This window comes from Lithobates pipiens, unplaced genomic scaffold, assembly GCF_037356315.1.
Source record: "Lithobates pipiens isolate NorthernLeopardFrog02 unplaced genomic scaffold, aLitPip1_a1.2 Scaffold_18, whole genome shotgun sequence".
NCBI lineage: Eukaryota > Metazoa > Chordata > Amphibia > Anura > Ranidae > Lithobates > Lithobates pipiens.
The window spans coordinates 497,640,126-497,746,008 of NW_027507758.1; the positions used below are offsets into that span (position 1 = coordinate 497,640,126).

The 105,883-nt window shown below is 43.5% G+C and overlaps 2 protein-coding genes across 7 annotated transcripts in view; both read right to left on the reverse strand.

Annotated features, from left to right (window-relative positions):
* Window positions 1-3,398: 3,398 nt before the first annotated feature.
* LOC143988784 (uncharacterized) lies at window positions 3,399-85,310 on the reverse strand. Of its 2 annotated transcripts, XM_077488640.1 has the most exons (11): window positions 85,163-85,310; window positions 73,631-73,681; window positions 72,859-72,924; window positions 52,500-52,574; window positions 35,910-35,978; window positions 35,735-35,817; window positions 31,456-31,564; window positions 31,175-31,292; window positions 25,730-25,918; window positions 24,606-24,796; window positions 3,399-8,153 (listed from the first exon to the last, which is right to left on the reverse strand). In XM_077488640.1, exons 1-11 carry the CDS (start codon window positions 85,257-85,259, stop codon window positions 6,220-6,222), a joined length of 2,982 nt encoding a protein of 993 aa, XP_077344766.1. In that variant the 5' UTR covers window positions 85,260-85,310; the 3' UTR covers window positions 3,399-6,219. The 2 variants fall into 2 exon arrangements, with proteins under 2 accessions (XP_077344766.1, XP_077344767.1); XM_077488641.1 differs by lacking the exon at window positions 52,500-52,574.
* A 16,670-nt stretch (window positions 85,311-101,980) lies between these two features.
* KY (kyphoscoliosis peptidase) overlaps window positions 101,981-105,883 on the reverse strand; it is a 105,157-nt gene continuing 101,254 nt past the window's right edge. For all 5 annotated transcript variants that reach the window (XM_077488646.1, XM_077488643.1, XM_077488642.1 and 2 more), the window contains one exon: window positions 101,981-103,096. In XM_077488646.1, coding sequence (XP_077344772.1) covers window positions 102,183-103,096 — 914 coding nt within the window. In that variant the 3' untranslated portion in view covers window positions 101,981-102,182. The remainder of the gene's footprint in view (window positions 103,097-105,883) is intronic.

Below are 105,883 nucleotides of genomic sequence, written 5' to 3' on the forward strand. Positions count from 1 at the left end.
ACAATTTTGCACAGGTCAAAAGGTCGCCAATGTAAAAAGCAGTAAAATGCCTGTAATCTGCTCAAAAATAAGCTCATGTACTTTTTTGAGCTTCAGGAGTTTTTCTTCTGGTGACAAAATGCTCAGATGTGAACAGGTGCCATTGAAATGGGTGTTTTTTAGGTGTTTTACAAGCTGAAAACACTCAGGTGTGAATGCAGCCTAAGTGCATTTAAGGTCACAAACAGAAAAATCAGCACAAGGGACATCATAACTTACAGCCAGTAGTACGTGTCCCTTATGATGATTCCTTGTCTGTTCCTGAAAATCTGTTCTGTTTGTGGTTTTGGCTGCACGTAGAACAATTACCAGTGAGATTCAAACCTGTCTTGGAAAGTTGTATATCACTATTAATAATATCTGGGCACTTTCTGGAACTGACCAGGCAATGTCAGAATTTCAGACCAGTTGCTGGCCCCCTCTAGGCCACCATTCTGTATTGTTTTGTTAACATAAAGGAAGCATGCGTGATTTTATTCTTGTGAGTCATGCATGCAATATTTTGCAATGACTGGCTGCATAAAGAGAAGGGTAGAGGGAAGGAGTGCTGTCTTGTGTAGGAGTCCGGTGGAGGACTCCTCCACCTATCCACTATTCCAGTGACACTGTCAGTAAACTTGGTTGCCATCTACAGGTAACATTGTTAGTGTAACTGGAATGGCAGGTAAGTGGTAGCCAGGTGGACTGTCAGTGTCACTTGAATTGTGTGTAGTTGGCAACCAGGTGCACTGTCAGCGTCACTAGAATGGTGGACACACAGTGCACTTGGCTTCCACCTATCTACCTTTCTGTAGACTCGGGAACTATCATTTAAAGGATAAGTTCCCCTTTTAGAAGAAAATAATAAACGCACATTTTTTGCAGATAAAAAAATGTGCATTTATTATTTTTTCCTTTTGGAACCTTTAAAGCATTGAACCAGCAATCAGCAGATTGCTGATGCCATGCAGGTCACCTTCATATCTGTCAGTATATCTGTTTGTTCATACATCCTATACGGGCAAGCAGATAGACTGCTACTACCCACACCGCGGTAGTTCATTGAGAACTACAAGCCAACCCCACACCCCATTATCTTGGAAACGAAAAATAGGGTTACCAGAGCCATGGTTCCCACCAAAACAGAAGCAGTTCTCCTAGACAGGGCCAAAAAGTTTGAACGCCTTTGGAGACCTTGAGTCGACCATTTCCTCCCTCCCAACTTCGATAATGCCTTACTGTTACCCTGAATAGCCCTATGGATAACTCTGCCTACGCTTAGGGACCAGACCATTATCTCTCCCCCCCCCATGGTGAACTCCCTCCTTGCCCTCCGCCACTTCTTCTTGGCTGCCCCCCCCCCCCACCTTTCTCAACTCCCCTCTTTCTGCTCTCTCCACTCTTCTTTCTTCCTCTCCTTTCTCAACTTTCAGCTATTCTCCCCCTGATGCAAATCTTTCAGCTCTGATCAATCTATTGATTCATCTTACTGGGACTGGACATTCCCCCCTACCTACAATTGGTCTCAAATGCTTATCCTACAACAAATCTTTCTCAGTTCCAAGCACTCTTAGACATTAGTCTGTGAGACAACTATAAGACAACACTGACTGGAGTCCCCGGTAATCAATCTTGGTACATAGGAATCATACTGGTTCCTGGATTTCACCTACCAACATCCTACTAAGTGTCCTCACTCACACCACGTAGCCTTATGATGTAATTTCATGCCTTGTTGTTTTCTGTTTTCTTTTCTTTTTTGCTCTCTATACATGTTCTTTTACAAAGGGCTGGGTCGTCCCTACCTCTGCAAAGTGTCATTACACTGCTAATGCCTCCCCTTAACCTGGAGGAACATTTACTTTCAATGCACACTGTCGAGACTTATTGTTCTTACCATCAATAATATTTCTGAACACAAGAACTACAAGCCGGCACCAGCAAAGAATGTAGGAGCTTTTAGTTTATTCACACAGAGCTGTGTGGGTGGAGCCCCGCATGGTCAGGAAGATTTTAAAAAGTGACAGCTAGTACGGGAAACGTCTTCCCAAAGGTGAACTTATCCTTTAAGCCTACCCCACTTCCAGGCCACACCCATTTTAGAGCACCGCACAATTTGTGCAGCTAAACCCCTCCTGTCCACATTCTCAGGAGTTAAGATTTCCAAAAGTTCCCAGGTATGTTGATGGTTAGCAGAAAATGATAAGTAAACTTTGGGAAGTTACAAAGCACGGTCTTGACCAAGCTGGAATCTGACGGCAGTGGTTTACATTTATCTGACTTTAACACAGCTGCAATGTTTACAAGTTGACACTACAAGTTCATTAAAAGAATGTACATACTAAAGTGACTCGGTCACTTCCAAACAAAAAAAAAAAAAAACATCCAAAGACTGGTCCCTACAAAGAGTAAATGCTTGGTAATTGTACCAAACTCTGTTGTGCTCAAACAATACAGCCTTCAGCAAAGTCCTCAGCATTCAACACTTTAACTGAAACCTTTGCAGTGCACGGTGGTTCCCCATATCAAATCCTACATAACTGCAGAACATTTTAGTGATGTATGGTTGGGTAGAGGAATTATTGACCACAGTAAGAGACCAGGCATCTGACACACCAGAAATCTTTTTTTTTAAAGACTTTGCTGAAGGCCGTAAAGCTTGAACACAGATGAGTATGGTCTCACTACCAACTGGAAAGGTTAATTTACTAAAACTGAAGAGTGCAAAATCTACCAGATTTTGCACTCTCCAGTTTTAGTAAATCAATCCCATAGTTTTCTATTTGTAGGCTCATTCTTTGGATTTTTTTTAATAAGCAGGACTACCCATAAGTACATTTTTGGTTGTACTACCACAAAAACACAAGATAAACACAAACTTAATTGAGAATGCCCATTGTAGGATTCAAATCCAGGACTCAATTCTACTGACTATTAGTTACCTGTTAAGCTACCGGTAGTGCCTGTAACTGGTGCTGCAGAACGGAGCAAAGGGTGCATATAGGAGGAAATGTAAGCTCCTAGAAGGTGCCATGTGTTATAAGGTATTTCAGCTTGCCTCAAGACAGGAAATGTGTGAAATACGGTATATTTCATTGGTAATATTGTAATCGCTGCTGATTAGAAAGACAGGAGCCCACAATGCTGTGAAATAATAATAGTCATTAACAAATGAGTAAAAAGAAATAATAGTCATAAAACAGATGAATTTATAGGTTGATATATTTGAAAACCATGGACATTTCTGAGGACAATTGTAAACAGAACACCTGCAAATAACAAACAATAAAAAGACTATAACTGTACTGTCATGAATGCAATAAAGTACTATCAAAAAGTAAATGCAATTTGTAATCTTTTAGAACACCCCCCCCCCCCCCCCCCCAGATTTGGACAATGTCAAACTAGGAAGATGATGTTGTGTTCTGCCCTCTCCCACACACCAGTTTTGGTCACTGAGATGTCACTTTAAATTACACACCCAATAGAAAGACATGAAAGTTGAGGGGATAAGTGTCATCTTCTTAGTTCGTATAATAGACTGGCCTCAGTTTCAGGTTTTCTAAGTTACAAAGATTACAAAAAGCATGAACAAGACAATCTTGGACTTCTAACTTTGAGAGTACAGATTTGCTTAAAGTGTAAGTCCAGATAGAGTAGGGGAGGATTAGAACCCCTGTCCCCCTGTCGTGCTTTTTACTACTCTCTGGGGCTGCATTACAGAGATACACTCACTTGGTGTCATAATGACAACAATTTCACCAAATAGATAGTAAGTGAAAATTCCAACAACATCAAAAGCAGAAGTAAGCATGCTTTTCTATAAGGTAAAAGCTGTCTAGAAACCTTGGAAACTTTTTAGAACCCTTTCACACTGGGGAGCTTTGCAGGCGCTACAGCGCTAAAAATAGCGACTGCAAATCGCCCTGAAAGAGCTGCTGCTGTCTCTCCAGTGTGAAAGCCCCAAGCGGTGCGCTGGCAGAACAGTAAAAATAAAGTCCTGCTAGCAGCATCTTTGGAGCGGCGAAGGAGCGGTGTATACACCGCTCCTTCACCACTCCTGCCCTTTGAAATCAATGGGGCAGCGTGACTATACCGCTAGCATAGTGCTACTGCAGCAGTGCTTTGCGGTGGTTTTAACCCTTTCTCAGCTGGTAACGGGGGGGGGGGGGGGGGTAAAAGTGCCCCACTAATGGCCAAATAGCACCATGAAATTGACAGTAAAGCGCTGCTAAAAATAGCGGCGTTTTACCACCGACGCACCCACCGTCCCAGTGTGAAAGGGGCCTTAATGCTGTCTGTGTCCCTGCTATAGAATTTACCATACTTTCGGTTTGAGGAAATTGTTGCCACTGATATAATAAGGGCTTGTTCACATGGGTGGCCAGAGAGTGGTAAAAGCAGGCATAGTTTTACTATCCACCTGACCACCTACCTAAACAGGGGCATGCGGCTGTTGCATGCAGAATGTGAAGAAGGCCACTCTGCAACCACCCTGCAACCGTGTTTTTATTGAACATATTTTAATGTGGAACTATGCTTTAAAGTGGTAGTAAACTCTCTTTTTTATATTGTACCTATAGGTAAGCTTACAATAAGCTTACAATCAGGTCTACCTATAGGTACAGCAAATATCTCCTAAAAGTGCAGGGTTTAGGAGATATTTACATTGGCAATAGCTGATGATGTCACCTGCACATGCGTGATGGTGCTTTGCATTCAGGGCACACATTATACCATGGAATGCAGAGCACTGTACCACATCATTGTGGCCATTCAAACCACTGGAGTTCACAAACCTCAAAGGAAGATTGGGTGAAGATACAATCGCTGGGGGAGCCAGGGAACAGCGATGCTGGAGGGATCCCCTTGCAGGTAAGTCTGTGATAATGTACTAGTATGCAGTACATACTAGCACATTATAGGACAAACCTGCAGATGACCCAATTTATTTCTTTTTTTGTGGCATTTTACTACCGCTTTAAAATTTGAAAAATTGCGAACAGGCAGCTCTTTCATTACAGAAGAGACATACTATGGGGTCTATTTATAAAACAGGGGTTGTGACTTTTAAAAAGATTCACTGGTGGAGAATCAATCAAGCAATCATATTTAAAATGCTTGGACATGTACCTTTGGTTTTTCCACTAGAGAATGTTGCCATTTTCTTCTTTGTAAATAAACCCCTATGTCTCTTCTAAAATAAAACCTTTTTACTTGACTGCCTGCCATCATCTTTAGATTGTACACTAATTTGCACATGCGCAGCTCAGTTTACGTTCTCAGCAATGTAAACAATTGTAAACATGATGAACAAACTATTGTATACATCTGTTGGAGTTAAAGGGGTTGTAAAGGTTCGTTTTTTTATTTTCTAAATAGGTTCCTTTAAGCTTGTGCATTGTTGGTTCACTTACCTTTTCCTTCGATTTCCCTTATAAACTTTTTTTTTTCTTTGTCTGAATTTCTCACTTCCTGTTCCTCCTCAGTAAGCTGTTCAGTAAGCTGTTCTGGCTGACTAACCACCAGCTCGGATAATGGTGAGAAGTTTACTGAAGAGAAACAGGAAGTGAGATTTTCAGACAAAGAAAAAAAACATTTAGAAGGGAAATCGAAGGAAAAGGTAAGTGAACCAACAATGCACTAGCTTAGAGGAACCTATGTAAAAAATAAAAAACGAACCTTTACAACCCCTTTAAGTCATCCAGGCCCAGCCAAATGAGATGGGGCAAAGGTTGTGAAAACATAAGGTAAAGATGCTGATGCAACTGCAAGGGGAAGTGAGAATAGTTTCACTTATATGTTATTATTATATGTTAATATTACTAATATTTACTAAATAAAAAGGGAAAATTCTCTGTTCCCCTATAAGCAACTAATCAGATTCCAGCTACCAATTTTCTTCTACTTCTTAGAAAATAATACTTCTGACTGCCAGATATGGGTGACATAAACATTTTGATCATAAGCTATTAAATAAATACTCTCTTTCCTTATTCATTTAATTACCATAAGCACCGGTAATATTTTGGTGTGGCGGTGTATCTTTTTGCCATGTTATATAATAATCCTTTCAAATAATTCTTAAATTGACTCCCATGTTGCAGGATGAAAAATATTGATATAATATGGCATGGAAAAATGTAATAAATAATATAAAAGAACAATGTTGTAATGTTCATTTCACGCATTTCGCTGAGTTCAGTCTCCTATGTGATACTGAAGAATAAACGTCCAAGTCTCTGGATTTTCTTTAGAACTGACAGAGACATACATGTATTTACAATTGGCTGTACTGCATGTGCCTTCCCAGTAACCGCTTTCATTGAGGACCAGAGGGAAGGAATCTTTCCCCTTTACACACACTCCAGCTACATCTGGAATCTGCAGCTTAAAGAAAACATCACTGTCCTTGGGTAGAACGCCCTCTAGGGGCTGCACCAGTTCATAGCTTTCAGACCAGTCTGTATACACCAATGGAAACACTGGCCATTTCACATCTGTATTGGTACAAGTGATGAGATAGTTACACTGATGTTTGTACATGTTACTGTTCTTAGGTATAATGTTTACATGTAAAACATAAGTTCCAGGCTGTGGGAGGCGGACCATTATTTGCACATTGCCTTGTGTCTTTGTTTGGAAGACATGTCTGTGCTCCATTTCTGGCATCATTTCAACATCATCTGAATGTAAAGTGGGAAAAATGCTTAAATCTCGCAATAATGCAAAACTGACAACACAACAACCATCCTCAGTATGAATCGTTGGGCTTGGATGTGAGGACTGAATAAGCCCAGCCTTCTCTGTCTCTGGATTTGGGCCCACAGGATTATGAAGACTAGAAGGGAAAGGAGGCCATTTTACTTTGGAGTTTGAACATGTGATCAAATAGTTGCAAATATAGCCAGCAATTTCATCATATATCTGAAAAACATATGAGCCTGCACGTGGAAGACGCACACTGAACTCCAGTTTCTGCTTCTGTATGGTCTGAAGAATATACATGACGTTGGGTGCAATTTCTAGATCATCCGATTTTAAGCTGGCCCTGAGGTTTAATGCCCGGTCTGTGGTGAAGGTAATGGTAAAGCATCCATCTTCAGTATTGATGACTGGCTCCAGATGTGAGGGCTGGTGCAGTCCAGCAGTTTCTATACCTGGGTGTGGACCAACTGGGTTGTTTAGCATGCTAGGAAATGGTGGCCATTTTACTTTTGGGTTAGAGCATCGTATTAGATAATTACAGATTAATCCCATATTTTCACCAAATATCTGGAAAACATAGGAACCATATAGTGGAAGGCGGATGTTAAACTCAACTTTATCCTTCCCTGTTCTCTGTAAAATGTGGTTCATTTTACCAGGCATTTTATCAAACTTCAAGCTGCTGCTAAGCTTTAGTTCCCCGTTAGTTTGGAAACTAATAGTGCAAAGTCCATCTTCCTGGTGAATGATCGGGTCTGGATGTGAAGGGTGAAGAAGGCCAGCTTTCTCTGTCTCTGGGTGGGGGCCAACAGGGTTGTGTAGGACTGCAGGATAAGGTGGCCATTTCACCTTGGTATTTTGACAAATTATTAGATAGTTACACAGGTACACTGTCGCATCAGTGTTTTCAAATATTTTGAGAACATAAGTGCCAGCCTGTGGAAGATGGACACTAAACTCCACCTTCGTGTCCTGAACTCTTTGCATTATATGGTTCGGAATAGATTTTACTTCATCGGATCTGAGGTTGGCTGTGAGTCTCAGCTCCCTGCCTATGGTAAAGCTTAAAGTACAGCATCCATCTTCTGTGTAAATGATGGGATCTTTGTGTGATGAATGAAGAAGACCAGACAATTCTGACAGCCAGCTTGGACCAGCGGGGCTATGAAGACACTTGGGAATCTTCATCTTGTTGTCCACAGTTTTACAGTCTATTCTGTAGTCCACCACCAACTGGTAAGCTTCTTCTAAATCTGGTCTTTTGGCATAAATTTGTATAATCTGTTGCCCAGTCTTTGAAGGATAAACATCAATTCTGGCTTCATGCTCCATCAGCCTTAGCAGACCTTGATCTTCCGTTTCATTTAAGCTGAAGATGTACAGCATCTTGTGCCGGCTCTCAATGGTAATGGTGACTTTTCCTTTATCTAAATAGAGCAGACATAACATATATTTAGTTATCCACATGAAAATATGAAGGCACCTGTATTGTATAATGCTGAATGCAAGATAAACAGCAAAAAATACAGTTTATCTATCTATATACATATATATACACTACCGTTCAAAAGTTTGGGGTCACCCAAACAATTTTGTGTTTTCCATGAAAAGTCACACTTATTCACCACCATACGTTGTGAAATGAATAGAAAATAGAGTCAAGACATTGACAAGGTTAGAAATAATGATTTGTATTTGAAATAACATTGTTTTTACATCAAACTTTGCTTTCGTCAAAGAATCCTTCTTTTGCAGCAATTACAGCATTGCACACCTTTGGCATTCTAGCTGTTAATTTATTGAGGTAAGCTGGAGAAATTGCACCCCACGCTTCTAGAAGCAGCTCCCACATGTTGGATTGGTTGGATGGGCACTTCTGGCGTACCATACGGTCAAGCTGCTCCCACAACAGCTCAATGGGGTTCAGATCTGGTGACTGTGCTGGCCACTCCATTACCGATAGAATACCAGCTGCCTGCTTCTGCTGTAAATAGTTCTTGCACAATTTGGAGGTGTGTTTAGGGTCATTGTCCTGTTGTAGGATGAAATTGGCTCCAATCAAGCGCTGTCCACTGGGTATGGCATGGCGTTGCAAAATGGAGTGATAGCCTTCCTTATTCATTTATTTAATGAAGATGCCAGTTGGGGACCTGTGAGGCGTCTGTTTCTCAAACTAGAGACTCTAATGTGCTTATCTTCTTGCTTAGTTGTGCAACGCGGCCTCCCACTTCTTTTTCTACTCTGGTTAGAGCCTGTTTGTGCTGTCCTCTGAAGGGAGTAGTACACACCGTTGTAGGAAATCTTCAATTTCTTTGCAATTTCTCGCATGGAATAGCCTTCATTTCTAAGAACAAGAATAGACTGTCGAGTTTCAGATGAAAGTTCTCTTTTTCTGGCCATTTTGAGCGTTTAATTGACCCCACAAATGTGATGCTCCAGAAACTCAATCTGCTCACAGGAAGGTCAGTTTTGTAGCTTCTGGAAGGAGCTAGACTGTTTTTAGATGTGTGAACATGATTGCACAAGGGTTTGCTAATCATCAATTAGCCTTCTGAGCCAATGAGCAAACACATTGTACCATTAGAACACTGGAGTGATAGTTGCTGGAAATGGGCCTCTATACACCTATGTAGATATTGCACCAAAAACTAGACATTTGCAGTTAGAATAGTCATTTACCACATTAGCAATGTATAGAGTATATTTGTTTAAAGTTAGGACTAGTTTAAAGTTAGCTTCATTGAAAAGTACAGTGCTTTTCCTTCAAAAATAAGGACATTTCAATGTGACCCCAAACTTTTGAACGGTAGTGTATATATATATATATATATATATATATATATATATATATATATATATATATAGATAGATAGATAGATAGATAGATATAGATATATATACATATAGATATAGCATGGATTTGTCTGACAGGGCAAATGCTGCAGTTAAATAATACTTGTTCTCCCTCAACTTATGACTGGACAGAAAAAAGAGAAGCAGCACCCTGATGGGCTCATCTCTGTGTCACTCTGCTCTCTCCTTCTTCCTGTATGTCCCCCTTTGAACACATGAGCTTTGCAGCACAAGTGATCAGTTCCATTGCATTAAAATACATTTAAAGCGGGAGTCCGCCGTTTTTTTTTTAAAAAGCCAGCAGCTACAAATACAGCAGCTGCTGACTTTTAAAATAAGCACACTTACCCACCCAGCGCGCCCGCGATGTCGGCACCCGAAGCCGATCTCTCGATCGTCACTCGGGTGCTGCCGCCGCCATCTTGGGTATGGGAATCAGGAAGTGGAGCCTTTCGGCTTCATTTCCCGGTTCCCTACTGCGCATGCGCGAGTCGCGCTGCGCAATAAGGATGGACCCGCTGCCTCTGGGATCTGTGTGTTTCCCAGCCGGCAGCGGGGGACTTTCAGAAAGGGGCGTAGATCTACGCCCCTTTCCGCAGAGGGCTATCCCGGAAGTGGGTGCAGTTACCTGGATTATCCAGGTAACTGCACCCCCCTCCCCCCTGAAAGGTGCCAATTGTGGCGCCGGAGGGGGGGAGGATTCCAATGAGCGGAAGGTCCACTTTAGGGTGGACCTCCGCTTTAATAATGTATTTGTGAATATAGAGACACTTTTAAATCAGCATGGAGGCCAGATTGAAAGTGACTCTATCATGAAGATACTAGTTGCCTGCTGTGCTGTTTTTATTTCCTTGTTATCATTTATATTATTAGCATTTATTTGGTTGTGTTGGCTGCTCTTTAAGCTACATCCCTACATTTGACATTGATCTTGGCCCTTACACCTGAATGTAAGGCAAACAGAAAATAAACACAAATGAACCACATATACAGTGGGGAAAAGAGTTATTTGATCCCCGGCAGATTTTGTACGTTTGCCCACTTACAAAGAAATGAAGGGTCTATATTTTTTTCATAGGTGTATATTAACTAGTTGCCACCAGCCCACCGTCAAATGACGACAGCCCGATGTGGCTCTTGTTCTGGGACGCCGTCATATGACCAGAACAGCCGTTCTCGCGCCCTGTTGCTAGGACATGGCGCAACCCATATCTCTGTAAACCATGTGGCTCTTTAACCATGTGATCGGCTGTGTCCAATGACAGCTGGTCATATGTAAACATGGAGATGCCGGTAATCGGCTCTCCTCGCCTCACACTGACAGAGTTTGTGGCGAGGAGAGCCGATCAGTGGCATCTCCACGCAGGGGGACATCTAGAAATGTAATCAGGGCACTGCTCATTAGTGCCTTGATTAAAATATAGCAATATATTGTCACCAATCAGTGCCCAACATTGCCCAAAAATGCCAGAATTCAGTGCCCACCAGTGGCAGCAATCACTGCCCACCACTGCCCACAAGTTCCAATTCATACTAGTGGAAATGGAGCCTTAGTCTACGTTTCCACTATTGCGACCCCACAGTTGCATGATTTAGAGTGTGACCTAGAGCACAGCTTTACTTTACACTCTCTGGATCAAAGTCGCATCAAAGCAGGACAGGTACTTTTTCAAAGTCGCTGATTTTCAAAGTCGGATAGATGGGAATGGGTGCCATTGAAATCAATGGGCTGTGACTTGTCATGTAATTTTGTGTCCAAAGTCGCATGACAAATTACACTAGTGGAAACAGAGCCTTAGTGTAGTTGCCTGTACTATGATCATTGTAGACTGTGAGCTTAGACTCCAAAGTACTTCCAGCTACACTGTCAGTTCCCCTCGCCCCCTGTCCAGCTCTCTTCTCCTGTGCACAACTATACTGTATATGTGTGGATGGGGCTTTTTATTTCTTCATTTTCTCATGAATTAGGATGTACAATGTGAGAACACTGGGCGGGAACCTATGATCAGCTCCTCCCATTCTGTATACACCCACTGGCTACACAGGAACAATGTCCCTCCCAGTAAGTGATGTCACTAGCCTTCAGTAACCACACCCACTGGCTGATTTTAGTCTCAGAAAGAAGTAGATTTGAAGTCATGTGACAGCACTGGATTCTGCAACATAAAGGTAGCAAAACTGGGATTTTTTCATTTTGAGACTTAAGACTGAACTTAGCTCACATTAATGATTGCAGGGTGAGAATTGAAATGTTAGGGTGGACTTCCACTTTAAGGGTTCTTGGCTATTGCTTGGCAACTTGAAGTTTCAGCTCCCTCCATAAATTTTCCATAGGATTAAGGTCTGGAGACTGGCTAGGCCACTCCATGACCTTAATGTATTTCTTCTTGAGCCACTCCTTTGTTGCCTTGGTGGTATGTTTTGGGTCATTGCCATGCTGGACGACCCACCCACAACTCATCTTCAGTGTTCTGACTAGGGATGAGCTCGGTGATCGACTCAAACGCATGTTCGACTCGAACACGGGCCGTTCGCCTGTTTGGCGAATTCAGAACTTTGTTGACTGTTCGCACCATATTCATGTGGCACAAACGGCCCACAATTCACTACGCCATTGCAGTGCATTGCTGGCTCATGATTGGCCAAGCATGCACTGTGACCCCGCATGCTTGGGGGGGTTTAGTACACACCTCACGCTATATAGGGCCTCCAGCGCGGCAGCCTTGTGTAGTGTGTTGGCGTGCAGGGAAAGAGCAAGATAGGCAGGGACAATGTCTTTTTTCTTGGGAACCTAGCGCTGTAACAGTGGGTGTTGTGTGCCTCCTGCACAGTATACACCTGAAGCTACCCCTTATTGCTGTTGTTGTTTTGTTTCTGTAATACAGGCATCTGCAGCAGTTAGAGTGGGTGTTGTGTGCCTCCTGCACAGTATACACCTGAAGATACCCCTTATTGCTGGTGTTCTCTAATACAGGCATCTGCAGCAGGTAGAGTGGGTGTTGTGTGCCTCCTGCATGGTATACACCTGAAGATACCCCTTATTGCTGGTGTTGTTCTGTTGCTTATCTTGCCTATTAGCCTTTAAAATTAGCACTTTTGATTTCGAACGTTCGAGTCCCATAGACTTTAATAGGGTTCTAAAGTTTGTACGAATTTTTGGTCCGTTCAAAGGTTCTGGTGCGAACCGAACCGGGGGTGCTCGGCTCATCCCTAGTTCTGACTGAGAAAAGAAGGTTCTCATCGAAGATTTTACAATACATGGCCCCATCCATTGGCCCCTAAATGTGGCAAAGTCAGCCTGTACCTTTATCAGAGAAACAGTCCTAAGCACAATGTTTCCTCCTCCGTGCTTGACTGTGGGGATGGTGTTCATAGTAAGCGTTTTTTTTCTGCCTCCAAACACGGCGAGATAAGTTGATGCCAAAGAGCTCAATTTTGATCTCATCTGGCCACAGCACTTTCTCCCAATCTTTCTCTGAATCATTTAGATGTTCATTTTCAAACCTCAGACGGCCCTTAGCATATGCCTTCTTGAGTAGGCGGACCTTGCGGGCGCTGCATTTTCTCATGATCATGCTTACCCGATGAGGCGAAATCTTGCATGGAGCTCCAGACCGAGGGCGATTGATGGTTATTTTGTATTTCTTCCATTTGTAAATAATCACTCCAACAGTTGTCTCCTTCTCACCATTCTTCTTGCTGATGGTCTTGTAACCCAATCCTGTCTTGTGCAGGTCTACAATCTTGACCCTGACATCCTTTGATAGCTCTTTGGTCTTGCCCATGATGGTGAGGTTTGAATAGCAGAAAGAGATTCTGTGGACAGGTAACTTTTATATACATAACTAATTGTCATTAGGCGTACCTTCTTAAATTGGCAGGGCTAATCTGTGTACTACATGAGCACATACTGTAGCCAGTCTGTGGGAGCCGGACTTATTGTTGGTTGGTAGAGGATCAAATACTTATTTTACTCACTGAACGGCAACTCAATTTATAACATTTGTATTGTGTTTTTTTCTGGATCTTTGGTTGATATTCTGTCTCTGTCATTTTAAAAACACCTATGATAAAATGTATAGACCCTTCATTTTTTTTGTAAGTGGGCAAACTTACAAAATCTGCAGGGGATCAAATAATTATTTTCCCCCACTGTATAGAAACTATTTTACCAGTCAAATGTTTTTCTGTATTTCTGTCCATCAAGTCTTAAGAATTACGTAACTCTGGCTAGGCTGCTGACCGGACTTTTTCCTACATACATCTTGATCACCTCCCTCATCCCAGTCTTTGATTGGACAGTGACTGAGCAGCAGCAGCCACCCATTCCTTTGTCACTTTGCTGTCTCTTCCTGTCAGCACATTGGCTCCAATTTCTGTTCCTCCCTTCCCAAGTCAGAGTTCTTTTATATAAGGAATTAGTACAAGAGGCTGATACCAAGAAAAATTCAGATACTTTCTTATAAAACATCGCAGCTTCACCTCAAAGTTGTAGAACATCTTTAGTTCTACACCTTTGACTAAACATTGTTACAATGCATACCTCTCAACAACCAATAGAGCAAAAGTAATAAACATAAAAGTAAGGGTATAATGCATGCCACAAACTTTTAATTAACTACTTTTCGACCAACTGCCGCAGTTGTGCTGTGGCAGGTTGGCACGGCTGCGTGAATCACCGTCATTGTACGTCAGCCACTTTAAGAAGCTATAGGGGGCATGCCAGAGCCGATGCACGTGACCAGCGGCCGCAATGTCTGCCAGCCACCTGCGATCGTTCCACAGAGAGCCAGAATGGGGATCTGTCAATGTAAACAGACATATCCCCATTCTGACGGGGGGGGGGGGGGGGGAGATCTGCTGTTCCCAGTGGAACAGTGATCTCTCTCCTCCTCCAGTCAGTACACCCCCCCCTCAGTTAGAAATACCTCTCTAAGGAACACTTAACTGCTTGATTGCCCCCTAGTGTTAATCCCTTCCTCGCTAGTAACATTTATACAGTAATCAGTTTTTTTATTTTTTTTGCTCTGATCGCTGTATAAATGTCACTGGTCCCAAAAAAGTGTCAAAAGTGTCCGATCTGTCCGCCACAATGTTGCAGTCCTGCTAAAAATCACAGATCAACGAAAATACTAGTAAAAAAAAATAATAATAAAAATGCCATAAATATATCCCATAATTTTAGATGCTATAACTTTTGCACAAACCAATCAATATACGCTTATTGTGTTTTTTTTTAACCAAAAATATGTAGAAGAATACATATCGGCCTAAACTGATGAAAAAATTCCTTCTTTTTTTTGGGGGGGGGGGGGATATTTATTATAGCAAAAAGTATTGTTTTTTTTTTTCAGAATTGTTGGTCTTTTTTTGTTTATAGAGCAAAAAATAAAAACTGCAGAGGTGATCAAATACCACCAAAAGAAAGCTCTATTTGTTTTGAAAAAAAGGACATACATTTTGTTTGTGTAAAATGTCAATTGTCAGTTAAAGCGACGCAGTGCCGTATCACAAAAAATGGCCTGGTCAGGAAGTAGTTAAATGCTTTCGGGCTGTAAGTGGTTAATCACTATATTACATAAAAGAATCTACATAAATAGCTCAAAAACAGCACAATATAAACGCCCCACCATAAAACCGACACCCAGAGGAAGCTCTCCCTTGCAAGATGCAAGACAGTAGCCCAGTCTCCTCTACTATGCAGTTTATTGCTGTCTTTGTGGGAACTTTTTACTGCTGCAGTATGCATAATTGTGGAGTACCCACGGCCATGTGTGTTTTTTCAAACAAAAGATCTGCTGTTTTTTAGGTGGGGGGTATGCATTATACTGTTTTGGGGTTATGTATGTAGATTTTTGTATATAATGAAATCAATCATTTAAAGTCCATACATTGAACTATAGCCTGTCTGTTATTTTTCTTTGAAGTGTACAAATTCAGGTGCTAAGACCAGTTGCATTAAAATGCACTTACATTTTTCTTAATGAATGCATAACTGCATTAATCTGTGTTTTAGTATTTGCTAGGAGGCATTAAAGTGAACGTGCAACCGACAAGCTCATGATAAAACAAGGTATAAACAAACATCACCTATTCCTAAAAGGGTTGAGCTTCGCTCCAAACCTCCCACCCCTAAGCCTCTTTGGTGGTCAAGGAAATGCCCATTACATTAAAGGACCAATTGTGGGACTAAAGCCGCGTACACACGGGGCGGACTGTCTGGCCAACTTAGTCCGTCAGACAATCCGACGGACAGTCCGTCATACTTTCGAATGAACGGACTTGACCACACACACCACTTTTTGAGCGGACTAATACGGCGTACTAAGTCCGCCATACTATCCGCCCTACTTTTGAAATGAACGGACTCGCCCACACACGGGGAGGAAAGTCCGCTCATTTCGAGCGGGTCTCCAGGTAGGCGGGGCCCGCGAAGGAGACGTCGCTGGCCCCGCCGCCTGGTATGGACTTAAAGGGGAACCCCAATGCCGAAAAAAATCGGCGTGGGGGTCCCCCCCAAGTCCACAACAGACCCTTGTCCGAGCACGCTACCCGGCCGGCCAGGAAAGGGGGGCGAGCGAGCGCCCCCCCTCCTGAGCCATACCAGGCCGCGTGCCCTCAACATTGGGGGGTGCCCTGGGGAAGGGGGGGCCGCGCGGCCCCCCCACCCCAAAGCACCTTGTCCCCATGTTGATGAGGACAAGGGCCTCTTCCCGACAACCCTGGCCGTTGGTTGTCGGGGTCTGCGGGCGGGGGGCTTATCGGAATCCGGGAGCCCCCTTTAATAAGGGGCCCCTGGATACCGGCCCCCCACCCTATGTGAATGAGTATGGGGTACAATGTACCCCTACCCATTCACCTGTAAAATAAAAGTACCAAAAAAAAACACAACACACGAGATAAAATACTTTATTGCACAGCTCCGGGGGTCTTCCGTCTTCGGGGGTCTTCTCGCCGGACTCCTCCGCTATCTTCTTGTAGCTCTTTTGGTAGCGGAGGAGTCCGGCTTTCTTCCTCGCCGCCGGCCTCTTCTCCCGACTTCGGGGGTCTTGTCCCCCTCTTCGGTTCTTCTGCCGGGCCACCGCGCCTTCTTATAGCTCTTTTACAGGCGGTGGCCCGGTCTTCTGTCGCCGCCGTCACCGCCGCCTTCCGTTCTTCTTCTTCTTCTTCTTCTTCTCCAGGAGATGTTGCCTCGACGATCTCTCCGGCCGGAATGCCAGGGACGCACTGCGCGGCCACTTATATAGGGACAAGGGGCGGTGTCACGTGGCTTTATGTCACATGGGTTGGTCACATGGGTTGATGTCACATGGGGACTATGACATCGTAAGGAGGCGGGGTCACCATGTGACCAACCCATGTGACATAAAGCCATGTGACACCGCCCCTTGTCCCTATATAAGTGGCCGCGCAGTGCGTCCCTGGCATTCGGGCCGGAGAGATCGTCGAGGCAACATCTCCTGGAGAAGAAGAAGAACGGAAGGCGGCGGCGACGGCGGCGACAGAAGACCGGGAGGGGGACAAGACCCCCGAAGTCGGGAGAAGAGGCCGGCGGCGAGGAAGAAAGCCAGACTCCTCCACTAGCAAAAGAGCTACAAGAAGATAGCGGAGGAGTCCGGCGAGAAGACCCCCGAAGACGGAAGACCCCCGGAGCTGTGCAATAAAGTATTTTATCTCGTGTGTTGTGTTTTTTTGGTACTTTTATTTTACAGGTGAATGGGTAGGGGTACATTGTACCCCATACTCATTCACATAGGGTGGGGGGCCGGTATCCGGGGGCCCCCTTATTAAAGGGGGCTCCCGGATTCCGATAAGCCCCCCGCCCGCAGACCCCGACAACCAACGGCCAGGGTTGTCGGGAAGAGGCCCTTGTCCTCATCAATATGGGGACAAGGTGCTTTGGGGTGGGGGGGCCACGCGGCCCCCCCTTCCCCAGGGCACCTCCCCATGTTGAGGGCACGCGGCCTGGTACGGCTCAGGAGGGGGGGCGCTCGCTCGCCCCCCTTTCCTGGCCGGCCGGGTAGCGTGCTCGGACAAGGGTCTGTTGTGGACTTGGGGGGGACCCCCACGCCGATTTTTTTCGGTGTTGGGGTTCCCCTTTAAGTCCATACCAGGCGGCGGGGCCAGCGACGTCTCCTTTGCGGGCCCCGCCTACCTGGATACCTGCTCGAAATGAGAGGACTTTTCTCCGGGCGGGAAAAGTCCGCTCATTTCAAAAGTACGGCGGACTGGCACACACACGGGCGGATTGTCCGCCGAAATGCGAGTCCGACGGACAGTATTACGGAAATTCCGAAATACTTAGTCCGCCAGACTGCACGCTGAAAAAGTCCGCTGAAGCCCACACACGAGCGGACTGTCCGCTGAAATGTGTTTCAGCGGACTAAGTAGGCCAGACAGTCCGCCCGTGTGTACGCGGCTTAAGAAACATAAAGGGGTTAGGTCAAACTTGACCCTCAGTAGAAATTTTGATATTTACATACAAGTTCAGCTATCTCTTTATCTACTGCTATTTTTGACATGTGGTTTTCCCTGAGACCACCTTTTATCATATGTTTAGTTTGAATCACACAGGTTTGTTGTAGGTTTAATTTTGAAGTGAACTCTTCAGCCATTTTGAACTTTGCAGTCAATAGGGCTGCCTAAGAGCAGATTTCACACGATATAACAAGAGAGACCCAGCAAATTAAATTCAAAATACTAACTACAACATACAAAGCCATTCACAATTCTGCCCCGAGCTACATCACCAAACTTGTCTCCAAATATCACCCAAACTGTCCTCTTCACTCCTCTCAAGACCCCCTGCTCTCAAGCTATCTTGTCTCCTCCTCCCATGCTCCTCTCCAGGATTTCTCCAGAGCCTCTCTCATCCTCTGGAACTCGCCACCTCAACCTGTCCGGCTATCTCCATCTCTGGCTGCCATCAGGCCATTCCTGAAAACTCATCTCTTCAGGAAAGCCTATCACACCTCTAACTAATCTTGTACCATTTCCATCAGCTCAGTCCCACAGTTACAAATGGTTGAACCACTTGCCTCACCCTATTGTATTGTATGCTCTTATGAGTAGGGCCCTCTTAACCCTCTGGTATATTATTGTATTGCAACTATGTTGTCTCTTTTTTATATTGTAAAGTGCTGCTTGAACTGTTGGCGCTATATAACTCCTGTATTAATAATAATAATAATAATGACTCTCTTAAAGTGGAACTTTGCCCATAATAACTTGATAAAAAAAAATGTGTTTAAAATCTTTAGCAAGGAACATACATTCCACATTAATCAAATGAGTGTGTGTGGCAAATGGCCTCTAGCATTGCTCCTGTTTCTATTTGCTGGAGGCTGCCATTTTGCTGAAGCCCAGAACCCCTGAGCAGCAGTAAATCTTTAGGCTGTCAGCAGATTGGCCTCTACATTTCTGGAAGTGCCAAAAAAAAGAGCAACCAAGCATGTACCGAGCAAGGTGAAACAGTGTATTACTGGATTTTAACCTCACTGGGGGTTTTCCCAAGTGTGGCTCGGGGTTAAATTTTAGTATCATTAGCGGTAACCCCAAGCCACACTAGGGATTGCATTGCAGAATTCTGGTGCGGTATACTTACCTTGTCCCCAGGATCCTGCTATGACCCCCTGCTGTGTTTGCGGGCTCTGTCCTCCGCCACATGCCTCTGTGTTCCGGGCTCCATTCCCTGCGAGCGTTGTGACGCACGGGGGCGGAGCCCGGCAGCAAATAAAAAAAAAAGAAAATTCATAACACATACAGTACACTGTAATCTTACAGATTACATTACTGTATGAAATCATTTCACAACCCTTTTGTCCCTAGTGCTTTGTCCAATGCCCTGCATACAGTTTTATATTATATATACTGTTATTTCTGCCTGGAAACTTGAGATTGCCCATAGCAATCAAAAAGTTACATCAAAAGTGGTTTTCGACCAGCTAGAAAACAGCGATAGTAAATTAGAACACTTTGAGCGCTAGTGAATCATTGGGGAGGTTAATTTTATTATTATTATATTATTATTTTTTATAAATTATTTATAGTTATTTATTATATTATAATTTATGATTTTGTGTTTCAAACTTTATCATACCCAGGATGTCTACTAGACTCTGGTTTGGACAGATTTAAGTGTGTTATTGCTAAGAATTACAGGCCTACAATATACAACGCCAAACTTCTATGCAAACAAATTGTACCGCTTTGAGACACAAAAATCTGACATAATCATACCGCCAGGGAGGTTACATAGTATAGGGACTTATTTTTAATGTTTTACATAGATATACCTGCAAAAGGAGCCAACCTAAAGTTATTTAGCAGGACCTCATTTTCTGACTTAAGTACCACTTTAACCACTTTAGCCCCGGACCAATTGTCAGCCTAAGGACCAGAGGTCTTTTTACAATTTGGCACTGCACTGCTTTAACTGGTAATTGCGCGGTCATGCAATGTTGTACCCAAACAAAATTTGCGTCCTTTTCCTCCCACAAATAGAGCTTTCTTTTGATGGTATTTGATTGCCTCTGCGATTTTTATTTTTTGCGATATAAATGGAAAAAGACCGAAAATTTTTAGAAAAAAAAGATATTTTCTACTTTTTGTAATAAGAAAAATCGAATAAACTAAATTTTAGTCATACATTTAGGGCAAAATTTATTCAGCCACATGTCTTTAGTAAAAAAAATGTCAATAAGCGTATATTTATTGGTTTGCACAAAAGTTATAGCGTCTACAAACTATAGTACATTTTCTGGAATTTACACAGCTTTTCATTTATGATTGCCTATCTCATTTCTTGAGGTGCTAAAATGGCAGGGCAGTACAAACCCCCCCCAAATGACCCCATTTTGGAAAGTAGACACCCCAAGGAAATTGCTGAGGGGCATGTTGAGCCCACTGAATATTTTTTATTTTTTTGTCCCAAGTGATTGAATAATGACACAAAAAAAAGTTTACAAAAAGTTGTCACTAAATTATATATTGCTCACACATGCCATAGTTATATGTGGAATTGCACCCCAAAATATATTCCGCTGCTTCTCCTGAGTAGGGGGATACCACATATGTGGGACTTTTTGGGAGTCTAGCTGCGTACGGCACCCCGAAAACCAATCACTGCCTTCAGGGTTTCTAAGGGTGCAAATTTTTGATTTTCACTCCTCACTACCTATCACAGTTTCGAAGGCCATAAAATGCCAAAATAACACAAAAACCCCCCAAATCACCCTATTTTGGAAAGTAGACACCTCAAGCTATTTACTGAGAGGCATGTTGAGTCCATGAAATATTTTATATTTTGCCACAAGTTGCAGGAATATTTAAAAAAAAATTTGTTTTGCACAAAGTTGTCACTAAATGATATATTGCTCACACATGCTATGGGCATAAGTCAAATTACACCCCGAAATAAATTCTGCCGCTTCTCCTGAGTACGGGGATACCACATGTGGGGGACTTTTTGGGAGCCTAGCCACATACGGGACCCTGAAACCCAAGCACTGACTTCCGGATTTAAATATAAAACGCTACCAAAAAAAACTGTTAGCGATCGCAGGAATCAGGCCTGACTCTGCGAACGCTGCAGTTATGTGTTTAGTGTTTTGTAAGTGACAGTGATCGATCGATATTGCGATACAAAACGCAGGTGCTAGCAGGTATCTGGGCTGATCCCGCTAACAATGCGTTTTTTTTGGAACCCTAAACTGCTGGGGACGCTAGTATAGATCTGATCAGATCAGATATTGATCTGTTCAGATTCTATACCACTACGGGAGGTTTATGCTTTGCGTGTGGGTGTTAGCAGTACTGGCACTAGCCTAGCGCTGCCTGGGGCGACTCAGACCCTGACCCTAAAACCTAATTGATATCACCCGCCGGGTGATCAGGGGGTTCAACCTTTATTGGGTAATAAATGGTGGGTGCCCTGATGCTATAAAAAGCAAACTAACTAACCAGAGTCACCCGTAACACTTATACGGTGATCACTGGTGAAAGGGTTAACTAGGGGCAATCAGGGGGTTCAAATTAGTATTAGGTAGTATATGGGGGTCCCTGGCGCTATATAAAAACCTGACGGGGAACCTAAATAACTAACTGGCTAACCAGCGTCACCAGTGACACTTAAACGGTGATCGCTGGTGAAAGGGTTAACTAGGGGCAATCAGGGGGTTAAAACCATTATTGGGTAGTATATGGGGGTACCTAGCGCTATAAAAACCTGGCGGTCAACCTAAAAAAATAACTAGCTACCTAGCGACACCAGTGACACTAATGCAGCGATCAGAAAAATGATCGCTTAGTGACACTGGCAAAAGGGGGTGAAAGGGTTAACTAGGGGCAATCAGGGGGTTAAACCTTTATTGGGGGGTGGTAGGGGGCTACCCTGGACCTAACACTAACTGCCCTGACACTTTTTACTTTTACAACTGACAGTGAGGAGAATGACATCACGTCCTCCCTCCCTGTGTATACAATACACAGTGGGAGGAAGCTTCTCATTCGCCAGGAGCAATCGAGAGGGGATAGCCAGAAACCAACGGGCATCCCCTCATCCCGGATCGCTCCTGAAGCGAAACGGACCGCCGCATCCAGCGGGAGGGGGTCCGATCGGACCCCCCACCCACTGGAAGGCAAGCATGTACATGTACGTGCTTGTGCCTGTACATGCCATTGTGATGACGTACACTGGCATGCGGCGGTCGTTAAGTGGTTAAACTAGTTTCACTTTTTTAATCACTTGCTTACTGGGCACCTAAACCCCTATTCCTGCCCAGACCAATTTTCAGCTTTTAGCGCTGTCAGCTTTTGAACGGCAATTGCGTGGTCATACAACACTGTACCCAAATTAAATTTTTATTATTTTTTTTCCCACAAAAAGAGCTTTCTTTTGGTGGTATTTGGTCACCTCTTTATTTTTTGTTAAACAAATTTAAAAAGACATAATAATAAAAAATAAAAAAAATACAAAACCATTTTATATTTTGTTAATACATTTTGCAAACAGGTAATTGTTCTCATTCATGTATGCTGATGAGGCTACACTGATGGGCAGGCCCGTCGCAATAGGACAGGCAAAACAAGCAATTGCTTAGGACCCCAAGCTGGCCTGGGGCCCCAGCCTAGGATGCCTGTCACTGTCCTGGATTGTCCGCATGGTGCACCCGCCCTGGGTTGATCTAATGCATCATCTCTGACTGTCTGTCCACCTCACCACCGCTGACTCAGTACCCAAACTGGTTGCTACCTGCCGCCCGCTTGGCGTGTAGCAACCAGTGACGTCACGAGCAGGAGAGAGGCAGAGACCTATCACAGTGGAGGAGATTTAGCTCCACCACCTCCTCCCTCCCTGTATGTTCTCAAGTCCAGCCAGGCAGCGGCATGCTGCTGCAGAAGAAACTCTTGAGACAGACAGATTGCAGTGTTAGTGTCAGGGCCGCCATCAGGGGGGTACAGCCCACACTCATGTAAGGGGACCACTCATCCCAAGGGACCCTGATGTCCTGAGTGACTCGGGCCCCCGAGGTATTTCTACCTGCTGCCTGACAGCCACTTTCGGTCACTCCAGCACACTTTCTGGTTGCTGGGGTAATGCCTAAAGCTGTGTAAGGGGCCCCAACATTTCTGATAGCTGCCCTGGTTAGTGTAGAAAGGCAAGTAAAATGCTCACCAACATCATCATCACAGATCCATCGGGTTAAAATCCTGTCAACTCTCCCCCAGCAGCCAGAGTTCTGTGCTGAACTGTCAGCACTTCAAAGAAACCCAGAGTGTGTGTCAGCCTGCCCTGGAGATAGTAAGCCTCTCAGTGCATTGTGCAGAGGAGGCAGATAAGGATAAGGGTGGGCAGGAGAGGACAGGACAGATGAGATTACACCCTGGATGGAACGAGGACACATCCTTAGATAGCAGGGTAGGGTTCATGCTGGGACTTGAAATCCTTCACTTTTGGGGGATGTGACCCCCCCAAAAGTGAAGAATTACAGGTCCCAACATGAACCCCTCAGAGATGAAGATGTTTCCTGCAACACTGCACACGTTTGCCTCTCACTACACCTGCAGCAACCCCCCCACCACCCCACTGTCCCCCTGTCTATCTCACGGCCCCCCTGTCCATTCCACTGTCCCCCCTGTCCACCCCACAGTCCCCCTGATAAGGCGGCACTGATGGGCACTAATAGACGGCACTACTGGGCATTGATGAGGTGGCACTGATGGGTGGCACTGATGGGCACTAATAGGCGGCACTTATGGGCACTGATGGGTGGCAATGATGGGCACTGATCGGCACTTGTAGGTGACACTGATAGGCAGCACTGCTAGGTGGCACTGATGAGGAACTGATTGGCACCACTGGTGGGCATTGATAGGTGGCACTCGTGGGCATTGATAGGTGGCACTGATTGCTGGCACTTATGTACTGGTGGGCACTGATTTGTGGCACTGTGGGCACTGATTCATAGCACTGGCAGGTGGCTCTGCCAGGTGGTACTGGTGGGCACCTATGAGGCGGCTTTTCCTCTTCCTCTTTGGGACCGATGTCCCTTCAACAGAAGCCGGTGATCGGCTTTTTTTTCTCACGCTATCAGCGAGAGAGAAAAAAAACAATTACCGATCTTCTGTTTACATCATGTGATCAGCTGTCATTGGCTGACAGCTGATTACGTGGTAAGGGGCTGGGATCGACCCCTTACTCTGATCACCCAAGTCTCATTGACTCAGGTGATCACAGCGCACAACCTTCCAAGGGGTGTGGCGAGCGTGCAAAGAGAAGGACGTCTGTTGATGGCCTCCCGGCAAAGTAGATCTGCGCTGTAGCCGTCACTCGGCTATAGCACAGATCTGAAGGGATTAATGGGGACCTGATTGACATTCTCCTGTCCAGTCAGAGTGGTCTCATATGTTTACTCATGCGTGTTTCATCCTCCCCTTGAGCCCACGTCACTCAGGAGAGCCACAATACTCTAACCACTGACAGGTCTGACATTTTGTAGTAAAATTATAAAAATTGAATAACTTACCTGTTTCTATAACAGCTACTTCAGGCTGAGAGGAAATCAGCCCTAGGTTATAAAAATGACTTTTGTGGTGCACAATCTGTTGAAAGACTATGCGGGTCATATTTGGATCCAGTAGTTGACAGTCTGCTTGTTCTGGATAATGTTCCCCAATGAAGAGAGCCGGATGGGTCAGGAAATAAAACTCATTGTACCTTGATAAAGGCAACAGAGAACAATGACATACATTAGATAATATAAATTAACTAACAGTAGTCAATTGGTACAAATATTGTCCCAGTAAGAGAAAAACGTATTTAACATAGTCACAACAGAATCAGGGCTTGTGTCGACAGGCTTTTGTTTGGGTCAGAACTACTTCACTAACCATAAAGTTCCTTGTGAATCCAAAAGCAGATTAAAGCAAGTACAATGCAGGTCAGAAAGAGGTCCACTGCAGGTCATACTGACCAATCATGTTCAGCATATGGTCATTTTTCGAACAACCAAACAAGATAATCTTTTTGTTGGCTTGAATGCACAGATACCAAATAGTCTTTGTCTGATCATGGGCTAGATAATGAGAAAAATGTCTACACAACATTCACAGAGCTTCAACATAAGGATAGAGATTTTTATTTAAGCCATGTGACTGTAATGTCAAATCTCATCTGAGAATCACCTTAGTGCTCATGCACACAGACGTTTTAAAAAACTGGCTGCAAAGCTAGCTCTGACACCTGGAAAAATCGTCGTTAAAAACGTGATTTTTACCGCGTTTTGCATTGCCGTTTTTGCGCGTTTTTTAGCGCTAGCGTTAAGTAGCGTTTTTTAAGAAACACATCTCTTGGCTATAGCACTCAGAAAACAAAGAAAATATGTTGCACGTTTTTGCGCGTTTTCCCGCGATTCGCGTTTTTACAGCTCTAGCTCCACGCCACGGAACGCACTGGTCCTGGGTTTTTTTTACAGCTTAAACGCCTATGCCATTTGCAGCTCAAAAACGCCTAGGTGGGCATGAAGCTAACATGGACAGCCGTTTTTAAGCAGCAAAAAAAGCTCAAAAAAGCGGCTGTAAAAACGTCTGTGTGCATGAGGCCTTAAGATAATACTTTGACATGAATCCTATAAATACACTGAATGCTTACTGGAAAGTGAACTTGCTTATGCTCTCGTCAACATGACCAGCGCCCCATGTTGTGTCCAGCAGATGCCATCTTCCTTCTAAATACACCATGTTCCATGTGTGGTCTGAATCCCAAGATATCGCTTGCCCTGCCTTGTATGAGGTTCCTTTGGAAAAGCCGTTGATTGTCTTGCATTGAATAGCAGCAAGGCTAAATGGGTAAAATTTACTTATTAGACACCCATAAAAACCTCAGTTATGTCTACATGCACATTTGACTCTCATATCAAATAATTTTATACTCTGTCTGTTTAAGAAAAACTACATTTTTTTTCTTGTTTTTACATAAGAAAGGGTTGGGACCTGTCTGGTCACCCCACTGGGATGATTTCCCACCACTGTGGGGTTGATTTACTAAAGCTAGAGAGTGCAAAATCTGGTGCAGCTCTGCATAGAAACCATTCAGCTTCCAGTTTTTTTTTTGTTAAGGCTGGGTTCACACTGGAGCGATGTGGGAACGCTGCGAATCCGCTGCGTTTTCCTGCATCGCATGCCTCCCGCCGGCAGTTCACACTGCCCTATGCGGACTGCTGGGAGTGTCAGTGAAACCTTAATGACACCCCCAGATCAGGTCGCATATCGCAGTGCGATCTGCAAACTCGGACAGGAATCAGATCGCATGGTGTGAACACCCATGCGATCCAATTCTGCTGCGGACCAAAAAAAGGGTCCCGTGCGAGTTTGCGGCGGGTGCGATGCGAATTCAGCCATACTATCTGTATGGCTGAACTTGCATCGCACAGAGATAGCATGTGATTTGCACTGCAGTGCGGTGCGAATCACATCCGGTTCTCACTGCTGCAGCGGTGTGTACCCAGCCTGAGGCTGCATTCACACCTGAGCGTAGCTTTTTCAAGCGTTTTTTGCGGCGTTTTTTACCGCGATTTGCGGCGTTTTTTACCGCGATTCGCGGCGTTTTTTACCGCGATTGCGGCGTTTTTTACCGCGATTCGCGGCGTTTTTTGTCGCGTTTTGTCACGAATTTGTGCAGGGCAAAAGGTCACCAATGTTAAGCATTGCAGATACAGCATCAAAACGCCCATAGAAATGCTCGTTGTCGCGCTAAACGCTCGAATCAAGCGTTTCCATTCGTTTCTATGGGAATGAAAACGCCCAAATCAGCCCGATTCACGCGACAAAAAAGGGTCCGGAACTTGTTTGAGCTTCAGGCGTAGGGCTTCAGGCGACTTGGAGTGGAGATGTGAACCATCTCCATTGAGAATAATGTATTTTTTCCCCTCCAGCGTTTTGTAGCTTCAGGCGTAGGGCTACAAAACGTTCAGGTGTGAATGGGGTCTAAAGCTTAATTAAACAAGCTGAAGTTTTTAGCTGATTGGCTCCCATGCACAGCTGCACCAGATTTTGCACTTTCCGGTTTTAGTAAATTAACCCCTGTGTGTTTCAGCCTCTCCTCTGTGACATCAAATCAAGAAACGCGTGGAAGGATGGGCAAGAACACAAAGAAGGTTCTGACCATAAACAATTTTTACAACTCCCCCATTCCCCACAGAAGTGGTTCTAGCCCTTGCACACTCTATCCAAAAGAAAAAGAAAAAGTTTGGTTGGGGTTTAAGCCAATCATACTTGAATAACTTCTGACTAGAGAAAATTTTGTTTTGTTTCATTACAGATTTGTTGGTTAAGTTAATAATTTTGTTTCATCATATTTGTTATGTTAGAATGATTTGTTTTTGGAATTAGTATTGTATATTCAGATTTGTTTCATATATTTGTTCTTTTCAAATTGATTTGAAATTCAAATTTCGGAAGACGGCTATATTCTATTTTATTCTATTCTAATCTAATCAATTTTATTCTAATCTTTTATTTTCCATTCTATTTTATTCCCTTCATTTTCTATTATATTTGTTTAGTTATAGTCTATTCTGTTTTAGTCTATTTTATTCTATTTTTTCTATTATATTTTTTTCTATTATATGATTTTCTATTATATTCTATTTTACCCTACTCTATTCTTTTCTATTTTATACATTTCATCTTCTATTCTATTGTATTCCCTTTTATTCTATTCTATTATTTTCTATTCTATTCCATAAATCAGACTATGCTTATTTCACTTTTCTACTTTACTGTAGTTATTGCAATATGTTTCCATTTCAAATACATTTTCAAATTTGAATTTGTTTCAGATTCAAATTCCTTTTTTAATTCAAAATCAGTTGATTCGATTCATTATAAATTTATTTATTTTGGATTTGTTGAAATTTGTTTCTTTTGTGATTGGGAAATTCGGATGCATCAGAATCCCAGAATAATGAAAATTTAATCTGAATTTCAATTTGTAAAGAAACGAATTAGACATGGCCACTTCTGACCTTCTTATTCCAAACCCACAGCATTAGTATCCATCCAGGGCATACAAAGCATGCCAGAGTTTTACAAGGCATACCTAACTGTACTGCCAAATACTGTATCTGTATCTTTACCAGATTTAATTTAAACCTGGGGGGTTATGACAAGAGGTAATAAGTATGCACCTTCATTTATATTTAAAGGAAATGTATAGTGTTGGTTGTGTACAGAGAACTGGTTTACTCAAAGAGTAGAGGTTCCACACTTAGCAAAGTCAGTCTTCACTTCGAAAAAAGTGTATGTTTATTTAACATAGTAATTAAAGTGAAGTGATTTTTACTTTGAACGTCCAATCAGGGGCAAGGCAAAAAACAACAACACAGGACTGTTGCCTGCACATGATTAGATGAATGAAGTGAACACAGCTATACCTCATTTACTGAGCTTAGTAAATATTTACTTAACAAAATTAGTTTACATAGTGAGACTGGTTTACCCAATGAGTTGCGAATATTCACTCAGTGACTTGAATGAAAATTACCTTTAATTATCCAATCATGTTATAAGTAAATTCCTGTTTTTGTATTTCATGATTGGATAATTGAAGTGAATACTCACTGCAATTAAAGGAATTAACCCAAATTAAAGAAGATGTATGTAGTATGGAGTAGTAAACAAATATACATATTCACCTTGATATTGCAGAAAAGCTGTGATGCTGCAGCTATCCCCCATCAGCTCTAAGGCTGAGAACTGAGGAATCACATACCACTGATTGCTTAGTTCTCAGTCTTCTGGGAGCGGAGAGCAGTGACTGTCAGTCACTGCTCTCCACTCTGGCCCTCCATTGGGCACCGAAGGCTTGAGCTGGGGACAACCCTGGTGCAGCTGGCTTTGGCTCTCAGTCACGGGCTGAGAGGCAGCAATTAATCAAGCAGCCTAGTGGATCCTGAAAATTTTTTCAGTATCCTTCCAGAGCATGTGATGTCAGCCATTACTGGGCTTACCCTGCTGTGGCTAATTCTAGGTCACAGGAGAACAAAAGTAAGTGTGCTCCTGTGACCCAGAGAAGAGAAGTATGGCCAAAAAAGCTGTGGTCATACTCCTCTTTTAACTCTGTGAAGAGTGTCAGCTCATTTAGTAAATAAGCCTCATTAAGTTCAGACATATTTTTACTGATAGTTTTTCCTTTCTAATCAGGCAAAAAGTAAAATGATTTCCTATTTACTGCCTGCATCCACATCTGTTGTGAAAATAGCCCTGATAGCAGAATTGCTAGTACAATAATCACCCCCTCACTCTCTACTAGCACAGACTGGACCTGGATGCAAATGTAGCACCCTCTAGTGTGCTAGATGTAAATAGTTTAGTTGTTAGAGTAGGAGAATTGGCTTGGCTGAGAGCCAGGCCTAAGTTATGAATCTGGGTCTGGGTTCAGTCACTCAGGGGCTGGATGACTCATCTGGCAGCTCTCACTGTCACTTCCCTCTGGTCTAGAAATTGTTAGAAACTTTCAGAACTGGAGGGTGGGAGAGAAAAGGGGCTGCCATATTTATGAGGTCCTCAATCAATTCCCAGCAAAAAGGGTCTGGAAGGGGGCAGGCCATCTCCTAAATAGGTATGAGCCATGCCAGCTGGGGCAGTCAGTGGAAAATGCAGATGGAGTGCTGAGTAGGCTTTTGGAAGGCCCTTCAGGGCGCCCCCTAGTTCAAGCAAAGAAGAATGACCCCTGGAAGTCACTCATCTATGGTGTCCTACTACGATGAATGGCGTGGCAACCTCAGCCTGGACTCCGACCAGGCCATGCCCCAATGTGTTTCACTCCGCCCCCCCCCCCCCCCCCCCCGGAGCTTAGTTATTCACCTCTGCATCATCTTAACTAGTTGTGTCATTTTTTTTCCATCATTAATCAAATATGTAACAGCAGTAGATAACAGCTTATTACCATCTCCATGATTAAGCTTCGGGCGGAGTGAAATGGCTGTCCAGGCTGAGGTTGCCACTCCATTCATCGTAGTAGGACACCATAGATGTACAATTTCCAGGGGTCATCCTTCATTCCTTGAACTATTGAAGAAGCCAGAATGGGCTCTATCTCTTTTCAGCATGCTAGCAGCAGCTACGGACACACTGTCAACATGCCCCCTCCCTATTGAGCCTGAGTGGCACACACACTTTTCCCAGGTTACAGGGTGGCCTTGGGTCTGGGGCTCAGGTGCTGGAAAAATCTTGCCATAAAACACGGAGGAAACCCTTCCTGGAATCACGGAAAAAAGGGAGAGAGGACAGCGGGAGCAGGGCAGCACATATGGGAGTTCTCAAAGAGTCAGCCAGATGAGCTGGTGAGTGTCAGTCTGGAGGACTGTGGAGAGAGTGTCAGTTTAGAGATCTGTGGAGAGAATTTAGCCTGGAGGGCTAGTGAAAAGGGCCACTGCAGCCAGGTGGGTTGGCAGTGCCGGAAGAGGTGGTGCTGGGATCAGAAAGAAGTGATAGGAAAGTGTGGGCTGTATCACCCTATCCGTTCTTCAAGTATAGGGGCTGTGAGTCCCTGCCTGTAATGGGCCCTTGCTACAAAATTACTACAAGGTGACATAGCTGGGTTCTGCAAGCGAGTGCTGGAAGAAGAAGAGGAGCTGTATGTAGGACTGTATATAGTAGGAGTTGTCCCTGAAGTTTGTTTAAAGTCAAGTGGGAATTCCATAAACTCCCATCCTTATCCAAGTATTATCTCTCAAAAAACAAAAGAAAGAAAGTCACATACTGTCGTCAGACTCTGTAGAAATTCAGTGTGACTGGTTGTGCAGGGTGGGGGATTCCAGTTACTTACAGCCCTGAAGGGGGTGCACTACACAAACATACAGGCAATGCTGGGCTTTCTTATTAGGCAATACTAATCCTTTAGGGCAGTAATAACTTTAAAATATCATCATGCAATAGAAAAAAATAAATGAATTGCTGTTTAGAGCTTATAAATATCTAAAGTTGTATGTAGTTAAGCATACTTTTTAAAAGACTAATGAAGGTAATTTACATATTACTATAAGGAATACACATACAGTAAATCTAACAAAGATGGGCACATAGTATACATCACCTGCACATGCGTTCAAACAGTGAGCAGTACCCAGAAGAGGTCCCTTTCCTGGTTTGTAGGACAACGTCTGGGTCAGGGGATACCAGAGCTTTATTCTTTAATCCTGCTGTGTCATACTCTGAGAGAATCAGAGAGAAGAGATATATGTCAGACACACATTTTATGTATGAATTCAAGCTTCATAATAACAATTTTGGTAAATGTTATTTATTAAATATGAACAGTTCTATAGCTATCATGATTAATTTCCAATGGAAAATTGAGTATCCCCCCCAACATACCTATATGATGGCAAATCCAAATCCAAAAAACTCTTGTTTTCTCAAGCTCTGTGCTAGCTTCAAGGGTAAGTTCTTTCACTAATTGTTCAAGTGTCCCATTGGCATTGACCTATGTCAGACATAGACAACATAAGTAAAAGAATTAACTAATATGGGTTCATTTACTACGGGAAAAAAAGTTGTTCACTTTCCAAGGGAATTGTCCCTTATCTTAGTGAATGCAGTGAAAATGACATTTTGCAAAGAATACCTAATCACGTGCAAAGAAAATGAAAAAATTCACAGTAGGGTTGATGTATTAAAAACAAATACACTGTTCACTTTGCAAATGAAATTGCACTCTGCAAGAGAATTTTTCCAGAGCTTAGTGATTGTGGTGAAGCTACACTTTGCAAAGAATACGCCATCATGTGCAAGGAAAAAAAATATTTTGCTTGCACATGATTGGATGATAGAAGTCAGCAGAGCATCACCTCCCTTGCAGAGTGCAATTTCTCTTGCAACGTGAACAGTCTATTTGCCTTTAGTAAATTAATCCCATTATTTTTTTTCTTATACGTGACTAAAAGATGGAAACAGGCAGATCAGACATACACTAACCTAAGGAAACATTTCCTAGCATAGTGGAGATGAGCAGAGCCATTATAAAAAAAAGGGCAAAATGAACCCCCTGGGCAGACACTTAACCTCCCTGGCGGTATGATTCATTCTGGTTTTAGGTGCTGAAAGCAGGACAATTATTTTGCATGGAAATTTGGCGTTTTATATTGTAGTCCTGTAATTCTTAGGAATAACTCTCTTAAATCTGTTCAAACCAGAGTCTAGTAGACATCCCGGGTATGATGAAGTTTATAATATAATAAATAATAATAAAAATTATTCAATAATGTAATCAAATCCTAAAACACTGAAAAAGGGACACTTTCTGGTTGCTATGGACAATCTCCAAATTCCAGCCATAAAAAACAGAGCGGAGGACATTGCTGGATCCAGGGGACAAGGTAAATAACTCTCCCTGTGTCCTCCCTGCATCCAGCGATGCAATCCCGAGTCTGGCTCGGGGTTACCGCTCCTGTTAGTAAAATCCCAACCCGAGCCAAACTCGGGATTACCGCCAGGGAGGTTAATAATATAATAACATAATTCACTTAAAGTGGATGTAAACTCGCACATATTCCCAGTGAAGTGAACCGCTTCAGATAATACACCTCCTACATAAGTTTTAGATGTATATCTGCTGTCTTCAGCTTGCTATATTCTTTAGAATGTTAACATCGTGTTTGATATTTTTTTCTTCCTTTTCAGCAATGGGTGTGGATTCTTGGCATACACTGTGTGACAGCTGATTGGAGGAAAGGCACACCCCCCCCCCCCTTCACATAGGCAAAGGAAGGAAGGAATGTGCAGAGCTGTTCTGTGAATAGACAAACTCTCTGCTAATCTATTTATAGCACCCAGCCTGAAACAAGGTTCAGACTGGTCTTATCTCGGTTGTCGGAGAACTTGTCAGAAGTTATCATGCTGATAAAAGATTAACAAAACAGCAGAAAGATTTGGGACTTAGGGCTACGAAGAGAGATAAGAAAACACTAAAAATTGATGTGCTTAGGTAAAATTTCATGAATCAGGTTTACATCCACTTTAAAGTATAGCTTTAGGCAAAACACCTTTTTTCATTTTGGGTAAAGTTGGGAGGGTTAGATTCTCATGTTTTTATTACTGTTTAACCACTTGCTTACTGGGCACTTAAACCCCCTCCTATCCAGACCAATTTTCAGCTTTTCGCGCTGATGCACTTCGAAAAATTATTTATTTTTTAAAATACATTTTTTTTTTATTATAAAATTTTAAAACAGGTAATTTTTGTCCGTCATTGATGTACTCTGATGAGGTGGCAGTGATGGGCACTGATAGGTGGCAGTGATGGGCACTGATGAGTGGCAGTGATGGGCACTGATGGGTGGAAGTGATGGACACTGATCGGTTACACTGATAGGCGTTACACTGATAGGCAGCACTTCTAGGTGGCACTGATTGGCATCACTGGTGGGCATTGATAGGTGGCACTTGTGGGCATTGATAGGTGGCATTTGTGGGCACTTTTAGATGGCATACATGAGGCATAATTGCCTCTTCCGTTTCGGAACTGATGTCTCTTTAAGATGAGCTGGTAATCTGCGTTTTTTTCCTCCTCCACTGTCAGCGTGAGGAGAAAAAAAAAAACGATCACAAGCTTTTGTTTTTATCATGTGATCAGCTGTCATTGGCTGACAGCTAATCACATGGTAAGGGCCCGAGACCGGCCCCTTACTCGGATCGTTGATCACCGAAGTCTCAGTGACTCGTGAACACAGCGCGCTCCACGCGCGCCCGGTGGGGCGTGCGCAAGGAGTGTGCACAGGGGAGGCCGTCATATGACGGCCTCCCGGGAATTCAGATCCGCGCTGTCGGTTGTCATTCAGCCATAGCGCAGATGTCAAGTGGTTAAAGTAGAACTATCGGCAAAACTTTTTTTTCTTTTGGATAGAGTAAGAGAAGGTAATAATTTACATGGAATAAAAACAAACATGGAATCCACTTTCCTGGGTTGCCAATAGCAACAAATATTACTGATAATCACTGATTGGTCAGTGAGACGGGATACCTCCAAAGCTCAGAAAAGTCAAAATACAGAGAAAAGAGCAATGGAACAAAGTGATGTCCCAGAAGACAGCTATAAGGAGGATCAGCCACGGAATGTCAAATTGAAAAATAGCTTTATTGAGTTTACAAGTGTAAAATATGGCCACTATAAATATTGATTAAAATAGGAGTGGAGCCACCCCCCAGTGCACCCAGTAATAAAAACACATACAGACAAAAATGACAACGTTGTCACAACATGGCGCCAACCACAGGGCCCCACTCATACACACACATGCAAGGACCAGCTATGAAGGGAATGATGCTGCTAGCAAAGAAAAAGGGGTGGTGCTTGCTCTTGATCCTGAGTAACCAGTAGTCGCTTACTACACATACTGTATGTTCATGTATCGGACTTATGTGGTTATAATGTAGAGGGATTGCCTCAGGATGTAGATCAAACATATGGAGCTAAGTTAAGAGTCCATAGCCCAAGTTGCAGGATCGACCTACCAGCAAGTACTGGGTTCAAAAGACTGCCGGAGTACCAGTGGTAGTATGACTGAGTGGGCATGAGGCAAATAGAGCCAGACATAAGAGGATAAACTGGCTGTATTGCATACTATGTATGCATGCGTGAACTACACAGTTCCTTGTCCCAGTATGGCATGTGCTCAGTTCATTGTTATATTAACAGAATGTTGAGGGGGGAACAGAGAGGGTTGTGAATATAAGTTGCTCGGAGGCTCTCACCACTACGTGATCATGGCTACGAGAGCCGTAGTAATTAGAGCCTGTTCCCCTCGGGATTCTGCCTGTTGGCAGACACTATTATCAGCTGATGAATAGATGCTGGTGTGGTTCGTCAGCGCGTGGCAGTCTGATGTTTAACGTCCATTCTCTGAACATCTGATCGAAAGTGAAGTAAGGTGGCTACGGAGGCCCACAGGTGGATGCGAAGCAGGCTCGTCCAGTCATTCCGATTGGAAGTGGCGGTTTGATGTTACCTCGCACACTTGCTGGAACGCATGATGGCACGTGGTGGATCGTGGGGCTGGGTTGACACTTCCTACATCATAATAACCCCTGTCAGATTTTTTTTCCACCATCTGTGTCCCATTACGCAGATTTCCCTTCACTTCCAGTTCCATAGCCAAACAGGAAGTGAGAGGAAATCCCAGCAAATGAAGGGAATTTCTTGGGGACCCCCAGGTCACCAGAACTAGAGTCCCTATTGAAAGATTTCCCCTCTATTACTTTTCTCGGGACAACCCAAAATGTGTGTTTTTCTTTTATTTTCACTTTCAATAATGATGGTAAATGGAGAGGGTGAATCTCCCTAATAGGAGCACAGACAGCAATAAAAACTGACTGGGGTTGTGATCCATCTCCACTCTGTCCAAAACTAAAAAAAAAAGGTTTGCCCTTACTAATACTTTAACTGTGCACTGTCTGGTAGTCAATTTCTCAACTGCCTTTTGAAAATGTTTATACCCAGAAATGAAATTACAAATTATTTGCAAAACATATTTCTTGTGCATTTCATTTTTAAACTGATCCATATGCTGATATCCCCAACTTTTTGTTTTATCTATTTCTACTTTCATATGTCCATAAATGTACTTTGCAACAAAAATATGAATCTATTGATTTGTACCTTTGCAGCATGAAGGTCCAGCTTTTCAAAGTTTTTCAGATCCACCTGCAAAGACTTGAGATTATTTTTATCCCAGGGGTAACCTATTTACAAAAATAACATTATATAATTATCACATGAGAAACCATGACATATGTTACTGACTATGCTTATATATGTAACATGTTTTTCTTACTGTATGTTGTAGAATGTTTTTCTTGCTTCTGCTTGTGTTGAGAGGTATTCTTATTCTTCTGACTCAGTGCTGTATAAGAAAAGCATGTTGTATTAGAAGTTGATTTTAAAGTCATAATATGACATTTATTATTATATGATATGCACACATCAAACAAAAGTAAAATATTTCTCCGGCTTATGTCTGACAGCCATCAATACCTGGCTAAAGAAAAAAAAAATCTAGTTTCCTTAAACACTGATACACAATAAATTATTAAGCCAAAATTAGCCATTTATCTTCACTAAAATTCACTCTGTCCTGAGGTCAAACCATAGGCAGCTCTAGCACTGATTATGGTATCCCCAGGTATGTCTTTAGGTTTACTGCACTGAGAATTTCATTGCCATTTAAATATTTTCACAGAGTGCTATCCATGCAAAGGGATGTCCAACAATGCTGGTTTCTAGGAACCTTTTTCATGCGGGCTGTCTGATCAAGTTCACCTACAGAAGCACAACAAAATGACCAATTACAGCCATTAACACCAAATAATAAAATGAAAACTATACTACAAATTAAACATCCATACAATTAAAATACAACACACACACTTCCGGTTCCGGCGCCGCATGAGCTAGCTGCGCTCCCGCCTAGCTCCCGCTGCAGAGCCCCACAAATCGGCCTGAAAATCCGGCCACAGCGGCCCCAGTGCTCCACTTAGGCTCCGGGTGGTCCCCCACGATCACCGCTATGGATCGATTCGTCGAAGAGACGGGATCCCGCTCGTACGCGGCCGCGGCGGCGCCCGCGGGTCGGCCGCAAATCGAGCCCCCGGCTTCGGCCTACTCGGCTCCGGCCCATCCCGCTCCACCTTCTCAGGCCTACGCAGCAGAACGACCGGACACAGACATGGAGGTAAGCGGGATCGCCACCCCAACACCCCCAGCTACCTCAGGTCCACCACACCACCATGGGCACACTGTAAAGCCCCCTCATAACCTTAATGCTGACTCACACCAGCCACCCCCGGGGGATGATGGACACACCAATCGCATAGCACAAGCTGTGGCGGCCCTGCTGTCTCCCATGATACACATACAGGCTGGGATGCAACAAATCAAGGCCCAAATCACAGAGCATGCTACCAGACTCGATGACCTTGAACATAGAATCTCTGAGGTAGAGGATGATCTGTATCAATCCCAAGCCACTGAGCGTTCTCAGGAAAAAGCGCTTCAATATGTCTTCCAAAAGTTGGATGACTTAGAGAACAGATCCAGGCGCTCCAATCTGCGTTTCGTTGGTGTCCCTGAATCGCTCCCCAACGCCAATCTGGGCGACTTTTGCACGAAACGCATCCCGGAAGCCCTCGGTCTTACAGGCCCCTTCACGGTGGAAAGGGCCCACCATATAGGATCCTTCAACGCGGACCGCAAAACTCCCCGTCCTATCATTGCCAAATATCTGAACTATGCGGACAAAGCTGCTGTCCTACAAGCATTCCGGCAGTCTTCCTCAGTGCAGGTCGATGGGGGTCAAGATTTTAATTTTCGCGGACTATTCTATCGAAGTATCAAAAAAACGGAAAACCTTCCAACCGATCTGCTCGGAACTGTTTAAATTACAAATTAAGTTCTCCCTGGCATTCCCTGCCGTGCTTCGTCTCAAGTCCCCCAAAGGGGAGCAACTGTCCTTCCAAGACCCCTCTGAAGCGGAAGCTTTTGTACGCTCACTTCGCTCAGATCCTTCCCCGGCTACTCCTTCCAAATCTGCTTCGACTCTCCGTGCCCTGGACCAGAGGAGCCCCAGAAAGGATTCCCCTAAACGATTCCGAGCTTCGGATTCGGATCATCGGCATCGCAACTTTCCTCGCTGAAAGACCTCTATTCATCTTTACCACGGTTTGATGTCTTCTCCTTGTTTTCCCCTTCTACCCGGTTTGCAAGCCATGATGTGCTAAGTATCAGTTGTCTGCACCCCGTGCCCTTGGGCACTGTGCTTCATCTCCCTTTCGTTCCTTTTACCCAGTTTTACATCACTTAACACCGGGAGCTGATACTCTGCCGGTCCTGTAGGCTTTGGACAATGGACGCAGCGAGCTTTCAAAAAATGACCTTTTCCTTGTCGGTTGCACGCTCGCATCCTTGGACGAATGTTCAGGTTTCTATCATACTACGCTTATAATCTTATCTTTGCACCGTTGATTAAGTTATTGTTTAAGATTTCATTGCCATACCGGCTTTTGTTCTGTTCCTCTACCTGTTTAGATCTTGGCATGACTCCACTGTGTATTGTTCCACCCCTCTACCGTTTACTCGATACGCTGTGACACATATCCTAGTCCGGCGGGCCTCCAGCGGCATTACGGCACTGCCCGCATTTTACCCCTGTTTCTGCGGGGCTCTGCTGGAGAGCTTCCCCCCCTATGCACAGTGAACTCATGCGGAAAAAAGAGAAGTACATGCTGGTGTTTAGTTGTTTGATTTTTATCCTTTTATTATTATTGTTTACCCCCAAGCCCTTTTTTCTCCTGCCCTCCCCTGGTTCTTTCCCCGTGACCTGTTGGGTTCTCTCCTCTACCAGTCAAGCTTCCCTGGCCAACACCTTAGGCCCTGTACCACCATTTATCTCGGCCTAGGCATTTTAAATATCCTCAGCCACCTGTATCTCATATCCTGCCATTCACACCCACTAATTCCGCTCCTCTTAGAGTAGTCTCCTGGAATGTGAAGGGTCTCCGCTCTCCCCAAAAGAGAATGAAGATCCTTCGTCACCTTAAAAGACTCAAAGCAGACATTGCCTTATTACAGGAGACCCACTTACACGCATCCGATTTTCCACGCATGCAAAAAATGTGGGTGGGATCAGTACATGGAGCCGAGTCAGTGGGTCGGAAAGCCGGGGTATTGCTCTTGATTCACAAAAACCTTCCCTGCACAATTCTATCCACTCTCTCGGATAACATGGGTCGTTTTTTCACCACCGAGGTACGGATAGGCACTAAGGATATGTTTATCTCTAATGTTTACGCCCCTAATAACCCCTCTAAACAATTCTACTCTGAACTTTCGTCATGGTTACTTAAATTCACCCACTTGCCTCATTTAGTAGGGGGTGACTTTAATGACGTTATGCACTCCTCGATTGATAGATCCTCCCCAAAAAAACAACCGCAGGATGACACCTTAATGATCCCTACTTTCTTTGCCTCCACCATGGACTCCCTACACATGACGGACCTGTGGCGTCTCAGTCACCCTACTGACAAAGAATTCACGTTCTACTCCAACCCCCATAAGTCCCTGGCCAGACTTGACCATTTTTTTGGTTCGGATGACCTCATAACCTTGGTATCCGAATCTGAAATTCACGACATAGCGGTTTCTGACCATGCCCCAGTGGCAATTTCCCTAGACAGACTGGATCTTCCCCCGCATCCCAACCTTTGGCGCTTTCCAGCTTTTTTAGCTAATAATTCAGATTTTTTTGACATTCATGGATAAGGCCTGGGCGGAATACTCCTTCGCAAACGCCTTACATGTGGCTGATCCGAATCTTTTTTGGGATGCGGGGAAAGCGTACCTTAGAGGTCGCATTATCTGTTATGCCACACACTTTAAACGCAACACACTCAAGCATTACAAATTAGCCAGTGCCAGACTACATGCTGCCCAACGGCAGCTCTCGTCCTCCAATTCCACCATGCATCATGATGAGTGAGTTTCAGCCAAGTCGGCTTTTGATACTTGGGCTGACACTCTTGAACGTTCGAAAAGGGCTCACTTGGTTGCTACCCTTCACAAGTATGGCAATAAAGCCGGAAAACTCCTCTCCAGGCTGTGTAAAGGAGGCCATCGCCCCACTCACATCACATCCCTCCGTGACCACACGGGACAGACACATTCTTCCCCTCAAGCCATAAACGAGACCATGTTGAAATACTACACTGATCTCTATGCACCAGACCCCATAGTACGAGAAAAGGCTCAGGCCTTTTTGGACAAAGTGACACTTCCCACTCTATCAGCACAGCAATTAGAGACCCTTAACGCCCCCATCACTCTTTCTGAAATTGAATCTACCATTCGTCACCTGCACTCTCATAAGGCGCCAGGCCCAGATGGTTTCACTAGTGACTTTTACAAAAACCTCATCCACATTGTAGCGCCCACTCTCCTCTCGGTTTACTCCTCTATTTGGGCGGGGGGTCCCTACCTCCCCTCCGGGAATCAAGCGGTAATTAAGCTTCTTTCTAAGAAAGGTAAAGATCCGTTACAACCCGGCTCTTACAGACCTATCTCCCTTCTTAATCTAGATGTGAAAATCCTCTCAAAAATTGTCGCCACAAGATTAGCTGATATCCTCCCCCATCTAATCCACCCTGCTCAATCGGGCTTTGTCAAAGGTCGGACAGCCACTCTAAACATACGCAAAGTTTTACTCGCTCTTGAATCTGCCAAACAGGACCCCAATGGATCCTATGCCATTATTACACTAGATGCTGAGAAAGCCTTCGATAACGTCAGTTTCGAATGGCTATCCATGACCCTCTCTAAATTAGGTTTCTCAGGCCCATTCAGTCACCTCATAACCTCGATGTACTCCTCTCCAACCGCCCGTCTGGTAGCGGCAGGCCTCCTCTCACCTAATTTCCCCTTACACAAAGGTACCAGGCAGGGATGCCCCCTTTCCCCTCTACTTTTTAACATAGCTTTGGAACCCCTTTCCAGGTACCTATCTCATTCAGCTCCCCTCCAGGGCATAAAAATTGGAGGATTGGAACTCCGCACATCCCTGTTCGCTGACGACATCCTTATTTTCACTTCTAACCCCTCACATGACATTTACACCATTACAACTACTTTCGATGAGTTTAGGTTGTGCTCAGGGCTACGCATTAATTATTCTAAGAGTGAAATTTTACCCATTGGTTCTCTCTCCACTCCTCCCTGGGTCAGTGACTCCCTATTCTCTGTAGCTCCTTCATGCATCACCTACATGGGAATCAAAATTGGTAAATTGCCTTCTTCATTGTATCAGCTAAATTATCCCCCTTTGTTAAATAAGATATTCCAAGAATTGACCAACTGGATGGATCTGCCCCTCTCGCTCCTGGGAAGGTGCCACCTTGTAAAAATGGTCAGCTTTGCCAGACTTTTATATCCTATGCAAACTCTTCCTCTTCTGCTCAAACACAAAGATGTTACCTCTTTGGAATCTGCTATCTCTAAATTTTTATGGCACGGCAAAAGACCACGTATTGCTTTCAAAAAATTACACCTTCCCAGGGGCGATGGGGGTATAAGTCTACCCAATATTAGGTTGTATAATCTAGCCTGTTTACTTAGAACGAGCCTAGACTGGATTACACACTCGTCCAGATACTCTAATTTTGATTTGGAATCCGCTATGGCTCGCCCTTTCTCATTGCCCGCCCTGTTACATTGCCGCTGGAAGTCGGTACCCCTCCCTCACCAACACAACCTAGTCTTCAGAGACACAGCAATAGCATGGAGAGAATCCAGAAAATTGGCCGGACTTACGCCTTTCTTATCTATTCATTTACCCATTCAAGGAAACCCATGTTTTACTCCAGGTCTCCACTGTAAGGCCTTCTCCGAATGGTCAGCACGGGGCCTGTCCCTTCTTTCTTCTCTATGCGACCCGAACACTGGCAAACCGCTCCCCTTTCAGAAAGTGATGGACGCATTCCTGATTCCCACCTCTCATTTCTTCCACTACCAACAATGCATCAGCTACATTGCTCATACTTGTAAAGAGGCCTCCCGTCGATTTCAATCAAGCTTCCTGGATCAGCTGATACGCAACAAATCTTTTAAAATTTCGGATATCTACAAGCCGCTTCTGCAACGATCACAGTCACCTGCTTCCTCCACCTCTTTTGCAAAATGGTCCTCTGCCTTCCCGGACTCAGATCTTGTTCATAAAATTCTGCTCGGACTAAACAAAGTCCTCAACCTGACGCCTAATGAAACCTGGAGGGAAACCCAGCTTAAGATTGCCCACAGGGCCTACATTCCTTTTCTTTCCTCCAAATCAACATCAAATGGGGCCTCCTGCCCACAGTGTCATCTCCCGAAGCCACCCCTCGCTCATCGTTTATGGTTTTGTCCCGTTATCTCTACCTTTTGGGACCAGGTCTTGGCCTTCATTTTTGATGTAACCTTGATGAAACTACCTAAAGAACCTCTCCTCCTAATCTTTGGTTATTGGGATCCCATCCTGCTACCTTGGTCCACCTCAGCAAGCGCTAGACCCTCTTCAGGATCTCTCCCCACACGAGCTACAGTGGACTGGACCTTGTTGTGCTTACTGTTGGCCCGCCGTCTCATACTACGATTCTGGCTCCTGCCCTCTGGCCCTCCAGCCTCCCAACTCCGCAAAGACCTTCTATCTCTCCTATACACAGAGAGGCTCACAACAGACTTCTCGCATGGTAAACAAAAAGCTGACTTCCTTGCCAGATGGCAACTATTCATGACCACAAACGTGTCTATACAGGACCAACGCGAGTTGGATCAACTCTCTTTTATCTACAAGGTCCCTCTCCTTTCCCGATGCCAATGCGAGTCCCTCATGCAGAGGCCGACACACTCCCCCTCAAGACTCTCCTCAAACCTCTCCTCAGTTCTCTCACACGCCAGGAACCCTCTTTCGGACTTCACCATTGAACCCCCCCCCCCCCCCCCCATCCATGGCCCTCCCTGTTCTCTCTTTCCTCTTTATTTCTGTCAACACATTGTTTTCTAAGTTGCAGTTAGGCACTTGGCCCCTGGGGTACTGGTTTTTATTGTTACTGTCTGTACTATTTAGGGTCCAATACAGTAGCTGATTTATCCAGTCTGGTCATTATTGCTTAGGTTTTTCGTAATAACACTGTCTTGGAACGTTCTATGCTTTGTGGTTCTCTGTCACCCCAGGGTATGACCTTGATATGTATCTTGTCTTTAATGATTGTGCCTGATCATATATCTTTGTATTTTCTTTATTTTCCTAATAAAAATTATAAAAAATAAAATAAAAAAATACAACATAGAATAAATAACACAAATTAAAATAACAGACAATCAAACTATTATTATTATTATTCAGGATTTATATAGCGCCAGCAATTTACGCAGCGCTTTACAATATAAAAGGGAGACAATACAGTTACAATACAATTAAATGCAAGAGGATTAAGAGGACCCTGCTCAGAAGAGCTTACAATCTAAAAGGGTGGGGCAGGTGGTACAGAAGGTTATAATTGTTGGGAATGAGTTTATGGAAGTGGTAGGAGATTAGTTTGAGACGTGATAGGCTTCCCTGAATAGATGAGTTTTCAGGGATCGTCTGAAGGTAGCAAGAGTAGGGTATAGCCGGACCGGTGGAGGTAGCGAGTTCCAGAGGATTGGAGAGGCTCTGGAGAAATCCTGGAGACGAGTGTGGGAGGAGGAGACAAGAGAGCTTGAGAGTAGGAGGTCTTGAGAAGAACGGAGGGGACGGTTTGGGTGATATTTGGAGACAAGATTGGTGATGTAGCTCGGGGCAGAGTTGTGAATGGCTTTGTATGTGGTGGTTAGTATTTTGAATTTAATTCGCTGGGTGATTGGGAGCCAGTGTAGGGATTGGAGGAGAGGGTTGGCAGACACTGAGCGGTTGGTAAGGTGGATAAGTCTGGCAGCAGCATTCATGATAGACTGAAGAGGAGATAGCCTATGGAGGGGCAGGCCAATGAGAAGGGAGTTGCAATAGTCAAGGCGAGAGATAACAAGGGAGTGAATGAGGATCTTGGTAGTTTTAATTGTTAAAAAGGGGCGAATTTTAGAGATGTTACGGAGGTGAAATCTACAAACTTTTGACAACGATTGGACTTGGGGCTGAAATGACAAGTCAGAGTCTAGGGTTACACCTAGTACCCTGGCGTGAGGGGAGGGCCTGATGGTTGCATTGTTGATTTTGATGGAAAAGTCATGGAGGGGGGCATGTGCAGGGGGGATTATTAATAGCTCAGTTTTAGAGAGGTTTAGTTTAAGGAAATGGTGTGACATCCACGCTGATATGTCAGTTAACAGGTTAGTAATGCGAGAGGAGACTGAAGGAGTGAGGTGAGAAGTAGACAGATAGATTTGGGTGTCATCGGCGTATAAGTGGTATTGGAAGCCATGGGCGGCTATCAGGTGACCAAGGGAGGAGGTATAAATAGAGAAGAGAAGGGGTCCAAGAACAGAGCCTTGGGGGACCCCCACAGAAAGGGGCAATGGAGAGGAGGATACAGAGTTGTAGGTGACACTGAAGGAGCGCTGTGATAGATAGGCAGAGAACCAGGAAAGCGCAGAATCTCGGAGGCCAAGGGAATGTAGTTGATTGAGGAGGAGTGGGTGGTCAACAGTATCAAAGGCAGCAGAGAGGTCAAGTAGTAGGAGTACGGAGTACTGGCTGTTGGTTTTAGCAGTTAGTAGATCGTTAGTGAGTTTTAGTAAGGCAGTTTCTGTGGAGTGCTGAGAGCGAAAGCCAGACTGTAATGGGTCAAGAAGGTTATTTTCACTGAGGTAGGAGCTAAGGCGGTTGTAGACTAAGCGTTCTAGAAGTTTAGAGGTGAATGGGAGCAATGAGATAGGTCTTAAGTTGTTCAGGTTGGTGGGGTCCAGAGAGGGTTTTTTAAGTATGGGGGTGATCTGCGCATGTTTTAGAGGGGAGGGGAAGGTGCCACTTGAGAGGGACAGTCAAACAGACAGTCAAACTACCAAATACAAATAATACACCACTTTCTCTAATACCACCCAAATAATAACCAACACAATACCAACATACTATAAAAACAACACGAAATCCTGATCATAAACCAGAAATAAATCTTCACCTCCAGCTCTCACAGAAAATAATTATATACTGTATCTTGTATTGTGGAGTGGGTGGGAGGAGTTTCCAAGATTGAACGTAATTTGAACGACATTCTCCTCTCCAACACTGTTGTAAAAGTCTCCACTTCCAATCCAATGACATCACTGGCCTTGCAAATTAGTTTGTTGAGTCTGTTGGTGTCGGACACCCTAAGCCTACTTACCCAGCATGTCACTGCATACTGGAGAGCGATGGCCTCCACAGACTCAGAAAATATCTTCAGCATCGTCCAGCAGATGTTAAAGGACCACCGTCTCCTCAAAAAGTAGAGGCGGCTCTGGCCATTCCTATAGAGCAGCTCTTGTTCCAGTCCAGCTTATTATCTAAGTGCACCTCCAGATACTTGTAACTCTCTACTATCTTCACATCCACTCCTTGGATGGAGATTGGGGTCACTGGTGGCTTCCTATTTCTGAAATCCACAAACAGCTCCTTTGTCTTTCTCACATTTAGGTACAGATGATTGGCCTCACACCATGTGACAAAGTTCTCCACCACAGTCCTATACTCAGTCTCTTCCCCATTCCTGATACATTCCACTACCGCAGAGTCATCAGAAAACTTCTGAAGATGGCAAGACTCTGTCTGGTAGCTAAAACCAGTAAAAAGAAAGGGAGAGAGAAATGTCTCCTGTGGAACCTCAATATTGCTGATCACCCTATCCCACACACAGTCTTGCAAACGCACATACTGTGGTCTATCTGTCAGGCAGTCTACAATCCATGACAAAAGGGAAACATCAACCTGTATTGCTGCTAGCTTCTTGCCCAAAAGATCCGGTCTGATAGTATCAAAAGCATCAGGGAAGTAAAAAAACATGACCCTCACAGTGGTTGCTGACTTATCCAGGTGTGCATACATGCGATTTACCATGAAAATTATAGCATCCTCAACCCCCAATCTTGGCTGGTATGCAGACTGAAAAGGGTCTGAAGGTTTACTAAACATGGGTTGTAACTGATATAAAAGAAGACTCTCCAATGATGTGGGAAGTCAAAGCCACTGGTCTATAATCCTTGGAGCCACAAGGACATGGTATCTTTAGCACAGGGACAAGACAGGATGTCTTCCACAACACAGGATCCTTTTGTAGACTCAAGCTCAAGTTAAAGTCCCATTGAAGAACACTCCCCAACTGGTATGCACATGCCCTCAGCACCCTGGGGCTAACTCCATCAGGGCATGATGATTTTACTGCCTTAAGTCTCCTTAACTGTCTACTCACCTGATCAGCTCTAAAATACATTGATGCACTTTCCCTTAAAGGAGGAGTAGAGTTGTTCTTATAAAAAGAACAACCACTAAAAGTATCCAATAGGGGTGAATCAGAACACACATTAAAGGAGGAAGGACATCTAGTATGAGGAGAGGTGAATACATTCCGAAACGCTACTCTTCTGCAGCTTTGTGTTGAATCTGAGGTTCTGAGTTAAAGCCAGGGCCTCCAAATCAAACCTATTAAAAATGGTTCAGTTCATTTGCCATCTCCACATCGCCCCTAGTCCCTCCACCAATCTGATTAAGACCTGTAATGGTTTTCATGCCACTCCAGACCCTCTTTGCTGGAGTTTCCACTCCAGCTTTCTTCTATATTTATCCTTAGCCTCTCTACTCTTTATCCTCCGGTCCCTCTGAATCATTTTTAACTCACCCCTATTATCCACTCTAAAAGCCATCTTCATGAAGTTAAGAATATCCTTCATATCCCTAGTTACCCACAGATTATTATTTGAATAACAATGAACAATTCTTGTTGGAACAATAGAATCGACACAAAAAATAATATAATGTGTTATGCACTCAGTAAGCCCATCAATGTCCCTTCCATGTGGCTCACAGAGTGCATTCCAATCTGTTGCCTCAAAACAACCCGGCAATAACTCAAAGGACTCCTCAGACCATCTCTTCACTGATCTGGTGGTCACAGGTTGTCTCTTAACCATAGGCACATAATAAGGATTGAGGTAGACCAAATTATGATATAATCTGCCCAAAGGTGGAAGAGGAGAAGAGCTATGTGCATTTTCCACATTGGCATACAGCAGATCCAAGGTCCTATTCTCTCTAGTTGGGCAGCTCACAAACTGTGTGAAGTTACTCAAGATGTTCTCCATGGTGACATGATTAAAATCATCTGAGATTATGATAAGGGCATTGGGAAGCTTGGTTTGAAGTTTTGCAATAACACTGTGGATAGCGTCACTTACCAACATTTGGTTGGCAGAAGGTGGAATATACACCGCCACAACAATAACATGTGGAATCTCCCTAGGCAAGTAATAAGGCCGAAGCCCTATAACCAATAATTCTATATATGGGCAGAAAACACCTTCCTTAATAGTTATGTGACCAGGGTTGCACCATCTATTGTTTACAAAATAATAAGCCCTAATCCCTTCCTCTTACCACTCTTTGTGCAGTCCCTGTCTGTTCTGACAATCTGGAAACCACTTATGGTAACATTATGATCGGGAATATATCTGTGCAGTCTTGTTTCTGAAAAACACATGTAGCACTAACCCCCGAAGGAGCTGCTGGTTTTATTCGGGTTTACCATTACCTCACCTGCTCGCCTCTTCATCTTAGGGGGGTCCTGTGGAAAGTAGCCCAAATGATGATAGAGCAGACATGTGGTCCTTTTTGAAGATTTATTTAGGGGTAACACCAAAGAAAGACACAAGACACAGTCCTTCAATAGAGGGTTAGAGGATAAGGGGGAGTTCAGGCACCTGGTAACTGCGGGTTAGAGGTTAATCAGATCCAGAGGACAAACAGCTCCACAGACTGGATCCAGCAGCCACCGGATAGGCCCCTCTCACTTGACCTAGCAGCTGATGAGATGCTAAACAAAGTCTCTGCCACAGACTTGTTAAATGAACTTAGAGGTTTTGCGAGTAGATACACAACAAAGTCTCTGCCACAGACTTGTTACTTGAACTTAGAAGTTTTGAGAGTTTTTAGGAAGAACTACCATACAGTATCAGATTCTTTCAGCCGACCCGACGACACTGTAAGGATACTGATCCGGGTTGCATCCTCAAAATGAGTTTCCAGGCTCCTCCAGAGACACCAGCCTTGCGCTTGGTCCTCCACTGGAAAAGTCCTCCCCTGGATCCTCCAGCTTTCTTGGCTTCTCCCCACAGACGAGACAGCACAGGGCCATCCCTGGATCAGCAGGCCCCAAGACATTCCTGGGCCCACACTGTCAGTTGTGAGGCCTCGGGCCAGGCGGCCCCGAGGTGCAAGACCATGAAACACAGGCCATGAGGGCCCTGGGGTTGGGATCACGGACCCCAGAAAACAAACCCAAAAAAAGACGTTGGTACCTTAAATACCCTCTCCCACAATGCACAGCAGGGAAACCACACCCACTGAACCATTTCCAAGCAAGAGGTGGCATTCAATGCATCCAGCCTGCTGCTGTTCCACACGTGCTGATGGCGACAGCGACACCTACGGTCAGGTGGGAATCAATGCAACCCAGCTGAACTGGTACAGAAACAAGAACTTTTATAAAAATTAGTCCGAGCCAAAACTACAGCTTCAGACAATTATATTTGAAAAAAAGAACAATAGTGTCTGCTCATCAGGAGCAGGGCGCTACACACATAATGCTACACTCACTAAACTCACATTGACTCTGAACTAATCCCATTGGCTCATCTACCTTATTCACCCAAGATCTCACATTCCCCATGATAATGGAGGGAATATTTGGTTTAAATCTCCTCCCCCCCCCCCCCGTACCTCTGTCCCCTGCTTTGGCAGATGGGAACATTGCTTAACATTGGTACTCCCCTGCTGTGCCCCCAATACTATTTGCTGCCGGGTGAGAGAACCCAGTTGCTGTTGCTGACTATAAGGAGTACTAAATGTAAACAGCTGTTTTACAGTGAAATTGAGCTGCACAGGCTGACTGGAAGGACACTGGGACTAAGAAGTCAGATACTGGCCATCAATCTGATAGCCTAATGCCCCATACACAGGGTCGGAAATTCAGACTGAAAAAGTCAGATCGGATTATGTTGTCGGAAAATTCGATCGTGTGTGGGCTCTATCTGACTTTTTCCGTCGGCATTTCCAACAGAAAAAGTTTGAAAGCTGGATCTAAAATTTTCCGACAACAAAATTTGATCATGTGTAGAGAATTCTGATGCACAAAGTGCCACGCATGCTCAGAAAAAAATTTGGAGACAAAAGCTATTGGCTACTGGCCAAAACTTGTGTTGCATACACACGGTCGCACAAAGTTGTCAGAAAATCCGAACGATCGGATTTTCTGACAACTTTGTGCGACCGTGTGTATGCAACACAAGTTTTGGCCAAAATCCGATGGTTTTTGTGGTCAGAATGTCTGACCCTATGTATGGGACATAACTGCTGCTGAGAATACTGAGACTGTATAGATGTTTGCTGCTGCCAGCAAACCTATCAGTTTTTCAGGCAGACATGGCCAGAAACTCCATGCAAATCTATGGAGAGGGACAGGCAGATCACATGGATGTGTGTCTGTTTACATCTGCCTACCTCATAGGCCATCCAGATCTGGAATCAGAGTTGGCTCGATGTAAGGGGATTGGAAGTAGTCTGATGTAAAGTCTGTTTACATCCAGCAGCCCATAGAATCAAAATGGGTTTGCAAATGTCCACTGTCAAAATGCAGACAAAGAAGCTGAACAAGCATGAATGTCACAAAGTGAAGTCCATCCTGTTCTGTTTTTAATCAGCAGGAAATAAGTTCATGGATTCCCTGCTGAATGGAGCCGAGTACACCCTTGTGAACCACAATACAAAAGCAGAAAGGGATCTGCAAACACATTTTACAGAAGCTTTGTATTATACTGTATATATATTACCTGGAAAGGTAAATCAAAATTAGAATTTCAGTAAATAGAATTAAGATCCTCTACTTACTTGTGCTTTCCCAATGCTCTGTAAACTTTCTGAACTATGAATTATACACAGGACTATGCACACCGCCTCAACCACTGTCCACCATGCACCATGCACCATATATATAGATATATATCTATATGTAGCACTGACCCCCGAAGGAGCGGCTGATTTGCTGGACTTACCATTACCTTCTTGACCTCGTGTGCATCTAGGGCAGTGATGGCGAACCTTGGCACCCCAGATGTTTTGGAACTACACTTCCCATGATGCTCATGCACTCTGCAGTATAGTGGAGCATCATGGGAAATGTAGTTCCAAAACATCTGGGGTGCCAAGGTTCACCATCACTGATCTAGGGGTTTCCCGAGGTAGATGGCCCAAAGAATTGCAGAAACTGATACTGGATCCGCTTTGGGATTTTTATTTGCAAAAAAAGAGTAGCCAAAATACAGTCTCTCAACGAGGGTTAGAGGGTTTAGGTAGAAAGTTCAGGTACTCTTGGAACTACTCAAAATAGGAAGTCTCTCCCTATAGAAATCCAGAGAATAGCCACTCACAACTGGATTTTCACAGCCACCGGATAGACCTCCTCTCACTAGGCCTAGCAGCCGATAGTGTTCAGTTAAAGTGAAGCCTCTGCCACAGACTTGCATAAAGGACGTTTGGATAAAGTCTCTGCCACAGACTTGTTGTAGAACACTTGTAGTAAAGTCTCTGCCACAGACTTGTAGTAAACTGAAGGATGTAGACAAATTTAGAGAGCCCTCATATGGTACCAATATCTTGCAGCCGGTCCGGCTTTACCGTACGAGTGTAGATTCACTTGGGGTCTTTCAACTAAGCCTCCAGGCTCTTTCTGAGAAGCCAGCCTTCAGCGTGGTCTTCTCCCGAAGAGTCCTCCCCTGGTTGCTTCCTCAGTTGCTGGGCCTCTCCACAGATGAGACGGCACAGGAGCACCTCCGAATCCTCCCTCCAGTTACTTTGTCTTGGGCTAGCCAGCACCGAGACTCGGAATAGGATGGATCCACACCCCAGGCCATGAGGGCCATGGTGGCTGGTCAGGAGGACCAGGACCAAACAGACAGAAAGATCTTCTGGACCGGAATCCAGAAGCATGTGAAGTCAGTACCTTAAGTACCTTCTCCCAGAATGCACAGCAGGATAACACTCCCACTGTGCTGGTTCAGAGAAAAATGGCACTCAATGTGCCCAGATGAACTGCGTTCTCACACTTGCCAGTGATGACAGCGCCATCTGTGGCCAAGCAGAACACAGTGCAATCCAGCTAGACTGGTACTGAAACCATAATTTGGTATAATTAAACCCAAAACCAAACTACGGTTCTAGGAACTTTAAATAGAGAAAAACACATAACACGTGCTCTTCAGGAGCCAGTGCTACATTATATATATATATATATATATATATATATATATATATATATATATATATATATATATACACTATATTACCAAAAGTATTAGGGTGCCTGCCCTTGAATGCACATGGACTTTAATGGCATCTCAGTCTTAGTGCATAGGGTTCAATATATCTGCTCTAATTCATCCCAAAGGTCTTTTATCAGGTTGAGGTCAGGACTCTGTGCCGGCCAGTCAAGTTCCTCCTACCCAACCTCACTCATCCATGTCTTTATGGACCTTGTTTGTGCAATGTGCACTGGTGCGCAGTGATGTTGGAACAGGAAGGGACCATACCCAAATTGTCCCCACAATGTTGGGAGTATGAATTTGTCCAAAATCTCTTGGTATGGACTCTTTAAGAGTTCCTTTCATTGGAACTTAGGGGCCAAGCCCAACCGCTGAAAAACAACCCCACACCATATCCCCCCCTCCACCAAATGATTGTGACCAGTGCACAAAGCAAGGTCCATCCCAGATAGCAAGGATAACTTGCCACGAATTTGTAACAGTCTTGAATTGTAGGTCTGTTAACTTGCTGAATATTTTCTCTGGAATTGCGTACACTTGCAGAGCACTTGAAGCACAAGTTTTAGTTGACACTTTTCCAATTTGTAGCAAATTTGCATAGGAAGTCTCTAGCAAGAGCAATGCTGCAGCTGTGAGTATACAGCAAGAGCTCTGCAAGTCTACAGCATGAAGATTCAGCTACAGTGACCCCTGTGGTGGGATGACTATTGCACAACATAACTGAACCAAAAATTGCAGAATTGCAGAATGTTTGCAAAGAGAGTTGATCTGGAGTCATGCAATGCAGACTTGCTGCAATTGTGCAACAAACTTGTGAAGCTTGGCAAGTCTAGCAATAGCTTAGCAAGTCATTTTCAAACTTGCAGCACAATTGCTTGCTATCTGGGATAAAGAGATGGAAGAGCAATTTTGGGGATTTTTGGAGTTCTGACCTCAACCCGATAGAACACCTTTGGGATGATTTAGAGGGGAGATTGCGAACCAGGCCTTCTCTTACTTCTATGGATTACCTTCCTTGGTAATCCATCGAAAATTTAAAGATTATCTCAAACACCACAAGACCATATCCATTTTTTTGTGGAATATTTTGTGGAACTTCTATTATAACAAACTTTGCATTTTTGCTTTTATCTCAAAGGCTTCCTGGACTTTAGCGCTAGTATGTTTTATTATCCACCATTTAATTAAAAAATGTCCACAACAGGTGTCAGAAATAGGACAAGTGCAGCAATATCATCACTGGAATCCCAAGATAAATATAAATTTGATAGAAAATCACTAGGATAGAAAACATGATGAAAAGCTAATATTTGCACACCCAACAAAATACTAAATGAATTGCAATAAGTAAGTAACTTACTTAAATCTGGGACTGGTTTATTTGCTTGACTCTGTATTTCTTGATCGGTAATTGTCACCTCGTTCTCAACTTTAACTGTAATAAAAATAAAATGTATTACAAGTAGCTTCAAACTTTATTAGTTAAACTGTGTGTGTGTCTACATGCAGTATATACTAGTGGATATAAACCTTTCAGACCTCGTGGACCACTAAACTTACAATTTGGAATCCTCTGGCCCCATCCCCCTGGATCACATTGCTGCCTTATACACGCAATGCTCTGGCTCTCTGCCCCTCTCCCCTTGATCACATTGCTGCTTTATACACACAATGCTCTGACTCTCTGCTCCCCTCCCCCTGGATCACATTGCTGCCTTATACACACAATGCTCTGACTCTCTGCCCCCCCCCCCCCCCCCCCCGATCACATTGTGCATTATACACACAACGCTCTGACTCTCTGCCCCCGTCCCCCTGGATCACATTGTTGCATTATACACACAATGCTCTGACTCTCTGCCCCTCTCCCCCTGGATCACATTGCTGTTTTACACACACAATGCTCTGGCTCTCTGCCCCCTCGCCCTGGATCACATTGCTGCTTTACACACACAATGCTCTGGCTCTCTGCCCCCCTCACCCTGGATCACATTGCTGCCTTATACATGCAATGCTCTGGCTCTCTGCCCCCCTCACCCTGGATCACATTGCTGCTTTATACACACAATGTTCCAGCTCTCTCCTCCCTGCACTCTGCATTACACTGCTGCCTTATACAGACTCATCATTGGATCTCATCTCCTTATCCAGCCATGTGCTCAAGCTCTGTGATCGGTGCTGCCATTAGAGGTCCCCTCCCTTTTCACCTCCCACTCTCTGCACTATTCCCGATGCCTCCCTCTGAGTTCCCAGGAGCTTGATTTACAGAGGAGGCATCAGGTATCAATGTGCGCTGACAGTATTGATTGTCAGTGCGCATTGAGAACAACACTAGAAATAACATTGAGCAGTACACATCTGCCATGATGTTGATTTGCTGCGGGACCCCTGGAAGCCACCAAAATGTTCTCATGGACCACTGCTTGGTGGCTACTGGTATATAATGTATAGTCTACATATACAGTATATATACTATACTAGTCCACAGAGCAATGGAAGAGGATGGGCTGGTCTGATGAATTCAAGAATGGTTTGAGAAATACAAGAATTCATTTGAGGGGTGGAATTGGCCTCCAAATTCTCCAGGTCTCAATCCAATTGAGTATCTGTGGGATTTGCTGGTAAAGCAAGTCCAGATCATGGAGGCCTCATCTTGCAATTTACAGGACTTAAAGGATCTGCTACTAATGGCTTGGTGCCAGATACCACCTTCAGAGGTCTAGTGGCGTCCATGCCTCTCCTTGACTTCTCAACAGACTATGGTGGGTGGTCATAATAATATGGCTGATCAGTGTTTTATATATGAAAAAACAAAAGTGACACATTCTCCAATGCAAAAATTGTATATTATATCAATTGCTCTTAAGGCATAAAAAGGTTACAAATAGCTACTGTACAGTTGCGAGCATCTCATGCTCTTCCTCAGGCTTCATGCAACAATCCTTTACTAAGCACATACTTTTATATACAACACTACAGGGTGTAGCTTCACAGGTGTATCACACTCAATCAATTACCGCCAATTAATCAGAAGCATCACCTGCTAACCTACCTTGAACAGCCTCTAGAAATAACATCCTTAACCAGGGGCGGACTGACAACTCATGGGGCCCCTGGGCAATAGGAGATTATGGGGCCCCCAGGCAATAAGACCTTATGGGGCCACACAGTATACAATCACACAGTACACACAGACATGTTTCTATTGGCTGAGAAGGCACTGGAGAGGTGGGGTAGCTATAATCTCAGGATTTTTGGTAAGTCACATTTCAGAGACAGATGTAAAAAGAAAAACACAGCTTTTTACATACTTTCCCTGGTTTTACTGAGACTGGCAACCCTGATGGGGCCCCCTAGAGGCACGGGGCCCTGGGGCATTGCCCGAGTGGCCCAATGGTCAGTCCGCCCCTGTCCTTAACCCTTTCATGACTAAGCCTATTTTTGGAATTTGGTGTTTACAAGTTAAAATCCATATTTTCTACTAGAAAATTACTTGGAACCCCCAAACATTATATTTTTTTTTAACAGAGACTCTAGAGAATAAAACGGCGATTGTTGCAATATTTTATGTCACACGGTATTTGCGCAGCGGTGTTTTAACCACTTGAGGACCGCCGTATTGCCAATGTACGTCAGCACAATGGCACAGGCAGGCACAATCACGTACATCTACGTGATTGCCTTCCAGCAGGTGGGGGGTCCGATCGGACCCCCTCCCGCTGGTTACGGCGGTCCGATTCGGTCCAGGAGCGCTCCGTGATGAGGGGATGGCCGTTGGTTTTCGGCCACCCCCTCTGGATCGCTCCTGGCCAATGAGAAGCTTCCTCCCCTGTGTATTGTTTACACAGGAAGGAGGAAGTGATGTCATTCTCCTCGGGGCGGTCTTTTTGACCGGACTACGAGGAGAAGAGTAAAAGTAAGTGTGCACCAACACTACACTGACATGTAGGTACACACAGGCACACAAACCCCCCCCCCCCGATCCCCCCCCCGATCGCCCCCCGATCCCCCCCGCCCCCCCTCCCCCCCCCAGTCACAGTGTCACTGATTGCATTGATCATTTCTTTACTGATCAATGCATTCAGTGTCAGTTGTGACAGTAAAAACTGTCAGGACAGTTAGTGTTAGGTCCAGGGTAGCCCCCTATCACCCCCCAATAAAGATTTAACCCCCTGATTGCCCCTAGAGTTAACCCTTTCACCCCCTTTTGCCAGTGTCACTAAGCGATCATTTTTCTGATCGCTGCATGTGTCGCTAGGTAGCTAGTTATTTTTTTAGGTTCACCGCCAGGTTTTTATATCGCTAGGTACCCCGATATACTACCCAATAATGGGTTTAACCCCCTGATTGCCGCTAGTTAACCCTTTCACCCCCTTTTGCCAGTGTCACTAAGCGATCGTTTTTCTGATCGCTGCATTAGTGTCGCTACAGTCGCTAGGTAGCTAGTTATTTTTTTAGGTTCACCGCCAGGTTTTTATAGCGCTAGGTACCCCGATATACTACCCAATAATGGTTTTAACCCCCTGATTTCCGCTAGTTAACCCTTTCACCCCCTTTTGCCAGTGTCACTAAGCGATAATTTTTCTGAACGCTGCATCAGTGTCGCTAGTGTCGCTAGGTAGCTAGTTATTTTTTTAGGTTCACCGCCAGGTTTTTATAGCGCTAGGTACCCCGATATACTACCCAATAATGGTTTTAACCCCCTGATTGCTGCTAGTTAACCCTTTCACCCCCTTTCACCAGCGATCACAGTATAAGTGTCACTGGTGACGCTGGTTAGCCAGTTAGTTATTTAGGTTCCCCGTCAGGTTTTTATATAGCGCCAGGGACCCCCATATACTACCTAATAAAAATTTGAACCCCCTGATTGCTCCTAGTTAACCCTTTCACCACTGATCACCGTATAAGTGTTACGGGTGACTCTGGTTAGTTTGTTTTTTATAGCATCAGGGCACCCACCATTTATTACCCAATAAAGGTTTAACCCCCTGATCACCCGGCGGGTGATATCAATTAGGTTTTAGGGTCAGGGTCTGCGTCGCCCCAGGCAGCGCTAGGTTAGTGCCAGTACCGCTAACACCCACACGCAAAGCATACACCTCCCGTAGTGGTATAGAATCTGAACAGATCAATATCTGATCTGATCAGATCTATACTAGCGTCCCCAGCAGTTTAGGGTTCCAAAAAAACGCATTGTTAGCGGGATCAGCCCAAATACCTGCTGGCACCTGCGTTTTGCCCCTCTGCCCAGCCCACCCAAGTGCAGTATCGATCGATCACTGTCACTTACAAAACACTAAACACATAACTGCAGCGATCGCAGAGTCAGGCCTGATCCCTGCCATCGCTAACAGGTTTTTTGGTAGCATTTTATATTCAAATCCGGAAGGCAGTGCTTGGTTTTCGGGGTCCCGTACGTGGCTAGGCTCCCAAAAAGTCCCCCACATGTGGTATCCCCGTACTCGGGAGAAGCAGCAGAATTTATTTTGGGGTGTAATTTGACTTCTGCCCATAGCATGTGTGAGCAATATATCATTTAGTGACAACTTTGTGCAAAAAAAAAAAAGTTTGTAATATTCCCGCAACTTTTGGCAAAATATAAAATATTCTATGGACTCAACATGCCTCTCAGTAAATAGCTTGGGGTGTCTACTTTCCAAAATGGGGTCATTTGGGGGGGTTTTGTGCTATTTTGGCATTTTATGGACTTCGAAACTGTGATAGGTAGTGAGGAGTTAAATCAAAAATTTGCACCCTTAGAAATCCTGAAGGTGGTGATTGGTTTTCGGGGTGCCGTGCGCGACTAGACTCCCAAAAAGTCCCACACATGTGGTATCCCCGTACTCAGGAGAAGCAGCAGAATGTATTTTGGGGTGTCATTTCACATATGCCCATAGCATGTGTGAGCAATATATCATTTAGTGACAACTTGGTGCAAAAAAAAAAAAGTTTGTAATATTCCCGCAACTTGTGGAAAAATATAAAATATTCCATGGACTCAACATGCCTCTCAGTAAATAGCTTGGGGTGTCTACTTTCCAAAATGGGGTCATTTTGGGGGGTTTTGTGCTATTTTGGCATTTTATGGCCTTCGAAACTGTGATAGGTAGTGAGGAGTTAAATCAAAAATTTGCACCCTTAGAAATCTTGAAGGTGGTGATTGGTTTTCGGGGTGCCGTGCGCGACTAGACTCCCAAAAAGTCCCACACATGTGGTATCCCCATACTCGGGAGAAGTAGCGGAATATATTTTGGGGTGCAATTCCACATATAACCATGGCATGTGTGAGCAATATATCATTTAGTGACAACTTTTTGTAAAAAAAAAATTTTTTTTTTTTTTTTGTCATTATTCAATCCCTTAGGACAAAAAAAATAAATATTCAATGGGCTCAACATACCCATCAGCAATTTCCTTGGGGTATCTACTTTCCAAAATGGGGTCATTTGGGGGGGATTTGTACTGCCCTGCCATTTTAGCACCTCAAGAAATGAGATCGGCAGTCATAAATTAAAAGCTGTGTAAATTCCAGAAAATGTACTCTAGTTTGTAGACGCTATAACTTTTGCGCAAACCAAAAAATATATGCTTATTGACATTTTTTTTACTAAAGACATGTGGCTGAATAAATTTTGCCCTCAATGTATGACTAAAATTTAGTTTATTCGATTTTTCTTATAACAAAAAGAAGAAAATATCTTTTTTTTTCAAAATTTTCGCTCTTTTTCCATTTATATCGCAAAAAAAAAAAATCGCAGAGGCAATCAAATACCATCAAAAGAAAGCTCTATTTGTGAGAAGAAAAGGACGCAAATTTCGTTTGGGTGCAATATTGCATGACCGCGCAATTACCAGTTAAAGCAGCGCAGTGCGAAATTGCAAAAAGACCTCTGGTCCTTAAGGTATTTATTGGTCCGGAGCTGAAGTGGTTAAATGCAACTTTTTGGGAAAAGGGACACTTTCATGAATTAAAAAAAAACAGTAAAATTATCCCATTTTTTTTGCATAATGTGAAAGATAATGTTACGCCGAGTAAATAGATACCAAACATGTCACACTTTATAATTGCACGCACTTGTGGATTGACGACAAAGTACGGTACCTAAAAATCTCAATAGGCGACACTTAAAATTTTTTTTATGGTTACCAGGTTAGTGTTACAGAGGAGGTCTAGTGCTAGAATTATTGCTCTCTCTCTGACGATCGCGGCAATACCTCACATGTGTGATTTGAACACCGTTTACATACGCGGGCGCGACTTCCGTATGCGTTTTCTTTGCTTTGCGAGCTCGCGGGGACGGTGGGCGCTTTAAAAAAAAATTTTTTATTTTTTTATTTATTTTATTTATTTTAAAATGACTAAATTGTTTAAAATAAAAAAACAAATAATTTGATCACTTTTATTGCTGTCACAAGGAATGTAAACATCCCTTGTGACAGTAATAGGCGGTGACAGGTACTCTTTATGGAGGGATCGGGGGTCTAAAAGACCCCCCACCCCTCCTTTACACTTCAGTGTATTCAGATCGCTGAAAACGGCAATTCTGAATACCGGTTATTTTCTTAAAACCGGTGTGGTAAAATTTCCTGCGACTTATGAAAATTCCTCACCCCGTCACTTCCGGTGCGGCTCCGTCACTGTAACAGCTGACGGCGGGCCTTTACTGTGCATGCGCCAAGTCCATGATATTAACGGCGCATGCGCAAGATCTTTATTTCAGCGGTGGTTAAAAATTATACACGGAGACTTGCGGGTGGGCGGGCGGAGCTGAAAAGATGCTTAGGACATCAGCAGCAGCCCCGCCCACCCCACTAACATGCCCCTGAATCTTTAACGATGGTTAAAAATTATACACTCAAGTGGGCGGAGACTTGCGGGTGGGCGGGCGGAGCTTATGGTGAAGAAAAATTATGGCTTCAGCTGCTATTAACAGCAATCGCGCATGCGCGGGATCTTTCTTTGCTTATGGTGAAGAAAAATTATGGCTTCAGCTGCTATTAACAGCAATCCCGCATGCGCGGGATCATTGTTTACTGATCAGAAAAATTATGCACTCAAGCACATTCTTATTGGTGATGAAAATTGATAGACTCAGGCGATGGCTTTATTATATCATCGGCAGCACCAATATGTATAGTATTTTTTTAACCACTTGCTTACTGGGCACTTAAACCCCCCTCAGTCCCAGACCAATTTTCAGCTTTCAGCGCTGATGCACTTTGAATGACAATTGCGTGGTCATACAACACTGTACCCAAATGAAATTTTTATCATTTTTTTCCCACAAATAGAGCTTTCTTTTGGTGGTATTTAATTACAGCTCGGAGTTTTATTTTTTGCTAAACAAACAAAAAAAGATGGAAAAAAAAAAAATCATGTTTAATAGTTTGTTATAAAATTTTGCAAACGGGTCATTTTTCTCCTTCATTGAAGTGCGCTGATGAGGCGGCACTGATAGACTGCACTGGTGGGCACTGATGGGCTGCATTGGTGGGAACTGATGGGCTGCATTGGTGGGCACTGATAGGCATAGTTAAGGTGGCACTAATAGGCACAGATAAGGCGGCACCGATGGGCACAGATAAGGCAGCACTGATGGGCAAAGATGGGCACAGATAAGATGGCACGGATGGGTGGCACAGATAGGTGGCACGGATGGGCACTGATAGGCACTGATAGGTACCACTGATAGATGGGACTGATGGGCACTGATAGGTGGCACTGATAGGTGGCTCTGATAGGTGGCACTGCTGGGCACTGATGGGCGGCACTGCTGGGCACTGGTAGATGACACTGATGGGCACGGATATGTGGCACTGGGGTGCAGCACCTTTGTTGAGGCAGATTGTGGGCACTGCTGAGTGGCACTGTGGGCACTGCTGGGTGGCACTGTGGGCACTGCCGGGTGGCACTGACGGGGGGCACTTACTTTTTATTAATGTGGCACTGGCAGGGGGCAGGTGGGCACTGGCAGGGGGCAGGTGGGCACTAGCATGGCTGGCCGTGATCGGGACTGATGTCCCGATTACGGCCGCCGGTGATCTGCTTTTTTTTTTCTCCTCGCGCTGTCAGCGCGAGGAGGAATAATAGCTGATTACCAGCTCCGTTATATCACATGATCAGCTGTCATTGGCTGACAGCTGATCACGTGATAAGGGGTCGGGATCGACCCCTTGCACGGATCGGTGATCAGGCGAGTCTCATAGACTCGCCAATCACAGAGCATGCGCGCCCCTCCGGGGGCGCGCAGGCCGCTCGTGCACAGGACTACGTCTATTGATGTTGTCCCGGAAAAGAAGATCCGCGCTGTAGCCGTCATTCGGCTATAGCGCGGGTCTCAAGTGGTTAATCAGAATATGCAGTGTATTTATTAAATCAGCAGAATATGGGCACAATGTCTGCGTTTGGGGCACAATGCCTGTGTTTGGGGACAGTGTGTGCGTTTGGGGCACAATGCCTGCGTTTGGGGACAGTGTGTGCGTTTGGGGCACAATGCCTGCGTTTGGGGACAGTGTGTGCGTTTGGGGCACAATGCCTGCATTTGGGGACAGTGTGTGCGTTTGGGGCACAATGCGGCAAACACCACCTCACTGTGACTAGAAATCGCCGCCTCACTGTGCCCAGCAAACACCCCGCTGTGCCCAGCGAACACCGCCTCACCGTGCCCAGCAAACCCTGGCTCACTGTGCCCTTCAAACGCAACCACTGTGCCCATAAATTGCCGCCACTGTGCTATCAAACACAGCCACTGTACCCATCAATTGCTGCCAGATTGTCAAGCCGTAGCTGTGCTCCCTGGGGATATGCTGATCACCCATCTGTGCTGCTGGAGGGAGCCCAGACGGACATAAATGAGGGACCTGCATGTCATGGTAAGTGAGACCATCCCATATCCCACTCCATCTTTCCCCAGAACAGGGACCCCCTTCCAACCCCCCCCCCCCCCCAGGAGAGGGAACCCCTCCCCCCCTCTGAGGACCCCCACCCCCCAAGACAGAGACCCCCTTCTCCCCCCTGAGGACAGGGAAACCTTCTCCCCCCTTAGGACAGGGACCCCCTTCTCTCCTGAGGACAGGGACCCCCTTCTCTCCTGGGGACAGGGGCCCCCTTCTCTCCTGGGGACAGGGACCCCCTCTCTCCTGGGGACAGGAACTCCATCTCCCCTGGGAATGGGGAATTCATCTCACCTAGGGATCCCATCTGCCCTGGGGATCAGGACCCCACCTCCCCTAAGAACAGGAACCTGATCACCCTGTGTGCGCCAACCTCACTGCCCTGCCAGCCATGTGTCCTGTGTGAGGGCCCTCCTGTGACAGCTCTTATAAGGACTTCACCCCACTGTGTGATCCCCATACATGACTGATCCCTCTGTGTCCAAAACTTACACGGGGAACCCCTCTGTTTGCTCCCCCTACATGTCTGCATACTCTGACCACCCCCTGTACCATTTCCACATCCACTGACTGCCTCCTGTATCCTGTGCACATGTTCCGACCCCGTCTTGTACCATGTCTGTAGCCTCTAGCCACCTCCTGTGTCCTGTCTGCAATCTCTGACTATCTCTTGTCTTTTAACGTGGGCAGGGCTGCTGCTGACGTCCTAAGCATCTGTTCAGCTCCGCCCGCCCACCCGCAAGTCTCCGTGTATAATTTTTAACCACCGCTGAAATAAAGATCTTGCGCATGCTCCGTTAATATCACGGACTTGGCGCATGTGCAGTAAAGGCCCGCCGTCAGCTGTTACAGTGACGGAGCCGCACCGGAAGTGACGGGGTGAGGAATTTTCATAAGTCGCAGGAAATTTTACCACACTGGCGCCATTGGCAGCCGAGTAAATGGGAAGTGACATCATGACGTCGCTTCCGTGTTTACTATGAGGAGACTGGAACGAAGCCGATTACGGCTTCGTTACAGTTCCTCCCCAGCGGCCGGAGGCATCGCAGCAGGAATCGGTGCTCCCGAACGAGCGGGAGCACCGGTAACAGCGGCGGGAGGGGGAGACGTCCCCTCCCGCTCCCCCGGCATAACAGCCGAGCGGCTTTTAGCCGCATCGGTTGTTATGCCTGGATAGCCAATCGCCCGCTGAACAAAACGGTACCGGGATGATGCCTGCAGGTGCGGGCATCATCCCGGTATACCCCCCGGAAGCCGAGTACGCACATCTGCGTACGCTCTGCGGGAAAGGGTTAATGTATAAATATCATACATCTAGCAAATAAATTATACAAAAAAGAGGTTAAATGTGGTTATTGTATCAATTAACAAGTAAATTGGCATATAAAGGATCAAAAAATAAATGCACACACAAAAATAATCGCAAAAATATCCCATATTTGAATAAGGCTGGTGTGTCAGACAAAGTCCTGACTGCTTATGTCTAATGGTACTGCGATGCTGGACAATCCTATCTTTAATTTTCTGTGTGGTTTCACCAACATAAATCAAATGACAAAGATATATTAGAATATAAATAACACATGAGGATTGACTTAAAGTACCGTATTTTGCCGGTGTATAAGGCGACCCGGGATATAAGACGACCCCCTAATCTTACAGGACTAAAACGCTTTTAAAACTGTACTTACCGTATAAGACGACCCGGCTTCTGAGGCTTCATATTTCTTCCTTCTTCCTGCTTTTGCTGGAGCACGTCATCCAATCTAGTCTCTCTCACTGTCATGTCACTGACAATACGTCTTACCCTACACAGTTGACTTCTTACAATCGATCTAAAGACATGTGGTGGATGGAAGCTGTCACAAGACAGCAATTGATTTCGATCGGTGGGTTTTATGTATAAATCAGATTCTATCCCATTCTGATCAATGTTAATCCTAGTGTCTAAGAAAGGAACAGACCTACCCCCTACATTCATTTTAAACGTAATCTCAGGGCAACATTCGTTAAGCATTTTATCAAATATTTCAAGAGACTCAATGTTGCCCCGCCATATGACAAAAATATCATCAATGAAGCGCCACCAGGTGACGCAATACCTCTATACAATATATATATATATATACCGCAATACAATTCAGGAAAAATATAATGATGTTTAAAATCATTCATAAAGGTGCAAGCATATGGCGGGGCAGCATTAGACCCCATCGCAACTTCTTTAAGCTGCATGAAGAACTGATCCTTGAATAAAAAATAATTGTTAGATAAAACAATCTGAAACTGTTTCTCAAACAATGATAATTGGGACTCAGAGAATTACTCACTCTCCTTAAAGAGGAATTAAAGCCTCTTTAAAAAAAATAATAAAATACACCCTGCAAAACAAAGGCATAATGAGCTAGTATGCATAGCATACTAGCTCATTATGAATTACTTACCTGAGATTGAAGCCCACACATCGGCCCTCGTTCGCCTCCTCCGACGCTGCCATCTATCCCGGAGTGACTTCCGGGTATTGCGGCTCCGCTGCTGTGACTGGCCGGTGCCACGATGACGTCACTCCCGCCCATGCACGCTGGTGCCACCATTAATGGTATGATCGCCGTTTAAAACGGCATGCTCAGTGCGCCTGCACCTGATGTCTATGGAGCATGCACCATAGACATTGGTGCTGCTATTTCTGCAAATATCTCCTAAACCATTTAGGTTTGGGAGATATTTCTTGCACCTACAGGTAAGCCTTAATCTAGGCTTACCTGTAGGCTAAAGTGGTTGTAATAGGTTTACAACCACTTTAATAAATCTCATAGCTGCACCGATCCCCACTGAATGTGGTATTGATGTATATAAGCTTACAACAATCCCAGGTGACCAGTAATTCATCACCTATACAGGACAGGAACGATAGAATACACCCTGAACAGGTCTTTGGCTGACACACCAGGCTCATGGTTATCAAATATGGGACATGTTTGCAAATATTTTTGTGTGTGCATTTATGCGATTTTTTTTCTATTTTTTGTTTCTTTTTTGATCCTTTATATGCCGATTTACTTGTTGATCGATACAATAACCGAATTTGACCTCTATTTTGGATAATTTAATTGTTAGATGTATGATATTTATACATTAAGGGCTCCTTCACACGGACGTGTCCATGTGCGGAGCCCGCTCTGCTCAGCGGGGGATCGCTCTGTCAATCCCCGCTGAGCAGGCAGATGACAGGTCCATCTCTGCACACTGTGCAGGGACGGACCTGTCAGAGCGCCTCTCTCCCCTATGGGGGATCGGTTGAAGATGGACCGTAGAGTCCGTTGTCACCCGATCTGATCCGCAGATGGATGGAAAGGTAGGTTTTTCCATCGTCACACTTTTTGTGATCGGAGCGAGACATCCACCACTCCATAGAGGTCTATGGAGCGTCCGTTCAGGTCCGCCTAAAAAACTGACAGGCGGACCCGAACGGACAGTCCGTGTGAAAGAGGCTTAAGGATGTTTTTTCTAGAGGCTGTTCGAGGTAGGTTAGCAGGTGAAACTGCTTCTGATTAATTAGCGGTAATTGATTGACTGTGATACACCCTGTAGTGTTGAATATAAAAGTATGTGGTTAGTAATGGATTGTTGCACGAAGCCTGAGGAAGAGCATGAGATGCTCACAACTGTACGGTAGCTATTTGTAACCTTTTTATGCCTTGAGAGCAATTGATACAATATACGATTTTTGCATTGGAGAATGTGTCCCTTTGGTTTTCTCCTAATGAATATTGGTGGAAGTTTGGGAGGCCACCCTGACACTGATCTCCACATGAATCATCATAGAAACAGTAGAAGTAACCCACCCGAAGATTTATTGTGTATATATATATATATATATATATATATATATATATTATATACAGTATATTCTAAAAGCTTAGCTTTATATATAATCATGTTCCAATGTAATGTACTTTGCGGACAAAGCACTAGGAGGTCTTGCTCTTTGTTAGTTAAGTAAAAATAGTAAAGTAAAAACTTTACCCTGAAAAATACACTGTGAAAATACACTTTTTAACCACTTTCAGACCGGACCATTTTGCTGGTAAATGACCAGAGGTCTTTTTACACTTTGGCACTGCGCTGCTTTAACTGGTAATTGCGCGGTCATGCAATGTTGTACCCAAACAAAATTTGCGTCCTTTTCTTCCCACAAATAGAGCTTTCTTTTGATGGTATTTGATTGCCTCTGCGATTTTTATTTTTTGCGATATAAACGTAAAAAGACCGCAAATTTTGAAAAAAAATGATATTTTCTACTTTTTGTTATTAGAAAAATCCAATAAACTCAATTTTAGTCATACATTTAGGCCAAAATGTATTCAGCCACATGTCTTTGGTAAAAAAAAAGTCAATAATTGTATATTTATTGGTTTGCGCAAAAGTTGTCACATCTACAAACTAAGGTACGTTTTCTGGAATTTACGCAGCTTTTAGTTTACGACTGCCTATCTCATTTCTTGAGGTGCTAAAATGGCAGGGCAGTACAAAACCCCCCCAAATGACCCCATTTTGGAAAGTAGACCCCCTAAGGAAATTGATAAGAGGCATGTTGAGCCCATTGAATATTTTATTTTTTTGCCTCAAGCGATTGAATAATGACAAAAAAAAAAATTTTTTTTTTTTTTTACACAAAGTTGTCACTAAATGATATATTGCTCACACATGCTATGGGCGTATGTGAAATGACACCCCAAAATAAATTCTGCTGCTTCTCCTGAGTATGGGGATACCACATATGTGGGACTTTTTGGGAGCCTAGCCGCGTACGGGGCCCCGAAAACCAAGCACCGCCTTCAGGCTTTCTAAGGGCGTAAATTTTTGAGTTCACTTCTCACTACCTATTACAGTTTTGAAGGCCATAAAATGCCAAGATGGCACAAAACCCCCACAAATGACCCCATTTTAGAAAGTAGACACCCCAAGCTATTTGCTGAGAGGCATGTTGAGTTCATGGAATATTTTATATTTTGCCACAAGTTGCGGGAAAATTACAAACTTTTTTTTTTTTTTTTTTTTTTTAACAAAGTTGTCACTAAATGATATATTGCTCATGCATGCCATGGGCATATGTGAAATGACACCCCAAAATAAATTCTGCTGCTTCTCCTGAGTACGGGGATACCACATATGTGGGACTTTTTGGGAGCCTAGCCGCGTACGGGGCCCCGAAAACCAAGCACCGCCTTCAGGCTTTCTAAGGGCGTAATTTTTTGATTTCACTCCTCACTACCTATTACAGTTTTGAAGGCCATAAAATGCCAAGATGGCACAAAACCCCCACAAATGACCCCATTTTAGAAAGTAGACACCCCAAGCTATTTGCTGAGAGGCATGTTGAGTCCATGGAATATTTTATATTTTGCCACAAGTTGCGGGAAAATTACAAACTTTTTTTTTTTTTTTTTCACAAAGTTGTCACTAAATGATATATTGCTCACGCATGCCATGGGCATATGTGAAATGACACCCCAAAATAAATTCTGCTGCTTCTCCTGAGTATGGGGATACCACATATGTGGGACTTTTTGGGAGCCTAGCCGCGTACGGGGCCCCGAAAACCAAGCACCGCCTTCAGGCTTTCTAAGGGCGTTACAGTTTTGAAGGCCATAAAATGCCAAGATGGCACAAACCCCCCCCAAATGACCCCATTTTGGAAAGTAGACACCCCTAAATTTAGGGGTACACTAGTGAGACTAGGTAATAAATGGCGGGTGCCCTGAAACTATAAAAAAATAACTAACCAACCAGCGTCACCTGTAACAGTTATATGGTGATCACTGGTGAAAGGGTTAACTAGGGGGCAATCAGGGGGCTTTATGCGGTAGTATATGGGGGTCCCTGGCGCTATAAAAAGCTGCAGCGAACCTAAATGCCTACCTGCCTAACTAGCGTCACCTGTGACACTAATACAGCGATCAGAAAAACGATCGCTTATTAGGCTGGGTTCACACTGGAGCGATGCGGGAACGCCACGAATGCGCGGCGGGTTCCCGCATCGCATGCCTCCCGGCGGCAGTTCACACTGCCCTATGCGAACTGCTGGGAGTGTCAGTGAAATGTTACTGACACCCCCAGATCAGTTCGCATATCGCAGTGCGATCTGCAAACTCGGATCGCATGGTGTGAACACCAATGCGATCCGATTCTGCTGCGGGCCAAAAAAAGGGTCCCGTGCGAATTTGCGGCGGGTGCGGCGAATGGCTGAACTCGAATCGCACAGAGATCGGATGTGATTTGCACTGCAGTGCGGTGCGAATCACATCCGTTCTCATAAACCGCTGCAATGTGAACCCAGCCTTAGTGACACTGGCGACGGGGGGTGATCACGGGGTTAAACCTTTATTGGGGGGGTTAGGGGGGTACCTTAGAACTAAAGGGGGCTAACCCTAACTGCCCTAACAGTTATTAGTCACAAATGACACCCGCCGGGTGATCAGGGGGTTAAACCTTTATTAGGTAATAAATGGCGGGTGCCCTGAAACTATAAAAAAATAACTAACCAACCAGCGTCACCTGTAACAGTTATATGGTGATCACTGGTGAAAGGGTTAACTAGGGGGCAATCAGGGGGCTTTATGCGGTAGTATATGGGGGTCCCTGGCGCTATAAAAAGCTGCGGCGAACCTAAATACCTACCTGCCTAACTAGCGTCACCTGTGACACTAATACGGCGATCAGAAAAATGATCGCTTATTAGGCTGGGTTCACACTGGAGTGATGCGGAAACGCCGCGAATCCGCGGCGGGTTCCCGCATCGCATGCCTCCCGGCGGCAGTTCACACTGCCCTATGCGAACTGCTGGGAGTGTCAGTGAAATGTTACTGACACCCCCAGATCAGTTCGCATATCGCAGTGCGATCTGCAAACTCGGATCGCATGGTGTGAACACCCATGCGATCCGATTCTGCTGCGGGCCAAAAAAAGGGTCCCGTGCGAATTTGTGGCGGGTGCGGCGGGTGTGGCGGGTGCGGCGGGTGCGGCGAATGGCTGAACTCGAATCGCACAGAGATCGGATGTGATTTGCACTGCAGTGCGGTGCGAATCACATTCGTTCTCATAAACCGCTGCAATGTGAACCCAGCCTTAGTGACACTGGCGACGGGGGGTGATCACGGGGTTAAACCTTTATTGGGGGGGTTAGGGGGGTACATTAGAACTAAAGGGGGCTAACTCTAACTGCCCTAACAGTTATTACAGTCACAAATGACACCAATGCAAAAAAAAAAAAAAAAAAAATGACATTGGTGTCACTGTGACTGGGGGGCAGGGGTAATTGGGGGGGTGATCGGGGGGTAAAGGGGGGGTGTGAGTGTGCCTGGCATGTTCTACTGTGTGTGTGAGTGTTGGTGCAACTTACTGATCCGCTCTCCTCCGTGTCGGAACGAAAAATACCGACACGGAGGAGAGAATACATCACTTCCTCTCCTGTGTTTACATTACAGGAGAGGAAGTGATGTCACCGGGGATTTCTATTCGTCGGGAGCGATCGCGAGGGGGTGGCCATGAATGAATGGCCGTCCCCTCGTCCGGGATCGCTCCCGTACGAATACCGACCGCCGCAGGCACCGGGCGGGGGCCCGATCGGGCCCCCGACCCGCGGGAGGCAAGGGACGTACATGTATGTCCTTATGCCTGCCCGTGCCATTGTACCGACGTACATCGGCGTGCGGCGGTCGGCAACTGGTTAAAAGCTTTCACTTCAAAAACTTTCCCAAATAATAGTATTACTTAAATTCCAAATGTTCTCCTTTGTGAGCAGAGTAAGTTGTACTCAGTTCCAAGTTGTATGTGTTTAGTCATAATTAATGTTATTTACCGTTTAGTTACTCTCATTAACCTTTGAGACTTTATAGCAGTGAAATGTCAGGAATGCGGTGCAGCTGAAATCTGAACCTGCGGCATGGACAATCATTAACCTAGACTTCACCTGTTTGTTTTTAGCAACCACATTGTAAGGTGCTGCTGGAACAGGATACTTTGAGTCACCGGTGAGATTCATGTTACAAAACAAGTCAGAGGATGAAAGTATGTTACTTTATAAACCTTGAAAGTCAAGTTTAGATGTTGTTTGGGGGTGGTGTTATATCTGATCTTTATAGGGAGTGTATAGTCTTCAGTTATAATTTGGATGCACATTAAAGGGATCAGATACTGTAAATATACAGTATATATACAATATCTCACAAAAGTGAGTACACCCCTCACATTTTTGTAAATATTTTATTATATCTTTTCATGTGACAACACTGAAGAAATGACACTTTGCTACAATGTAAAGTAGTGAGTATACAGCTTGTATAACAGTGTAAATTTGCTGTCCCCTCAAAATAACTCAACACACAGCAATTAATGTCTAAACCACTGGCAACAAAAGTGAGTACACCTCTAAGTGAAAATGTCCAAACTGGGCCCAATTAGCCATTTTCCCTCCCCGGTGTCATGTGACTCATTAGTGTTACAAGGTCTCAGGTGTGAATGTGTTAAATATGGTGTTATTGCTCTCACTCAGTCATACTGCTCACTGGAAGTTCAACATGGCACCTCATGGCAAAGAACTCTCTGAGGATCTGAAAAAGAGAATTGTTGCTCTACATAAAGATGGCCTAAGAAGATTACCAAGACCCTGAAACTGAGCTGCAGCATGGTTGCTAAAACCATACAGCAGTTTAACAGGACAAGTTCCACTCAGAACAGGCCTCACCATGTTAGACATGTGCATTTGTTTTTGTTCGAATGCATTTTCATCCGAATTTTGGGTATTTTTGTTATTGTTTTAACAAACAATAACGAACGTGCAGAATCCAAAAACTTAAAGATCCAACATAAACATATGCTTTATTTTCGTTTTTGTTGCAGTTTAATATAGATAGGAGATTCGACATGACGCTGACAATAGCGATCTGTGTCCATTAAACCTGTGGTCGAATGTGCCTAACCTTAGCTCTGTTAGTCCAAGATTATTCTACACAGAGAGAAAAGATTCGACATATAGAGAAAAGATTCAACATTAAGATTCGACGAAGCAGTCGCCACGAGTTGATATTTATAGCCTATGGTCAAATGCTCCGCCCATAGGCTATAGAAGAATTCTAATATTGGTTGACTAGTAATAATAATTAATAAATATAATTATTACTAGTGTCATTCAACATTAGAATTCTACTATAGCTTGTAAGCGGAACATTTGACCGGAAATGTATGATTGCGGCGTCGTACAGTTAGCTGCTCCATCGAATCTTCTTAGAACAGTCGACAGACACCATAAGCCTTCAATGACAGATTCAATCTTAATTATTTTAGATTTTCGGACAAATGCGTTTTTTAATGAAATAAATAAAAATGAATTTGGGGAGTAACTAAATAAATTATTTTTTCAGACGAAAACGAAATTCTGAAACAAAATATTTCAGTGTGCACATGTCTACACCATGGTAGACCAAAGAAGTTGAGTCAGTGCACATGTTCAGCATCATATCCAGAGGTTGTCTTTGGGAAATAGAGGTATGAGTGCTGCTAGCATTGCTGCAGAGGTTGAAGGAATGGGGGGTCAGCCTGTCAGTGCTCAGACCATATGCCACACACTGCATCAAATTGGTCTACATGGCTGTCGTCGCAGAAGGAAGCCTCTTCTAAAAATGATGCACAAGAAAGTTCACAAAAAGTTTGCTAAAGACATGCAGACTAAGGACATGGATTACTGGTACCATGTCCTGTGGTCTGATGAGACCAAGATAAACGTATTTGGTTAAGATGGTGTTAAACGTGTGTGGCAGCAACCAGGGGAGGAGCACAAAGACAAATGTTCTTGCCTACAGTCAAGCATGGTGGTGGGAGTGCCATGGTCTGGGGCTGCATGAGTGCTGCCGGCACTGGGGAGCTACAGTTCATTGAGGGTACCGTGAATGCCAACATGTACTGTGACATACTGAAGCAGAGCATGATCACCTCCCTTTGGAGACTGGGCCGCAGGGCAGTATTCCAACATGATTACGACCCCCAAACACATCTCCAAGACGACCACTGCCTTGCTAAAGAAGCTGAGGGTAAAGGTGATGGACTAGCCAAGCACGTGTCCTAAACCTAAACCCTATTGAGCATCTGTGGGGCATCCTCAAATGGAAGGTGGAGGAGCACAAGGTTTCTAACATCCACCAGCTCTGTGATGTCATCATGGAGGAGTGGAAGAGGACTCCAGTGGCAACATGTGGAGCTCTGGTGAACTCCATGCCCATAAGGGCATGGAAGTGCTGGAAAATATTGGTCACACAAAATATTGACACTTTGGCCGCGTACACACGGGCGGATTGTCTGCCCAACTAAGTTCGGCAGACAATCCGACAGACAGTCCGTTCAAAATTAGCATGAACGGACTTGACCACACACGATGAGCAGACAGTCCGCTGAAAGCGTGCGTGATGACGTGTACAACACGTACGACGGGACTAGAAAAACGACGTCCTATACACTGCAATGCAATCTTCGGCCGTGTAAACCCTTTCTGAGCATGCGCCATACTTAGTCCGTCCAACTTGCCTACACACGAGCGGACTGTCCGCTGAAACCAAGTTTGGACGGACAAAACCAAGTTTGAACGGACTGTCTTACGGAAATTCCGTAAGACTTTGTTCGTCAGACTGTCCGCAGAAAAAGTCCGCTGAAGCCCACACACGAGCGGATTGTCCGCTGAAACACTGTTCAGCGGACTAAGTTGGGCAGACAGTCCGCCCGTGTGTACGCGGCCTTTGGGTACTCACTTTCGTTGCCAGCGGTTTAGACATTAATGGCTGTGTGTTGAGTTATTTTCAGGGGGCAGCAAATGTACAATGTTATACAAGCTTTACACTCACTACTTTACATTGTAGCAAAGTGTAATTTCTTCAGTGTTGTCACATAAAAAGGTATAATAAAATATTTACAAAAATGTAAGGGGTGTACTCACTTTTGTGAGATACTGTAAATACCGTTCTTTAATATATAAGAATGTTTTCTATCTATAGTTTGTAATTATATATTATGAGAAGCAGTCATAAAAGGGCAAAGAAATTATACTGTCCAATCAGGGTGGTAGGATTCCAGAGAAAGTTTGCATTTGACATGAGTTGAATCCCTGTCTATGAAGGCTTTGGAATGTAGTCAGGGAAGGAATGGGTGGGTTCTCTGACCACCTGTCTACTCCAGCTTGTATATGGCTAAATCCACATGTAGCTTGAGAGAGCTTCACCTGGGCATGTATACGTAACCGTACTGTAATATTCATATATTCCTATAAAAAAGGCTGTCTATCATTCACCCCAAAGCCGTAGGAATTGAGATGTGGTACACATGCTAAAAACCAGATATAGGAGCAAGTCATTAGACTTCTGTTGAGCAGGAGCAGCCACACATGGAGCAGTCCATGCTGGACCGGCCAAATTTCAAACCACCTGTTTAAGTCATTTTGCCTATTTGTGTTTCTGTTCAAATTGCTTTGATGATTGTAAGGCTAACATATATTATTACCCTAGATTTAGCTTTTGCAAAGCACCCTCTCCTGCCAACTGTGTGGGATGGAATTTCTTGCCATTTGTATCCTTATACTGATAACCACATTTGTCCGAGATTTCTCACAATATGGTAGAGTTTTTAATCTGTTAGTTAATGTTTTTGTATCTAGTGAATAAACCACCTCACTATGCCAATTCTAACAATTCACATTTCTTACTTAGCAATGGTTCTAGATAATATCTGCATCTTACAAACAGTAAGGTTTTATTGAATCTCTTAGACCATTTTCTCAGTACCTTTACTAGTAGATGGTAACTTGGCATTGGTGTCTTCGGTAACAGTTGCTGAATCCACTATGTCACCTAAGAGGGATATTATATTACTATATTAGGACAGCCTTAAAGTGCATTCATTTTTCAGATAAAGATGTTTAGCATGTTTTATACCCAATAAAGTTTAACAGAAACAAAGATAATGTGTTTTTAAATACCACTAAATGAAAGCTCTCTCTGTCTAAAAAAAAAGATTTTTTTGAACAATTTCATTTGGGTAAAGTGTTACATAACTGAGTAATTGGCATGGTCAGGAAATGTGAATAACAAAGAGAAGATTTCTGATTTCTGACCAGTAAATGTTCACTTAAATATAAGTACAATGCTGCGTACATGCGACTGGACTTTCCGGCAGAATAGGTCAGATGGAATCATTCCATCGGATAGTCCGATTCAGACGGACCTAGAAATAGAACATGTTTCAAATCTGTCTGACGGACTCAATTCCTATTGGGAAAACTGTTTGTCTATATGCTGGTCTGACAGACCAAATACGACGCAAGGGCAGCTATTGGCTACTGGCTATTGAACTTCCTTTTCTAGTCCCGTCGTACATCATCACGTTCAAAACGAAAGGACTTTAGTCCATTCGTGTGTGGACAAGTCCGTTCGTTCGAAAGTCTGTCATAACTCCATCGAAAGTCCGTCGGGAAGACCGTCGGACCTTTTCTGCTGGAAAGTTTGGTCATGTGTACGCAGCATTAGTCATACTATAAGTCACCAACAGATAACTTACCTGAGTCCCTTTGTTTTCCTCCATCTTCTTCGTTTTCTTTCTTTTTTAAACCTATAAACACAACAAAATGATGAATTAATATAAGACTTCAAGAGTTGTATGGGTTGTAACTGTCTGAAACTTCTAAATTGTAAAAAGCTAGCGTTTTAAGCTCCTGTTCATTCAGAAATGACAGAAACCAGGCCAAACCAGTATAGATCATGGGTTCTAAGCTTTAAAATCTGAAAACCCAAGTAAGAAATCTTTTACCATAGTGGGACTAATGCCCCATACACACGGTGGGAAATTCCGACGGAAAAAGTCAGATCGCATTATGTTATCAGAAAATCCGATCGTGAGTGGGCTCTATCAAACTTTTTTTGAGAGCTGGATTTAAAAATTTTTGACAACAAAATCCGATCAGACTTTTTCCGATCGTGTGTAGAGAATTCCGACGCACAAAGTGCCACACATACTCAGAAAATTGGAGACGAAAGCTATTGGCTACTGGCTTCTATGCAGTCCCGTTGTACGCTACGAACGTCACCTCGTTCCGAATGATCGGGTTTTCCGACAACTTTGTGTGACTGTGTGTATGCAAGACTAGTTTCGGACAAAATCCGTCCGTAAAAATCAGACGGATTTTGTGGTCAGAATGTCCACCCGTGTGTATGGGGCATTAGAAGGAAAATGCCATGAAATGGCATTTGCCAACAAATATATGTGCAAGTCTCTGCATTTTTACCTTTGAGTTCATAATACATTATTTTGGAGGTGGTGGAGTGGGACTGCACATTAGAACCTTTGCAGAACAACCTTGCCTAAACTAGTGGTATAAGGCTAGTTAAACAACCACACCTACTATCTTATGAGTGGATTGTTCAAACAAATTACCCTTTCATAGTTGAAACCATGGGTGTCTGCAATGGGGGGGGGGAGTGCCCCCCCTCCGGAATCAGCAAGCTGTCCGCACACAGACGCTGGTGTCCATAAGCGGTCCTTGCAGGGTCATCTGCTCTTTTTACTGCTGCTGCTCTCTGACATCTGACTCACTGTCTAAAAGACCCACCCTCCCTCACCCCTGAACATCCCATGCCGCAGTGCTACAGAGGCAGCAGTTCCGCGGAGGCATCTGTCGGCATATGATGCCTCTTCTCTAGTTCCAGCTGGAATTTCAGGCATGCTGTTGATATTCCTCTGCCTCCTGGTCACCCCAAGTCCTGGTAGCCATGGCCCGTGGGATTCACAGCAGCGCTGCAATGTCAGTGTCACTGGGCACAATAGGAGACAGTAGCATTTGTATGGCCACAATAGGAGTTATATGAATGCAACGGGAGTTGTATGGACACAATAGCATCTTTATGCTATTGTGCCCATATAGATGTTGTTGTGCCGATATAGATGCACAACAGCAGCTATATATAATATGGACACAACAGAATGTATATGGGCACAGCAGCAGCTATATGGGCACAATAGCATAAACATGTTATTGTGCCCATAAAGCTGCTATTGTGCCGATATATCTGTTGTTGTGTCCATATAGATGCACAATAGCAGCTATATGAGCACAACAGCATATATAATAGCACAATAGTAGCTATATGGGTACAGCAGCAGCTATATGGGCACAACAGCATAAAGATGCTATTGTGCCCATATAGAATTTAAAATCTCCACTGTCTTAAGCCAAAGCTGCACCATGCAGGTGTATTTTTTTTTTAGTTGATCGATTGCCTAAATGTATGTTTATTTATACCTTCACTTGCTGTTTGTGGTCACTGCATATTTTGTATGGTTTTGCATGCGGCTCAGATCGCCATGGCAAAAACAGGTACACTCTTCCCCCCAAAAGGTGACAAATGTGGCATTGGAAGGGGGAGGGTTATCACGCTTTATGTTAAAATGACTAAGCCTCTCCCCCATTAAAAAGGGGCAGGGCATGAGTGACCTTAAAATGACCCCCCAGAAAAAATTCTGCGGATGCCCATGGTTGAAACAGGGTTTATTTACTAAAGCTGGAGAGTGCAATTCTGGTGCAGCTTTGCCTGGTAGCCAATCGGCTTCTAACTTAAGCTTGTTCACTTAAAGGGGTTGTAAACTCCTATGTTTTTTCACCTTAATGCATCCTATGCACAAAACTTCTGTCACAGGCCCCCCAGCTGCTGACAATCAAATTCAATGACACGGGCGCAGGGGTGGGGCCAAGTCCAGCATTCTGTGTCTATGAACACAAATGCTGGACTCGGGAAGGTAACCTCCAGGGAGAGCACTTCTCCTACTGGGTTTACCAATGCAAGGAGGAGCCGCGACTGCCATTGGGGGACCCCAGAAGACGATGATCGGGGCCACACTGTGCAAAACGAACTGCACAGTGGAGGTAAGTATGATATGTTTGTTATTTAAAAAAAAAAAAAAACAAGGGTTTACAACCCCTTTAAGCTTTGCCAAAAATCTTGGAAGCTGATTGGCTTCTTTGTAGGGCTGCACCGATTTTGCACTCTCCAGTTTTGTTTTTTTGAAGCTTTCTACCTTACCTTTTTTATTTTTGCTTTCATACTGTGAGTGTTTTGTAACAAATGTGTCTTTTAACTTGTTAAATGTAAGGCTTTCATTAGTATGAACATAGAATAGAATGCATTAGGAACTTTTCTAAATTTCTTGTAAACTAAAGTAAAGTAAAGCTAAAAGAAATAAGATCTTCATTGCAGTAGACATTTTCAACTATTCCTTCCTCACCTCATAGTCTTGCCTATCTAAATCCCTAAAACCAGTTCCTTATACTTGTGCTGTCATTCATACTCAGTGTCCTGTCACTCACCAATGATCTGCTAATTTGCACTTGGACACAAAATCAAGTGGCAACCCATCCCAAACTTGTCCACAACTCAATTAAAACTTGACCCATCTATATATCAGGAGTTTTCATGTGTTATAATATACAGTACGTGGAATAAAAACTGTCAGCTTTGTCCAATTGAACTTTGTACTGTACCAAAATCCAACCAACACTACAAAATGGCTACAGAAGATATTCATTTTGTTGCAATCAGCAATAGAAATAGTACCTGTTTTACGCTGCCCTAAAAGCATCCTTATATATGAACTCCAGGGATCTTATTTGATTGGACAATACAAATAAGAGTGGCTTGCAACAAGTCATAGCAACACATTGGAAATCTGTTTTTTTAAGAGCCTGCTCAAAGCAGGTTTCAGACTGGATGTCAGGGAACACTACCCACTAGTGCTTGTAGCACCATGTTATTAAACATGTCCTTGACATATATCCTATCTTTTAGTAATCACCTGGGCAGTAAATTCCTTAGTGATCAGATAATGCTGCTCTTCCCTTTTTGAAAAATTAAAAGTAAGCAGCTACAAAAACTGTTCTCACCTGGCCAGTTTCTTCACCGGACAGCTACAAAAACTGTCCTCACCCAGCCGGTTTATTCACCGGTCTTTGGTCCCCTGCACCAATATTTTAACTGTGGGCAGCTGGCCGGCTGTGGCTGCTTGCCAAGCTGTGCTATCTGAATGGTCCTGCAGCTTTCTGGGTCCTGTATTGTGTGCCACAAAAGACTGCAGGGGAAGTCCTGCTTTAAATATAGGGAGAAATATTTCTAGCTGTGCTGTGAACTGAGCCTGCTCTCTTCCATTGATCAGACTTCTGCTGACACAACCATTCGCTAGGAAGATCAGTGTGCTGGCGTTTCTCCTCCCCCAGCTCTATAAGATTCTTATGCAGCTCAGAACAGAAGGTATGTGATCCTTTGATAAAAAGTAAATTAAAAAAGATATTTATAATGATATATATATATATAGATAGATAGATAGATAGATAGATAGATAGATAGATAGATAGATAGATAGATAGATACACAAATATTTTGTCTTTTATCTTTTATTTCTACAGTATATTACACTGAATGGTAAGGTGAGGCAATGGTAAATTAATGATAAAAAATGTTTTCATGCCAATGTTGGTCCATATTATGATTGCCTTCAAAAGGGCCGGTTGTATCTGTAAGATTAGATGTCCAGCGCATCCCCCCCTTACAATAGATGTCAAGAGCCACCCCACCATCAGATGTTGAGTCCCCCACTCTCCCGTACATCACAGTGCACCCCCCCCCCCCCCTTTCCTTATGCTGCTGCTGGAAAGAAGCTGGATGCATTGGTTGAAAGCTGAAAGTAAGGGCCTGGAGGAGGACCAGAGGAGTGCTGGAGCTCTCCTGCAGCTGCAGGAGAGGTGCGAGGGCCACATGAAATGGCCTGGGGGGCTGGATTCGGCCCACGGGCCTTGTGTTTGACACCTGTGCTAGATGATTTCAACAAAGCTAATGCATAACTTTTGAACATTTGTTTTCACTTTCTTTTCATTTCTTCTTGTTTTTCATATCTAAGACAAATTCTGAGTCCTAATCACGCTAAACATATTCACTGATCTTACCAGGCCATTCAAGAATAATTATTTTTATTGTTTATTTCATTTCAAAATTACTTTATAAATAATTAATACCTTACCATTATTATTTAAGTATTTACCAGTCATTGACTAAACCCCTATCTACCTCCCTGTACCCCTAATAGAAAATAAGACACAGTAAGCTACCCTTCGGTTATTACTTTATAATATACACTTTAATAAGTCTTTCTGATGGTTTGGAAACTGACATGTTTATCCAACCTGACATACTTTGATATTTGCTAAGTTGTCATTATGTAAACTGTTATAAAGTTTTAATAAATTTTAATTGTGAAAAAAAATGTAATCGAAATTGTGGGGCCCCTTAGACAGCTTTAGGCCTTGTCCACCCCAGGCCTGACCGCCAACATTCCCCAGGGCCTGCCCACTGGCTGTCCCACCAAATCTGCCAACTAGCCATCCCATCTAGCCCTTCCATGCACACACCTTTTATTTTAACACTTACAACGTCATATATGAAAATGAACAGTGTATTATAAGTCATCAGTGCTTTTATATTTATATTTTGTCCAAAAGAGACATCACAAACCCGCAGCTGTACTCTCGCAGCCCCCCTAACACCTGTACACTCTCTGCCCCCCTAAAACCTGTATGCTCTCAGCCCCCCAACACCTGTATGCTCTCAGCCCCCCTAACACCTGTATGTTCTCAGCCCCCCAATACCTGTACTCTCTCAGCCCCCCTCACACCTGTACGCTCTCAGCCCCCCTCACACCTGTACGCTCTCAGCCCCCCTCACATCTGTACACTCTAAGCCCCCCACACACGTACACAGGCAAACACATATATACACAGACACACACACACATGTACACATGAACACAGGCACACCTACATGAACACACACATACACATGTACACAGGCACACACACATATGTACACATGCACACACACATATGTACACATGCACATAGACACACACACACACACATATGTACACAGACACACACATGCACACACACATACACATATATGTACACATGCACATAGGCACACACATGCACACACACACATGTACACATGCACATAGGCACATAGGCACATACACATATGTACACAGACACACACATGTACACCACCCCACCCTCGTTTCTCTTCAGTTGCACATTAGTCCTTACTTGGAAGGTGCTGTCCCTGGTCCCAGCTCTTGTGCAAAACACACGAGGAGTGCACATGCTGGAATTGACCAGAGGTGGCAGAAAAGAGCCCGATGTCAGTGACACATCAGCAGCTGCTGACTCGCATTCTGAAAGCCAGCGCAGCCACGGAGCTTTCATACACCCCTCACTACCTTCTCTCATCCCCGCCAGACAGCAGGGGCTGTACTCCTCTGATGGCGGCCCTGTGCATACTATTTGATTTAAAACAAGTACAGTAGCATAATAACAGAGTTGCTGGAGTGTTAAACTTCCATAGAGGGATTCACATTGAAACAATGAAATGCCAACAAAAATAACCTAAATGTACTGATGCATTTTGTCTTGTCTGGAGTCAGACTTTCAAGATTGTTGTTTGATTTTTTTTTAAGCTTTTTTTCAGGTAGAATGTAAAATTCTGGTTCATTTCAACATATCTTGTCTACTTTTTTAAAAAAAAATTGTACATTCAACAATCCTAATTTATTTACAGAACAGAAAAATAAAAGTCTCACGGTAGGGATGCAGTTCTGGTTGGGTGATCACAGCCAACGTATGGCCTATGAAGCTTATCACTAGTTATAAATTACTCCCAATCGTCCAAGAGTTATATTTAGTTACTTTATAAGTGCAAATATAGCTGCACGGTACAACACACTCTGATGTGACAGATGGAGATTTACAGTGATTTGGTGTTAAGGAATGTACAATCCGTAACAATAGTGCCTGTCAAAGTATAAGTCAATAAGAATGTCGCCATAGAAGACTTACAGCTTGTATGCTCATTGAAGACAGTCAACTCATTTTTTCCCAAGGGTAATATCTGGGTAGTATTTCCTTATAAAATCTTATAATCAATATTGCTTATTATAGTCCATGCCTTTATATCAGCATCATGCTCCTTAACCCTTTAGAAATCAGTGTTTGCTGCAGTGGTTTACCTTAAAGCCCAACTCCTAGAAACGTAACATTTTAGTGGGGCTGTGCCCACACTGCAAGGGTTGATTTCTCATTTAGGTTTAGGGGACATAGAAGATTCTCTGTGCTGCCAAACTGGTTCACATAGCATTTTCTTAAGGTCTAAGGTCCTGACTTTATCAAGACAATTGCAGTCCTGCACTGGAAATGATGATGCAGAGGGACAGTCCACTGATGGTGAGTGGGCAAGCTCTATCTGCCAGGGGAGCAGAGAATCAGGCAAGTAAAGTGCTTTTACTCTCCCCTTGACCAAAACAAGTAGTTATTCTGTGCATAACCACTGCAGAGAGGGTTTTTAGATTTCCTGGAGTTGGGCTTTAACTGCTCGGTGTTCTGAAATACATGCATTAAAATGGTTATTAAGCCTAAACATTTTTTTTTACCCTAATGCATACTTTGTATTAAAGTGGTTGTTAACCCACTGTACTATGATCTTGCCATCTCTCTGTTAGTGGTGGCTGGTGCTCAATAATTTGGGGGAGCGACAAACCAAACCCCCCCCCCCCGTGTTTACGCAGGAGATGGACATGAAGGCGGGGAACACTAGGAACACCAGCAACACACCACCCCCCCCCCCCCCGCGTAGAAGATGGATGGATGGGAGGGCCTCCTTACCTTAGATGTCTCCCTAGTGGCTCCTGGCACCCACATGACTCGGCTCTCTCCTCTGCCCAGCTGACATCTATAGTGGGAAGGGCCGAGCACTGCCTCTGATATCAGCTGGGGAGGAGGGGAGGAGACAGAGCCGAGGAGTCTTGTGAGCACTGGGAGATGCTCTGATATAAGGTATTTTTTTTTAATAAAACACAGGCACAGGGGTACATAGCTTTATATAACAGAGGGGATAGGATGATTGTAGTATAGATATTATTGCAGCAGGAGGGGAGGATTGTGGATTGGATGGAGCTAACAGGCAGGGTGGGGAGGGGGAGGAGGACACAGACACAGGTGAGTAGGGCTGCGGATGACAGAGGCACGTAAGCTGACCACAATGTCAGAGCTCAGTAGCCATGATAAACTGTGGTCTGTTTACAGGGGGGATTGTATAGTCAGGCAGGATCAGCCAGGCATTTCAGGTGTTACAGGGGGCCAAATTACACAGCACAAGCACTATGCTGTATAAAATGCTGTAAGGGAACAGGACACATTTTTTTTTTAGGGTAACAAATACTTTAAGGTAAAACATGTTAAGGTAGTAGTATCCCCCCTCACTCCTTCCCCCTGGTATACTTACCTGAGCCTTCATTCAATCCAGCGCCATGCCATTTGCAGCAGCTCTCTCCCCTCACTTCCTGGTCTCACAGGCTTTGCTAAAGGGAAACAGGGGCCATTAGCTCCCGCGGCTGTCAAAGTCAGTGACAAGCGAGCTGAGCCCCATTGTCTGTGTCTATGGACAGAGGCAGAAGGGTTCGGGAGTGAGCCTGCACGAGTGCCCCTAAAGGAAGGGGCATACACCAGAAAGGAGGAGCTAGAAGCACCAGCAGGGGGACCTGAGAAGAGTAAGTTTAGATAAGTATTAACCTGTTTTTTATTTTTGTTAAAAAAATGTTTTTGCATTTCCAATCACTTAGAAGTAAAAATTCAGTCTTCTTTCTTTTTTGTTATTTAACTATTTAATTGTGTCTATGTGCCATTTTAGGAAGATCTACATTTGCTTCCTGTCCCAAAGACATGACAGGAAGTGAGTGAAAATCTTTTTAAAAGTCTATGGGGTTGATTTACTAATAAAGAAAAATGCTCACATGCCAGTGGCGCTCTGTTTACTTCAAATACTCAATCATGGACATTAAAATAGACATTACCTTTGCACATGGCTGAATGTTTGATGTGGACAAGTTTTGGAAGAGCTAAGGGCATTCACTTCCTTTAGTTAATCTACCCTTAGCAGCCAGGTGGCTTATTGAAGACAATGTATATTTTTTCAATAATTGTTGGATAAAGACATTGAGCCTCTAAAAGCTCCATCTAGTGGATATTCTACAAATCTTAAAATTTATTACGTTAACAAAAATATGGAAGGGTAAGCTTGTAAAAATGTTGGGCATGTAAAAAACAAAGTCTTTTTGAATATTGGGCGTAGAAGGTGCACTCAAAAAATTAATTCTAGAGGCATCGTACATACATAGTGATTAATCATCGGGAACTCTCTGTGTTGCAGGAGGATAGGCTGTAACAACTGTTGCAGATTTTATTGATAAATATTGTACATTGTAACAATATCATTGTTCCAATGTAGTTTAATCAATTCTTTGATCTACATGTTAGCTCTAGTAACCTCATAAGTAAAACAATATTTATTTTTTAAAAACCCACATTTTTGTTTAACAATGTATGCACCTTTAGGTAATCCTATCTATAATTAATACCACCCTTTTGCTATTATTATTTTTTTGCAATTTTTTATGCATCTTTTGATTGCCCCATTTGCCTTCTATATGTACGTTTTACCTCGATATCAGAATTTTTCACACATTTTCTGCCTAATCCAGTGGTGGCTGGTGCTCCATTTTGGGGGGGGGGGGGGGCAAGGGAATCTCCTCAGCTTCACGGTGACTTCCCCTGCGTCTCCTCCTCCTTTGTGCCCCCAACCCACCCTTTTTTAAGCCAATTACAGCCTCTGCCTTTAATTATGTGCTTCTGAAAAAAAATTAAAAACCTTGGAATCTATGTATCCAGCGCTCTGCATGTAAATTAAGGGCTGGGCACATGGATTAGGGAAGCGGCACCCCCTTATGGATGGGCCACCACTGGCCTAATCAATGAGCCTATCACTGAAATTGATGAAACTAACTGCAATGGTCTATGAGGGGTATACAGATGCTGAAGAGGTTTAGATAAGTGTTGTAATAATAATTTAAAATAGGTGCCACATACTATGGTAATTGCATTTTACTGGATTTTTCCATAATATGTTTTATTCTCACTGGTTGCAGCATATGTTGTATTTCTGTGCACAGCATTAATTTAATGGCAAATACCAAATTCAATTTCTCTTCTTGGAAGAATAAAACTGTCATTTCACTGTTGATGTACTTTTCTCAATGCATAGAATTTGTAGATAACATACTGGCAAACAAAAAGGTAATTGCAAAGGGCAGTAATCCTAATTCATGGAAACAAATAAGATTTCACTATTAGTCATCTATGAGCAGTCACAATAATCAAAGACAATGCTGACTGGTTGATATGGATTGCATATCTTAAAGTGCACTGTTAACATTGATCTTTGGCTTGATGGAGATAGGGTTGCCACCTGTCCTGGATTCACCTGGACAGTTCGGGTTTTGAATCATGTTTCAGGGTTTCAGTCAACCTGAAATTCGGACACATTATTCAGACCAGGCTGTGGCTCCCCAAGTAACCAAAACAGTAATACACAAATCTGTTGCCACTGTTTGGGGGCAGGTTTGGCATCACTGAAGGGTGGGGTGATGATGTCAGCAAGGGAAATTTGGCCACACCCACTGGTGCGCTCTGCAAGCTACCTTACTACTCTCCTTGGGGCACCCAAATGTGTCCCAGGTCTTTTATAATCCTATAGTGTTTACTGCAAAAAAAAAGATTGCCCTGTGCCACAAAAGTGTTTGTGTTTGGCTTAAAGAAAACGTGGCAACCCTAGATGGAGAATAGAATATATATTTATAGTTTTTGGTTCAAATCCCAACCACAGCACTACCTGCACTGAGTTTGCATGTTCTCCTTGTGCCTGTGTGGGTTTCCTCTGGGCATTCCAGCTTCCTCCTACACTCCAAAGACATGCTGGTAGGTTAATTGGATTGGTCATAATATGTGTATGTATGCATTTAATTTTGAGACCTTAAAATCTAAGGTTTCAAAATAAAACACATACATACACATATTAGATGGTGAGCTTCTTGAAAGCAGGTACTGATGTGAATGTATAATATAATAGAGCATTAAAGTACTGCATATATTGTCCGTGCTATAAAAATACCTCTAATAAAATTATTAAATAATCTCTTTTATGCATATTCCAGTATTGGGTTTTACTTTTTGTTTCTCCTGCTTCCATTATCTAAATAAAACCCTTAAGTTTGCCCACCAATGACCATATCAATATAACAAAATAGCTGTCATGCCAGTATGTACAGTATAAGGGCCCATTCACACCAGAAACTGCACATAACTGCGTGTTTTTGACTGCAGGTTTAAATGCATTTGAATGTGTTATGTGCTGCGTTTACAGTGCATTTTCCTTTACACTTTTGGGCTTGGCTTTCTTGTCTTAAAGGGGCAGACTGCGGTGCATTTGAAGTGTGTTCCCTGCACTTGCAGTGCAGAAAAATGCAGCATGCTCTACTTTGACTGCATTGAACTGCACTGCAATGATGGGAACTATGTTCATACGATTACCTTGATTTTGGGCTGTCAGTGCACTTGGAGTGCAGTTCAAAAATGGCTTGGTTCACACCTATGAAGTTTGCTTTTGATTTGTTTTTACAGTGCTTTTTGTGGTACATTTTGCGTTTTTTTCACGCATGTTTTTGACGCATTTTTTGATGCGTTTTGCATTTGTCATGCTTTTTTTGGGCAATTTGTTGTTGGATGGATAAAAAAATGCAAGTTGCAACAAAATTGTTGCAAAATCGCAGTAAAACCGCAGCAAAATTGCGGCAAAAAATGCATTTCATGCTTTTCTGCAGCTTCTCCTTTGAAGTCTATTAAACCTAAAACTCAAAGTTTTGCTGTATAAAAAGTCCCTGACCCTTTCCAAAAATGCAACAGCTGCAAAAGCTTAGATGTGAATTTGTCCCAAAGGAAACTATGTTTAATGGACTGTAGTGCATTTCTGCAAAAAGCATTAAATAACGCATAGGTGTGAACCGAGCCTAACTGAAGAAGACCTGTACGGTATGTAGAGGGGATCTACAGAAGTGACACAGGTTGCATTGGATAACATACAACAAATCAGTATGTAGACGGGTACTCACATAGGCAATAAGCACACAGGTAGATGGGTAGCAATGGAAAGCACAGGATTCCCAGTAATATCTTCTGCCATGAAGAGAGACGGTGGTGCAGTGCCATAGTGCATGTCAGCCAGCATGAAATTGTCTACACTCTGTTTCCTGGTTTCTAACTCAAGTTATTTACAGCACGAACTTTAAACTTCATTGTGAGTTAAACTTTATAGATATGAAATACATATGACGTAAAGTCAACACAACCCTTTTTAGTCTTCAGCTTGGGTGTGCTCATTTGACCTTTGGTTTCACTGAGTAATTCGTAGCCCAAACTCCTCTTTGTAGTGTGCAATTATCTTATAACAAGAGAAAAAAAAATACTTTTTTTATTAATACAAATTAAATAAGATCTGAACTTTTAATATGTTGAATATTTCTATATTATTTAATATCCATTGTCCTGACTTGAGCAAAATGACATTCATGTAAGCACTGTACATCCTTTATAATAGATGCAGAGAATGACAGTGTAAAAGTCACTTGATGACATTCAACAGGCAGAAATCTATGCAGATGTAACAAAACATCATTTAATTACATTATGGATACATTATTAAACTTATTTTTAGGTGATTCATCTGTCTGAACTCATATGTAGGCATACCGGCAAAAATACACTTCTACTAAACAAAACCTGTAGAAAAATACAAATTTTTTGTACCATGATTAAAATGCGGTAAATATATTTGCTGATGCCTATGCTGACTGACCATGAGAGCTCTGTAAAGGGATATCAGATCTCTTTTCTAGATGCATGAGATTCAGGTTCCAGGAGATCCTGAATTATTTTTTCCCATTATTGGCTGGTTGTGAGAGGTTCCAGGAGAGGAGCTAAAAGGCTTGTGTGGGGATATGACTGTGCACAAAGGGCTCGAGAAGCTAACATGCTGATATGAGCATACCTGGGTTCAGTTTAAGCCCTTGTACACACGGTCAGACATTCTGACAACCAAATCCGTTGGATTTTGTCCGACGGATTTTGTCCGAAACTGTTGTATACACATGGTCGGACAAAGTTGTCGGAAAATCCGATTGTACATAACATGATGACGTTATTTCATTACGACGGGTCTACGTTCAGGCTAGTAGCCAATAGCTTTGGTCTAGGTATTTGATCTGAGCATGCGTGGCACTTTGTCCGTCGGAGTAGGCTACACATGATCAGAGTATGTCCGATCGGAGCATTTTGTCGGAAAATTTTACGGACAAGTTGGAAAACTTGGTCCGTCAAATAGTCCGATGGAGACCACACACAGTCGGATTATCCGACAAAACGGTCCGATAGGACACACTCCGTCGGAATCTCTGACCGTGTGTACAAGGGCTAAGACTTTACGGTTTATGGAACATGACTTCATACTGAATCTGAACCACTTTGAAGTCAATGTTAATGTCAAGTTAAAAAACAGTAACAGTATATGTTATAGGCTAATACGCCAAAGATTGTCAAACAAATGGCATGGGGGGTGGGCTGGACAGTGGCCTAGGGGATATGTATCAAAGCAAAAATAAAATAGTGAAATTCCAATTGGTAAGGAGCAATTTAAAACCTTTTACCCTCTTTGTGATCAAGCCATTTTTTGCTATTTAGCACTGTGCTACTTTAACTGGTAATTGCACGGTCAGACGTTTGTTTTAACCCCCCTGACGGTATTCCTGAGTCTGACTCGGGGTGGATTTTTTATACCAAGAGCGGTATCCCCGAGTCAGACTCGGGACTGCATCGCTGGATCCAGGAGGAGGTTTACTTACCTTCTCCCTCGGATCCAGCGTTGTCTCCCCGCTGTACGAGCGAGCTGTGTCTCGCTCGATGCATTACATCGCCGATCTCCGTGCCCTGCGAGCGTTGCGACGCACGGGCACGGAGATCGGCGCCAAATTCAAAAAGTGAAACAAACAGTAAACATACAGTATAATGTAATCTTACAGATTACATTGCTGTATGTAAATATTTCACATCCCCGTTGTCCCTAGTGGTCTGCCCAGTGTCCTGCATGCAGTTTTATATTATAAAAACTGTTCTTTATGCCTGGAAACTGGAGATTGCCCATAGCAACCAAAACTGTCACTGTACATCAAAAATGATTTTAGACCAGCTAGAAAACAGCGATAATAAATTAGAATCACTCGCAGAATTGAGCGATAGCGATTTGTGGGGAGATCCGTCATCAAATACTGAAAAGTAATGACAGTGACAATTCTGCAACTGAGCAAATTTCAGTGTTTTTGATTTGATTACATTATTGAATAATTTTTATTATTGTTATATTATTATTTGGTACAATTATTTATAATTATTTATTATATTATAATTTATGATTTAATTTTTCAAACTTTATCATACCCGGGATGTCTGCTAGACTCTGGTTTGGACAGATTTAAGAGAGTTATTCCTAAGAATTGCAGGACTACAATATAAAACGCCAAATTTTCATGCAAAATAATGGTACCGCTTTTAGCACCTAAAATCCGAAATAATCGTACCGCCAGGGAGGTTAATAGATCTGGCTGGAGTATCTCCTTGCTTTCAGTTTTAAATGGTAACTGAAAGCAGAGCTAAATCCAACCAGAATCTGTGTGTGGTGTTTACTAGCACACAGATCTCTGTGCTATGATTGGCCATAGCAGGTATACAACCAAAATCATTAAGCAAAGTATGGGTGTGTTGCGTTGCCTTGGGGAGCTGCCTGTCAGCACCAAATGCACATGCCTGGGAGATACCTTCACCCTACCTGTTATGTGGTTTATCTGTGCAAAATATATGACCTACTACAGCAAAACTGACATCTACAAAGAAAAAAAATGCCTTTAAAATTCCATCAAGTAATAGCTTTAGCCATTTTACTTCTGGTTGTAACAAAATGGCCTGGGGTTCCCTTTATCTATAGCAGACCCATATCGTAGATGAGGTTCTAACGTAGATACATAGACATTAATGGGGGAGCCACACAAAAAAATGTATATGATTCTCCCTAAAAATACATACCAGACGCTTATTAATGATGAGGGTCTGGTAAAAATGCAAAGGGGGACCCCATACATAAAGAAACAAAAATGGCATGTAGCCCCACAACTTCTATGTGGCCATATTTGGTCAGTGTTGAATACAAGCAGTAACCGATGAAATGGTGTTCACCGTCTTCCCCGTGACCCAAAAACAGTCGCCTGCAAAAGTCCAAGGTCAAGACAATGTTGATCGCCTTCTTCAACAACAATAGCTAGAGTTGTACAAGTCTGGACAGTGGATGTTGCTGCACGATAACATGCCTACACACTGTGCAATCCATGTGCGCCAATTCTTGGCTCAGTGTGGCATACCTGTTCTCGATTATCTACCGTACTCCCCTGATCTGGTGCCTGCGGACTTCTTTCTGTTTCCTTGCCTGAAGAACATCATGAAAGGCGCACATTTTGTGGATGTGGCAGCAATTCAAAAATGTGCGATAGGGGTTCTGCGATCGTTTCCATTTTTTTTTTATGAATGTCGCCAAAAGTGTGTTGTAAAAAATGCCGATTATTTTGAAGGCCAATAAAGATAATTTGTTTGTATCTTCTGTTTTGTTTGCTTTCTGATACCATTCACTAAACTTTTTTACGTTCAATAAGCTTTTATTGTTTTATCAACACAAATTAAACAGAATAAACAAGAACATGAGCAGGTGCCCGTCAAAAGGCATTCTGGTTTGATAAATTTGTGTTGTACAGAAAATACAGTACATGCCATGCTGTATATATGAGTAATCTGGGAATAAGTCATTATCATAAAGTTCTAGACCTTGTACTAACATTAAATCAAAGACAGTACAGATGAGAGAAAGGAAGACAAAAGAGAGGGGGAAGTCAGAAGAAGAGAGGGGGGGGGGGTGTGGATGTAGAAGGGGGAGGGGGGTGGAGAGACAGCGAGCCTCATTGGGGGGGGGGGGGGTTGTTAGCCTGGGGGGTGAGGGTGTAATATTGTGGTTAGTCTCTTGGGAGGTACTCGTCATTGAGAGTCTATGCTTCAGTTTCTCAGATGTAGAGTAATGTCTCCAGGTGTTCTAGACCGGTGTATCTCAACTCCAGTCCTCAAGGCGCCCCAACACGTCATGTTTTCAGGATTTCCCTCAGATGAAATAGCTGTGGTAATTACTAAGGCAGTGAAACTGATCAAATCACCTGTGCAAAATAATGGAAAGCCTGAAAACATGACCTGTTGGGGCGCCTTGAAGACTGGAGTTGAGAAACACTGTTCTAGACCATGGAGAATTTTGCGTATGTATCTAAGGTTTTGGCTTGCATCTCCTCCATAAGCATAATATCGTTTATCTTTCCCACCCATTCTATAAGGGATGGGGGGGGGGGTTCCAGTGTCTGGGAATTAGTTGCCGACCTGCACTGAGAATTTTTTTTTAAATGTTGGGCTTTTTGGATTTTATTGTGCCAGGGAGTATGCAAAGGAGGGCAATGGATGGGGAGGGTGTGAGCGATTTGTCATATATTTCAGTGTAGACGTGAAAGATCTGTGTCCAAAATGGTTGAATCTCATCGCATTCCCACCAGATGTGATTGTACGTACCCTTTGCCAAATTACATCTACAGCAGATATTGGAAACTGAAGAGAGCATGATCTTGAGGTTCGTTGGCACTTAATACCACCTGGACACCAGCTTGTAGTTTTTTTCTTGGGTGTAGCTCAAGATAGAAGACTTATGGGTGAAGAGAAAGGCTTTACCCCAGTCCGCTTCTGATATATCCCTCCCGAGCTCCTCTGACCAGGCCTTAGTGTACTTAGGTAAAGTGCCACGAGTATAATCTAGGATCAGTCTGTAAATCGCTGATAGAGTGTGTTGAGGTATTTCTGAGAATGTGCATAGCTGTTCAAAGCCAGTCAGGGGTCTGTGGATTTGTTGTGAGTCATGTAGTTGCTTACAGTAGGAGGACAAGTGGAGGCGGGTCAGCCACGTTATATTGGAGGCTGTAGTGGTATGGTTTGTCACAAAGGTACCATGGGTGCTATTGACAAATTGTTTTGCCATGGGCCAGGTGGATCTGTTGTAAGTATCCATAGTTGGGGCCGATCTACCCTCTGGTAGGGCTGGGTTGTCAAATAGGGGGATGAGTGGACTCGGTTCAGTGGATAGTGAGTAGCCCTCCCTTCTGCAGTACCAGATTAGTAGAGCATCTCTGGTGAGGGGGGATAACATTGGGAGAGATTTGTAAGTCCAGTTGTAGCCCCATAATAGTTCTCGAAGGTCAGCTGGGGACAAGCTTTAATCAAAGTGCGAAGGAACCACTCCATAAGTCGGGAGACCACTGTGGATGTATGGTAGAGCTCAAAATCTGGTAAGCCAACCCCGCCATTGGTTGTGGGAGAGCATAAAAGCTTGTGTTTCAATCTGTTTCCTCGCCAGGCAAAGCAAATGGCCATGGAATGAAGGGTGCGGAAAAAAAGAGGATGGAAGTGCAATCGGTAGGGCTTGAAATAAATACAATAATTTGGGAAGTATATCCATTTTTAGTATATTAATGCGACCAAACCATGATACTGTGAGGTCCAATCTGCTTTCGGTGACGTGTAGAGTTTTGTGAGCAATGGGCTAAAGTTTAGGGCATATGTAGCTGGTATGTGTGCTGGGATGGCCGTGCCTAGGTATGAGATTGATTTTGATTGTCATTGAAAGGCAAAGTTGGCCATAAGGGAGGAGAGGGTGGGTTGTGTTAAGGAGAGTTTCAGTACATCCGTTTTGGAAATGTTCAGTTTGAAGTTGCTGAAATGGCCGAACCTATGGATCTCAGAGAGTATGGGTGGAATGCTGATGTGGAGTAGAGGTAGAGGAGGAGATCATCCGCATATAGGGAAATTTTGCATTGGGAGGAAGGGGTTTGTATGCTGTGTATATTAGGATTCGCTCTGATGGCTTGAGCTAGGTGTTCAATGACTAGGGCAAACAGGAGTGGGGAGAGGGGGCAACCCTGTCTAGTGCCATTGGCAATTAGTGAGCTTCTCTGATTGGGTTCCGTTCACTAAGATTGTAGCAGAGGGTCCGGGGTAAAGGGACATGATGCGTGAGAGCATATTTGGGCCTAATCCTATCTGAGAGAGGGTGGTTTGGAGGAAAGACCAACTGACCCTGTTAAAAGCCTTCTCCGCGTCACAGGAGAGAAGGCAGGTCTATAGGTGATTGCATTGGGCTTCAGCGAAGAGGTGTAAGGTCTTAGTCGTGTTGTCCCTGGCTTTGTGCCCAGGGACCAAACCCACCTGGTCCCTATGAACCAGCTGTGGCAATAGGGGTGAAAGGCGATTTGCTAGGATCTTGGCGAACAATTTGAAATTTATATTCAGGAGGGATATAGGTCTATAGTTGGAGCATAAAGAAGGGTCTTCGCCCGGTTTCGGGATAACTACGATTTGGGCTTGAATTAGGGCGGCAGAGGGGGTGTGAGTCTCGTATATGGCGTTAAATGCTTTTGCTAGTAGAGGGGCCAGTATCAGAGCAAACGTTTTATAGAAGCATGATAAGAACCCATCGGGACCAAGACTTTTGCCATGTTTAAGACTTTTTATGGCTAGTTGGAATTCAGTTTCGGACAGTGCAGACTCTAAGTCTGGAATGGTTGGAAGTGCGGCTTCTTGGCAATATGATAGTAAATCTTGCGTCGATTTGTCAGTTTGGGAGAGGGGTGGTGGTGCCTGGGGGGTAAAGTTATATAGGGCGGAGTAGTATTGTCAAAATTCTTCGGCTATGGCTTCTGTCTTTACTACTAAGCTAATCTGATAACACTGTACATGGTAATGGAAGCCACCATATAGGGATTTTTCATTATATTATTACACTCCGCTTTGTCCTTTTTCACACTCAAAGGCATATTTATAAAGGAACAAATGGTATATTTGCCAATGATAAATTGATTGCTGCAAAAAAATTATTTAAAAAAAAATCATGCAGCAGATCACCTTCACCCAACTGAAAGGCATTCAACTCAACATTTGGGGTTTTCGTTCTTTTGTAGTCACATACATTATTTATAATATGTCTGAAATTACATTTATCAGCATTAATCACTTTTTTACCGCCAAACTCCAGGAAAACAGCTAAATACACAGAAGAAATATAAATGTGGAAACGTTTGCTTAGTAGTTTGTATTTTTGTCTATGCGATCCTGAGATATATACAATCGTGTCACACTGCACAGCACTATCTGGCAGGGCAGAAGACCTGTTTTTTTTTTCTGCTGCAGTTAAGTAATACTTATACTAAGCCTGGCAATGGGGAGTTGAGGAGAAGCAGCACATTGAGTAGTTGATCTCTCTGTCACTCTGCTCTCTCCTCCATTAGCATGCTTCTTGTTAGCACTTCAATAATGCAGTGCCACCATGTGCTGCTTATTCCACTCCCAGTCTGAACTCTGTTGTACAGGGGACTGTAAGAGACTGATATCAGGTCAAATTCAGGTACTTACATTGCCTGCATTAAAAATATATATTAATTACGAATATGGTAACACAGCTCATACCCTCTGAGCCCGCAGGTTAAGGGACAACATAACCAAATAAAATATACAAAGTATAAGATTACAGGCTCACAAGGTAATTTACAATATGTCCCTAATAAGATTGCCCAGGTAATTTGTGACTACTATACTCATCTCCACAACCTTAAAGCATCTCATAACATATGGAAAGAAGCCCTCGGGTTGAGGTCAAGATAGTGAATGTATTGGGGGCTGCAGGCAAAATGGTAGATGGAATGAAGTGTTTCTAGAGTTTGATGGTTCAGGTTAATAGGTAGGGCTTCAGATTTGGATATTATTCACTTTATAGCCTGATAGGCCAGTGAATTTACAATGCGAGCCTGTAAGGTGTGGTGGGTGGTTAGGGTTTCCATAAGAGTTAGCAGTATGTCGTCTGCAAAAGCAACAGTTTAAAGGAATGATAATGGATGGCAACCCCTTTAATATCCGGGGTGTTAAAAATGGTGGCGGGAAAATGTTATATGCAGAGGACAAACAGCAGGGGAGATAGGGGACATCCCTGCCCATTTCTAATCAGGAATGAGGTTGATGTGGCATGTGGGAATTTCACAGAGGCAGGGGGCATAGAGTAGAGAGCTTGCATGGCATATAGAAGGGGTCCCTTTATGTCAAAGCATCTAAGCATTGCACATAAAAAAGGCCAACTAAGGTGATCAAATACCTGTTTAGCATCAGGACTAGGGGCCATACCTTCCTCATCTCATCTATGAAGTATATCAATAAGATCTATGGTCCTACAGGTGTTGTATCCTGCCAGCAAAATGAGAGAAGACCCACTTGGTCCTTATGAATCAGTGGAAGGGAAGGGGATGACTACTCCAGGTGGAAATGTGAATATAGAATTCTGATCGAAACTGGAACACCAGGTGCCGGCTAAGCATATAGCAACATGAGGCAAGAAGGAAGTTCTGGACAGCCACACTCCGGAATATAGCCTTTATTTGTAAAAAGTCCAACAGATACAAGCCACAATGGGATAAACAAAAAATGGGACAAACTGACTTGTTTAACACTTAACAGTGCTTAGACATAGCTGCCCCTAAGCACTGTTAAGTGTAAAACAGGTCAGCTCGTTTGTCCCATTTTTTGCTGTGGCTTGTATCTGTTGGACTTTTTACAAATAAAGGCTATATTCCGGAGTGCGGCTGTCCAGAACTTCCTTTTTGCTCCTTATGAATCAGGGCTGGAAGATTTTGGCGTAGCCAATTTGCCAAAATCTTACTTAATATGTTAAGGTCTGAATTCAACAAGCCTATGGGCTGATAATTACCACAGTTAGACGCATCTTTTATCTTTTGGGAATAACTGTTATATACAATGCTGTGAAAAGGTATTTGCCCCCTTTCTGATTTTTTATTTTTTGCATATTTGTCACAATTAAATGACTCAGATTATCAAACAAATTTTCTTATTACACAAAGATAGCCCAAGTAAATACAAAATGCAGTTTTTAAATGATGGTTTCATTTATTAAGGCAAAAAAGCTGTCCAAACCTGCCTGGCTTCATGTGAAAAAGTAATTGCCCCCTAAACCTAATAACTGATGGAGCTACCCTTGGCGGCAACAACTGCAATCAAGCATTTGCGATAACTGGCAATGAGTCTTTCACATTGCTCTGGAGCAATTTTGGCCCACTCTTCTTTGCAAAATTGTTTTAATTCAGCCACATTGGAGGGTTTTCCAGCATGAACAGTCGGTGTAAGGTCATGATACAGCATCTCAATTGGATTAAAGTCCGGGCTTTGACTAGGCCACTCCAAAACTTACATTTTGCTTTGTTTGAACCATTTGGAGGTGGAATTGCTGTTGTGTTTCAAAACATTCTCCTGCTGCATAACCCAAGTTCACTTGAGCTTGAGGTCAGGACATTCTTCTTTAGAATTTTCTGGTAGAGCTCAGAATTCATGGTTCCATCAATTAATAAGTCGCCCAGGTCCTGAAGCTGCGAAGCAGTCCTAGACCATCATGCTACCACCACCATGTCTGACTGTTGGTATGATCTTGTTATGAAATGCTATATTAGTTTTATGCCAGATGTAACGGGACGCACACCTTCCAAAAAGTTACATTTTTTCTTTTCAGTCCACAATCAGTCAATATTTGCCTAAAAGTCTTGGGGATAATCAATATGTTTTTTGGTAAATGTGAGATGAGCCTTTGTGTTCTTTTTGGCCAGCAGTGGCTTTGACCTTGGAACTCTCCCATGGGTGCTATTTTTGCCCAGTCTCTTTCTTATTGTTGAATCATGAACACTGACCTTACCTGAGGCAAGTGAGGCCTGCAGTTCTTTAGATGTTGTTCTGGGTTCTTTTATGACCTCCTGGATGAGTCGTCATTGTGCTCTTGGAGTCATTTTGGTTGGCCGGCAACTCCTGGTAAGGTTCGCCACTGTTCCAAGTTTTCTCCATTTGTGAATAATGGCTCTCACCGTGGTTTGCTGCCATTCCAAAGCATTAGAAATTGCTTTGTAATCCTTTCTAGAGGGATACATGTCAATGACTTTGTTTCTCATCTGTTCTTGAATTTCTTTAGATCAGGGCATGATGTGTTGACTTTTGAGATCTTTTAGCTTGCTTCTCTTTGTCAGTCCTGATTCACGCCTATGCATTTTTAGTGTTTTTTGCATTTTGCAGATTTGCACTACAGAATTTGTTTCATGGGAAACCATGTTAAATGGACTGTAGTGGAAACCTGAAAAATGCAAAAAGCACTAAAAAATGCATAGGTGTGAATCAGGCCTGAGACAGCTGCTATTTAAGTGATTTTTTGATTCAAGAGGTCTGGCAGTAATCTGGCCTGGGTGTGGCAAGTGAAATTTAACTCAGCTTTCCAAAATAATTGTGGTTAATCACAGTTCATTCATGATTCAGCATGGGAGGGGGCATTTACTTTTTCACATAGGGCCAGGCAGGTTTGAAGATGAAATAATAATTAAAAAAACTACATCTTGAATTTACTTAGGTTATCTTTGTGTAATATTAAAATGTGTAAAAAAATTAAAACGAAAAGATCAGGAAGGGGCAAATACTTTTTCACATTACTGTATGTGTGTGTCATGGAGGCGGGAATAAGCTGGCCATGCAAAAGACCTTTGAATAAAGTGTTTGTATGCAGGATAAAAATCCCTTAGAATGTTTAGTAATAAACATAATTAAGACCAACTGGGCACAGGGGTTTACTGCCCAGAAGGATCTTAGGGGTCTCCTGCATCTCTCCCAAAGTAATCAGAGAATTCAGAAGTATCACATCTGACCATGCAGGTGTAGAGATCTTACTAACATAGAGATATGCATTCATTTTCAGCAGAAGAGTATCCATTATATTATGTCGGCCCCTAAAGTGGTTCTAAAGTCAAAACACATTTTACCTTAACGCATTCCCTGCATTAAGGTAAAAAAACACCCTTCTACATGTTATACTCAGCCCCACCCCCATCCCTAAACACTTACCTTGCTTATCTCACCTTTTCAGCGCTGTCCCTGCTGTAGCACCACCTCTCTCTCTTCCTGTTCTGACAGGAGACACTGAGCGCAGCAGAGTCATGGCTGTCAGTCAAACTCTTGTCAGGAGGGAGCAAGGGCATGGCTTATGCTATGAATGCACACAGCCTGGCTCTGGAGCACACGCACCTGAGCACCCTCTTAGCACTTAGCTAGCTAAGCAGAGATCCCGGCGGGGTGACGTCGGAATAATATCTTTTTTATTATAACACACAAAAAAATATTCTTTAATATCACTTTAAAGACATAATTTACCTTTACCAAAAAACACCCTATGCAGGTAAGGGGTGTCTGTAGAGAAAAACAAACTGTGTGGGTTTGATAAAGTTGAATAATGCCTTTGTTATAGGTTTAGGCTACCTAGGGAACTGCCTGACACCTGACTGAAATGTTCCCATCATCCCGTCCTACCTTGTTGCTAGGACATTGTTTAGAGACTCCCAGGTCTCAATGTTCACCTGCCCAAACCCATGAGTGAGTTCTTTCTCTGATTCAAAAGCCCTCATGTAGCGCACTACTCCCTTGGGAGCTGCTGGGTGTGTTCATATCTTTAACTGCTTCCGTTCTTCCACCCCTGCACGAATTTCACAAACAGCAGACAGTCCATTAAACTTTGCCATTTTTATTTCTTGCTTGGTGAATGTTACATTGCTGTTAGAGGATATGAGTTGCCTCTAAACTCTGGTTCCCATTTCTGTTCCCATGTCCTTTCCTATAGTGAACTGACCAATGCCCCTCTGAAAGACATTGTGGCATATGGATGCTGGAAGCCTCAGGCCTCGCCTGCCTATCTTGACTCTTGCAATCCTTCTGGCGTCAGTTCAGGAAAAGGTTCTGATGGTTAAGCACTGCTGTATTGCACTCTCCCATTGACAGTCCATGATTGCCACGCGAAAGTCAATCCCAGTTTACTCCGTCCTCTTTGCGGCTACTTCCTGCTCCGCATGGTCGGATACATCCTAAACTGGGATGCCCGGTCCACTCCTGCAGATTACATTGTGGCGGTTGTAATGACTATCCGGCGCTGGGGTCTCTGAACCCCCAGGTCTTCAAGTCCCTTCCTGCTATCCAGCGCTGGGGTCTCTGAACACCCAGGCCTTCAAGCCTGCTCCTCGGTTAAATTTCTGCTCCTTCTCTGCTCCAGACTCTTCCCACCTTCCCCGGAAGCATGTGACCCCCAGCTTATATGTGAGTCCTGTCCCTGCCAATACAATTTAATGATTGGTCCAGGGCTCTCGATACAATCTGCCTGCACCCCAGTCTCTAGCCTGCCTTCCTTCTAGAACATTTCCAATGGAAGCTAAGGGAGATCTTTCAGGGTCAGAATGCAGGTGGCCACACCCTCCCCTCTCTACTCTGTCACTCCCCCCTCCCAAAACAGGCAACCAGGCCTTAAAGTACAAGGCCCTGGTTAAATTGACCTAACACTTACCCTACCTAAACCTATTTAGCACCCACCTAAAGGTGGTGGGCGCTACACTCATATGCGCTTTCTCTCCCTGGACGCAGTAGTTCTGAGCTCAGTGTTTGAGATCTCAATTCTATGATGGTGGAATTGAACAGCAAAAACTGAGAGTCTCCTAGCAACATGGAATTAAAGGATAATGTGATCAAAGCTGCACAGTTTGTTTTTAAGCCAGAAATCCCACCTGCAAACACCTGAAAATATAAATTCCACTTAGAATCTTCCACATCTTCTTTGGTTTCCTTTCTTTATACTCCAGCCATTCCCAACAGTCTTATATAACATATGGCAATACCATGGAAACCTAAATCTCTCCTTTACTTCAGTAATATCATATATGTATGAACCAAAACCATCTTACCTTTGCTACCCTACAAGACAGATATGAACTGCTATCAAGAGTACTGCTTAGTCATCTTTAAATAAAACATTTTACACAATCTGTTTCCTCCAATTTGACCTACTTCCCACCTATCCTTTTTAGAAAAGCTTTGCATTACTAGTCCGACATGCAGAGGCCAGGTGTCCAAAAAATACAGACTTCTAATGACCCCAAAATCCTAACACACCCATAAAGCAAAGCTAGATAATACAATCGGGATAGATTTTAAATAGTGTTTACATCAGAGGAATAGGGAAACATCTGTGATGATGCACACAAATATTCTCTTTGTACAACCTACAAAGAGAACCAATACAAGATTCTCTACAAATGGCTTTAAATTAATAATTGCGCTAATATTACCTACTAATATTGTACAGTGTACCACCAAATTAAGTGAATATTATTGAACATATAGTGAACCATACAAAATATAAGAAATATATAAAATTCCTTCTGTGTAATGGTAACAATAGAGCAAACTTTTTCCACAGGTAAAAGAATATCACATTCCACTGTGTACAAACTAAAGTCTCTGCCAATAAATTCACATATGGGGGACTAGATAATCAAGCCTTAATGAGTCTTCTGAGTAACAGATAGTTCATTGAGAGATTTCGCTGCTAATTCCCATGGATGAACTTCCAACTTTCAGCAGGCTTCATAACATCAAAAACAAAGAACAAACAAGACCATCGCGCAGATAGTATAACGAAGTGATCCCTATTTAATTAGGGTGAACTCACGCTTCTCCCCAGAATAGATCGCATATGAAATGGTCAGTTGCATACAGCATAATGCTGGGATCTCCTCATATGCTGACAGTGCACACAAAACACTGCTGGTAACGTCACAGGCTCCTCCTCCTGACTAGTTGCGTTACTGGATATGTGACTTTTTCACCCTTGAAAATTCCTCTTGATTTGTTAGAAATCCAGTGTGTTCCTAGCTTCCCTGTTATAGGCTGACAACACAGTGCTTTTGCTGCACTGTAATACAAGTTAATGTTGTCACATTGTACAAATCAACAATGGTGCACTGACACTGGCATCAGCTTAAAGTCCACAGGTAGTGTGCATCCTAGAATGACCATGATGTTCCTGTATAGGTGGTTACTCAAGTGTTTCCACTGTTGTGTGCCACTTATGTGCTTTATTGCTGTCTCAAGTTATTGCATTATGTTATAATGTGGGTGGCACAGTGGTGTAGTGGTCAGCACTCTCGTCTAGCAGTAAAAACAGTCACTGGTTTGAATCCCAACCGCAACACTACCTGCCTGGAGTTTGCATGTTCTTCCTGTGCCTGCGTGAGTTTCCTCACACACTCCAAAAGACATGCTGGTAGGTTAATTGGCTTCTGTCCAAAATTGGCCCTAGTATATGAATGAGGACCTTGGATTGTGGGCTCCTTGAGGGTAGGGACCAATTTGAGTGTGCAATGTACAATGTACAGGGATAGGGACAATTGTAGACACTCACTCAGGATGGACTGGTGTCTTTATTCAATCTTACTAACGATGTAACTATGTAATTAATATAACTACTGATACACATAGCAGAGTGTGCTGCCACTACAGCCTGTTTATTTTTTACTTTTGGTAAGTTCCTCTGTTCCTCCCTTCTTTTTTTAACTCTAGTTAATATAGTCTATACGGTATGTGTGTGAGCTGATTAGGCGGCTGGGAAATGTAGTCCTGTGTCTCCTGCTGTGAGGGCCTTTTGAGGGGGGGATAGGGAGGAGGAGGGGGAAGGAGGGGAGCGGGAAGTATTTTATATTTTGGCTACACCATCACATATCTTTGCACTTTACTTCATCCACACACAGACTAAACTGGAGGCTGGCCAGTCAAGAAAATTGATTCTCTGTAGTTACTTTGCCCATTGACCTTCTTAATGATATAATCTGCATGACTATCTTGTTACCTCACACACCTGACACTTTATTAGCCACTTAGTGGTGGCCGATGTTGCACATAAACGACCCCCTCCAACAGGAGACTCCATTCCCACATGTAAGCTCAAGTGGGCGGAGTGAAATGTATTGGGGGGCATGGCCTGACGGGTGTCCAGGCTGAGACTGCCAACTGCCTATACACAGCAGGTGTATGCGCGGCTCCCAGGATCTTCTGCTCTTATCTGTCATAGTATAGTCTCTAGCTAAACACTTGCTGTTCCTTTATGCTTGTTCAGAATAATCTCACTTTTTTTTCAGAGACAGAATTTAGGGAAGTCATTGTCTTCTTACACTTCGAAAGACTAGAAAACATCCTTTTTATGTATTTAGCTAAAGTACAAAATTATGCTGGATTCAACTTTGATATCTTATTGAAGAGTTAAAGCAGTAGTAAACCGGCAAAACACCCCCCCCCCCCCCACCAAAAAATAAAAACATGCAAGACAATAGCATAATGTGCTAGTATGCATTGCATACTAGTAAAATATGAAATACTTACCTTAAAAATAAGCTCCAGCAGCTCGCCCGGTCACTCCTGAGGGGGCTGACATGTGCCCTCTGCGCTTCTTCCAGGTTCATGGCCCCCGGCACTGTGAGTGGCCGGAGCCCTGATGACGTCAATCTTATGCATGCACGTGGGAGTCCTCTGTTCCGACACGAGTCGCCGGACCTTCAGCGCACATGGGCCACTGATGTCAGTGGCTGCATGCAGAGTGAATATATCCTAAACCATGCAGGTTTAGGAGATAGGCCTCTTTCACACTACCGATCCGTTCAGGTCCATCTGTCAGTTTTTCAGGCGGACCTGAAAGGATGCTCCATAGAGGTCTATGGAGCGTCAAATGTTAGCGGTGACATGCCCGCTCCGATCTGAAAAAGTGTGATGGAGGAAAAACCTACTTTTCCATCCATCATCGGATCGGGTGACGATGGACTCTGCGGTTCGTCTTCATCCAATCTCCCATAGTGGAAAGCATTGCTCTGACATCTCTGTCCCTGCGCAGTGTGCAGAGACTGACCTGTCATCTTCCTGCTCAGAGGGGATCGACGGAGCGGATCATCACTGATCCGCCCTGTGTGAAAAGACCCATATTCATTTTACCTACAGGTAAGCCTTATTATAGGCCAATGATGGCGAACCTTGGCACCCCAGGTGTTTTGGAACTACATTTCCCATAATGCTCTTGCACTCTGCAGTGTAGATGAGCATCATGGGAAATGTAGTTCCAAAACATCTGGGGTGCCAAGGTTCGCCATCACTGTTATAGGCCTACCTGTTGGTAAAAATTACCAAGCGGGCAATACAACTGCTTTAAGCTGTCTGTGGAATCTGCTGAATCATCACGTGACCATACTGCCTGTACAGACTGAGATCTAAGGGTGCATTAAGCAGCATTTAAAACAGGGCAGTCACCATATGACCTGAAGTCTACAAACTTTTACCACTGGGTAAAAAAAAAAAAGTAAAGTAGTTCTAAATGCAGAAAGTTTTTTTTTTTTAATCTTTTAAAAAAAATTCAATAATGCAATCTATGCATAAAACCTTCTGAGTGCAGCTCTCTCTCCCCCCCCCCCTTTTTATACTTACCTGAGCCAGATCAGTGATGTGCTTGAGAGCAGCACCTCTCTCCCTCCTCAATGGTTGAGCAATTGATTCCTTCTGCTGTCAACCACAGTCAGCGATAAAGGAGAGGAGTGGGGCCAAGCCGCAATCTATTTGTCTTATGTACACACATAGCAGGGCTCAGGAGCAAGGACGTACGAGTGCCCCAAGCCAGGAGCACCAGCGAGGAACCCGAGAAGAGGAGGATTGGGGCCACTCTGTGCAAAACCATTGCACAGACCAGGTAAGTAAAACATATTTGTTATTTTATTTAAAAAAAAAAAAAAACCTTTGCGCATTTACAGTCACTTTAAAGATTGTCAAAAGAAAAAGAAGCAACAAAGACAACAAAGTTATTGCAACAAACAAAAGTTAAGGCACTATTTATTTTAATTTTAGGCTTGGCTACAGTTTAAGCACACACTCTATTTTGACGTTAGAGGCATCATCGGTGTGGCTGACGTGATCAGAATGTAAAATTGGTTAGACATTATCGACAGAATGGGTTATCAAGGCATATGATTATGCTGGTAAAATGTAAAAAAAGATTATGTGGTACCTTTCATTAGATCACTTTGTTTTGTTTGTTTTTACTTCGTATTTTATCAAGTAATACCAAGTGTTAGGTTCACTAATATTTTTGATCATAACAATGATATCTTGTCTATCAGCTGTACTGCATGTCCCTTCCCAGTAATTACTATCAGAGAGGGCCAGAGGGGAATCTTTTTGCCCTTGAAAACATACTGCATCTGCATCAGGAATGTAAAGCTTGAAGGAAACATCAGTATTTGCAGGTAAAATGCCTTCTAATGGCTGCACCAACTTATAGTGCTTGGCCCAGTTAGAGTATGTCAATGGAAACACTGGCCATCCTACTGCAGGGTTGGTACATATAATGAGATAATTGCATAAGTACTTATAGTTACCATTATCATTTTTATCAGTCTTGATAAAAACCGTTAAAACATAGGTTCCTGCCTGAGGAAGGCAAACATTTATGTCCACTTTGTTCTCTTCCTCTGTTGTGAATACATGCCTGTTCTCCATTTCCGATGTCATTTGTACTTCATCAGACTGTAAGGAACAAAAAAAATATAATTTCTTCTTCAACGTAAAATGTATAGTAAAGAGCCCATCATCCGTATAAATCACTGGATCTGCATGTGAAGGGTTCACAAGCCCTGCTTTTTCAGTTAGCCTGCTTGGTCCTACGGGATTATGGATGCACTTTGGAATCCTCATGCTACTGTCAATGTGTTTGCTGTCAATTCTGTATTCTATAACCAACTGCAATTTTTTTTCAGAATCAGCTTTTTGGGCAAAAATATTAAGGACATGCTGGCCAGGCTGTTGAGGATAAACATCAAGCTTCATTCCATTGTCCAACAATGTGAGTATACCAGGACTTTCTTGCTCACCGAGTTTGAAAAGGAATTTCAGATCATTGCAGCTCTCAATGACAATAGAGACTTTCCCTGTCACTAAAGATATCACAAAAATAAGACAATTAAATGGGTAAGGTGTGGTAATTTAGCAGTTTAAAAAAAAATAAAAATCTACACTGTAAAGACAATATGTAATAAATTTACACCATTTCTATTAAAACTGGGAAACAGAATAAAAACCATGTTATGCAAATTGTTGGCGCTATATAATTTTTTATTAATAATAATCATAATAATACACCAGTGTTGGATGAGACATTCTACTTACAAGAGCAGGCATCACTAAATGACGGACCGCGGTCCAGATCCGGACCCAGCAACCTCGTCAAATAGTTGCCCTAGTATCCTCTCCCCACTCACCGACTCACCTTTCCACTGCCGCCACTATCACCCTGTCTGTCCCTTTTATAACATTGTCTGACATCCAAGTCTGTCCCTTTTTATAACAAATCAGAACCCCCCCCCCCCCCTTCATCTCCCTTCCCCACACTGTCCAATCTTATTCAGTATTGTGATGTTATGAAAGGGACAGGAGTCTGGAATATGGAGGGAGGACTGCGATTGGGGGGATCTGCAAGGAGGGGGGTTTGTGATGGGGTCTGTGATGAGGGGACTATGATGCAAGGTCTGTTAAGATGAGGGGGGTATGTGATAAAGGTGGTCTATGGTTGGGGGTCTGTGATGGGGGGAGTTTGTGTGTGTGTGTAGGGGTCTCTGATGTAAAAGGGGGTGGGGATCTGTGATGTGAAGGGGGGACTGAGGACACTGATGCAATGTAAGGGCTTGTTCACACTTGTGCAGAGATCTATGTTTTTCTGCTCTGGAAGAGCAATAGAAAACAATAGTTTTCTATGTGTTCTGTTCACACTGTAACAGTGCACCTGGGTGCTGAGTAGTATAGAGCAAAAATCATACTGTGTGTATTTTTCTGCAATGGATTAGAGCTCATATGAAGGCTCCATGTGCGTGTTCACTCGCGATCTATGTGTCTAGGGAGCCGGGCTCCATAGACTTACACAGTGGCCCACCCCCCCTCCCCCCCCACTTCCTCTTCACTGCATTTGATTGACAGCAGCAGGAACCAGTGACTCCTGCTGCTGCTCGAATGCTTTGTGAAGAGGAAGGAAGGGAAGAATAGATGTGGCACAGCGCTGATCTCTTCTCCCCTCTCTTCCCCTTCACACAAGGAAGGAGGGGCACAGGGAAACTGAAAAGTTTTTTACCTTTTTGCAAGCAACTTAAAAAACATTTTTAGGTTTAGTATTACTTTAAAATGAAACTCCAAGAACTTCAACATATGTTAATGCATTGCATATGCATAATGGTCCCTTTAAATTTAACCTTTACTAACTTACCTTAGCTAGGTTTAGGCTAAGTGACTTTTATTGGTTAAGGTTAAGACCTTAAGACTCCATAAAAGTCAATTGATCTAAACCTAGCTTTTAAACATAATGTTAGATCTTTCAACTTCAACATTAATGCACATTTGTGGTTTAACATATTTTCTTTGAAAAAAAATACATTATATTTTGATCCTTTGAGGAGTCCCGTTATCTATTTCGGTAGTAAACCGCATACAAAAAAAAAGGCAGTTTAAGCCATAAAATTATTATGACAGATTTACCTGAAAACGAAGCCCTCCAGTAGTGTGCTGTCACCACTGTAGGGGCTTCTATCTACACCCGGGCTTGCTTCCGGGTTTGTGGGGTTCAGCAATATGAATAGCCGAGCCACAATGACGTCACTCCCGCGCTGTTTACTGCACGGGTATGCTGTTCTCTCAGAGCATATGCGCCGGGGATGTCAGCTGCTTCTAAAGTAAATATCTCCTAATTTTTTTTTCTATGTTGATTTTTATTATTTGAGCTTACTATATATGTAGCGCTGTCACATTCACTTTATCTTCTTTTTCTTGTGGGAACACTTAGGTGACAGCAGCAGCATTAATTCCCTTTACGGTAGTTTCTTTTTAGTGTTAGTGTATTGATTAGCAGCGTGCAACTACGTTTCTACTTAATCTCCTAAATGGTGACCGTTTAGGAAATATTTACTGTACCTATTGGTAAGCTATATTATAGGATTACCTATAGGTAAAAATCAACACTTTAACGCTTTAATTCATAGCAGTGATTTTATTACCTCATACATCTGTGTTTTGCTATGACAATTTTTTTGTGATTTTATATAGCATAAATATAGAACTAAGACCATGCATTGTTTTTGGTATGAAAGTGTACTTTTTGGAGTGGTTTGTGAAGCTTACTACAGGAAATTAGGTAGCAGGAAGTGAGGGGAGGGGAAAGGACTTGGTACAAGCCATGTGCTTAGAAACTAAGGAGCAGCAGTTGTTTGGAGGACTTCAGAGAAGCAAGAAGCAATCTGGATATAGATCCTAGATTCTGATATATGACTCCATCATAATGAAAGAGCCAAGTAACTGTTTAGTTTATGCCTATTACCAGGCATGTACTGTCTGTCCCCCAGCCCCTGCAGAACACAGGGGAGACCCAGAGAAGTTTCTTTTCTAAACAGCTACATAGTCGGGAGATTAGCCGATTGGTGGACAGGATTTGGGAGTCCATGCCCGCTCACCTCATGCCCCCCCTCCCCCCCAAGTTCCTCAAGCCCTAGTTACCTAGCTCTGTGGTGCCCAGGAGGAAGGTAGAGGATCAGATGTACCAGCAGTGCACAGCTGGTCCTGGGCTCCTAACTCCAAAGAAACCACCTGCAGGGCAAACACTACACTTGGGTCCTAGCGAGAAGAAGCTGTGCAGACCAGGTACTGTGGGGGACTAACATTGATGGGCACTTATGAGGCTGTGC

Excerpts from the sequence above, each read along its gene's own strand:
- LOC143988784 (XM_077488640.1), bottom strand. The coding sequence starts at position 85,259 with ATGGCACTGCACCACCGTCTCTCTTCATGGCAGAAGATATTACTGGGA. Across the intron at positions 31,293-31,455 it reads TTGGATTTGCCATCATATAG|AGTATGACACAGCAGGATTA; the intron begins GTATGTTGGGGG and ends TGATTCTCTCAG. Across the intron at positions 25,919-31,174 it reads CTGTTTGAACGCATGTGCAG|CCTTGCTGCTATTCAATGCA; the intron begins GTGATGTATACT and ends TTACCCATTTAG.